Here is a 144,179-nt window from a genome sequence, read left to right as displayed (position 1 = left end):
CTTTCCCTGCGTGGGCTTGGTAGCAGTGCTTTCTGAGGTAATACGGTTTTTCACATCTATAGGAACACAACCGGCACCTCTCCTTCGTCCGTGACACCTTCTTCTGAGGCTCCCTCATACCATGGGCATCCACAAGATGTTCTCTCAATTGCTGGCTGTAGGTAGTGTCGTACCCACACAAGGGGCATTGGTTGTCCGAATCATCCATAGTAATATTCTGTCGTAGTAACGAATGAAAATGATGAGAAATCTGCAGAAAATAGTGAAAAAAAAAAAAATTTGGAACTTGTTTAGTTAGGCATCCCATACCACTGCGGTTTTCTGACAGTTCGTCCAGATCTGGACTCATAATAATTTTGTTTTGGAGCACTTGGTATAGAAGTTAGGTCATGTACAGCTTTTTCAGTGGGCATTACCTGAACATATGGCTTCAACTTATCAACATGCACCACAATAGCTGTTCTAACTCTGTTATTACTACCACTAGACGGAGCTACCTTATACAAAATGTCCGAAAGCTTAGCTAAAACCACATAGGGACCCTTCCAGATGTTTTGGAATTTTGGGGATAACCCTTTCTTTTGGATTGGACAGTAATACCACACTTTTTGGTCAGGGAGAAAAGCCTGCACTAACGGTTTATGGTCATATTGCAGTTTCTGACGCTCACTACCTTTTGCCAAATTGTCTCGAACTTTGTTGTGGATTGCGGTCAAATGATCTTGCTGTTTTTGTACGAAATCATGAACATCCTTTACGGGGTTATGATTGGTCGGCTGCCCGTACATCAAATCAATAGGCAATCTAACACTTCGTCCTAAAACAAGTTCGTTTGGCGAATACTGTGTGCTGTCTTGAATCAAAGACCTATGTAGCTTCTTTTTTTCCAACAGGACATACATTAACTCAAAATAAATTTCAGAACCAAGATCTAACAAAAAAATGTGTTCAACTAAAGGCCTACCTCCATGACTCGTTCTTCCAATCATTTATCTGCTGGACTAACCCAGAGCTATCAAGAGCCAGATGCAGATTGGCAACTGACTCAGATGCATCGAAAATGCAAAAAACGATGGTGTTGTTGGAGGAGTTGGCATCATTGATGTTTGTAATTTGGTAGTAACATTTGGTTGTCCCACCGCCAAAATCGGCACCAATCTTCACGCAAGTTATGTCTAGAGGAAGAGAAAGATCAATATTAAAGAATGTCAATGTATCATACTTTTTCATTACAACATATTGACTAGAGTTACGTGCTAAACTGTTACCAGACAATGTTTATAGGAATCTTGCCCATTTTGTTATTTGTTTAGGAGTACCCTTTGATGTTCTACTGTCATTTTGATATTGCGCAGTAAGCTTCCATCTGTCCGGTCATCATTGAATACAAACACAAATAATCACAATCACATACTTGTCATATTGGTCAAGCCTGCTTTTGATGTGGCTAATGAGGTCTGGTATAAAAACTAGGGCCTTCTCTTCACATTTGGTGTCTCCTAATTTTTCATCTTTGATAAGAAAAGGGTGCATTTTTTCCCTGTAGTTCGCTTTCTTCTAACACGCCTGCTCGTCGCTTCCTCGCCACCTTCTCTCCAACCATCACCACTACTCCATACTTCTTCAACCATCTGTAGAGTAAAACACAAAAATTTTGCTTTTCTTTATTTCCATTGCCATTGGTACATCGTTGGATGTCGGTACATGACGGACCTTGGTAAAATAAATTTTTGGGTTAGGTACCGTTCACAAACACAAGGGGGGCCTGGTGCAAAAAAATTTCATCACAAAAATTTAGGTGCTGTAGTTTTGTCAAAATCCGAGATTTTGAATAAAACGCCGGATTCGGCGCTTTATTATTACGATGGAATTATTAGTCAAACGCATACACGATGTTCATAACACACAGTACGTACACGGCGTGCGGGACGGTGATATACACAACAAAGGGTTGTACCACAACATGACCGAAGGAGTGGTACGTATTGGCGACATGTGCGCTGGTAGTTAATTCCAATTTTCTTTGCTTTGCCGTAGTTGTTAGGCTCAAAAATAAAAGGGGATATCTCTGACAGTAAAAGATAACATTTTATGGCAAAGAAATGCTAATCTATTTTGTTTGAAAATGTTATAATATGGCTTTAACATTAGATAATATTTAGTGTGGTGTGCTTGCATGGGTAAGAAATAAAGTACATGTTCAAATTTTGCATGTGACCCTCCCAGTATATGCTTGAATTCTCTGCAATTGCTCCATTCCTCTTCAGCTTCCTCATAGCTCCCCAAGACCATCCCATCGATGCTTTCATTGCCAGCTCATGGCCACTGGGGATGCGTATTTTCTTGATGAATTTCTTGAGCTCCTTTTATGATTGGACATATATTTGAAGTTGACATTGTGCATGCGACTCCCCCCCCCCACTAACTTGCTGGATGGCCAAGTCAATCTTCTTATTTCTTCCTCGTAGGGTGCGGGCACTTGCATCCTTGCTGCCCTTCCTTGGGGTTGTTGTTTTCTGCATAGCTAACTTCTAAATTAACAAAATGATATGTAAAGAGAATGTCTTTCAAGTATGTGTTTTCCTTCTTGATACCCAAGTTACTAATTCAGTGGGTGTGTCTTGTAAAGAATTAATGTAATTTGATTGGTTTTATGTAACTTCATTCTTCTGGAAAAAAAAACAAGTTTTAGTTTTGTCTTTTGCCTATCCAATAGCACCAGCATCCACTACTCAAAATATTGCCCAATCCATACATTTTGACACAATATCTTTTATTCTACCACATGGGAAGAGGAAACCGGGACGGTCGCGCACACTGTACTTACAGTATGTCCAGCACCTCCTGGGAGATACTGAATGGATCATTCATATGCATATGTGTAAGAGATTGGGTAGGGTTGTTTTTACTCCCCTGTTGACCCATTCGTGAAGTATATAATGTGACCAGCTCCAACAAAACTTGGAACAAGTTGCCAGGCATGTTATAAAAGAAATTAAATTTCCAGAAACATTACACTTTGATTTCCAACAATATCTTACACACAAATCCAATCACATACATTCTATACCTAAAGTGGCCGCCATGACTGGGAGCATGATCTATAAAGCTGACCATGTACCTTTTGAAAATGTCTCTTTAAAGACCAAGTGTACTCAAAAGTCCTCGTACACCCATCTTGATTACAAGTTACTGGACATTTAAACTGGCTTCCTTGTATTAAGTCATGACATGAACAATACGTAAATGACGGATATAATCTTTGAAACCCAAATGTGACCCCTCGGCACAACTGAGCCCGGATGTCGCCAGTGCCACTATTGAGATATGCTCCATCGAACTTAATAATAAACAATAGGAAACAAAGGATTTATTGAGTGTTTTATTGATTTTTCACTACTTAAATGTCAAGTACTACAGACATGATATACATCATTTTAAAGCTAATTTCAAGCAGAATATTTTGGTTGAATATCTCAAAAATGATGATTGGCGACTTCAGGGCTCAGTTGTGCAGAGGGGTCACAAATGAAGAGTGTTTTTCCAAAAGTCCACTTTCTGACCAAATTGAGTTAAGCACACTGTATAATTAGTATTAACATCTATGTGAGTTTGAGAGTGAAGCAGAAAGATGTACATGATGATGCTTGAAATAATAAAAGAAATCAGAACATCAAACCAAACACAAATCCGGGGGGGTACTCAAGTTTGGTTTTGGTAGGGACGTGCCGCTAAGAATTTTAAAGTGGACCCATAAATATATAAATTTTTCAAGAAATTTGGACCCATAGATATACCAAAGTCAAAATTTTCGGCAGAATTTAACCCAAATTGTCTTAGTTTTTACAAATTTTCCCAAAATTTTGGTAAAATTTTGGTTAGATTAAGGAAAAATTGGGCTAGTTTCCAAAACAAATTGAGAAATGTTTCAAAAAAGGACCCATTCATATACCAAAACAGGCTTTGAAAAAGGAGTCATTGATATACCAAAAGGCCGAAAATGATACCCATATTTGCGGCACGTCCATGTATGGTCATTTGTTCTGTGCCCCACCTGCTTTGTTGAGTATAAATCCCGCCTAAAAGGAATTGAAACTGTATTCTGCATAGTTGAGGTTATATTAAATGTTTCTGGTCAATGAAAGCCTCTACTGCTTCCCTTCTTGTGGCTAATGACTTTCCAAATGCTTTCAATACCTTCCCAGTGGGCAGGAACATTGGCAACAGTTGAAGAACTGCCTCTGGATGAGCTGAAAGATGACATAAATCAGCAATAATTGGTTATATTTTGACAAAATTTTGTTTTCAATCGTTAGGATGAGATCCTTGAATATTTTAACCGTTGCATAATGGGTGCTGTATGAATATTTCCATACATTTTCATTATTTGATGATGGGTCCATAAGAAAAATATTAATCTGTGCAATTAACATGTTTGACAAAATAAACACTAATTTAATTAGAGAAATTAAATTATCAAATGGTATAATAATATATTTGCGTACTTACAATTTGGCCCCTTCAAGTTGAAGTTGCGTCAGTGTTCATTTCTTCAATGAATATCAATAAAGGTGAAATGCAACAGATGGGTTGACTGACCAGGCCGTGCTAAGCAGAGAAAATTGAGCAAGGGAAGGGGTACTTAAGGGTCAGTGTTGATACCCGGAGAGCGTAGCGTGCGTACAGCTTGATTCAGGTGTGCGTATGATGTGCTCTTTGTGTGTTTCGATGGTTTCTATACCCATGAGAGAGATGTCAGACAGAGTGTGGTTATGTGATCAATGATAGTGTGGCGAGTACAGTTGATTGCCACAGGGGAAAAGAATTTACTTAAGATTTGCTTTGCGATGATAGGGACTTTCCCTGCAGGGGGCAGGGTTTTTTCTGCAGTTGCATTTTCTCAGCATTTTACTAGGTTTTTTGGTGAATTTGTTGCTGAGCGTTTTTATTATGGCACACTCAATCCCCCTAAATATCCGCAGTGCCCAAACTGTCACTGGGATCAAATCCCTTCTGAAAACCTACCTTTACTCATGATGTTGCTTTTGTTTGTTTTGTTTTGTTTTCTGTGTTTCTGCGCTTTGTATCCTCTGGCATTAGGCGCATTATAAATGCCGTGTTACTTACTTACTTACTTACTTACATCCTTGAGCAAGAAAAATAAGGAATTGGATATGACATCCTACATTGTTGCTGGTGCAATGAGGGACATTCAATAAATCCTCATACCTGTTATACACATACCGTACTGCTTTACATTTGACTACCTAATGTTCATAGTAGAAAATAGTTTACTTACTTGTGGTACTTCTTGTACCGATATGTGGGAATATTATCATGGGTCCTCATATGATGAACCCGTGAGTTTGAACTGGCAGGAAATGAGAGCCATTTGACACGGTACCTCCAATTACCCTGCGAAGGCTTTTTGTAGAGGATTTTCTCCACCTCATAATAGTCCTCCTGATTGGGTGTGGCATCTTTGTCATGATTACTAAGATTCTGCTCATTGGGCGTGGCTTCTTCTTTGTGGTCACTGAAGTTCTGGTCATCTACCACTAAGTGTCTAGACTGTATGATCCATGTTTCAACCTATTTACATGTATTTTCTGAGGTGGCTCACGGCTGTTATGAACATGACGGAAACAGACATTCACCTCTGACAATCTCTCAATGATATAATATGGGCCATGCCATGGTTTAGCCAGTTTCTTCGTTTGACCTTGCTGCAAAACAGTAGTGTAGAGATACACAATGTCCCCTACATGAATCTCTGCATTCTTGGAAACTTGTGCTCCAGGTTTGTTAATCATGACAGTTTTATGATCCTGCAAATGTAAGCTTGTTTTCTCTCGTGCAGCTTCCAAGAGAGGTAAAAACTCTGCTACATACTGCTGGGCTGACATTGGGGCAGTGTCTAGACTGGGCAACTGATGATCTAAGGGAGTGCATCCCCAAATGTCTACCACTAGAAAACCTGGAGTATATACTCTGTGCTATCTCACAGTGTTGTATTGTGAACAAATTGGGTAAATGTCAAATACCTGTCCCACACATCATGTACGTCATCCTTCAGTCAAATAATAAGAGTACGTTTTCCACATGCCGGCCTAGGCGGCCTGCCGCGCTTTGCGCTGCAGTAAAACTGCATCACGGCAGATGAAAGTCTTTCCGATGAAAAGTTACATGGTTGTCATGTCAGTCCTTCACCAAAAATCCATCTTGCGAGAGGTAAACGGGTCTTCTACCCGGATTCTCCACCATCTATTGCGATTTGGTTATGGTGAATGCCACTGGGAAAGAACCAGTTCAAATGGTAAAGAGACAGAATCACTGTATATCAAATATTAAGAGAAACTTTTATTTGTGTTTTAATCCATCCATCAAACCATGATTCCCCCCAATCCCTTCTACCCAGGGAGCACCGCTCAGGAAGGGAGGGGCATAAGACCGTATATCCATGAAAACAATGCTGAAATGATTAAATTTCAAAATGTTATAAACATGCCTACATGAAACGCATTGCATGGGCACCTTTGCCGGTAAATAATTCAGATGACCAGGTTTAACGCAGGACATCAGGCTACTCTGCTACTGGTGGTTACGGAGAAGGAAACTGATGCTAATTGGAAAGTAATGAAAAAATTCCAGTGCACCCTGATGGTGTTGGTATTAATGGCATCATAAATTTCATGCCTCTTTGTTTACCACTCCTCCTCCACTAGAAATGCATTGATATCATTTTCGTCGATTTACATACATACATACATATACATACAATAGGCTTTTTATATAGCGCCATTTCAAATGATCACGGCGCTCAAAACAACATAGCATGAAATATATAGCAAAAACATGATAGAAAATAAGCAAATGCAATAAAAAGCAATTATATTTGTGAAAACAGAAATGTTTTCAGCCCTTTTTTAAACACTGGCAAAGAGTTGGAGGACCGGACTGAAACAGGTAACTGGTTCCACAACTTAGGAGCTGTGAAAGCAAAAGCCTTATCAGCGGCTGACTTAAAAGAGCGGTAGTGGAGTTTGGGCACATGCAGGCGAGTGGCATCGGTGGCAGATCGAAGTCCTCGTCTTCCAGGGATATATAATGTCAAGGAGGATGCCAAATAATCCGGCCCCAAGCCAGCAAGGCACTTATACACATACACCATGGCTTTGTAGTAGACTCTCTCCCTCACCGGCAGCCAGTGCAATTCATGGAGCAATGGGGAAGCATGGTCTTTCTTTGCTGCAAGAAAAATAATCTTGGCTGCCCAATTCTCTAGTCTTTGAAGACGAGCATTTCAGTGACATTCGAACCTAAAAGTAAGATGTTACCATAATCCAATCTGGATAGAACGAGTGAGCGAATAACATTGTTACAAGTATCAAAGTCTAGAAAATGACGAATGCGAGAGATGTTACGGAGATGGTAAGTTATGCTGCGTGAGAGAGAAGTAACTTGGGTGGACATGGACATTTGGCTATCGAAAACGACACCAAGGTTGCGCACAGTCTCAGTAGGCTCAATCACAAAATTACCAATGTGAAGCTTGACAGCAGGCATGCGGCGTTTGTTGAAAGATGATAAAGCAACAAAAATTCAGTTTTTCATTGTTCAGCTTTAACCTATTACATGTCATCCAGCTTTGGATATCACTAATGCACTTGGTAAGTTTGGTGAGAGCTGAGTCAATAGACAAGTTACTGGATGGATCAAAACTGATGTAAAGTTGAACATCATCCGCGTAAAGATGGTAAGATAAGCCATGTTTCTGAATAATTCTACCAATTGGAATGGTATAAACAGTGAATGATAGAGGACCCACTATGGAGCCCTGTGGCAAACCGTACTCCAAGGAACAATTGGCAGATTGGGCACCATTGATGGAAATGCTGGTGGTACGGCCACTAAAATATGATTTGAGCCACATAAGAGCGCTGCCTTTTATGCCAAGTTCGTATTCCATCCTGTCAAAGAGGATGCTATGTGTAACAGTATCAAACGCGGCGCTTAAATCAAGCAGCACAAGAAAGACGCCTTCACGATGATAAATTGAGGTCATGATGTCATTTTTAACCTTCAGAAGTGCCGTTTCGGTGCTGTGTGCGGTGCGGTAGGCAGACTGTAAAGGTTCACCTAGATTACACTCACGCATGTGGTTGCTAATGGTATTTACAGCGTGCTTCTCGATGACTTTGGATAAGAATTTAATGTTCGACACAGGACGGTAATTTTTGAGGTTGTCAGGATCCAGGGAGGGTTTTTTGATGATTGGACTGATGATGGCATGTTTCAGTGCAGCTGGAAAAACACCTGTTGACAGAGACATGTTAGCAATTTTGGTTATAATTGGAACAAATGTGGCAAGATTATTCTTTATAAACCATGTGGGAATACAATCAAGCAAGCAGTTTTTTGCTGAAAACCCTTGGATAAGTTTAGACATATCATTCTCACTTAACAATGGAAACTCAGATAGTTCATACATAACATTACTTAGGTTACATGAGTCAATTACACTGTTACTATTTACACTGTTTCGTTCTGCTTCAAGTCCTTTCTGGATCTTATCAACTTTGTCCTTAAAGTAAAAAGCAAAATCATCACATAAACATTGCAATGAATCATGAGTAGGTAAGGTCTTGTTATTGTTATTGAGAAGACCATTTATGGTTCTGAAAGCAGATTTGCTATCAGCATTCTTTAATTTGTCCTTAAAATAAACCTTCTTTGCACTTTCAATCATGGTATTAACAAGCTTATGTTGGTCAAGATAGAGTTGATGGTGCACCTCTAATCGACCAGTTCTTCGCCATTTCTTTTCCAATTTGCGTCGAACTCTTCTAGCTTCATGAATTTCTTTGCTATACCATGGCTGACGAACCCTACGGTTACAAGTTCTTTCCGTAGCAGGGGCATGCTTGTCCAGGGTTAGGGTTACTGCTTTCTCAAACAGTTCAACAGCAGCGTTAGCATCATCAGGGGTATTATTCGAAGAGATGAGCGCTGAGTGAAAGTCACTTTCAAAAGACACTGAATCTATGTCTTTCACTTTCCGGGAGGAAATAATTTCCTTTTGATCGCTAGGTTTCTCAACATTGAGCTTGCAGTGGATGACGTTATGATCTGATAACCTTGTTCCAACAGTACATTGAAGAACCAGATTTTCATCGGTACGGGACATGACATGATCTAAAGTGTTACCACTTATATGTGTAGGCCCCACAACATGTTGGTGGAAACCAATTCCTTCTAAAGATGATAAATAGTGGGCAACATCAGCTCTCTCTGGCTTGTTTACGTGAACATTAAAGTCACCTAAGAAAATGATCTTTCCGCTCAACGTGTTCACAAACATTAAGAAATCGTCGAACTCGGAGAGGAACCTTGATGTTGTGAATTTGTTTTCAGTTGATGGGGGAGGCCTGTAAACAATGACATACTTGATCTTTCTTTCTTTGTCAATTATGATAACATGTTCAAATGTCTCTGCAAGGAAATCAGAAGGGTAAATCTGCAGCTTTAGTGTTGATCTATAGAGAACACCAATTCCTCCATGTTTGTCAGTTTTACGGGGTATATTGATGAAATTGAACCCTGGTAGTGTCAGTTCACCAATTACTACTTGATCTAAATCAACAGACAACCAAGTTTCGGTAAGAAACATAATGTCTAATTTGTGATCCATTACCAAGTCCGAACATGTTGTTGTTTTGTTCCTTATACTACGTGCGTTCCACTGACTTACATTTAGGCAAGTAGTGTTCTTGAAAGCAGTACTGGATTGGGTTGAGAATGTATGTTTATCATTGTGAGCTCCTTTCTGTTTCATTTTGAGACCAGATTTTACACCACGGCGTGTGGGTCTAAATTCATCTCGCTCTATACCCAATGACAAAATTGTATTCCAAACATCTTCAGGAAGTTTGTCATTACAAGTCTTATTATCCTGATACTGAAGTAGCTCAATTCTGGTATATACACCCATTGTGGTGGTGTGAGATTTGATTGAATTAAATCTCAACAATATTGAATCTAATGAAGCCAGATCAATATGTATCAACACAAGTCCAATGAGGATGATATTGATTGCATAGTTCACTGTCCTGTGCAATGTAATGGTAGTAGCCATGAGCATCCAGTTTGATACAGAGCATGAAATATAAAAGTTGGTAAAATACTTGCAAACTACAGCAAAACAGTCAAAAATAAGTTGACCAAGTTGACTGCCAGGCTTATATCTATCATCAGTTCAAAAATAGTTGGAAAATTCAAGCTGGAAGTAGTATAAAATCATACAAGTTGTAGAGAGCTGCCTGAGACAAGCGCATCATCAAGAGTGTTTCTATATTTCCACTTCAGCTTGTTCTTTATAATTAACATTTTGCGTTTTTTCTAGATTGCTGATATTCTTGCAAAGTATGCATGAACTTGCTTCTCAGTTCTCCATTCCTTAGGGTACTTGCTTCTCAGTTCTCCATTCCTTAGGGTACTTGCTTCTCAGTTCTCCATTCATTAGGGTGGAAGAATAACTCCCCATTTGTCTAAACTCTACATTTGAAGATTTGAATCATCAAAACCTTGTGATAAGAAATGTTTATTATTTACAAATGTCAATGTCAGTACAACATCGATGACAATGAGAACTTGATGAGACAATATACAGATGATGATTTCATAAGATTTGTGCGTTAAAATGTGAAACGAAATGCATCTGAAGTCCAAAATATTGCCATTGCCTAAAGGTGTTGTTTGTTTTATAAGTAAGTAATACTAAAGTCTGATTATAAATGATTTGAAATGAAAATATAAAATGATCTTACCTTCATCATAACTCCTTTTTGCGTCTCTCCATATTGCACCAATTTTGTAGCTTTCTGGACACCGTCATTAGTAATGGTGGTAGAAATGTCTGGTTTCTCCTTCTTCAGTAAGGCCGATATGGTAGAGGTAAGGACATGGACAGCCAGAGCTAGCTTGTACACTTGGTCAGTCGTTTTGTTCTTTAGGGTGGGTGTACCTTCTAAGAGTGATGCGTTTAACTCGTTAATTAAAGCTTCTTCTTTTGCTGCCATTGACGCAGTGGCTTCTTCGTCAAATTTGTATGTCCGGTGTTCTTCGTGCTGTTGATGGATTTTGTATAATACTTGTGAAAAGTCTGTCACCGGACTGTTCTGTAAGTTGCGCAATGCTCAAGCCGTTTCTTGGGGTTTTGGTCGGATGGGTAGGGGAGAAACAAACAAGAATTGAGAAGAGTTTGGCGGATGCTGGGGTTTGTATAGCTCCTATGATTGAGAAAGGCGTATTTGCTGGTATGGTGTGTTCTGCTTCTGTTGCAAAGCTTAAGTTAAGTTGACTTCCTCTCCGCTATATAACAAACATAAAATTGATGTCTCCAGATGCTGTGTCTTTATCTGACTTCACCAACTAAATATCTCTGGAGAGATTAAGCCCGGGGGGGTTCTCAAGGTTTTGGTAGGGACGTGCCGCTGAGAATTTGAAAGTGGACCCATAAATAATACCAATTTTGAAAGAAATTTGGACCCATTGATATTCCAAAAGTCAAAATTTTTGGCTAGATTAAGGAAAAATTGGGCTATTTTCCGAAAAAAATTGAGAAAATTTTGAAAAAAGGACCCATTCATATACCAAAATAGGCTTTGAAAAAGGGTCATTGATATACCAAGAGGCCGAAAATGCTACCCATATTTGCGGCACGTCCCCGTATGGTCATTTGTACTGAGTACCCTCCTCCCGGATTAAGCAACCTGGCTTGTGCTTGGAGAGATGCTTTGTTAGAGCTGACGAGGTACAGTTTTGTATAGTTAGTCCAAGCATCTCTGTATTAGGGGCAATGCACAGGCATCACTTATCACAGCAGACTTTGATGTTGTTGGTGGGCCATTTACCAGGAGGTACATTGATTGTAGATGTCAGACTCATCACTACATAAGATGTGGCTGCTAGCAAACATGCTATAAAGTATCCCGTGCATGAAGATACAGACTTTGCCTTGGTGTCGATAAACTTAAATACATCTTCTGGCGGAATTTCTTCCCAGTTCATTGTTATGGAGTTCAATCTCCGGTTGAGGCTGGTGTATGTCTCATCACTGAGACGGTCCAATGTTCTCAAGATATTACCAGCAGGCATTGTGAATTTGTGACGACCAACGATTTGAATCATCAAAACCTTGTGATAAGAAATGTTTATTATTTACAAATGTCAATGTCGGTCCAACATCGATGACAATGAAAACTTGATGAAACAATATACAGATGATGATTTCATAAGATTTGTGCATTAAAATGTGAAACAAAATGCGAAGTCCAAAATATTGCCATTGCCTAAAGGTTTGTTTGTGAGTAAATAATACTTAAGTCTGATTATAAATGATTTGAAAGGAAAGTATAAAATTATCTTACCGTCATCATAACTCCTTTTTGCGTCTCTCCATATTGCACCAATTTTGTAGCTTTCTGGACACTATCATTAGTAATTGCGGTAGAAATGTCTGCTTTCTCCTTCAGTAAGGCCGATATGGTAGAGGAAAGGACATGGACAGCCAGAGCTAGCTTGCACACTTGGTCAGTCTTTTTGTTCTTTGGGGTGGGTGTACCTTAAGAGCGATGCGTTTAACTCGTTAATTAAAGCTTCTTCTTTTGCTGCCATTGACGCAGTGGCTTCTTCGTCAAATTTGTATGTCCGGTGTTCTTAGTGCTGTTGATGGATTTCGTATAATAATTGTGAAAAGTCTGTCACCGGACTGTTCTGTAAGTTGCGCAATGCTGCAGCCATTTCTTGGGGATTTGGTCGGATGGGTAGGGGAGAAACGAACAAGAATCGGTCTACTAGAAATTGAGTAATACATTTCACAGAGGTATACCGCGCCCATTATATAGATGAACCACCAAGGCGGTGAAGAGGAACCCACGTCTTTACCCCGCAGAAATTATATCGAAAGTAAATGAAAATGCTCTTCCAATGTGCACGTTAAAATCGGAATCACAATGCTTCCATTGTAATTCAAAAATCCCGGAATCACCCAGGTGGGCCAATTTAGTTAATGAAAGAAACTGAAAGCCGCCGCATTTGACGCTATATACCAACATTTATTAATGATCAAAGCAATTAGACAGCACTGGATATAATTACAGAAATCCGGAAATAATGTTTTTCTAAAAATCCAAGTTCAGACGTGACAGTAATTTAACTAGGCCTAGGCCTAAGTGAATTTGATTACAAAAAAGCATGTACTTACCACCACTTTGATATCTTGATCCGTGAATGTGATTCACTCACACAAATATCATGATATCCAAATTCCAATCCAGTCTCCACACAAATGAATAGAAGTTATGGCCGATATGGTAGAGGTAAGGACATGGACAGCCAGAGCTAGCTTGCACACTTGGTAAGTCTTTTTGTTCTTTGGGGTGGGTGTACCTTAAGAGCGATGCGTTTAACTCGTTAATTAAAGCTTCTTCTTTTGCTGCCATTGACGCAGTGGCTTCTTCGTCAAATTTGTATGTCCGGTGTTCTTAGTGCTGTTGATGGATTTCGTATAATAATTGTGAAAAGTCTGTCACCGGACTGTTCTGTAAGTTGCGCAATGCTGCAGCCATTTCTTGGGGATTTGGTCGGATGGGTAGGGGAGAAACGAACAAGAATCGGTCTACTAGACCCTGTCCATTGTCTACCATTGAGAAGAGTGGATGCTGGAGTTTGTATAGCTCCTATGATTGAGAAAGGCGTATTTGCTGGTATGGTGCGTTCTGCCTCAGTTGCAAAGCTTAAGTTGACTTCCTCTCCGCTATATAACGAACATAAAATTGATATGTCTCCGGATGCTGTGTCATTATCTGACTTCACCAACTTGCGCAATAGATCAAATGTGACCCCTCAGCACAACTGAGCCCGGATGTCGCCAGTGCCACTATTGAGATATGCTCCATTGAACCAATAAACAATAGGAAACAAAGGATTTATAGACTGTTTCATTGATTTTTCACTACTTAAATGGCAAGTACTATAGACATGATATACATCATTTTAAAGCTAATTTCAAGCAGAATATTTTGGTTGAATATCTCAAAAATGATGATTGGCGACGTCCGGGCTCAGTTGTGCTGAGGGGTCACAAATATCTCTGGAGAGATTAAGCAACCTTGCTTGTGTTTGGAGAGATGCTTTGTTAGAGCTGATGAGGTACAGTTTTGTATAGACGAATCCAACAAGCCAAGTCATGGTCAGGATTTGGTCGGCCATTATTGGGTCCCCCGCAGCACCAAACTGGTGTTGTAACTGCCCAATTGGGTGGATTAAAGCCGCTTAAAAATTGATGTTAGATTCTATTGTGTTGTAAACTGTCATCATTCTTTTGTCTATGTGTAACACAGATGATAGAATGCAGTTTAAAATCCCCTCCAAGGCCGCATCATTTCACATTTTAGGTGAACTGGTGCAACGGGGACCCAGCCATTGAGGTGTAGGAATGCGTGAAATTGGATTCGTCTATAGTTAGTCCAAGCATTTCTGTATTAGCCATTATATTCTTTAGGGGCAATACACAGGCATCCCTTATCACAGCAGACTTTGATGTTGTTGGTGGGCCATTTACCAGGAGGTACACGTTGGGTTTGGCTTCATGTCCAGTTGACATCTTGATTGTAGATGTCAGCCTCATCACTACATAAGATGTGGCTGCTAGCAAACATGCTATAAAGTATCCCGTGCATGAAGATACAGACTTTGCCTGGGTGTCGATGAACTTAAATACATCTTCTGGCAGAATTTCTTCCCAGTTCATTGGTATGGAGTTCAATCTCCGGTTGAGGCTGGCGTTTGTCTCATCACTGAGACGGTCCAATGTTCTCAAGATATTACCAGCAGGCATTGTGAATTTGTGACGACCAACGATTGTGCGAAGGTTTGATATAACAGTTCAAGTTGTGAAAAAGTTGTGAAAGCGAGTATAGATCCAGCCATTGATAACCAGTGGTAAAACGAAAACGTTGTAAAAAACCCTCAACCCATCCAGTTCTGCAAATGATGGAATTGACTTTAGATATAGTTTATGCGGCGTTGCTTCACTCTGGTAGTCCCTTGAGATCACCCTCATCCAGAACTGCCATCACAGTTTCATGCGTCTCCAAATATACCCGCGGCGGTCTTACCTCTAAAACCAGGAAACTTTACCCAATCATCAAATACATGATTGACCTTAATTGCTTATACTACACACGCAATTGCCAAGTTGAGTAATAAATTTCACAGAGGTTCTGAACTTCTGTGTTATGTATTCAGTATATTAACCTTTAATAGTTCTGTTTCCCTGTCTCCCTTTCATACAGATCTGGTGGGGCTTTACTGCATGTTAGCCATGAAAGATCATGCAAATGTTCTATTCTATTCTACACTAACATGCAGTAAAGCCCCATCAGATCTTTCTGGCTGAAGAGGTTGATGGCTGTTATTCTATTCTACACTAACATGCAGTAAAGCCCCACCAGATCTTTCTGGCTGAAGAGGTTGATGGCTGTTCATGTGTTAAACTTGCACTGTGTCAGCGCCCATTATAAAGATGAACCACCAAGGCGGTGGAGAGGATCCCACGTCTTTACCCCACAGAAATTATATCGAAAGTAAAAGAAAATGCTCTTCCAATGTGCATGTTAAAATCAGAATCACAATGCTTCCATTGTAATTCAAAAATCCCGGAATCACCAAGGTGGGCCGATTTTAGTTAATTTGTTTGTTTACCCAGGTTGGTCCGTGAGGGACACATGCTAATCCATGGGAAATCCATGGACCGTTTCAAGCTCATACTAAATGAAAGAAACTGAAAGCCGCCGCATTTGGCGCTATATACCAAAATTTATTAATGATCAAAGCAATCAGATGGTACTTGATATAATTACAGAAATCCGGAAATAATATTTGTCTATATTTTTCTAAAAATCCGAGTTCAGACATGACAGTAATTTAACTAGGCCTATGCCTAAGTGAATTTGATTACAAAAAAGCATGTACTTACCACCACTTTGATATCTTGATCCGTGAATGTGATTCACTCACACAAATATCATGATATCCAAATTCCAATCCGTCTCCACACAAATGAATAGAAGTTCAAAAGCCAGCAAACGATATCAATAATAACATAGACATCAACAATATTTACAGTACTTTTTTCTTCAAGTTCACTGGGTGTTGATATCCAAATTCTAAATTCCAATCCAGTTTTCACACAAGCAAATTTCAATTCAAAAGATAACATTTAAAAAACATCAGCACTATTTACAGCACTTTTTCTTCAAGTTTACTGGGTGTTGAATGTGACATTCCCACTGAACGTACAGTTGTGAAATATCAATGGCTGTAGAGATCTAGGAAAATGTGCTGTCTGCTCCTCCTCAACAAGAAAAAACAGAATGATTCCGTTTGAGAATGAATATTAATTATTCCTTATGAATATTCAACTTTGTCTTCACATGACTAGCCATGGTTTTTTGGAGTGTTGCCAAAAAAATGCAAAAGTAGTATGTAAACAGTTAAGTCATTGAAATGCAAGAAACATATATACAATCTCCTTTTGATGCGTTTTTCTTTTACGCATGGTTGATATTTACTTGACAGTTATGGAAATTAAAGCTGGCAGTTGATGCCTTTTGATTCACTTGACGATGTAAAAATACTAAACGCTGATCGCGAAAGTTCATAAAACGGTAGGAATGATGTTCTGTCTCCAATTGAAGTTCGGGCCGTTGTTGTTGACTGAAGTTGTGTTACGAGGTGAAGTTCAAGTTGTGAAAGCGAGTATAGATCCGGCCTTTGATAACCAGTGGTAAAACAAAAATGTAAAAACCCCTCAACCCATCCAGTTCTGCAAATGATAATATGGAGTTGACTTTAGATAGACCTATAGTTTATGTGGCGTTGCTTCACTCTGGTACTCCCTTGAGATCGCCCTCATCCAGAACTGCCATCACAATTTCATGCATCTCCAAATATACCTGCGCCGGTCTTACCTCTAAAACCAGGAAACTTTACCCAATCGTCAAATACATGATTGACCTCATTTGCTTATACTATGCACGCAATTGCCAAATTGAGTAATACATTTCACAGAGGTATACCGCGCCCATTATATAGATGAACCACCAAGGCGGTGAAGAGGAACCCACGTCTTTACCCCGCAGAAATTATATCGAAAGTAAATGAAAATGCTCTTCCAATGTGCACGTTAAAATCGGAATCACAATGCTTCCATTGTAATTCAAAAATCCCGGAATCACCCAGGTGGGCCAATTTAGTTAATGAAAGAAACTGAAAGCCGCCGCATTTGACGCTATATACCAACATTTATTAATGATCAAAGCAATTAGACAGCACTGGATATAATTACAGAAATCCGGAAATAATGTTTTTCTAAAAATCCAAGTTCAGACGTGACAGTAATTTAACTAGGTAATTGATATCTTGATCCGTGAATGTGATTCACTCACACAAATATCATGATATCCAAATTCCAATCCAGTCTCCACACAAATGAATAGAAGTTCAAATGTCAGACTTTTTTATCTGTGGTCACTCACACCCCTGAAAAGATGAAAATATTTTGTCACCTCAGTTTCTGTGAAGTCCAAGTCAAATTAGGGGTCAATGGCTGATTGCAAATTCACCTGGCATACAGGCCCAGCATCAGATGCAGGCACAGGCCTAGGCCTAGCCGGGCCTAGCCTAGGTCTAGGATCAGGCAAAAGTTGTGGTGTTTGCATCAACCAAGTTGAAAGAAGATACACAGATTGATGTGATGTGGGTGCAGACAGTGCTACAGGAGTAGGCCTACCTTCCAATTCTAACAACATTGCGATGCCCATGCAGTTTTTCGCCTGATGAAATACGTTGGTATATTGTGCCAAAGAATTTACACTTTTGTGCCCTAGCTGTAACTGCCATCACCTAGGCTGGCTGAAACCCACTTTTGCTAAGAACTGTTGCCCCCGACATGAATGGTTGGTATATCTGGAGAGTCCTATTTTATTACTCAGTGTTTTCATAAAGTCTCAAAGAGTTTTCTCACCAATTGGTGAATTATAGTACCACTCTGTTGAACTTGCTGTAAGGAAGTCCTTCGATCGCTGCCAAAGGACATCCCAGCTGGGGTTTAGCTTAGGCCATTCGAATGAATCACTAGAAGGATTTGCCGGCATGAAACCACTGAATGTTTCTTGATCCTGCCCACAGTGGTTTTTTGTGAGTTCATCTTGGGCTTTTACAACATACTTCACACCAATATCAGCATTAATTTCAACCTTGAAAGTGTTTTTTGTCATGCAGCATATGTTCTCTTGACTTCTGCGACAAAAATAGTATCGCTGTGCGATTTTGGCTTTTTTTACCGGCATGCTCTGTAGTGCATACTATTTAGTCACTTTACACTTGGCTACATGTTAAGTTTGTGAGTCTTTTGCTGCATTTACTTTCTTCTTTGATTTCTTTGTTCTGTCTTTTTCATACATGTATGAAAAAGACAGAACAAAGAAATCAAAAAGTGGGGCCACTATGGCCTCCCCACTTGCTGTAATTCCTAGAATGTGTTGCTAGTACTAATAAAGTTTATGTAATAAAGGTTTTTGTAACCACTTTTCTTTTAAAAAAATGATGACAATCAGGGGTGGCGCTGGCTTCAAAATTGAAGGGGAAGTGTTTTTTGCTGGAATCATTCAGCCTTCCAAAAGCCAAATTCAAGAGGTCCAGTGGGAAATTTAAGGGGTCCACCCGAGTCAGACTCTGAAAACATCACTTCAGTGAAATGAGTGAATACAAGGTTACAAACTTGCGGTATGATGGACAATGGGCACAGGATTGAGAATGTTTGGAATATTGGATGGATATCAAGCATTTAACACAAAGAAAATACAGCCAATACACATGGTACGGTGATAGGATACATTTTATTTATTTATTTATTTTTAATGTCATTATGATAATTATAATTGTCGCCTTTTTTGTGGGTAGTAAATTTCCTCCTAAAGGTCATCCATTATTCCATCCATTCCCCGATCCAACTTGACCATTTAAATATGACCAATCCACAAGATTTAACCAAACATGTAGTATATGAAATCGTATAAAGCTTACCTGATTTGACTCTCAAAATTGGACATGGGCTTTTCCTTCTGTGCAAGGAAGAATATGGTGTGGAATGCCGTTAATACGCCTGCTGCGTATTTAACGCTCTCATGCTGCAAACGTCGCTCTTCAACATTCTCAAAGGTTTGACTTTCAGCAACGTTTGAAGGCGACGATGATCACTGCTACTGATAGACCCTCTTTGATGCCTCTGTAATGTTGTGATCCTAAAATTACCATTCCCCATTCCTTCAACAAAGTTGTTCCTGCTATTAGGTTTGAATCCCTTTGCCTTTTTTTCTTTCCCTGTTTAGATGGTCTTTTTTCCAGGTACCAAATGTTGAATATTCCAGATTTACATGTATACACTCTGCCAGCAGCAAGACAACAAAAACACATTCAAGGTACAAACATCTTTTGTTTCTTTTCCTGATTCCCTCTTTAAAAACAATAATAAACCTGCAGAAATAAAACAAAATACATGTAGAACAAAAAACATGGAACTGTTGCTCTCTGAGCTTTGTTCTATGTCTTGTCAATCTGACATCCAGGAATCTAAACATAAATGTTAATTAGATCAGTTTAATACTGTGAAATCAGTTCTTGTCTTATATCTGTCTGTATTCAGAGATCGTCTATCTGTATCCTTTATGCTGTTCTGTTTGAATTTGGTAGAGGTTAATTTGGACGAGGTCTTGAGCATATTGATTTTTCCCTTCTTCTGAACACTTGTCATGGGCAAGACGGTCTTGTATTTCAGAACCAATTCTTGACATCCAGGTATCTAAACATAAATGTTAATTAGATCAGTTGAAATCAGTTCTTGTCTTATATCTGTATTCATTTCATTTCATTTTCATTTCAATTTTAATTATACACGGAAAAGCCCAGATCAGCCCTTGAGCTGGTCTTCCCTGGGGCTGTGTTACTACATAAATTTACATGTTACATTACATCATTAATCAAGGATATTAAAAGTAAATGGAAATACAAAACAAGTATAAAAACTATATATGACAAAGTGATAAAATATAAATTAAACATACAAAGCAAGTACAATTGACAAAATAATACGGTAACCAAAAGCAGACATTTAGGCAAAGTTCAATTCATAATGACAGTAAAGCAATCTCCTGAACGCAGCAGATCTATCGCACAACTGTGCTTCAGCTGAGAGATCATTCCATAGATGAGCTCCCCTGTACGAAAGACTGCGTTTCTTAAAGTTATTTGAAGGAAAAGGAACATCAACATTATTTGGATTACGCCTGAGATTATAATTATATTCCTTTTTCTCAAATAATTATATTCCTTTTTCTTCAGATATTGTCCATTTTTATCCTTTATGCTGTTCTGTTTGAACAACTTACAATGATAACATACTTTCCTTGAGATTCTGCAACAACTGCTGCATGGGAACCCCACATTTTGAAATTTCAGTAGATCCGGTACATCGGTGTACATATACTCTTTCTTTGTCAATGTTTTTCCAATCTTCTTTTTGGGAAGGTCGAACTCTCCAGCTCTTCGTATAAGCTCTGCTAAGCCATCCTTTTCTGCTTCATCATTCTCATGAACCTTGATTTCTTCCTGCTGCTTTTCTGCCGGTGCTGCCAGGCAAACACGTACATGTCTGGTATTAAATGTTGACAATGTTGACACTGCAATGGACCCGTCCACGTCTCGATCTCCAGGTTCCCTTTTCTGAGGCAGCCACTTGTATTCGCTTTACTATAAGGTGTCCTGATCGAGTTGTCCTGAGATTTTACACAAAATGTGTCAATCATGTCTAAAAATGTTTTAACGCCATGTTTCACTACCACGGCCGCCATGTTGCCTTGTCAACATCGACATTATCATTTGTGCTTTATAGAAATAGCATATCAAAAATTCAGATTTACATAGAAATAAACATCGTTTTTATATCATGGACAACTAGATGTTCATAAAATTAATTTATAAACAATATAATAAAGGATTCGTAGTATTTTCTAGTCTAAATGACTTTATTTTATTCAATTTATTCTTGCATTTTCTGCACGGTTGAAAAGAATGTTTAGTTCCCATGCCGCTATGCAGCGTTTGGGGAGTTTTACATGATTCGAGCAGTAAAAATTGTTTGTGATCAGAATTTTGTAATATAATGAGAAAAATTGAAAAACTATTTGAAAAAAAAAGTTTTTGGGTCGTGGCGCGAGAGACGGTCGGTCGAGGGCAAGCAAACATTTTTTTTGGCCTTATGAACTCATGCAAATCACAGGTAGTATCATACATCAAATGGATAGGCCTGTCTGTCTGCCACTGAGCCAATATTTGAGGTGTGTGATATATCAGAGAGCATAGACCCAAAAAAAAAAAGTACCAAATCAAAATTACAGCATGTGTAATTACTATGGTAAATACACAATTTCTGTTGGAGGATTAATACAAATAGTGTACCTCTGTCATTTATCAGCTAAGTGCACTACATTTTGCACTCCATGTGTGACATGCAAACATGGCGGAGTCTGTATTCTTTGGTTCTACCCACAGAAGGAGGAGAGCCGGGACTCTATACCGCCACGTACAATCGCTATGTCAGCTATGGGGAGAAAATTGGGGGTATCCGGGTCCTTGTCGACAGTGCATGGAGACAAACTAAAGCAATTCTGCATCTCACTTGAAGCGTCTTGGTACTCGCCTGCAGGTCGCATCAAGTGCGTGTCTCAAATGCGCCCGTCATCCATGTCGCGTGTGCGTGCCAACTAATGCCTCAAGCGCATTCCGAGGGAAATAGAATGCCCCAATTTTTGTTCCATGCCTGTATCAAGATGACAGTCGAGTCCCTGTTCTCCTTCTCTAATTCTGTGGTTCTATCTCATTTGGATGATGTCCACAAGTTCCAAGTCAGATACGCCAAGACTTTTTGAAAGTTTTTTAACCAAAGTAAGAAATTGTATTAAGTTATTGGTGGAACATAATTGGCTTGACAAAACTAGTCCAATTTACAATGACACACATTGTTGGTTTTGGTCACTATCATAATGCATGGCTCATAAACAATGCAGAAGGCCTACATTCTGTATGCTTTGTGAGGGTTGAATGAACCAAAGTGCAACTTTCAGCACTGCATCTTTTCTTATGTAATGAGCCATTTTAACCGAAAGCTAACAATATGTGACGTGTCAAAAGGAGACACTTTTGGGCAGGTTATCAATTTTGAGGTTTTTACATATTTTAAATAAAGAGATATTTTGCTCCACAACGCTATTTTCCCCGATAAATTCGGACATTCCTAAGCAAAGATATTGAGTTCGTAAGCTATGGTATTATAAAATTGGAAATTGAGATATCGGCCTTTAAATATATTATTGACATTAATGTTGAGAGTAGGAATTACCTTGAAAAATGTCTCAAAAAATGCAAAGTGCCAGTTATATTCCGGTCTGAACTGAACTACAAACCCAAATTGTTAAAAAATCACCCCAGCCAGATTTTTGGCTATTTCTCCATTTAAGATCCTGCCCAAAAGTGTCTCCTTTTGACATGTCACATATGTGACATTGTCATTTGGATCAGGTGTGTAAAACAATACCTTTTATTAAATTTCATTTTGTAAAAGACTTCTCAATTTATTTTAAGAAGTCTTAGGGAACTTGTGAACCCTTTATCGAACTACCTACATGTAGGTAACTTATCATGTAAAGCTTATCTAGAATATGTATTTTTCATCATAGACTTGTACGTCCTGACAAGTGTATAGTGTACACAGGTGTAAGTGTGGAATAATTCTGGTATACCCTGTGCACAATTATAACCCTAACTCTAATGCGGCCCATACACAATCAAAATATTGATCAATATTAGGGACCCTAGATACAGGAGTGGATACAAAATCTACTTGTGCATGTTCAATGGTAGATTTTTGTATCCAATCTTGTATCTAGGGTATTTGATATTGATCAATAAGATTGAACATGTATGGGCTGCATAAAACAGGGAAAACCCTGCACGTGCACAGGGTAAACCAAAGTTTACATACTGTGACCATCACATCAAAAACACAGCTAACTTCAGAAATGTACATTTAGATTAACCAAAACGTTCAAACATGACGTCTCACACATTGATGTAGGAATGTACAATATTGATTTTGTGTGACAAATATGTTCATCATTGCAATAACTGTTGTGTTTAACGTGATGGTCACAATTATGTCCAACTTCTGAATACAGATGGTATATTTAACAGAAATTCTAGTCTTGTATAAAATTATCAAAAGTATTGCATTGTTGGGCTATCTTAATGTCTTTGTGATGTCACATTTACAAATAAAATGCGATCAAAATGATTTATTGTTGTATTGATCATATTAATTTATTGTGTAACTTGGATTGATATGCCCAGTTCTCCTACTACTCCCGCTCCCTTCACTTAAGTACTAGTAACCAAAAATTATCGTTCTGAACATCATGGAAAAGGGGTCAAGTTTTTCTGTACTTTGTTCAGCTTATAATTGGCGGGAAAAATTACTCATAATATTATGTACTGATATAGAATGGCATGGACACAGTACTTATGTTCATTGAGTAATGTCAACATTGTACATTCTACATCGATGTATGTAATTTTGCCTAAATGTAAGCTGAACAAAGAATAGCATTAGTTAAAGCTGCATATCCAATCACTGCTATCACTGACCTCTACTTTTTTTTGTCTCCTAACTGAAGGTTGTAATGTTTTCATCCCAAAGCATTCATAATTAATTAATTCAGACTAGTCATTTATTCTGTGTTTTTGATCCCACATTGTACTCAATAAACATCCAATGAATAAATTTAAATAAATTATACACATCTTGACTTGGTACATAATAATATGACACATACATTATCACATGTATTAGATACTGTGATCCCGGACCTTCAAGGATGCTAGATGTATACTTAAAGCGAGACATCAATTCGAAGTTTGCATTTAATACAGGATTGAATAGGAATTTTTGTCATAAAAGTGCGATTATCTCGAAAAGTGTGTCAACAACAAACAATGAATTTTTGTTAAATTTATTTTTTGAACGCGCAATTGGTGATTTTTAACTTTTTAACAAAATTAGACAAAACAGGAGAGAAAAAGGATAGCTCTGTGGGCCTACCATGATCCTCTCTGTATTCAATGAATGTTAGGCCTACATCAATGGAAAGCGGTCACATTGAAGAAAGTTTACTCAAGAGATCCAAGTGATTAGATGGCGCTGTTTATTTTTCTGTTGAATAGAAGCTGACTAGTCCAGGTTTTTCAAGAAATGCAGAATTTACACGGAACTTTTCACGATTTTTGACTAGATACACGAGTCTAAACAAGTTTCCAGCAATTTTTTTTTTAAATCAAAAGATCACAGTATTAGCTCCATGTAACTAGCCGCAGATCCAAGTTATATCACTACAAATTATGTTTCGTGGCAAGAGATGTAAAAAAGACCTGATTTTAGCCCTGTGTTTCCACAGGAGTTCAAGCATGGTTTTTAGCTCGGAAAATCTTATATTAGTTCCCCTAGCAGAAATTCTATACAGCAAGAAGTGTATCAAAAGTGTATCAAAGTGTATTAAAACTGTATCAAACAGCAATTTAATACAGTTTTGATATACAAAGGGTGTATTAAAAATGTATCAACTGAAAATATAAGGTATCAAAACTGTATCAAATACCACCTAACTGTATCAAAAATGTATCAAAAGTGTATCAAATTTGAACTTAGTTAATTTTGGCCATGCTTGTGGTGTATCAAAAGTGTATCAAATTGAACTTTGCCGTTTTTCAGTGTATGTAAAGTGTATCAAAGTGAACTTGTTGGTGCTAGATGTATATCAAAAGTGTATCAAATTGGACTTAGTCAAATTCTGGCTGCATACAGTGTATCAAAAGTGTATTAAATTGGACTTTGCCTGTTTTTTAGTGTATGTAAAGTGTATCAAATTGAACTTAGTTAATTTTTGGTGTCTAGAGGTATATCAAAAGTGTATCAAATTGGACTTTGCCTGTTTTTTAGTGTATCAAAAGCGTATTAAATTGGACTTAGTTTATTTTGGGTGGCTAGAGGTATATCAAAAGTGTATCAAATTGGGCTTTCATAAACTGACCTTTTGTAGTGTATCAAAACTGTATCAATAACTCTAGATAATGACTCATCATTTTCAAATTTGCCCATGTGGCATGTATGCAGTTAACACCAGGATTTGCATTTGGAAATGTACTGTATTTTAGAGCAAATTATGGTGTTTTATTTATCATGATGATGATACAAACATGCTTGTAGACTGCACATTAGGTTACAATGTAGTTGTAATCAGGGACTGTGATTAAAGAGGAAATATCTGACTTTGTTCTGATAAGGTAAGCTTACTATATATTATATATAGGGCCTCAATGTATATGTATTAAGCATGAATATAGCACATGCCTGTATAGTAGATGTTATTGGTAGCCTTTTTGTCTCTTTATTGAGGGTAACAACTTCAGTGACAAGCACTGCATTCCAAGCAGGCCTTCTGATGTATGTATGTTCCATTTTGGTTGGGTTTTGCTTCTTTTTGTTTGTTTTTCTCACACATTTATCCTATTGCGTTGTAATTTTGAAGCGTTGATAGGGAAAGTGCATTGAGCTGCTCCGTGATGGGGAAAGTGCTAGAGGTCAGCATTAGCAGTAGAGGGCAGTGTTGAATTTGAGCTTGATTAGACTAATTTCAAAATTTGACCTTTGACCCCTTCACTTTGGGGTCATTAATGTTTGCAAATAGTTTAGATCATGTACGGGTAATTCTTGTTGAATTTGAGCTTGATTGGACCAATTTTGAAATTTGAAAAACTGTATCAAAAGTGTATAAAAAACTATCAAAAGTGTATCAAAACTGTATCAAAAGTGTATAAAAAACTGTATCAAAAGTGTATCAAAAAACCATCAAAAGTGTATCAAAAAAACTATCAAAAGTGTATAAAAAACTGTATCAAAAGTGTATCAAAAAACTATATCAAAGGTGTATCAAATGGCATGTATCAAAAATAGGGCGGTCCAGCTGGCCGGCATTAGAATTGGAACGCTGATTTGATACAGTGACATATTTGATACAGTGACATATTTGATACACTTTTGATATAATTATGTATAAAATGTGTATAAAATGAAAGGATAAGAATTTCAATGCTAATTTGATACAGTTTAAATTGGCACGCTGATTTCATACAGTGACATATTTGATACACTTTTGATATAATTATGTATGAAATGTGTATGAAATGAAAGGATCAAAATTTCAACGCTAATTTGATACAGTTTAAATTGGAACGCTGATTTGATACAGTAACATATTCGATACACTTTTGATATAAATTATGTATGAAATGTGTATGAAATGAAAGGATAAAAATTTCAACGCTAGTTTGGTACAGTTTAAATTGGAACCCTGATTTGATACAGTTACATATTTCATACACTTTTGATATAATTATGTATGAAATGTGTATGAAATGAAAGGATAAAATTTGAACGCTAATTTGATACAGTTTAAATTGGAACACTGATTTGATACAGTTACATATTTCATACACTTTTGATATAATTATGTATGAAATGTGTATGAAATGAAAGGATAAAAATTTCAACGCTAATTTGATACAGTTTAAATTAGAAACCTCATTTGATACAGTAACATATTCGATACACTTTTGATATAAATTATGTATGAAATGAAAGGATAAAAATTTCAACGCTAATTTGATACAGTTTAAATTGGAACCCTGATTTGATACAGTTACATATTTCATACACTTTTGATATAATTATGTATGAAATGTGTATGAAATGAAAGGATAAAATTTGAACGCTAATTTGATACAGTTTAAATTGGAACGCTGATTTGATACAGTTACATATTTCATACACTTTTGATATAATTATGTTTGAAATATGTATGAAATGAAAGGATAAAAATTTGAACATAAATTTGATACACTTTAAATTGGAACCCTCATTTGATACAGTAACATATTCGATACACTTTTGATATAAATTATGTATGAAATGTGTATGAAATGAAAGGATAAAAATTTGAACATAAATTTGATACAGTTTAAATTGGAACCCTCATTTGATACAGTAACATATTCGATACACTTTTGATATAAATGATGTATGAAATGTGTATGAAATGAAAGGATAAAAATTTCAATGCTAATTTGATACAGTTTAAATTGGAACCCTCATTTGATACAGTAACATATTCGATACACTTTTGATATAAATTATGTATGAAATGTGTATGAAATGAAAGGATAAAAATTTGAACGCTAATTTGATACAGTTTAAATTGGAACCCTGATTTGATACAGTTACTTATTTGATACACTTTTGATATAATTATGTATCAAATATGTATGAAATGAAAGGATACATTTCATTTGATACTTTTTTGATACATTATCTTGGCATTTGATACACTTTTGATATGTATAAAATGTGTATGCAATGTTAATTTGATACAGTTTTGATACATAAAAGTGTATGAAATGAGGGTTCCAATTCAAAGCCTTTTATTTCATACATTTTTCATACGTATCAAAAGTGGTGTATCAAAAGTGTATCAAATTTCAGCCAGGGTCCCCAAAGGTTTCGATATGTGAATCCATATGACCTGTCTGACTCTCTTGGGGGAAGCAGGTGCACTTAAAGTTTGGAGGTGATGCATATGTCACCCATATACATGTACCTGGTATTTTGTGCAAATGCTCATCACCCAGACCCTTATTTCTCCTGAAAAAAGTTTTACTGTCACCCAAAGACCCCTTGTATTTTCAAGTTGAATGGCTACTTCCTTTCAGCAGTGCTTCTACTTTATGTTTTTAGAGAATGTGACTTGTGATTTTGTCACATTTATTAGGCCTTAAATAGCCCCCTCATTTGGCACCCTTGGTTGGAAAAAATACAGCCTGTCTCAAAAAAAATTGTGCAAGTGAAAAGCGCCCTCTCTAGCAATTAGAAAATACCTTTGTGACATAATGCTTACATCAACGTCAAGGGCGCGTCCTCGCAATTGGGGCAAATCGAACTGCATGAGCCAGTTCTAGGCAGCAGCAAATTGGGAACTATCTCATCATGAATCCATATGACCATGCAGTCTGACTCTCTTGGGGGGAGCAGGTGCACTTAAATTTTGGAGGCGATGCGTATAGACCACATGTCACATGGGAAAATGCAGTAAATCGCACATTATTTTTGCTAAATATATGGCCAATTTGTGGAATTTTAAGCTTTCTTAGCAAATTTGTTGGTGATTTTCGGCGATTTTAGCCGATTGATCAAGATTTGAAACAATTTTGTAAAATTGACCTCAGTTTGCTGTGGTTGTTCAAAATTTAGCACAATTTAGCATAATTTTCAGCAATTTACTGTGATTTCCAGCCATTTTGCAGATTTTAAGCTTTCTTAGGAGATTTCATGCATGTCACTTCAAGCCTACCTTCCTTCCTGCACTATACTATGATCAGCTCTAATAGGCGGGAATTATTCGGTTTTTGTTACTGCTCGAGTCAATAAAGTTCCAACTTACGCACACGTAAATTCACAAAAGCACGCGTCATTCACGCAAAACGCAAAGCGCAGTTCGCGTATAAGCTGCGCCTAGCTGTGTGTACGCCATTCTGTATCAATCCACGATGTTATGAGTCCCCGCCTATTGAGAGCTGATCAGAGTATAGGGCACACTTTTAATCCCAAGAAAGTCAACAAATAAACCCCATTCATCCATTTAGTTCAAAGTTCGTCATTTTAGCGTGAGTTTTAAGTTTACCAAATGATTTTAACAGGAATTATCGTTCTAAAATTGACCTTGAATAAACACCCCCTTGGGAAAATGTAACGCCCGGGCGTTTATTTGACTAAATACGGTATGTGGTGATTTTTGGCGACTTTAGCCGTTTGACCAAAATTTGAAACAATTTTGTCAAATTTACCTCAATTTGCTGTGATTTATCAAAATTTAACGCGATTAATCAGATAATGAGATGTTATAGAGATGATAATGTTACCAAACTGGTCAATGTCAATATTGTCAGCAATATCCTCAACAATCCAATTTGAGCAAATATATCAGTTAATGATATGGGCCTAAGTTTGTCAATACAAGGGGATATTGTTTTGGAACCGGGATAACAATTGCAGACCTCCACTGATGGGGGACAATGCCTTCAGCAAAAGAGGAGCGGTCCCATGACTGAAATACTTAAAAGTATTTCAGTCATGGGACCGCTCAACTCATACGCAAACTCCCTTATGATCTTGGGTGGGATGCCGTCAGGGCCACAAGATTTGGACGCCTTAACTTTCTGCAACTCATGATAGACCTCCCAGGGATTCAGGATGGGCACGAGTCTTTAACAGGGAGGAAAGCGGGGAGAGCAGATGTGTCAAGCGGCTGAACATGACTAGAAACACCAACAAATTTTGTGTTGATTGCATTGGCCATGGCTTTGTGATCGCTCTCATCAATGTCTTTTATATGCATATTGAGTTCACTATTGTTTTTATTAAGCATGACCTTAAGCGATTTATACCATTTACGAGGGTCCTCAGTCTGAAGTTTACGGACCTTATCAGCATAGTATGACACCTTGGCCTTGTCAATTGCTCTAATAACCTGATTCCTCAGCTTGGGCCACTGAGTTGACTTAAGCTGCAAAAGCAATTTGACGCTTTCTTATGAGAGATTTTATTCTTGGGGTGATCCAAGGCTTGTCATTTTGATGTATTCTGACAGTTTTGTTGGGAAAATATAAATTAATACCTTCACAAAGAACTAAATACATGGCATCAGTCTTATTTTGAGTACCAGAGCAACCATAGACCTCACTCCAAGTTTGATCTTGGATCCACCTCCCAAATGCTCTAACCTTATCATCAGGGAAAGGGCGAGTAATAATCGTTTTTATGATGTTATCAGAGAGTTTGGATTTGGGTTTCCAAAGAACAGAGGCATAATCGCTTTTGCCAATGTTGGAGTAAGCAGACGGAGCCTGATAGTGAGGCTGCATGTTGGTTATGAGGCGGTCTAAGGTTGCACGGCCTCTTGTAGGAAAAGTAATAAGTTGTTCGAGGTGATTACCAAGAGTAATGGGTGTTATGTCCATTCGATTAAAGTCGCCAGTTATACAAAAACCAAGTTCAGGGTAACGAGAGCGCAGATGGTCAATATTGTCAGTTACATGCTGAGCTAAAAGTGGTTGTAAGGGCGAATCCGTTACGATGTAAATAACACAGAATACAATCGCAGATACACCTCTCGGTAGACGATGTGGTCTCACCTGCACCCAAACGCATTCTAATTCATCAGTAACAGTGATGTCAAGTTCTTTGGCAGGGAAACTGTTTGTTACATAAATCGCGACTCCACCTCCTCGTCTATCACCCTTGGACTTAGAAAACATTGTAAAATCGCTGATGTTAGTTTTGCAGGAAGGCATGTCTGGTTTGAGCCAGGACTCTGTTATAACACAGATGACCCATTCCATGTCTACTCCAGGGATGTGCACTGCAGCACCTCTTCAATTTTTTTCTTTTTCTGTGTGGTGATAGATATTGATGAGAAAGTAAAATCCCGAAAATTTGAGCTTCATACTCCATTTCGTTTTCCCGTGGCATCAATTTGAAATTTAGGGGTCAGCGTAAAAATGTGTACTTAACCACGAAAGCTGACTTTGGAGGTCCATAAATGTATAAAGGAACCCTTTACAACTTTGAAAAGTATGTATCATGATGGTTGAAGCCTTATCGTGTAGAATTCAAATCTGGCATCAGAAAACTTGTAGGACATCTTTTACTTTAAAAGTTGATGGTGGATCAAAATGCAACTTCTCCACCCAGGACCAATTCAGGGGTCAGAACTCCAAATGTAAAAATAAAATGTCCATTTTTTGCCAGTCAGGCCCTTTGGTGAACATTACACTTATCAATATCAGCCTATTAGAATATTCTAATAGGCTCAATATTGATAAGAGTAATGTACCAAAGGGCTCTGACTGGTAAAAAATGGACTATAAAATTATTTTTACTTTTGGAGTTCTGACCCCCAAAGTTGGTCCTGATGGACAAACTTGCATTTTGAGGGCCCTATATCTTTTAAAGTAAAGGAGTTACAAGTTTTTGATACCAGATTTGAATTCTACACAAATAAGTACCCCAGGATACATACTTTTCAAAGTTGTAAAGGGTTCCTTTATACATTTATGGACCATTTATGGACCTCCAACGTTGCCTACTCAAGCTATGCACACATTTTTACGCTGAAACCCCTAAATTTCAAATTGATGCCACGGGAAAACGAAATGGAGTATGAAGCTCAAATTTTCGGGATTTTACTTTCTCATCAATATCTACCACCACACAGAAAAAGAAAAAAAATTGAAGAGGTGCTGCGGTGCACATCCCTGGAGTTGACATGGAATGGGTCAGATGTCAATCTTTTCTTGTCTTAAAATGACTTCAAGTTCATCCATTTTGTTATTAACAGACTGAGCGTTAGTCATGAAGACAGCAGGAAGATTTGTGAATCTGTTAGAGTTGACATTGCCATTATTCACATTATTCGCCACTTGCACGGTTCCGCCATTATGCACTATGTGCGGGAGAGCCTCGAACTGGCAGCATACATGAATGGGAATTGAACCAGTCATATAACATTCTGTGTAAGGTTACGTAATTCTTCCTTTCATGTATGCTGCCAGTTCGAGGCTCTCCCCGCATATAGTGCATAATGGCGGAACCGTGCAAGTGGCGAATTACAGTTATTGCTACCATTAACTTGACGTTTACCACCGACACTACCTCTGCGAGTTCTTTTCTTAGCAGATATTTCAAGGGCGATAAGTCTATGCCATACCTGGGGGCAGACCGTGTAGTGATCGTGATTAAGATCAAGCAGTTGGTTACGATCGTATCTAAGACCAGAGTCAACAAGAGGGATTTGTTTACCATGTTGAAATTCATGATCATGTTCATCAATGGGGCTAGGCCCTGGATTGGGCTGAATGTCACCAGCACTTAAAAGTCTATATTGAAAAGTGGAACTGGAATTGCTGTAATAGGGGATTCTTGCTCCCAGAAAATGACCAAATTCGAAGAATTGTTTGACCGGCGGAGTGGTGGAGATTATGATTTCAGCACCCGTTGTAATACCCAGCCATAGCCAAACACCAAACCAGAGAGTAGTTATTCTTGAGAGGGCACTCTATTCACATGGTTTCTTTTCCAACGCTAAAAGATCACAAATTTTGGTGGTTTGCAAATGAAAAGTGTCCGCACTATCGATTGATTACGTAACTGTTATGAATAATTTATTAGTTTTTCAATGCAATCGCCTCGACCCATTAGTACGTATTATTTGTATTATCAAAGTATTTGGAATAACAATCCGGTGAGTTCAATGAACTATGCCCTAATACCGATGGAGTTTCAATGGCGTCTTCTCTCCATACACAGATGAACAAATACAATAGAAGAAGGTCAGCACATAATGCAATCGATCGACCCATTAGTACATATTATCTGTATTATCAAAGTACTTGGAATAACAATCCGGTGAGTGCAATGAACTACGCCCTAATACCGATGGAGTTTCAATGGCGTTCTTCTCTCCATACACAGATGAACAAATACAATAGAAGAAGGTCAGCACATATGACCTGCTTTAATGACATGTTATATGAGTTGTACAAAAAGCACAATATCGAAAAGATAAGTATTCATTTGTGCATATGGTCTGCACATTGAACATGCAAAAAATAAGTCAATATAATTTAAACAAGAAGTGGGATTTTGACATACTATAAAAACATGAAATAAAACGACTAATAAATTCTGCCATCATGGTGTCAGGTCAATGGTTCATTATATCGCGTATGTTTCTTTTAATTCATTAATATTCGAGACCAATTTTGCTACCCATTTATATGTACACAGGCGGATCTGTTTTTTTTTTTTTTTTTTTTTTTTCTTTTTAAATAACAGATTCTGGTTTTCCAGTGCACGGGGCCGCCAGGGTGATACTAATTTAATGCTTTTAAAAGGTATTTCTAGTATAATGGCTCTCCATACACAAATGAACAAACACAATAGAGGGGTCATTCTGCCATGCTTCAGGAGAAGTGTCACCCATCTGACCAAACATAGCTACAAGGCCAATTGATTTTGTTGAATGGCCTGTCATGTCATCATGGTCATGATGCACAGCACTTGATACAGCTGATTGAACACAAGGTCTTGTCATAGCTAACCATGGTGTGATGTGTACTCACTGTAGTGATGATGATAGCTGATGTTGAGCTAAAGAGAATTGTAAAATTTCCATCTTCCACAGTCTCAAAAATCACAAAACTTGACCAAAAGAGGCACTGGTGCAAGTAGAATTGACAGTAGTAAACTCATCTGGTAAAACAACACAAAACATCACCAAACTGGAACATAAGGAGAGCAGGTCAGGAGCAGCATAGCGCTCACTTCTTTACTCAAAAAACCCCATAAATAACATGGCTGAAATAGACGGCCCATGGTCTTGGGTTGTCCTTTGTGGAGTAACTTTTATGTTCTTTTTGGAGAATGGTACAATGAAGGCATTCAGTGTGCTACTACCAGACCTACAGGAGCAACTCTCAAGTCAAACTTGGATTATTGGTTCTTGCATATCGATAATGACTGGATGGGGTTGCCTACTAGGTGAGCTATATTCTCCAGCAAAAGAAATCATAAGAAAACACTCCAAATCATGGGATGATTAGGGCTGTGCAATAATTATGAGATTATTATAAAATTTCGAATGGCCCGCCAAAAATCGCTTGCCCCCCCCCCTCCCTCGGCCTGCCAAATAATCTTTGCCTCCCCCTTACATATGCCAAATTTTTTGGATCCCAATTTGCAAACCTTATATGGTCTAAATATAATTATGTTGCGAGCGCAGCGAGCAGGAAAATTTGCATATTAAAGCGTTTCCGTACTGTTTTCCGAAGCCTTGTTAGAGCGTTTATTTAAAACGCACCCCATGAATGTGTGCCAAAAATCGCTTGCCCCCCCCTTCGCCTGCCAAAAATTCTTGCCCCCCAATTATACCCTCCCGGGACCCTCCCCACGCCTCATAATTATTGCACAGCCCCTTAGCAAAAGTACCTGTCTTTCGCTTAATCAGTTTGACTGACCAAATTTGAATCCAATATTATACATTCATTTGATTATGGTAGAAGTAGCATTATGGTACATTAGAACAACTTTAAACCACAGGTGACCAACAGCCTGCAATCCAAATGCAACTGGTAACGATGTCAAATGCTTACAAATAATCTCATGAATATATAAAATAAAAATTCCTTTAAAAAAGGAATGGGGCGCCCAATGTGAGCTTGGACGTGATATGGTGAATTCCATGGTGTGTAGATTTGGTATTATAATGATTTTTCTAGGGAAGAGTAGATTCAGTAGAAGATGATCAAATGCAAGAGAAATGTGTTTGATTGGGGAAGGTGTTCTGACAATCCAAATATAAACTTAGTCCACCTCAAATGACCTGTAACAATTTGTGATTGACATTACTTAAGGGGGTACTACACCCATGTGGTAAATTTGTGACTATTTTTGCATTTTTCTCAAAAAATAATTACACACTGGTAACAAAAGTTATGTATATTATTGGGGCAAGGAATCCAATTACTACACTGAAATTTCAGTGACTCAAGACAAGCGGTTCAGTAAATATGATAGGAAAGGAGGTACATCCTAGTGGTACCTCATTTCTGGTCATAAATAACAAACCACTTGTCTTGGGTCACTGAAATTCCAGTGTAGTAATTGGATTCCTTGCCCCTATAATATACATAACTTTTGTTACCACTGTGTTATTAGTTTTTGAGAAAATGCAAAAATAGACACTAAATTTATCGAGGGTGTAGTACCCCTTAATTCACCTCGGATGACTTTGATCTGACATTCAACATTTTCGCTTACACCAATCATATCCATAACAATTTAACTCTTACAACTTCCTGTCAACTCTCTAATTTAAAACTCTAAATTTCTGTCTGTTTGCCTTTTCTGTCTTGTACCATTTAGTACACTACAGTTTGTTACAATTATTAAGATAAGCAAACATTGCTGGGTAGATAACAGGATTTAGTTATTTACTTAATCCAATCATGGAGGTAGTAGCTAGTACTACCTCCATGATCCAATCATGGCATTAACGTCAATTTTGATCTTCTGTGTTTTAAAATACAACAATGTAGAACATGTATAATTAGTATGCCGTGTTGTTTGCATACAGTTTGCCGCCCAATTGTGCCACCATATTGCAACTTTGGCAATAACCGCTATATAGATTCTATGGTAATTAGCAAACAAAAGCCATCAGTTTAAGAGGCCTCGTTAATTGATCTTATCACTATGGACCACAAGAGTCTCATCCCAATGGCATAGTCCAATAACCTCAATTACATAATCATAGTGCAAAATTTGACCTCAAGTTGCAGAGTATGAGTTTGTGTACCCAAATTTTCAAAGGATGACTGTACAAATGTATTAGGGTTTAAGAACTGTTCCCATGATAGATGAGCATGTTGTGGATCCTAGTGTATGGTCAAATGTCACCGTCTATCGGGTTCTAAGGCACACGGTAAACTGGTTGAACGCATACAAAGGTCAGGATTTATTTGGTGTTTTTATAAGTCCTAATTTTGTATTTTAAACAAAGAATATACGCTCACCATTTTATCCCATGCATATCAGAAAACAATAATAAAATAAAATCCAAGCAAATTGTGGTTTTATTTCTGAGCTGGGCATAATTTTAGCAAAACAATTGTGAAGTCAATCTAGCAAGAGTGAAATTAGAAGCTTTTCACAAAGTCATGCCTATATGGTGGCGCCTCCGTAGAGGGCGCCCCAACAAAGCTATAGTAATTACAATGTATATGGCCTGTCAAACTGTCTGCAGGGTTGCCAAACCCGCGATTTGGTAGCCCAATTGGGCGACTTTTGAAGATTTTTCCGCGACTTTTGACAATTTCCTGTCCCATAGAAACCAATGGTTAAAAAAAAATTGGGCGACTTTTCAACTTTAGCTCCTGCAACTTCCGATAGTTTCCTGCCCCATAGAAACCAATGGTAAAGAGAAAAATTGGGCGACTTTTCGATTATGTGCCCATTTTTGCATTTTTCTCAAAAATTATAGCGCATTGGTGACAAGTAAGATCCACCAAAAAAGCGTTGACAACGTAAAGAAAGCAGCAAGTTTAAAAAGCCCCACCTCGGCTCACTTTTTGAAACTTGGTCCCATTTGTAAAAGATACTGATTTAAACTTTGTCATAATTATCAACTTAAAACATTTCCAGAAGTGTAAATGTATCTTTAATGTGCCGATGCGATATTAAGTTGTTAGCATTCTGGAACGATCAGAAAGGTTATTATGTTGTTCATGGCCAATATCCTATATATGTTTTGTTTTATAATAAGTAGGCATGTTAATGGCAATGATGCTATTGTTTAAAAGTTAAAAACACCGATTTGCTGTTGATATTCAAAATGGGACCAAGTTTCAAAAAGTGAGCCGAGGTGGGGGCTTTTTAAACTTGCTGCTTTCTTTACGTTGTCAACGTTTTTTGGTGGATTTTATTTCTTTTTATGAATGTAGCCAAGCAGCTTTAAGTTTGGAAAGTCATCGGGTTACGAAGTACTCCATAAAACGAATAAAACAAAACATAGATGTTTGAAATTATATGTTACTAGCGGTCACCCGTCTTTCGCGATCAGGGTCTTTCGCGGTTGGTAAATTTTGTTATATTTTGTGTACATGTAAATGTTTTATTTGATGTGATTAATGGTATGAGAGGAGATTATCATTTAGAACTTAGAAGTATAATATTTAGTATCTTTTCCATATAAATCAATGGCTTGAAATTGCAATTAGATCATGATCGAAGCAAGTCTTCTTGCCACCATATCATATCCACCGTGAGAAGTCTTGCCCCTGTGGGATGCTAGCCGCTCTGCTATTTAAGATTTTTATGCATTTGTTTCTACAGTACTTTTTAGCCCATTTTGGACAAATTTGTTGTACCTTTTAGCTCATTTTTTATCATTTTCATCCAAGTTTGTCCCCCACCTTGAAATGTATCTTGCTGCCCCGCCTCCTGCAAAAGTCCTGGCTACATCACTGAGCAGATGAACACAATTTTATTCACATCCCTCTTGGCCCCTGTGGCCTGCTGGCTGATCTGATATTTTAGATTTCTAACCTATGCATTTGTTGTACTTTTTATTTGTTAGCCCATTTTGGATAAATTTGTCGTACTCTTATAGCCCCATTTGTGACATCCCCCCCATGAAATTTGCCTTGCCCCCCCCCCCTCTCTCTCTCTCTCTCTCCTCTCTCTGAAAAGTCCTGGCTACACCATTGTGCAGCTGAAACAATTTTATTCACATTTCCTTACACTCTATTTCATATAAAGTTACAACCCTGATTAATTTGTCCTTCAAAAGTTTCACTTACAAACTAATTCAATAAACAAACACTCTACTGTTGACTATAGGTTCTCCATAAAAACACAAAATACATGCTAATGTTGATAAATTAGTTGAATAAACAATAGATGTTAATTGAGTTTCTACTGTGTCATGTAATAGTTGAGACTACAGGCATACTTCTACTGTGTCATGTAATAGTTGAGACTACAGGCATAATATCCTCACACCGATGACAGGATAGAAGGCCTAATTCAGGCTATGTCAACATTATTTAGCATGCAGGTGCTCTGGTAGTGGCTTTGAAACTAATTAACATAATTTGACACCTTTAACGTAAACAAAAACAAAATTGGACGTTTTATTGGGGTGCGGACAACTTTACTCTACGCAACGCAACCTTGTTTTATGACAGTAAATAATTTAATAAAACTTTTTCAGCCGTTTATTTTTAAAACTTGCTGGTCACAGCTACCGCGTGACTGTAATGTTAATAGGGATACATATACATTTTAATAAACTTTATTCAAGGCAACTAAGAAAATGTAAATATGAACAACACATACCCAATGTTGACGATGCCAGCGAGACACAGTCAGTGCGATTTACTTCAAATTGAAGCTGAGAAATGCGTGTATATGTAGCAAGGCTTATACTACGGAAGCGTCTAAGTGCCACGACTTAGCAAGATAATTATGTTTTAATGATTGTAGTTTTTGTAGCCCTTCTTGAATGGGCAATCTAGTTGGATATCCAAATTTCGCGGTTGATAGTTCTTTGTAGCCCTGTGTGGCACTCTAGTTGGATTTCCATATTAAGCGGCTGTTGTTGGCGGTCTTTCGCGGTTTGTAGTTTTAATTTCCCTCATTCTTCATGTCAACCATGATTGTGGTTTTGTAGCCCTCATGGGCAATCTAGTTGGATATCAAAATTTCGCGGTTGATAGTTCTTTGTAGCCCTCGCGCTGCAATCTAGTTGGATTTCCTATTAAGCGGCGGTTGTTGGCGGTCTTTCGCGGTTTGTAGTTTTAATTTCCCTCATTCTTCAAGCCCTGCTCTCTATCGGGGGTTACGTGTGTCTGTGGTGGGGACAGTCCCTCCTTTTAATAGTCATTTGGGTATTTTTGCCGCTTTGCTAATTTGCCTTTACGTAACTATGACTTTAGTGGCCTTCCATATTTGGTTGTATCTTTTTGGATACGTTTTTGTCCATGCTGGCCTTCCATACTATAATAATTTTTCACACGTATAGAGTGTATGCAATAAACCAACCGGAACGGTATAACAATTGAAATGACAGTCATGTTGGAATACAGTTCTACGATAGCTGAAGATGACAAAGGGACAGGTCTCTAGATCGATTCAACAACCATTCATACATATCACATGTTTTATTGTCCTATTATCATGCGAATCGCCCAGTGGTAGGACAGAACTAAAATGAGAAAAATATTGGTAACATCTTGCTTTGATAAAAAAAATAATATCATAATAGCACTGGATGATTAAAATTGTGTTATCCTTGATTAATGACAATAAAATTATTGTTTAATAAAATATTGAAAAAATAAGTTGGTCATCGGATTTTGAACTCGAGTCCCCGGATTAGGAGTTCAATGCCTTAACCATTACACCACGAGACTCGGCTGCGAAATACCGTGTCGATGTACAATATTTATTATATGAATTGATGTGTCGTCCAAAAAGAACAAAAGAATTGTGAAAAACTTGATTTTTTGGCGAATGGGGATCGGAATTTGTATGTATACGGTATTTCAGAAATTGCTAGGGTATAATTGGAAGTGAATCTGAAAAAGTAGTGTGAAGGTGATAACCAGGTAGCCGTGTCCTGTAGCAGTGTCTAAAAATTCTGGATCAGTATGATTTGCAACTAATTTTCGCTATGAAATACCGCGTGAAATGGAAGCAAATATATTTGTTTATTACGAACAATGATTGACTGTAGGATTGGTGGCCCTTTTTGAATTAATGAGTTGTCAAGATATTACACCTGGGACTGTAAATAACATTTAGCATGGTTTTAGATACATTTTGTACCCAGCTAAAAAATAACATCGAACAATAGAAGTCAAGTGTTTTAATGTTAGCTGTAAATAAAGTCTCGCCGGAGCATCTGTTATTAGTCTTCTTTATCAGTCTTTTTTTTTTTTTAACTTGCTGGTCACGGCTACCGCGTGACTCTAATATGTATATTATAGGGGCAAAGACTACAACTACTGCACTGAAAATTCAGCAACTCAAGGCAAGTATTTATTGCTTTATTGATCAAATATTGGTTTCCCTCATTTTTGACTGTAACTCCACAACTGTTGTCTGTGCTGAAATAAAATTTCCAGTGCAGTAGTTGCAGTCCTTGCCCTCTATAATATACATATTTTACTTGTCACCAATGCCCTATAATTTTTGAGAAAAATGCAAAAATAGGCACAAAATTGGGCAGGGGTGTAGTGCCCCCTTAATAAACCTAAAGATGGCTATGATGATTTTTGACAAATTTGGTAAAAAGCATGAGCAGCACCCTATCCAGTGTACTACACAGAATTGCCTTTCAATGACACTAGGTGGTCTTTGACCCCATGCCACTATATGGCCTCAACCCTATGGCATAGTCCAATAACCTCAATTAAACAATCATAGTACAAAATTTGACCTCATGTTAAAGAGTATGATTGTTTGTACCCAAATTTTCAAAGGTCATTCAATGAATGTGCAAATGTATTGGGGTTCAAGAACCGTGCCCCTGATAGATGAGCATGTTGTGAATCCTAGTGTGTGTAAACCACAGAATTAGAGAAGGAGAACCGGGACTCCCTATATCGCCACGTACAATCGCGCCGTCAGCTATGGGGAGAAAATTGGGGGTATTCGGGTCCTTGCCGACGGTGCGCGGAGACGAACGAAAACAATTCTGCGTTTCATATGAAGCGTCTTGGTACTCGCATAAAGTGCGTCTCTCAAACGCGCCCATCATCCATGGCGGCGCTTGCATGAAAAACGAATATGCCTCGAGCGCATTCCGAGGGAAACCGAATACCCCCAATTTTTGCTCCATGCCTGTATCAAGATGGCGGTCGAGTCCTGGTTCTCTGGTTTTAATTCTGTGGTGTAAACACACTCTTATAGAACATCACCATCTGAATCATCATTTTGATCAAATTCATTTCTTAGTATGACCACAGATACTCATGACAGAAATCATATTACACTTACACATATGTGACCATCCAGCACAACTGAGCCCTGAAGTCGCCAATCATCATTTTTGAGATATTCAACCAAAATATTCTGCTTGAAATTAGCTTTAAAATGATGTATATCATGTCTATAGTACTTGACATTTAAGTAGTGAAAAATCAATAAAACAGTCAATAAATGTTTTGGAGGGATATAGGGGTTCATGACCTCTGAGTCTACGATCCCGTCTCACGATCCATGCAGTTCTGACTTCACAGGTCAAGAGTCGTCAAATCGATCAACGAACTGGATCATTCTGCTGAAGGTTGTAGTAATAACAACCAAAAATTTCAGGTGAGCAACTTTATGTGTTGTGAACAAAGTTTAATTACACAGCCGTGACGTTAGTCACGGCTGTGTCTTTTTTCTTACAGGTTCTTGCACAGCCGCCATCGGCGCTGTGCATTGTTTTTACCGCGTTCTTCTTTCTTCTGATTCTTCTGTCAACATTATGATCAGCCATCGTAGCCACATGCTTTCAGGCATGTTGACCATACTTGGTCAGTAGAACCGTTTGGTGGTGCCATAGATGTCACATGATCAACTTCCGGTCAAATGTCATCCACTTCCGGTCAATGGCCAAAACTTGGATTTTCACTAAAAATGCTACTCCTCCCACATATTACATAGCACCGTGACGTCACTTACACACATGCATCATCTATAGCCAATGTCTAAAAGTTGTTCACAGAATTGGGATCAAAGGTCATTAAGGGGTCACTTCCGGTAAAAGTCTGACAAATTTGTAAAAAATATTCAAAAAATCACTGTCTTTATATATTACATAGCAGAGAGTCGCCATTAGCACACATGCATCGCTACTAGCTAGGGTCTTTAGGATGCCTACAGTTTTGGGGTCAAAGGTCATTAAGGGGTTACTTCTTGTCAAAAACCAAAATTATCAAAAAAGTTTAAAATTTTTTTATCTCAAAGTGTAAACAGACCAGAGTAATATAATCATCATACATGAATCAGTGTTACCTGATGTATGCATGGTATTTTTATTTTGGGGGTCAAAGGTCATTAAGGGGTCACTTCCTGTTTTTAGCTAAATAACTCTAAGAATTTTTATCTAGACAACTACACAAAGTAGAATTTTTTAATTAAAATTGGAACAATGCATTTTGTCGGTGTAGATGTGGTTTTCTTTTCATTGAGGTCAAAGGTCATTAAGGGGGTCAAAAGGTCAATCATAAATTTAAAAAAATCAAAATCCATGTATAAGTTCCGATTAAGCTGAAATTCACCAGGAATATTCCTTATGACATCCTAAGCGCTATGTAATATTTTTGCGGGGTCAAAGGTAATTAAGGGATCACTTCCGGTTCTCACAGATTCGGGTCATAACTCATTTGTCACTGCGGTTGTGCATGCTCAGGGTCGCAGGCTAACATAATCAGATCTCGTCCTTTCTTTCTTTCTGCCGACCATTACATTTGCTCTAGCACTCACATGCTTACACTGATTTGTACCTAATTTGGTCACAACCATCATTGCCCATGCCCCTACATGTCACATGAAACTCGTGGGGACAAAGGTCACGCTGGGGTCATAGGGTCAAAAACGTGATTTCAACTCAAAATGCTTCTTCTCCTACAGATTACGTATGACGGTGACACCACTTGCACACATGCATTGTTATTACCCAGTGTCTATGGGGTCCTCACAGATTTGGGGTCAAAGGTCATTAAGGGGTCACTTCCGTATAAAACGAAAAACCTTCAAATTTTTTTTTTATTTGCTAAGAAAAACATAGGACAGTAATCGGTATGTTCACACATGAATTGTGGTTACCCAATTCATATGTGGTATTTTTTATTTGGGGTCAAATGTCATTAAGGGGTCACTTCCGGTCTGAGACGAAAAACCTTCAAAATGCCCCCCTTCTGTCACAAGTAAACATAGCAAAGTGGTGCCACATGCACCCATGCATTGACATTAGCCAATGTCTATGGGCGTTTTCATATATTTTGGGGTCAAAGGTCATTAGGGGTCATAACACGGCTGTGTTCGTGGGTTAGACCACAGCTAAGTCTAGTTCTTCTTTCTGCCGACCACTACATTTGCTCTAGCACTTACATGCTTACACCGATTTTGAACTTGGTCACAACCATCATTGACCATGCCCCTACATGTCATATGAAACTTGTGGGGTCAAAGGTCACGCAGGGGTTATAGGGGTCAAAACGTGATTTCAACTCAAAATGCTTCTTCTCTCACAGATTACGAGGACAGTGACACCACTTGCACACATGCATTGTTATTATCCAGTGCCTTCAAATGTTTTTATTTGCTAAGAAAAACATGACAGTAACGGTATGTTCACATATAAATTGTAGTTACCCTGTGTATATGTGGTATTTTTTAATTTAGGGTCAAAGGTCATTAAGGGGCCACTTCCGATATAAAACGAAATATCTTTAAAATGCTTCTTCTCCCACAAATTACGTAGGACAGTGACACCACTTGCACACATGCATTGTTATTACCCAGTGTCTATGGGGTCCTCACAGATTTGGGGTCAAAGGTCAAAGGTCATTAAGGGGTCACTTCCGGTATAAAACGAAAAACCTTTAAAATGCCCCTTCTGCCACAAAAAACATAGGACAGTAACGGTATGTTCACACATGAACTGTGGTTACCAAATTCATATGTGGTATTTTTTAATTTGGGGTCAAAGGTCATTAAGGGGTCACTTCCGGTCTGAGACGAAGAACCTTTAAAATGCCCCTTCTGCCACATAGCAAGGTGGTGCCACATGCACCCATGCATTGACATTAGCCAATGTCTATTGGCGTTTTCATATATTTTGGGGTCAAAGGTCATTAGGGGTCATAACACGGCTGTGTTCGTGGTCTTAGACCACAGCTAAGTCTAGTTCTCATTCATTTTGAATACTCCCAAATGTAGGTATGTTTGCAAGTTATTTGAAGAGCAGGTTTGGGGTTCGACTCTGTATCATGTTTTGTGGGTTGGTATCAAGCACTGGTCTGATAGTTTGTGCATATGCAACTAATGTATACCTTCTACTTCTTGGTATCATTTTAACAGGTAAGTCCCAACTCATGTTTGCATATGCGTGCGTCACACAGTGTCATCGCCCCGATATCTTCATGACAGAAATCGCCATGGTAGGTTGAATCCACAGCCACACATGGCCATTTTGTTCCGACCTTTGAGACGCATAATGAGCTGAGGGACATCTGACTAAGGCTACTGACAATAGCCTGGTAATGGACCTCTCTGTGTGTGAGTGAGCATGTATACGCCATGAGGTCAATCTGCTTTAAGACTGCCTCCACGAATGAGTGCAGCTAGCCTATGCTGCGCTATAGTTCAGCACATATAAAATCAGAATTTTTGTCAATTTTTGAGTTCAAGACGCACGGTTCTTTCTCAAGACACAAGCTAATGACTATCATATCCGTTCAACACATAAATTCAAGTGCAAGGAACAAAATGTGGTTTCTTTAGACTAATGTAAGTATTAACCGGGCGACGTCAGTGTGCGTCTGCCATGCATTAAAGCAACACACAACTAGTGAAAGTGCTGTGCCCAACTGCGTGCACTCCATTCTATATCAATACATGGTGTTATGAGTATATTTTTTTGCCTCTATGTCCAATAAACTTTAGTAGGTGATATACGCAAAGCTTGTGCTCCCTTCAAGAGTGCCGCTCAGCACCGACCAATGCTTTGACACAAAATCAACCAATCAGACTATCAGTTTGTTGTTATGAATATCAGACAATTAAATCAGCCAATTAGAACCTCACTTCTGTATTTACGCTGTGCACGCTTTTCTGCCAGAGAACTGTAGTGGGTATGGGTTAGTGGTGTTTGTGTGGACAAAGAGAGAGAAGAGAGATTTTTTTTTCTCTCAACTGTGACAATAAATTTTTGTCTTGTATTTTTTTTTCAATCCTTCCAGGTTTCATGTATCTTCAAGAAAACATTGCTTTAGGAATAGTTCCTGAATATTTTGACAAATACTACAATCTTGCAGTCAATATCTACGGTTTTGGATCAGGTCTAGCTGTTGTAGTTTACCCTTTGCTAGTGCAGATGGCTCAAGACCACTATGGATGGCATGGTGCTCTGCTCTTACTCGGTGCACTGACCACGCATTCTTTAATTTTTGGTGCCCTCATAAAACACAACAAAGCCGAAAAGAGCTTATCTATACCACTTATCAGAGATAATCCACAAGGAGAAATTGACAAAACAAATTTCATATTAAATCTGAAATTTCTGACATCTATTCTGAAGAGATGTGACGCAAATTTGCTCACAGATCCCTCCTTTATTTTCCGAGTTGTACTGCCTGGTATTGCTAACGGTTACACGGTTTCAGGATGGTTAATTTACATAGTATCATTTGCTTTATCGGTTGGAGCCACAAGAGCAGAAGCTTCCTTGGTAGCCACAACTGGAGGTATTGGCCTGATGATTATCCGAATTGCGCTGCCATTTCTGAATTCAATTATGACATACAGACAACTATTGTATGCCTCTTCAATCACAATGGCCGCAAGTTTGGCACTGATGACTTTATTTCAAAGTATACCTATGCTTAGCGTCATGTCCATGATATTTTGCCTGGGTACCGGTACCCTCACTACTGAAATCTACATAGCTGCTAGGGATGTGACAGAAGATGACCAATATATCAATGCTGTATCGTGGTTTCACTTAAGTTTTGGTTTTTCCATGATAGCAGGTGGGACTCTATCAGGCAAGTAAAAAACAATTGTGTATAGATGATGAGTTGACCTCAATGTTTATCAACAAAGGCAAGGGACTGGTATATTGAAATGCTTGAGTGAACCGCATGCAACCACTACACTGTTCAATAGCCTTATTGTGATGGGGCGGGTGTTTTAAAAACACGAGCCCTGATCAAAATATGATGTGCGCACGCATACCGCCAGGCAAAAAACAATGGAAATTGTGATGATGCATGCGCATACTGCCAGGCATTGACGTCAGAAGTCAACACATCTATATGATAAATAAATAAATGGAACAGACAAAATCTATTTTTGACATACGTTATGCTATTGCAGTACTGAAAGCAAGCAACGCATCAATTTCAAATACCACACCCCTTTCAAGAAAGAAATTCCACTTCAACTGAGTCTCCAAGTTCGTAACTAATTAATGTCTTTTGCATGATGATGTACTTATCTGGCAAAGCCTCTTCTGTGTACACATATATCTCTTGTCACTTTTAGTTAAGTAGTGATGACAAAATGGGCTATTCCATTTAAAATCCACACTACCCCTGTGGAAGATTTTGTAAATATCTTCCACAGGAGGAGTATGAATTTTAAATAGAATGAATACTTTAGCAGCTCCATTTGAAATTCACCCTCCCTCAGTGGAAGATTCAGGTTGAATCTTTCTCAGAGGGTGCATGCAATTCAAATGGAGCCACCTAATGTGTTCATTCTATTTGAAATTATACCCCCCCGTGGCAGATATTTCCAAAAGCTTCCACAGGGGTAGTGTGGATTTTAAATGGAATAGCCCAATGTGTCTCTGTATGTGATAGAGCATTCACTGTGAACCACCTTTACACGCAAGTGTATTAGGCTGTGATTCCGAGAACCATGTGCACATTTCAAGGCTAGATGCAAGTGATATCACTGTCAAACTCAAATCAACATAAGTATAAGCTTGTACTGAGTGGTGCAGCATTCCAATTTTGGCAGGATTGCTGCAATTGTGAGGTGAATGTGAGGCGACCACCCATCTAGGCGGTGGCAGGAGGCACTAAATCAAAAATCCTAAAATTTGGGTGCTTTTAATAATTTGAATAAATCATCCAATTGGGTGGATAATCATTTAATTGACCACTTCCATTACACACTGATAGATTAATTAGAAACACTTGAAAAGGGTGATTTTCAACCTTTTGAAGCACAAAACGACTGCGTAAATTGGCAAATGAAAGAAAAATTGCCAGTGAAAACCACTGCGCTTTGATATGCTCAGCAACTATTTCTGACGAGCAGCAGGTTTTCCAAAGTAGCCCAATTCAGAGATGTAAGTGGAGAACGAATCCATTTCCTGACAATCAACCTGGCCCTTATAGACAGGTGGCCAAGCTTGCGTGCGGCATTGAACATTTATGGGGGCTCGTCCGGGAATAGGTTACAGCAGTGGTTAAAGGTATCACCATTTTACTTTTGAAATTATTTGTGGGACAAAAGACTAGTCTGAAATTTGTGTTTGTTCATATTACAGGAATCATATTTGACATGTCAGGAAGTTTCAGCATCTCCTTTCTCCTGTTATCTGCAGTGTCTTTGCTGACAGCAGTTTCTCTTGGATTGGAAAATATATGGAGAGCAATAACCAGCTAAAAAAAGGAATTTTCATATATGTTTCAAATAATGCGATTCATTCAAAGTACACAGCCAAATGCTTGGACAAATGGAACATTGTTTTAATCCCAGGCTGACATTACTATACAAGATTTTTTAATCAAAGATGAAGATGACAATTTTCATTTGATTTTAGGCTTTTGCTGATAATGTAACAGGCACCCAATAGACTTTTTCATATTGAAGTTTTCCGAAGTGATGACCCAGTTTTGAAAAATGGTTGTGTGTTGCATCAGTGCACGCAGTTGAAGAGCGTGTATGTGTATTTACGCGGGCATGTAAAGACGAACATATCCGATGCCGATTCACACGATATGACAAGGTCTATTTTGATCCCATTTAGTAGGCCAGCCAAGACCCCATATGGACCGTCAAGTATACACATCATGGCAGAAAAAAATCCACTAGTCTCAGGTGATAGGCCCATGCATGGGGGGGGGGGGCATCCTTCAAATTTGTCCAAAGGGGACATCCCACCTATGAATCCTACATGTAATAGATATAAAATTAAAGCAAATAAATGTCCTATGCACTTTTCCTTTTAGCCCTAAATTACTGTTTTGGGGCAAAATAGGTAAAATTGCCCAAATTTGCGTATTTCGATACATCAAATACCAAAATTCACCTTCATTTTTTGGCTAAAATAGCCTGACATTTTAAAAAACTTTTGTCTTATTTCAGTTCCATGCAATCGTCCCAGTAAAACAGATATGCTCGATCCCTTCCTAATAGGGCTCATATTGAAATACCCTACCACGTTTTCAGATAGACGGCAGGATTCCCCTCGCTAAGCGCGCGCCTCAGGAAAGCTCGGTCATAAAACGGGTGGATTATATGCATCGGTGATACACAAATATTACATTGTTGGGCTGTCTTAATATCTTGGTGATGTCAGATTTTTAAATAAATGCGATCAAAGATGATTTATTGTTGTGTTGATTATATTCACTTATTGGGTTACCATACTTGGATTGATATTCCCAGTTCTCCCGCTCCCTTCGCCTAAAGTAACCAAAAATTATCGTTCTGAATATCCTGTACTTAGTTCAGCTTGTAATTGGTGGGAAAATTGATATAAACTCCTCAAAAAAAGTTTGGAAACTTGCCATAACGGCTTTATATCAGAAAAAAATGAAATCTATTTCCATATTATTTCATATCAATACAAGCGTTGTCCTTTCCTGTCAAAAATGACACCAAATTTGTGACCATAACTTATCTTATTGTTGAGTAACTGTCTTTGAAAGACAAGCAGGTCTCAAACAAAATGTGCCAAATCTGCCATTGTCTGCGCCATTTGCATCAGTAAACATGAATAAGGAATACCACACTGTTTCATTAAAAACGGTTTTGTACTGTCAGTCTCGCTGTACCGGTCTTCTGCAGCCGTTGTTTTTCTTGGATGGCCACTTCTGGGTCTGTCTTTGACATCTCCGGTCTGATGAAACTTGACTTTTAGCTTGGAGATCATACTGCAGGAAAATCCAAATGTTGCCGTGATTCTGAGGTATGCCAGCCTCAAGCTGACCAATAGCGCGAGCCTTATCCAGGTCTGGTAATCGAGCCATGTTTGCTTAGAAATTTCTTGCAAATGACCACTATGAAGAAGTGACCAGCAAGATAGGTTGACTTGCGTTGATCTGTTTGAATCCAGAAGTAGTAGAACTGCTAATCCCATCCTAGCACTTTTCATTCAACATGATGTACTGCAAACAACTTTTCATTCATTCTTTTATTCATGCATTAAACCACTCGTTCATTCATTCAGAGCAATAAGATGAGCGCAGATATAATGGTCAGTTTCGCACATTTTCTTTGAGACCGCTCTGTCTTTCAAAGCAAGTTACTCAGCCGTGGAATAAGCTATCGTCACAAATGAGGTTTAGCTAATCCCATCCTAGCACTTTTCATTCAACATGATGTACTGCAAACAACTTTTCATTCATTCTTTTATTCATGCATTAAACCACTCGTTCATTCATTCAGAGCAATAAGATGAGCGCAGATATAATGGTCAGTTTCGCACATTTTCTTTGAGACCGCTCTGTCTTTCAAAGCAAGTTACTCAGCCGTGGAATAAGCTATCGTCACAAATGAGGTATCATTGTTGACAGAAAAGAACAATGTTTTCGCTGGTATGAAACAATATAGAGATAGATTTCAAAATTTTCTGATATACAACCGTTTTTGAAAGTTTCCAAACTTTTTTTGAGGAGTTTAGAATGGCATGGACACAGTACTTTGTTAGTTGCACATTTAGTAATGTCAACATTGTACATTCTACAATCTACATCGATGTATGCAGGGCCGGATTTACCATAGGGCCAGATGGACCCGGACCCAGGGCCCAAAAATTGCCCTGTGCAGTGTGCATCTTCCAAAATTTTGCGCGCACTGGCCTATTGTAATAAAATTCAGCTTCAATTCGGGCTAAAATAGTCTAAAATTGAAAAATTTTCGCACGCAAATGTCCTTGTAATATCTAAAAACTTAGCCACTTGAGTGCACATGCCTTCTCACAGTGCGTTTGGGGCCTCCAAATTTTGGCTTGGTCCAGGGCCCCAAAAAGGTAAATCCGGCCCTGGACGTATATTTTTGCCCAAATGTAAGCTGAAGAAAAGAATAGCATCAGTTAAGACTGCAATCGCAATAGAGGTTTTCTGTGTTCTGTAAGCTGCATATCCAATCAGTGACTGCTATCGCTGACCTCTAGTTTTTTTTTGTCTCCTAACTGAAGGTTGTAATGTTTCCATCCACAGCAAAAACCAAATAAGTATATAAAACATTCCAAATTAATTCAGACTAGTCATTTATTCTGTGTTTTTGATCCCACATTGCAGTCAATAAACACCCAATGAATAAATTTAAATAAATTATACACATCTTGACTTGGTACATAGTAATATACGACACATACATTATCACACGTTTTACATACTGCTTTTAAAAATGACATATATAATTGTGTATGCTAATATACATGGCACTTTGTTATATACAGTATTTACAACATTTTATTACAAACAACTGAAATAAGTTTTGATATTTCTAAATGCATTTATGGTAAAAAAATCCAGTACCAAATAAACAATTGAACGATTGAAACTCATGCACAGCTCCAAATGTGCTTGTTACATGGCTAAGAACTAAAACTGCGCCAGCAAAATTGATCTTTCAAAGCCTGTCTAGATGGTTTTGAAATATAGGACACTGAGATACTTCTAGAACACAAAGTATCCAAAGTATACAGCAGTGATATAATTTGGTTCACCTCAAATTTGGTAGTGATATCAATGCTTTTTTCACGGTTGCGCTGCAAGCATGCCAAAAGCAACAAGCCGCCCCCGTACACATGTGTGTGTACACTCAGCACATTTAACTTTACACGCGCGATTCAATACTGTAACGAGTGAAACATGCACATACTACCAAACTTGAGGTGAACTAAATTATGATGCTAAAATGGTGCATTGGACTAATTCACATAGTTCTGTTTTAGCCTTTCATATATAGCATCACAGTTGAAGTGATGCCTAGTGCTGGATGATATTTGATTTTTCAATACTGCCCGTACCAATGATCAGTATCTATCTATATATAAATATGTTCAATACGCTAATAAACGGCAAGACTCAAAACATTGTGGGTTCATACAGAATGACGCTGACGCAGTCACATATCCAGTAACAAAAAACAAATAAATTTGCTATTAATAAGTTAACAACTTCAGCCGAACAAAAGTTGATTCCTATTCTAGTTGAAATCTATACACCTCCTATATTAGTGAATCTATTTGAAATTCACAACCCGTGTGTGAGAGATTAAGGTCATATTTTCCATAATATAGGAGGTGTATGGATTTCAACTAGAATATACATGTATCAATGGATCATTCACACAGAGGCAAACATTTTTTGGGGCTTTTAAATTGAATACCTGAGTGGAAGAAGGGCCCAACTCCAATTTTTTACAAAAATGAGTTGGACCCAGCATTTTATTGCCAGCAGACTGTTCTTCCTTGTGTGTGAAAGATGAGCCAAAATTCACTCTCTAAATAGTCTTCCACATACACTTAATCATGAGTTTTCATGAAGAAAGGCCCAACTCCATGGAGTTGGGCCCTTCTTCCACAAATATTGGATTAAAGAGGAATTTTGTTCATCCATGAAATCTGCTTTTCACTACAATAAACTTTCTTGCTAACATATTACATGCTTCTACTTGTGCAAATAATGGATAATTACCTAATTTCTGTAGCTATTTATAACACACCTGCTTAAGGAACTGGCACTTACAGTATATTAGTGGAAGAAGGGCCCAACTCCAGTTCGTATTAAGACCTGTACCGTTGCTATGGGAACATCATATATAATTTCGAATGTATGTAATATTGTATGTTCATGTATTAAAAGTCCCTGAAGATGAAAACATTCTGTCTATAAAACTTTTCCAAATATTAAGTTTTTTCTTAATATCTCAAAAACAGTTTTGATGGAGTTGGGCCCTTCTTCCACTCAGGTATTCAATTTTTAGTTTGGTTCTCAAATTACCCCACAAAAGGTGCAAAAATTAAAGTCTCACAAAAAGTTCCCGCTACAATATGCTAAGGCATTCCAGTAGAGAAACAGTCAAGTATAAAAAAAAAATTCATAACAGTAGTTTTGTATATTTTTCACCTTTCTCACTGCTAAGAGAATTTGAATACATATAAGAAAGCATTTTCTAAGTAGGTAATGGTGAAGCCAACTGACGAGGGCATAAAAAGCATCAAGGGTTAATATATGTGATGCGATCAAGCAAAATCACTCGGAACTCGGAAATATTGATTTTGAGATATATCCAGACAAAGGAAATATTTCCTTTTGCTTCCTTTTGTTTTGGAAACTCTTTAATTGCTCATAGCTTTGGAACTGGTTGTTCAAGTTCAATGGGGTTTTCTGCAAGATGCAGCTTTGTAAATGCTTTTTACTATCTTTTAAGAAACGGAAAATTTAATATTTCTGAGTTCCGACTGATTTTACTTGATCGCATCACATATGTGACCTGCTACCACGAAATCAACAAAATGAGTATAAAGTCGCGGTGAATTTACGCTGATTTCATGGTAGCAGGTCACATATAGAGGTCTGCATGTGATATAGTTACCCACAAACATTGACCGAATGTTTAAATCTATACCTCTAATATACAAATCAGTTTTATTCCACTGAAAATATAAAATGCACACAATAAAGCTTGATCCCAACAGTTATTAAAGAGACTGCAGTACAAGAAGAGACTAAATCCTTTGTTTGAAGTCAATTGATAAAAGAATGTGCAACTTCTAGTAGATATAAAAGGATCCTTCTGTATGTGAAGAATGGGGAAGAAAGAGCAAGGCATATAAACTTGATACCTTGAAACTTGTCCATCCCCTGCATTTTTATTATTTTGTTTATGATCCTATCTGAATTGATTTAGCATGCATTACTCTTTCTTTCCCATTGTATGAAATCAGTGCTACTTAAAGCCCCACATTGACAATCATTGTTTCCCAGGTAAACAGCAGACAGCAGGCCAGACCATGGCCAGACAGTAACATGAGTGGGCTTAATTCACCTTGAAGGCATGGATAGTCTTACAAATATGTGCTAACTTTCCCCTAGGCCCTCCAATATGCTATGCGTGCTACAACTGCTTCTGGTCAGTTTATACTCCCATTTCCCCATCTATTTTTCAAAGTGCAAATTAAAGGGCATGCCTGCTTAAAGCCCCACATTGACAATCATTGTTTCCCAGGTAAACGGCAGACAGCAGGCCAGACCATGGCCAGACAGTGACATGAGTAGGTTTATTTCAAATTGAAGGTATGGATAGTCTTGCAAATACAGGCTAACTTTCCCTTAGGCCATCCAATATGGCATGCATTAGTAGGACTACAACTGGTAAGCTACTGGTCAGTTTACACGCTGCATTTCCACATCTGTTTTTTCAAAGTGTGGCTTTAAGTTCCATAAGACCAGAAAAAAAAAAAATTGTTTGCTTGCCCTCAAATGGATTTTAAAAATTGGGTCGGTCGGGAAAAGTTTTTTTTTTTTTTTTTTTTTCCGTTTCCCAGAAACAGACATGGCGAATACCGAATCGGCGAATGCAATTAATGGTTCAAGCATTTCCGTAGCAGCAACATCACGCCATGGTCCAGCATCTGTGCTCGCCACTTGCACCTTAAACAATTGTAGCTCTTCTACATGTAGGCCTACGTTTAATGAAGTGTACAATTCTCCTACATGTAGTGTTTTCTGCTTTTCAAAACTATCATATTAATCAGCGTGTTCTGTCCCTTGCTTCACCTGTACAGCTAGCGCGCTACTCGTGTTGTGTCCGCCATGTTTAAAGTGAAATCATATTTATACCGAGCGTTTTGTGCTCTTAATAAAAGTAGCCTCAACAAACATGTTGAAACAAAATAGTGCAATGTTACTTCCTAGTCGATACAAACAAATATCATGAATCTAAATATTTATAAACAAGAAATGAATATCTGGTACAACTGTTTTCAAATTTTATCTACTTTTACCATATTTTAACATCTGCTATATTGTATCCATTCTTGCACGATATGCACGGTTATATTTTGCCTGTAAATAAACTCATCCCTACATGCGCCGTCCAAAATGTGCAGGTGGATAGCAAATTGTATTAGAGCTTAGACGCTGAGGTGGTATACGAAATTGCGGAACCCGACAGTCAGGTACAGCCGGACACGTAAACATGCAGGATATGGTATTTTACAACGTTTCTTTTAAATCATCGGTTTTCAGACGAAAAATACATGCCATTTTTGGGAAAATCGCAAAAAAAAACTTTTTTCAAAAAAAAAAGTTCTACGGTCGGGACTGCCGAGACGGTCGGGACTGCCGAGACGGTCGGTCGGACGAGGGCAAGCAAACAACTTTTTTTTTTGGGCCTAATACCACCTCTGTTGGTCATATTAAGGTTCACAAGTTCTAAATTCCCTCTAGATCTTTTAGAATAACTCTGAAAGGTTTTTACAAAATTTTAAAAGTTATTGGTAGCACATTTTGTTTGACACAATTGGTCCAATTTTCAATGTCACACATTGTTGCATTCGGTCACAATGGCTCGTTGCATGAAGTAGGCCTAACCTATTCAAATGTTTGTTTCTGCATGCTTTGTATGAGTTATATAGACCAAGGTGCTGCAACTTTCAAAACTGCATCTCAAAACTCAAAAATGCATCTGCAAATGCACCAGTAAAGCACCATTGTCACCAAAGTCAATGGGGTGTAACAATGTAAATTGGACCAGGTGTATAAAACAAAATAGGCTTTTAAAATTGTGTACAAAACTTCAATTTATTCTAAAAACTTACAACTTGTGAACCCTTTAGTTTGACATCTTTGCTGTTTTTGTTTTTTCCATTGCGACAACTAGTGTGTTCCGCTATAGGGATAGACTTCTCTGTAGTCCACTTGCCCTTTGTACATACTCTGGCTATTGCATTTAAGCTTAAAACTCTGATTTAATTAATTTGTGCACAATTGATAGATTTTTACATCTGATCTTTAGTTCAATCACCGTACTCCCTCTGTTTGTTAGCTTCCCAAGTGGACTACTTTGACTTGCGGTTAAAATTCTTAACACGGGACTCTATGGAGAGTTAGGCCAATTTCTGGCCTAACTAAAATTGGTCATGATGTAATGCATCTTTAAATGGATCTGGCTTGTGATTGGTCGCCCAGATCTCGTTATGGTTTAAATCCTCCGGGTGTGCCATTACCATTGATAACTACTACAGTGTATACAACTATGCGGCGCTTTGTGTACTAGGTGCATGAGCACGTCTTGTACGTACAGGTTTTGTGCTTTGCGGTTAAATTGGATTGATAAACAAGTATGATTGACAGTGTGTGTTAGGGACTAAGTCCCCGGTCAAAGTCCTGTTAAAAATTCAATGTACATAGTCGATTTTTCACTCGGGCTACTAATGAACTGGTAGATTCTAAAATCTGATTTGTTCATTATTGAAGTGCCATTATATAATGAAGTATTTTGATGTAATAAATATCAGTATAATTTCGAGTTCAACTGAATGCTTTCATGATTAATAACATGTTTTTATTTATCAAAAATCGACTATGGCATAGTCTACTATAGGGAAAGTTGAGAAACAAAACAAAGATAGCCATTTGAGCCAAATATCACAGCCAAAAAAAGAGGCTTGTTACAGAAAACCAAACATTGTTGCGGATACTTAAAAAAATGTTGCATTAGAAAAAAACACCGGAAAAACATCAAACTATACATCTACAATTCAACAAATCATGCTTTCTTTAAAATAAGCACAATATCTTTTGAGTAACTAGTTGTCTCCTTTTCATGATCATCAATATGCACCATATACATCTCTTCATTGGAATCACTTCTATACTGTTCACCAGAATATAAATATATATATATACATCCACTTTTTTTGTAAGTCTTTGGAAACTGCTTCAATCCTTCACTCACCAAGAGAAACAGACCTTGATGTGTTCGCCGAGCCATCCAAAGCCAGGACAAGATATAATTTCCCACATAAAAGGGAGAACATTTTGACAAAGTGCAAAATTCGAGTCCTCACTTTGTGAGTATGTGCATTGGATAACACTCTTCCTGTAGGGGGTATATGCTATAATCTCACTTTGTATGCATGTTTACAGACAAAGTGAGGTGACCTCACTTTGAATATGTTTATTCCTAAAAATGTCCTCACTTTGAATGCCATTACAAACCCCATTTACACATGTGTGTATCACAAGTCCTCGCTTCGAATGCCCGTGCACGTAGAGGTGCATTATTGTGTGTACTGAGATGTCATCTGCTAGTAGTTTGTCAGATGCTGAGCTACAGAAACTTCTTCCAGGAACCTGTAGTGAACAACAAAAGAAACAAACATGGGTGGAAACTGTAAAGGTGCTATATAAATACTGACATTTATTTTATTTATTAAGAAGATCAATGTCATCGGTTGAAGGCATTTCCCAGATTGGGCTATTCCATTTGAAATCCACACTCCCCCTGTGGAAGATTTTGGAAATATCTTCCACAAGGGGAGTGTGTTTTTCAAATATAACTGGTCAGGGTCAATCATTTTGAAACTCATACTCCCCCTGTATTATGGTTTTACCTATATCTTCCACAACTGGAGTGAGTATTTCAAATGGCAGTTACCCAATTGTCTATTCAATTCAAAACTGATACTCCCTCTGTGGAAGACTTTAGCTAAATCTTCCACAGGGGTAGTAAGGATTTTAAATGGAATAGCCCAATGCACCCACACAGTCTGACATTTTCACACATACACTCATTAAATCTGGTCAAATCCAATCAAATTGTTATTTCAAGTCATTATTAAGTTCAGAATGGGCTATTCCTGTTGAAATCCACACTACCCATGTAGAAGATTTTGGAACTATCTACCACAGGGGGAGTAAGTTTTTCAAATGTAATTGGTCAGGGTCAATCATTTTGAAGCTTATGCCACCCTGTATTATGGTTTTACCTATTTCTTCCACAACTGGATTGAGTATTTCAAATACAAGTTACCCAACTGTCTATTCTTTTTGAATAGCCCATTCACAGTCTGGTCATATTGATCAGGCTGATTCCAAAAACAAGGAAACAATGGAAACTCTGATGAAGTTTTGAAATTGACGGACGCCACAAAAAGTTATCCTTGGGACATGTTAATGCATCATTTTTATTTAGTGGGTGTGGTCTAGTTTGCAGACACAAAATCTGATTCCGGGTGTCATCTATCAGGCTATACATCATCAAGAGTATTGTCGAGGCGTGCTTATGAAACACTTTGTAGGCATAGGCCTAGTGCGTAATACACATACACAAGATCACGGTATGCACAACTGAAAAATGTGAAGTTGTAAACAGTTTTGTGTCGGACATTTAATTTGTGCTAAATAAAAGAGCGTATAGTTTATTATAATAATATTTAACTGGCTACGAGTGAGATGCGCCAGGATCCACTACTCAAAATATTGGCCCTGCCTGTCATCTATCACACAATAAAGGATAGGAAAAACAAAAATTCCTTTTGTTTATACTCTTAATATCTGTTCTTGCATCACATTGCACAAATTGACTGCTCAGTGCCAGAAGTGGATAAGTGCTATGTGTAGCTGCCATGTGTAGATGAGTACAATATACTGAGTGTATATTGCCAAATGTTCACAGGGCAGCTATTGCAATTACCCACTTCTGGCACTGAACAGTCAAAATCATGACAAACAGAACGGTAGACTGCAGATCCGTTGGATAACGCTTTTACAATGGGATATAAACTTTGCTGCTTGGATAATGTCACGACGAGGTTAGCATTTATTCCGTATTGAAATGTGTGTTCCGATGGATCTGCACTCGACCGGCCTGCAAAAGGTTTAGTAGAGAACTACTTACGATTCAAAATTATGCACCGTTGTGCCACCCAGAGTGACTCTGACTCCAGGCATCGCTTTGTTGATCTGATGTACAGCAAAGGCTTCTTCATATGTGATACCACCAATCACAAATACAAGGATATCTTGCGGTCTAGTACAAAATATATTAAAAATATACAACAAATGATATACCGTATTTCGTCAAATAAACGCCCCCGGGGGCGTTACATTTTCCCAAGGGGGCGTTTATTCAAGGTCAATTTCAGAATGATAATTCCCGTTAAAATCATTAGGTAAACTAAAAACACACGCTAAAATGACTAACTATGAACTAGAAACACTGACTTCTGGCTTACTTTCGGGTTTCTGATCCAGATTTTCGCCAATTATTGACGCTATTATTGACTATGTACGCAACTTGGTAAGCTTACTACACAAGATAGCATGGAAATATCGGCATTTTTGAAACATCTTGGTTGAAAGAAGTGGTAGGGGGCGTTTATTTGAGGGGGGCGACTATTTGACGAAATACGGTAATAGTCAAGAACGGATCTAGTAAAGAACCATAAGTTTTCTATTTTATCAAATGTCACTTTCCGTGTTTTTTCCATTTTCTTATAGCTTTCCATGTTTTGTTGGTTTTACCATTTTTTTTGTCCCTTTTACAAGAAGTTTAAGGGGGTACTACACCCCTGTGGTAAATTTATGACTATTTTTTATATTTTTCTCAAAAAATAATAACACACTGGTAACAAAAGTTATGTATATTGTTGGGGCAAGGAATCCAATTACTACACTGAAATGTCAGTGACTCAAGACAATCGGTTCAGTATATATGATAGGAAACGAGGTACATCCTAGCGGTACCTTATTTCTTATCATAAATAATGAACCGCTTGTCTTTGGTCACTGAAATTCCAGTATAGTAATTGGATTCCTTGCCCCTATAATATACATAACTTTTGTTACCAGTGTGTCATTAGTTTTCGAGAAAAATGCAAAAATAGACACAAATTTATCGAGGGGTGTAGTACCCCCTTAACAAAATATATCTGTTGTAATGTACCATTATTAACAAATAGTCTATTCTAGTAACTAGGTGAGCTAGTTTTCCACATCTCCGGTGAAATACAGCACAAGTAGATGTGCTTTGGCGGCGATGTGGAGGTTGGTAGGGATATTGTTTATCGCACTTTTTACACATTTATTTTATTGAAAACAACAACAGACACACATTTTAGATTTTTTTCTCTGTATTTTAATTCTCTTTTTTCAATTATTTCAATTTTATCTTACTTTTGACTGATTTACATCCTGCTAGAGAAAGCTCTTACCTATCTCTGAGTTGATTTGATCCCAGATATGGGTAGCTTCCTTCCCTCAGCTTGCCCTTGATGAGTTGATCTATAAGCTCTTGTAGGTATGGTCTATGCTGTGTGTAAATATTCTCAACACCCTGAACAAAACACAACATTTACAGTTTAATGTCAATTTATCTGCAAAAGCAAATAATTAACTTGAAGGCCAATGAGGCCTAAAGAAATTGTTTGATTGGCGTAACCCGACCGACCCTAAAATTTTCAGACATTTTATCACTATAATGTTGCTCGTTGGAACACATGAATTTTTGTGCCTTTTTAGAAGGCCTATGGTGATTTTCATTGGTATTTGGCCCAAATGCACATTCCTCCTTACACTGGATTTTCTTTCAGTTTTTATACAAAACGCACATACTATACTATTTTTCACCCTGATGTGGCAGTGACATCAACACATTGAACAGTTGCTTGCGCATCTATGCGGCAACTTTATGTTTGGGGGTGTGTGCGTACACCAGCACTATGGGCAAATGCTAATGATTCGAGGCTGCGGCCAATGAAGGCGCACTTACATCATTGCCACATCAGGGTGAAAAATGTATAATAACACAAATATTATAAATGTTCCCTTTTCAACGTACCTTGAGACCCTTGAAGAATTTCTTGGTTTTTGAGATGGGATTATCCTGCCCAAATAAGTCTGTACCTCTGTTTCTCTCACCACCATAATCTACAATGGCCTGTACAAGCTGCAAGAAAACAGTCCAGAAATACCATTTATTATCCCTATTTACCATTTAAGCCTTAATGTACGATCTTTTTAAATTTTTAGATTTTTCTTTTTTTCTTCTAAAACAATAATATGCAATCATTATGAAAGTTCCCAATACATTTGGACGCGAAAAACATTGGGAATTTGCAAAGAAACAACATCATAAACTTCACCTAGCTACACTCGAAACATCTCGCACTATTTGGATTAGGACAGCGAGTGCGGCCTCAGAGTTAGTCTCCTACGCGGNCAGTTTGGTTTCGCTCCCTCCACATGTGGAGGGAGCGTAAACAAGCTAGTTTTGTAGGAGACTACGGTTTATGATCGTGGCCGACATAAAGTCATAATCTAAAAATTATGACTTTATGTCGGACCAACAGAAAATCGTCCCGTTTTATTACAAATAGGACGAATTTGACAGTTTGCTCATAGATTTAAGTTAGAACATGTGCAAGTATTACAAATATGCCAAAAAAAATTGGTTTTGAAAATAAAAATTAAGGTAAATTCTGAAAAAAGATCGTACGTTATGACTTTAATGTGACCCATGCGGCAGAAATGAAAATGGAGATTTAAACACTAGGATAAACTGCTGCTTTTTAGCTTGAAAATGACACCTTACTTGTTGAAATCAGATACAGTAAAAATGTTTTATGAAGCAAATCAAAACAAGCTCAGAATTCTTTTTATTTTCTTAATTATATTTTTTCATCTTCTTTCATTGTTATTTGCCAATGAAGCTAGCCGCAAAGTGGTCTGTTTCGATGTGATGGGTCACTTATTTATTATCCCTATTCCTCTTTCCTGCCTACCCTGAAGGTATATTGCTGATAAAATGATGGTATGACGTCACAGGAGAGTCGCTGGGGTAGTTTCCGGATTGCTGCGTCGTAGGTCCTGGACAGGTTGTGGCGAAGTCCCCCTCCTCTGTTGAGCAAAGGTTCCTCCCGCCGGACATGTATTGCCTCCTTGACTCCTCTTTCAAACCACTTATGTTCTCTGTCGATCACTAGCACATCCTTATCCACAAATGAATGTTTGGCAAATTTGAGGTGCGTGTAAACTGCAGAATTGTTCAAACCTGAAGAACTGGGTCTACAACGCTGATACATATGTTTGTGCAAGGGTTGTTTAGTCTCCCCTTATGAGTCCTCACAGTCAAGAGTCTTTGCACTGGATGGCATAAACAAACTACCCGCACAGTGTCAACACCCTGTATTATAAATATTTTTTCCATACAGCTCAATACTCCAAATCAATATTCTATTATTGACACAGATATTAGAAAGTTTACATATGTATTGTGTTATAGGACGTGCACCTGGAACTTAACTAAATGGGCTAAACGCGTTCCTTTATACCTATAAAGTATAATTGTCATTCTCAAAATTAAATATATCTGAATTTTTACATTGGATTTCAAATTTTTACATTAAAAATGCAGTAAAAGATATCCACAGCAAGCTGCAAGGCCCCGCTAATTAGTGTACTGCTTTTCAAGTGAGCGTACTGGAAACAAAACCCTGGTTTAACCTGAAAACAAATTTTTTTCTTGTAATAGAAACATCATATGGGGTACTAGAGCATACACAAATCGTAATAATGTGTAGAATATAGAAACGCTGTGGTATCTCATATGATAGTCATGGTATGCTTAGCCTGAGCCGCTCGGCCATCTCGAACAAAATCGCAATGCGTAGCTGTTAAAAAACGAGAGGATTCGCTGTACTATCACGGCAATTTTTAACACAAAGATATAGGGATGATGACGACGTGCCCCGGCGACTCTCCTGTGACGTCACCGGTCAATAGTCAACAACCTGATCAGTCAGCCTGATGATGCGTCTTGGATGAGATGCGATACTGTTGCTATCAAAAAGAGTAAGTCCAGATGAACAGATTTAATACTCATTTTATTTTGTGCTTTCTTCTTTTATCTGGGACACTCAATCAGTTGAAAACACAATTAATCATCTGTTCTTCCTTGAGGCCCAGGGAGGACAATAGCGCATTTCTTACCTTCCTATGTTTATCGCTGACCCCCCTATGTGCCAATGCCTGCATTAAGCCTACAAAGTTGTTGTTACTGTGCCTCTCATATCTCAAGCCATAGAGGGCCACAAGTCGACATGCATCTACGTTCTGGACTTTGGTATTGGAAAGAAGAGCTCTTATCCTCTGAAAAACAAGTAATGAAAGTCTTATCACCAGAAATCCTTGAGATGGGAAGTTTTATTTTGTGCATACAACAGTTAAAACATATTGTATAGTCTGTAATAAATGACCGGGGCGTTGCAATTTTTCCAAGAGTAGGGCCTTTATTAGAAGTGAATTTTCAGTGAAAAAACTTAAAAAACAGGTTCAGTTTTCTGATGGTGCTCCTGTTCAAAGGAGAGATTTACAACTATACTATAATACTACTAATGGCGGTGCCCATGGAATTGTGTGGAAAAAGACATATTCATGGTAAATACAACAAAATTACACCCGTAAGTGCACGGAATTAGTGAAATTCTACCATAATAAGGCAATGACACAGATGGAAGTTTGAGTCATAATAGGTTTTGTCCATGCAATTTAGCGATCGTCACTGACATGACTGATGCAAGTTGTAAGCTTACTAACACGATATGGCATGAAAATGTTTGCATTTTTGTCAATTTTTCATAGAAAAATTGAAGGGGCATTTATTAGAGGGGGGAGCGTTTATTGCAGACAATATGGTATTTCCCTAGCAGAAATTCTATACAGCAAGAAGTGTATCAAAAGTGTATCAAAGTGTATTAAAACTATCAAACGGCAATTTGATACAGTTTTGATATACAAAGGGTGTATTTAAATTGTATCAACTGAAAAGATAAGGGATCAAAACTGTATCAAATACCACCTAATTGTATCAAAAATGTATCAAAAGTGTATCAAATTTGAACTTAGTTAATTTTGGCCATGCTTGTGGTGTATCAAAAGTGTATCAAATTGGATTTTGCAGTTTTTTAGTGTATGTAAAGTGTATCAAAATGAACTTAGTTCATTTTTGGTGCTAGATGTATATCAAAAGTGTATCAAATTGGACTTAGTCAAATTCTGGCTGCATACAGTGTATCAAAAGTGTATTAAATTGGACTTTGCCTGTTTTTTAGTGTATGTAAAGTGTATCAAATTGAACTTAGTTAATTTTTGGTGGCTAGAGGTATATCAAAAGTATATCAAATTGGACTTAGTCCAATTCTGGCTGCCTACAGTGTATCAAAAGCGTATTAAATTGGACTTAGTTTATTTTGGGTGGCTAGAGGTATATCAAAAGTGTATCAAATTGGGCTTTCATAAACTGACCTTTTGTAGTGTATCAAAACTGTATCAATAACTGATCACATGTCTAGATAATGACTCATCATTTTCAAATTTGCCCATGTGGCATGCATGCAGTTAACACCAGGATTTACATTTGGAAATGTACTGTATTTTAGAGCAAATTATGGTGTTTTATTTATCATGATGAAGATACAAATATGCTTGTAGACTGCACATTAGGTTACAATGTAGTTGTAATCAGGGACTGTGATTAAAGAGGATATTTTATTGACTTTGTTCTGATAAGGTAAGCTTACTATATATTATATATAGGGCCTCTATGTATATATTATTAAGCATGAATAATAGCACATGTCTGTATAGTAAAAAACCCTGCTGAATCTTTTTGTTATTGGTAGCCTTTTTGTCTCTTTTTTGAGGGTAACAACTTCAGTGACAAGCACTGCTTTCCAAGCAGGCCTTCTGATGTATGTATGTTCCATTTTGGTTGGGTTTTGCTTCTTTTTTGCAATACTTTCTCACACATTTGTCCTATTGCGTTGTAATTTTGAACGTTGATAAGGGGAAGTGCATTGAGCTGTTCCGTGATGGGGGAAAGTGCTAGAGGTCAGCATTGGCAGTAGAGGGCAATGTTGAATTTGAGCTTGATTAGACTAATTTCAAAATTTGACCTTTGACCCCTTAACTTTAAGCTTTAGGGTCATATGTATATAGTGTATATATAAAGTGTATAAAAAAACTGTATCGAAAGTGTATAAAAACTGTATCAAAAGTGTATCAAAAACTGTATCAAAACTATATCAAAAGTGTATAAAAAACTGTATCAAAAGTGTATCAAAAAATGTATCAAAAGTGTATCAAAAAAACTATCAAAAGTGTATCAAAAAAACTGTATCAAAAGTGTATCAGAAAACTATATCAAAAGTGTATCAAACGGCATGTATCAAAAATAGGGCGGTCCCACTGGCCAGCATTAGAATTGGAATGCTGATTTGATACAGTGACATATTTGATACACTTTTGATATAATATGTATAAAAGGTGTATGAAATGAAAGGATAAGAATTTCAACGCTAATTTGATAGTTTAAATTGGAACGCTGATTTGATACAGTGGCATATTTGATACACTTTTGATATAATTATGTATCAAATATGTATGAAATGAAAGGATAAGAATTTCAACGCTAATTTGATACAGTTTAAATTGGAACCCTGATTTGATACAGTTACATATTTGATACACTTTTGATATAATTATGTATGAAATGTGTATGAAATGAAAGGATAAAAATTTCAAATCTAATTTGATACAGTTTAAATTGGAACCCTGATTTGATAGTTACATATTTCATACACTTTTGATATAAATTATGTATGAAATGTGTATAAAATGAAAGGATAAAAATTTCAACGCTAATTTGATAGTTTAAATTGGAACCCTGATTTGATACAGTTACATATTTGATACACTTTTGATATAATTATGTATGAAATGTGTATGAAATGAAAGGATAAAAATTTCAAATCTAATTTGATACAGTTTAAATTGGAACCCTGATTTGATACAGTTACATATTTGATACACTTTTGATATAATTATGTATGAAATGTGTATGAAATGAAAGGATAAAATTTCAAATCTAATTTGATACAGTTTAAATTGGAACCCTGATTTGATACAGTTACATATTTCATACACTTTTGGTATAAATTATGTATGAAATGTGTATCAAATGAAAGGATAAAAATTTCAACGCTAATTTGATACAGTTTAAATTGGAACCCTGATTTGATACAGTTACATATTTGATACACTTTTGATATAATTATGTATGAAATGTGTATGAAATGAAAGGATAAAAATTTCAAATCTAATTTGATACAGTTTAAATTGGAACCCTGATTTGATACAGTTACATATTTCATACACTTTTGATATAAATTATGTATGAAATGTGTATAAAATGAAAGGATAAAAATTTCAAATCTAATTTGATACAGTTTAAATTGGAACCCTGATTTGATACAGTTACATATTTCATACACTTTTGATATAAATTATGTATGAAATGTGTATCAAATGAAAGGATAACAATTTCAACGCTAATTTGATACAGTTTAAATTGGAACCCTGATTTGATACAGTTACATAGTTCATACACTTTTGATATAATTATGTATGAAATGTGTATGAAATGAAAGGATAAAAATTTCAAATCTAATTTGATACAGTTTAAATTGGAACCCTGATTTGATATAGTTACATATTTCATACACTTTTGATATAAATTATGTATGAAATGTGTATCAAATGAAAGGATAACAATTTCAATGCTAATTTGATACAGTTTAAATTGGAACCCTGATTTGATACAGTTACATATTTGATACACTTTTGATATAATTATGTATCAAATATGTATGAAATTAAATGATACATTTCATTTGATACTTTTTTGATACATTATCTTGGCATTTGATACACTTTTGATATGTATAAAATGTGTATGCAATGTTAATTTGATACAGTTTTGATACATAAAAGTGTATGAAATGAGGGTTCCAATTCAAATACTTTTTATTTCATACATTTTTCATACGTATCAAAAGTGGGGTATCAAAAGTATATCAAATTTCAGCCAGGGTTGATACATATGGTGTCGAATTGGCCACAAAGAACAAAAGCATTTCCCACATTATTCCATCCCACTTTTAACATGGTTAATCAGGTCCAGTTCAGAGTCCACACCACCAAATCACACCACCAAGGTAAATGGCTGGTAAAAAAATCAGTGTTTTTATTGTGAGAACCACACCAGGGTTGATTTAATGGAAAAAAAGTTAGTAAAGAAGGCTGATGTGCCTATTTTTTTGTAATAGCTGTACTTTGTGGATGGTTTTCTTATTATCTAAGTATAAAAAGATTACATTCGTCACAATTCTGAAATTTGAGGCACGTTTTTTGTTCTTCTTCGCCATATGACGTCACTACAGTGTGCTGTAAGATTGACAGGATGTACATAGTTTTTGACGCGTCACTGCGAAAAATCAAGCCGCTTACCTACCCAATATGTGTTGGTTATATGGTAGAAGATATCATAAACATTAGGTAAAATGGTGTTTTGAATGAACCAGGGAGGTTTAACAATGAGAAAACGACCAATTCCTCCATACCTTTTAACACATAAATGAATAGGAACTCTATTTGGTGGAGTGGAACCTTCATGCTAAAAAGGAAGTAAAAATGAAGCCAAAATGTTACGTTTTTTACTCAAAATCTCCCAATTTTCTCTTCTTACCTTAAGTGCTTCATTGTGGTCTGATTGACAGGCAAGTTCTTGTTCCACCTCAGATACTTCCAACAGATTATGTTGACCTACTAGTCTTGAGAGTTCCCCTACTACTGTCACATGCTTAGCAACTGTACCGGACATCTTCTTGAATTGTGGGTAATTCTCTACAAACGCCTGCAAAATATTTAAAAAAATATTGAAATTGAAATTGTATCGGTTATTGGGGAAACATTGACTTAATTGTTTAGCAGAGTTAGGCCTAAAAAAGAAAATTGTTTGATTGGCGTAACATAAGAAAAAAAATAGGGTAGGTCGGTCGGCAATTTTTTTTTTTTTTTTAATATTTTTTACACACATTTAAAGCGGTAAATTGCATATGATAAAGGCCTTGGAACTTTTTTGTTTCTTTTTTTTAAATTTTATTTATTTATTTTTATTTATTTTTATCTTTTTTGCAAACAAGATAAGAAAAAAGTCTAGGGTCTGCCCTTTTTTTAGGGTCGGTCAGGTTACGCCAATCAAACAATTTTCTTTTTTAGGCCTTATCAAAGGTAGAAGTGATGAACATGCACAGCAAAGAACAAAAGCATGCACAATATTTCTAAACAATGAATCATGCTCATTAGGCCTACAATGTATTATTATAATACCCATGCTACTTTTATGCTTGTGTACACTTTGATTAACAAATGCACGTTAGAATATGACCGTTGCTAAGTCAATTGGCTCACGCTTTCTTTGTCACGAACCACTGATCGAAATGATCACAACGCAAAGCCTATGGCATATCATAATTCGGAACAGTTGAATGAGCCCAGGCTTGAACCAATAACCAATGGTTACTAACGTGCACTACGGCAGCGAATTAAGAGGCTGAAAAAAACCAGACCCATTCTTTTTGTTAGCTAATTAAAGTTCTTTGCCAAGACCAAAGGAAAAACTTACGTTTTTTCTGCTGACAGTTTCGCCAGAAACCTTCTGGCTTTCTCAAAGCGATTGATGTTGATCAATCGCTTTGAGAACGCCAGAAGGGTTCTAGCGAAAGTGTCAGCAGAAAAACGTAAGGTTTTCCTTTGGTCTTGGCAAAGAACTTTAATTAGCTGATTAAATCAACAGACCTGATGAACCTCTTCAGCCATTCTTTTTGTGTTGTATTTGTCCTACTTGTTCATTTTGTGTTTGAAGAATTAAAGTTTTTCGGCAAGGTTCTTCATCGGTCTGGCGATTTGGCACTGTTTACAGCGTAAATACAGAAGTCGGCTACTTGAATTATGTCATCATCACATCGGCACCTCATTTACCGATCAAGAACTATGTCAAATACTATAAGTAAGTGAAACCATGTAAACCATTTTTCACCCTGATGTGGCAGTGACATCAGTATGCATTTCAGTAGGCGCAGTCGCATAGATGTGCGTGTAAAACAGCTGCCTCAACGCGTTTACATCACTGCCACATCAGGGTAAAAAAATTATAGAGACCACATTACCTTCATATCTGCAATGGATTCAATCTTCTTCTGACTCTGTGATTTCTTCTGGAAGTCCTCCATCAAATCCTTAATCTTGGCACCTATCTCGCCAAAATTATTGTATAAATTCTGCATAAATAAAATATTGGTATCAAAAAGTGTTAGATTTTCATGCCAACAAAAACCAAGAATAACTGGGCAACTATTATTCAGTCTAGACTAGACTATTTGCAGTCACTGGGCCACAGTGTCGACACCCTATATTATAAATATAAACTTAATAATCCGTTGGTGAGCGACGGGCGAGTGGTATTTCACTGAACGAAAGAAAAGGAGTTTTATCTGATTGGCTAGCAATCGATCGCTGGATCGCTCAGTGGTGAACTACAAACTCAAAATGGAGCTATGTATTCAATTCGATTGAAATCGATATTCTATTATTGACGCAGATAAAGAAAGTGGCATAGCGTGTATTGTATGACTTGTGATTTAATTTTCTAATACATGTGTTCCTTTATAGAACTGGAATTCTCAAACAGTTGAATATATCACAATTTTTATTTTGAAGATCAAATTTGTTACTTATAAAATGCAGTAAAATATACCCACAGCAAAATACCGGTCCCTGCTAATTAGTTTATTTAATTCCCAGTTAGTGTATTAAAAATAAAACCTGGGATTTACCTGACAACAAATCAAATTTTCTTGTAATAGAAATATCATATGGGATACTGATCATGCGCAAATCGTAAAAACATGGTATGGTATGCTTAGCCCGAGTCGCTCGGCCTATCTCGAACAAAATCACCATGTGTAGCTGTTGAAAAACTAGAGGATTTATCTTACTATCACTGCAATTTTTGATACGAAGATATAGGGATGATGACGCTGTGTGGGCTAACATCACAAATCCTCCAAATGACTATCTCGGCAAATAAAAATTTTCTTCTCTCCTCCCTCATCCCCATGTGGCACCAAGAGGGACACATCCCTCCAATCGTATGCTTTGCCACCCCTCACCACCCCTACATGCCCCGGTAGGGGTGGGGCAAGTAGGGATGGAGTGTAAGAAATCAGGGAATGCCCAATTTTCAAAAGCTGTTTCTGATGCCTGGTAATGCATAGACCACAGTCATGTCACCACTCCTCCATTCTTCCCATTTTCTCCTTTCTTCCCCATCCTTCTCTCCTCTCTATATCTAATGTTAATTCCGTCTACTCACATTAGCGTAGAATTCATCTTGTTCAGCTGACAGCACAACTTCTTGTAAATCTTTGGAAATCCCAGGAACATTGGACAGGTCTATACGATTGTTTCTGATGCCTAGTATCTCATGGACCATTGCTTGGTAAGTCCACTAAAATTTAGCAAAGAAAGAAAATGATGCAAATTATTCCCAAAAGATATTCTTTGGCTGCTATGAAGAGCAGGGTTAAAATTATAGGCCCAAGGTGATAGGTTGAGATCACTGCGGGCCTATAATTTTAACCATGATCTGAATAAGGCAGTCGATGTTTATTTTACATACCTCATTAATCTAGATTTTTGTCATCTGATTGGTTAAAAGGCCTATTTAATTGCTCATAGGCCATGGCAAAATTTACAATGAAAGTGAACCGATCACGTCACCGCAACAGGCAGCCAGCGCGTCAGCACCGTGTGCGTAATGCGAACATGCCATCGTGCGCGTAGAATTTGATCGGGACGCACACCGATGATGTGTAAATGACTATTCCCGGGGAATAGTCTTTCTAAAAGACTATTGCCCAGAATAGGTCAGCTTTTATGTAATTCTTAAAAAGGAGGGCATAGCTAATTCAATGACTGCACTTTTAACCAATCAGATGACAGGAATCTATATATGAGGCATATATTAAAGAAGATATATTTTACACACACAATATGTATGTGTTTTAGTAAAAAAAAATCCTGAGATTATTTTAGGGCATAAATCTTGATGGCGATAGTTTCGAGACAGAATTTAAAATTTGTATTTAACAAATTGACCCACCACAACTTGACAATCAATTTGTACTATGATTGCTAATTGAACATTTTGTCTGCATTTTTAGTATAAGGAGTGCTTCAGGTGGGACTTTACTTTACATATACTTAACTCTCTTCAAGCGGGTGTCGACTGCAGACGACAAGTTTCAAAGAAATTTTAAAAATTCAAAAATTTCAGAAATGTAAATTTTCATGACCATATTTGGAATCAGCATGAAAAATGCATTAAAATGAGAACAAACACGCCTAGTATTGATCCAGTAGTTCTTACGATAGCTCTTGATATTTTGAGAAAATATTTCAAAACTTGAACTTTTTCCATTAAAGCGCATGGCTATACGCAGAGCATTAATGTCAAAGCAACACCGCCATTGACTTACTCACCTGGTTGAGTAACGTGTGTGGCATCACCTCGTCTGTCTAATACTAGCAATAATGGTGCTACATCTGTCCTTCGGAAGTCAAATAAACCTGCATCTTTAGAGATCACTTGCTGAAAATAAAATGGACAATTTGCATAACCATAAAGGGATATTCGGTCATTTTGCCAGCAAAATAATTTCATTTCAATTTTTTAATGTGGTTTTTTACCACTATGAATGCTCGAAAATGCTCGGATATTGGACTATACCCTCCGAGTACTTCGCTTCATTTGATTTCCCATACACCTTGACAGTTACAATATCCCCAATGGGGGGGGGGGGGCAGGCATAGCATCAAATGCATCTTAAAGTTGCCTGCGGTACATTGCCACTAAAAAAATGAGGACAGCCCCCCCCCCCCAATTGTAGCTAGGTCCTCCTTGTTCATCTTGAGAAAAGGTTAGTGTGTCCTCGTTTGGCAGCAAACACCATTAGACACAAACCTACAGATATTAACACAGACATGTTTTGGGGTTGTTTTTTTTACCCAGGGACATCGGGAGCATTACACAGTACACATTTTATGCAAATTACAATCTTATTTATCCTATCAACCAGGGACAGATTTTAATATCACCAATATGATCCACACTCATTATAATGCATTTCTAGGTTATTTGCAGCCAATTGCACATACCAGGAACCATGGACGTCCCCGCTGCCCTGATTTGGTAAAATGATCTAACTTGAAAATCACTGTTTCGAGAAAAAGAGCTTGCTTTTAAGTTTGAATACTTGACATTTTTTCTTTTTGAATAAAATAAATTATTAAACACATCTAATGTCTTAGAAAATATCAAAATCTTTTTATTTGCAAAAACTTTTGAAATGACAACCATTTTTAGGAAGTTAAGATTGTTTTACATTGTTTTACCTCGGAAAATAAACATAGCGAGACTCATTAATTTGGTAAAATGATTTATCTTGAGGTTGTTTTGCCCTGTTATCATCAATGCGTTAGGGTTTATCTGACGCTCTCTAGAGGGTCTTGGCTAATGTGGTAAAATGATCTAACTTTGAGATAGCTCATTTTACCACATTAAAAACATGAAAACTGACAAAAAAGTGTCAAGATAGGTTCTGCTATCTCCAAAACGAAGCATGGTAGTGAATAGTGATTTGAGGATGTCACCAATAGAAAGAGCACCCTCACATTACCCAAGATATGGATTTATCTCAAAATGTCCAAATTTCAAGTTAGATCGTTATACCAAATCAGGGCCGCCGGTCCATGAACATCCATGGTTGAAATATTTAAGTTTCATAAAAATGTTTGCACTTGAGGGTGATTACATTAACACACACCCCATTTCCCCCACACCCCCACCCCCCACCCCAACACCCCACTCACCTTGACATTCTCAGCTAGTTTCTTGGCCATTTCTGATGAGTTTTGATATCTAATCATTGGACATTTCTTGAGAGATAGTAATACTGCTGTCAGGCCTGCACAAACTCTGTTCTGAATTCCGGCATTCCATGTTTGACCCTATCACAAAGAAACATACAAATTGTGTTCATTGTTTAATATATAGGCCTACCATTTTGACCTCTTAAGTTCAACTTTCCTAATTAGGCCAAAAAAAAAAGGTTTCTCTCAAAACGCGGGCGCATTTGTAAAATCATGCAATTTGAAAAAAAAAAAAGAAATGCGGACATCTGTTTTATTTCTTTATTTTTTTTTTTTCATTTTTGCCGGAAAAATTCGGCGAAAATCCGATTTGTTTTCAAACCACTTGTGAGCTTTGAGACAAACCTTTATTTTTTTTGGCCTTATCACAACTCCTCTGGTTAGCCCCACGGAGCTATTAAAGATGGAGAAGAAATAGATTACGTAACGCATTGAAACCTTGTGCCGATTTGAAATCTGACAAGCTATTCATCGAAAGGTACCTTTTGTTTGGGACAAAGGGCTTCCTCCATTAAATCGGTAAGCTGACCCGACAGTGTATTAACGCTTTACCTAGCAGGCTACTGTCGACAAGTGATCAAGCGGAAGGCGTGTGAAAGTGGCGTCTGGAGCGAACAGTACCTTTTGTTACCATAACACACAAGGATGTGATTGAGTAGCCGTAAGCACAAAAAGCACACATTAGCCGCTGAGTACAGTTCGTGATCACCCCACTGACTTCAGGTGCTTCATTTAAATAAATTGAATGCGCTTGCTGAATGATTACACATCAAGGCTGCCATGTCTACATGTCTATAGTACTGTATAATGGTAATAGCAAGAAGGAGAATGTCATAAACAGTGGCGTACTGAAGGGGGGCAGCTCTTCTGTGAGAGGTCTTGGGAAGGGATGAGGGAGGAAGAGGTGAAAGAGGGGATATGAAGAATGAGAGAGGATTGGAGGAAGAGAGAAGAGAAATAAATAAATAGAAATAAATAAATAGAAAGGTAAGAAAAATGATAGGAATGAGAGGGGACAAAAAGTAAGAGGGGATGGAGAAGGGAAGGGAGATAAGAAGGAGTGATACTTCAAGGAAAGAATAAGTACAGAGAAAAGAAAAAGGAATGACAAAATGTAGGCCTTATAATAATTATTATAGAAACTAAACACAGCCCCCCCCCACATAGGCCTAACGCTAACAGCACTAAAGGCAGCCATTCAATGATGTCAATGCCTTTATGCGTTACGTATTTAAAACGCCCAGTCAGATGTATTTAACACTTGCCAAGCACAAGTCACCCAATTTCGAAAATTGGACGTTAAATGTACACTCTCATGAATATTGATTGGCAACATTTTCCAATATGTCAGCGCTCAAATCGGACACAATAGAACAATAGCCCATTCAGTGCATTGGTTATGAACATTTCCATATTTGGCCAGTTCAAGCAAACATGGTACAAAAAAACCCTGCCAACAGGACCAACCATTATTTCTGGAGGGGTTAAATGCAGTTTTCAATTCTTGGATTATAAAATGTTATTTTTAAAGCATTTTATTGTTACTGTGTATGCTCATACTTGTTGGTAGATAAACAAGCAAAGTAGATTCAAACTGTCAATCAACACAAAAATATATGTGATGCGATCAAGCAAAATCAGTCGGAACTCGGAGATATTGATTTTGAGATACAGCCAAACAAAGGAAATATTTCCCTTTGTTTCCTCTTGTTTCGGAAACTCTTTAATTGCTCATATCTTTGGAACTGGTTGTTCAATTTCAATGAGGTTTTTTGCAAAATTGAAAATGCCTTGAAAATGCTTTTTACTCTCCTATAAAAAAAATGCAAATTTAATATTTCCAAGTTTCGACTGATTTAGCTTGATCGCATCATTTGAATCAAATTACAAAACACACTCAAGCGCTCAACCATGATCAAGGACTTGAGCTCCCTTCATTATATAATGCCCTAATTCCGATCAATAGAAAGGACATCAAAGATCGAGAGCAGGACTTTCAACTCCATCAGTTCATCATTGGTATACACACTGAAATATTGAGGTAATTATCTCCATATGTTTGTGTTGAATGACAGTTTAAATCTACTTTGCCCATTTTATTGTTTTTTACACCATATTTGTACCTGTATTTCAATTTCACAATCGCCACCTTTTTTAAAATCCTTGTTGATCAGAATGCATCAAATATTTTCTTCTTGTGACTTACCCTAGCCGCGCCGACTATATTGAATGAAAATACATGTGGACTGACAGCAATATAATCACCATAAAATTCCTGAAAAATAAACAAATACACACATTACTGCATATTATGCATGCTATAAGGCAAGTAAAAATAAGACTCAGTTTACATAGAGCCTGAGTCAATTTAAGTCGTAATTGAACTTGACTTTGTTCTGTACCTGTCGTCGTCAGGTAGAGGCAACATCGCCAACCAAACAGGGTCACTGAGTTTTTAACTCAACTTCAGAGCAACCCGGAGCAACTTTTATCAAATTCAAACAAATTTTTCGTCTTGAAACAGTGAATGTTAATATAAGTATTATATACTTTATTAATATATTCTTGTTCATTGATTGGTTAAAAGTGGATCACATGACCAAAAATAGTTCTACCATCAGTACTCCTATCTGTAAATAGTACCTCTAAGCCGTAAATAGTACTTTCAATGTCCCCGATGAGCCGTAAATAGTACATGTACCTCCAAGCCGTAAATAGTACTTTTGACCATGCCTTCCGCATGCTCGCATTCGATGTGACGGAACAATCCACCCACGCGAAACTGCCATGGCGTGATTTAGCACTGCTGTAATTGGTTAGCCCGATTTTAGCCTATTCGATCTTTTTGAAGGGCAAAATATAGGTTGTGCTTAAATTGGTCATGCTGTTCACTCAGGATAGAAGCTGGAGAGTCAAAACGTAATTTTCTTTTAACCAATCAATGAATAAAGAACATATTAATGAAGTATATAAAACAAATATATACTGCCTTTATTTGAAGTTCTGGTTAAAACTATGGTCCCTCGTTGAGATCAATTAATACTATTTTCCTTTGGGGGCTGCGCTGCGCCCCTCCGGAAAATAGTACTAATTGATCTCACCTCCGGCCCATAGTTTTAACCAGAACCTCTCATGGCAGTATATATTTGTATACTAACTTCCATGAAGGGTTTCTATATATGAATTCTAGGAAGGTCTACAGGTAATATGTGACCTGATCCAGTCCACTCAGGCTAAAGTCATATTTTTTCAAAATTGAGTTATGAAGTTATATGAAGTAAAAAAAAATACGTTTCTATCAGTCCAAACCCCATTTTTATAGCTGATTTGGTTGTAAAGTTACATATTTTTTAATGTCCATATAGTCTTAATTATAAACCTCATAGATTCCAGTCATCTGATTGGTTGAAAGTGCAGTCATTGAATTAACTATGCCCGCAAAATGAACTATGGACCGGTCATGGAAATGAACTATGGACCGGTCACGTGCGACCCGATCAAACTGCGCATTCGCAACATCCACGTATCTAAAGGTCAATATAATAAATTGCTAGTCTTACTTGTACTTCTCTCACTACTTCTTGTTCATCTGCCTCCGCTAAAGTTTTCACATCACTTTTGCTCACAACATTACTGAAATCTGTGGAAACAAACAGAAAAAGCATATTTTAAATTTTCATTTTCATTTCAATTTTATTTATGTACACGAAAAAGCCCAGATCAGCCCTTGAGCTGGTCTTCCCTGGGGCCATGTTGCTACATAAATTTACATGTTACATTACATCATTAATCAAGGATATTAAAAGTAAATGGAAATACAAAACAAGTATAAAAACTATATATGACAAAGTGATAAAATATAAATTAAACATGATACAAAGCAAGTACAATTGACAAAGTAATACGGTAACCAAAAGCAAACATTTATGCAAAGTTCAATTCATAATTACAGTAAAGCAATCTCCTGAACCATAGACTGTAAAAATCTTTTACAGTCTATGCCTGAACGCAGCAGATCTATCGCACAACTGTGCTTCAGCTGAGAGATCGTTCCATAGATAAGCACCCCTATATATGAAAGACTGCATTTCTTAAAGTTATTTGAAGGAAAAGGAACATCAACATTATTTGGATTACGCCTGAGATTATAATTATATTCCTTTTTCTCAAATAGCATGCAAATATTATCAGGAAGTATGTTGTTTGTAACCCTGAACATGAACTCTGCCAAATGGATGTTTATTATTTCAGCAAGTGTCAACCAGCTGAGTTGATTAAGAACTTCAGACCCTGATGTGTCCCAAAGAACATTGCAAATATATCTAGCAGCTCTTGCCTGCATTCGTTGCAACTTAATTGAATCTGTTTTGGTACAATTACCCCAAATTATATCACAATAATTGAAATGTGGTACAACAATAGAGTTGTATATAAGCTTGAGAGCATTCATGGGAACTAATGACTTAGCCCTCCTAATCATAGAAATACTCCTGGCAGACTTCTTCAACAAATAATTAATATGATCATGGCAATTTAAATTACTATCAATCATTATACCCAAATGGGTGCAAGAGAAAACTCTTTCAATAATATCACCATTAATATGAACATTCAAAATTATCATTAATCATCATTAATTTTAGCCAATCTTTGTGGTGTTCCAAGCATAATAAATTTAGTCTTATTTACATTCAAACTTAGTTTATTATTGTCAAGCCACTGTTTCATTGAAGAAAGGTCATTATTAAGGTTATGTACAATATCAGCTGGGTTTTTGCCAGCACAGTAAATAATGGTATCATCACCATACATGCTGAACTTAGTAAATTTAAGACAGTTTGGTAAATCATTAATGAAAACAATAAAAAGGAGAGGTCCAAATATTGAACCTTGAGGCACTCCGTAACTAATAAGATCAAAATCAGAAAGAGAACCATTAACCGATGTAGCTTGGTTTCTGTTTGAAAGATAACTACTGAACCAATCAATACTGTATTTGCTAATTCCATAACACTGCAATGGTTTACAGTATCAAATGCCTTTTTTAAATCAATCATTGATACACCGATAACATTACCATTATTTATATTGTCAAACCAATCTTCAGTTATTAAGGCAAGCGAAGTTGAAGTAGAATGTGAAGGGCGAAAACCAGATTGGTATGGAGAGATCATATTGTTAGAGTCTACATAACTATAGAGTTGATCAAAAATAGTCCTTTCAATAATTTTCGATACAACTAGTAAAATAGAGATAGGCCTGTAATTGTTTGGATCAGAATGCTGGCCACTCTTGTAGATAGGTGTGACTTTTGCTTTTTTCCAATTTGTTGGAAATTTGCACGTCATAATAGAATAATTTATTATGTGAGTCAAAATAGGTGCAATTACATACGCTCCTGCCTTTAAATCATCTGTATAATGTGACTATTCATTGGCTGAAGATGGGTGTACCTGGCCTCTGGACGTGGTGCTGAGGTGGATAAAGTCTGACTGGCTCCAAGCATTCAGGGGAATCCAGTCAACTGGCCCTAGCAGGAATGTAATGACCCCCGGGTCCCGGGGGGGCACTCGAACTTTGGAGGTGATGCGTATGTAGGGCTGTTAAGACCCCTTTTTCAGCATCGCTGTCACCCAAAGACCCCATATTTTTTACAAACACATGCTCTGTCACCCAAGGCCCACTATTTTTCCATTTGATCTGTCACCCAAAGACCCTTACAAGTTCAATATGAACAGCAACTTTCATTTATCACTGATAGACTACTGATTTTGTTACTTATTTTGAAAAATCAAAGAAATTTGAAGCGATTTAGAAACTAGAAATCTGATTTTCGAGGTTTCTGTGGCGCTGTTTCGGCTCTCACCCAAAGATTCCATTTAAAAAAAGGTCATGTTCTCACCCAATGACCCCATATTTTTTACATTTTGCTCTCACCAAATGCCCCTTAGAGCGAAAGTGCAAGCCCTACACCTATATCCATTTCAAATTGAAGTGCCCCCCCCCCCGGGGTAATGACACATAGCTGTAGCTGAGTTAAAGGGGCATTTCGTGATCCACAGCCTCATCCCCCACTTTTCTCAAAAAAAGTTGAGATTTTTATATCACTGGAAACCTCTGGCTACATAATGTTTATGTACAAAATATTTCTTGCAGATTAATTTGTTTTGCAAAGATATCGTGAAATTTGAATTTCGTTCTGGTGCACCAGAACGAAATTACAACGCATTGTCTATGGAGCAGTGTAATACACATAATCATGCATAACTCGCAAACGCATAAAATCGGAATCAACTGAAATATTGGGAATAGGCTTTTTTCGTGGATATGTACTGGAAAATGTCATAAAAAGAGGATGCTAGGATCACGAAACACTCCTTTAAGCTCAAGAGAACTCCATACAACTTTCAGATTGTACCTTCCCTCCCCATTCTGGAAGTCAAAAGGGCAAGAGCTAGCACCCCACTAACTTTATCTGTGCCCAGTACTGATACCAATAATGACATTCCAACTTCAACTCCCTCGGTCTCGCAGTGTCATCGCCCCGATATATTCATGGCAGAAATCGCCATGGTAGGTTGAATCCACCGTCACGCATGGCCATTTTGTCCAACCTGTTTAATAGTTTTGAGACGCATAATGGGCCGAAGGACATCTAACTAAGGCTACAATAGCCCGGTGACTGACCTCTCTGTGTGTAAGTGAGCATGGTATACGCCATAGTTCATCTGCTTTTAGACTACCTCCACGATTGGCATACACTGCACTATACAGTGTGGGTCAAAAACAACTTTACCCAATTTCAGAAGGTGGTTGCTTGAATTGTAGAAGGGCTATTCACAATATTGTTACATATTCTGAATGTATATCTTTCTAAAAGTATGTGATGAAGAAATGAAAGCAAAAGAAGCTAAATAAACAAAATGGTGCTAGTTTTACGTCCAAGGGTCAAAAATCACTTTGTCCACACGTAATTCAATGGTATGTGCAGTGCCATGAATAGATGCACAGCAGGTCTGAGGTTACAATTGAATACCTGAGTGGAAGAAGGGCCCAACTCCAATTTTTTACAAAAATGAGTTAGACTCAGAATTTTATTGCCAGCAGACTGTTCTTCCTTGTGTGCGAAAGATGAGCCAAAATCCACTCTCCAAATAGTCTTCCACGTACACTTAATCATGGTTTTCATGGAAGAAAGGCCCAACTCCATGTAGTTGGGCCCTTCTACAAATATTGGATGAAAGAGGAATTTTGTTCATCCATGGAAATCTGCTTTTCACTACAATAAACTTTCTTGCTAGTATAGCATATTACATTCTTCTACTCGTGCAATTAATGGATAATTATCAAATTTCTGTAGCTATTTATAACACATCTGCTTACGGAACTGTATCTTGCGTCTTGTACCTTGTATATTAGTGGAAGAAGGGCCCAACTCCAACTTGTATTAAGACCTGTACAGTACCGTTGCAATTGGAAACATCATATATAATTTCGAATGTATGTAATATTGTATGTTCATGTATTGAAGGTCCCCGGAAGATGAAAACATTCTGTCTATAAAACTTTTCCAAATATTATAAGTTTTTTCTTAATATCTCAAAAACAGTTTTGATGGAGTTGGGCCCTTCTTCCACTCAGGTATTCAATTGTTTTGCGCATATTTGAAGAGAATTGTTTTTATCTTTGCAGCGTGAAAGCTGCATATCATGACGAAATATCGGTCTTGACATTTAAATTAAATGTTTGATTTATTTGATTGTGTTATATAAAATTGCTGAACAAATTTGTGCGTATTCCGAGTGGTTCTCAATCTCATTCTTTATCGAACTCGCCATTGCAAGTGATGCAACACGACAGCTAGTAGGCCTTCGCGTGAACAAAGTTAATTTTGACTCTTTTATTTAAAACTAGTGTCACGTTTTTAATTTAATACATTTTTGGATAGTTTTTTCACCAAATACTCTAAAAAAATGTTCTTTACGAATATGTGAAAACAATTTGCAGCAGACTTTTCAATTTTGAGATATAAACCTTTTAAATTGGGTAAAGTTGTTTTTGGCCCATACTGTAGTTCGGCACATATAAAATCAGAATTTTTGTCAAATTTTTGAGTTCAAGACGCAAGCTTCTTTCTCAAGATGCTAGCTAACGACTATCGTATCCGTTGATGAACATATATATTCAAGTGCAAGGAACCAAATCTGGTTTCTTGAGAGGAAATCATTTGCGGGAGATATTCATCATTTTCTACCCCGTTATCCAAAGATTTTCGGTTTAATATCAAATTGTGCATAGCACATTCATATGTGTATCGATCCCGGGAATTGATTTTAGTATCTCTGCAGTACTAAGTTATTATTAGCCAGGCGATGTCGATGTGTCTCACGCCCTCTGTGCTCGCAATTGGGGGTTTGGGGCAATCGCTATCAGAGGGAACTGATCCAGTTCTAGGCAGCAGCAAATTGGGAACTCATCATGAATCCATATGACCTGTCTGACTCTTTTGGGGGAAGCTGGTGCACTTAAATTTTGGAGGCGATGCGTATAGACCACATGTCACATGGGAAAACGCAGTAAATCGCAAGCTTTCTTAGCAAATTTGTTGGCGATATTTGGCGATTTTAGCTGATTGATCAAGATTTGAAACAATTTTGTAAAATTTACCTCAGTTTGCTGTGGTTGTTCAAAATTTAACACAATTTAGCATCATTTTCAGCAATTTACTGTGTTTTCCAGCCATTTTGCAGATTTTAAACTTTCTTAGGAGATTTCAGTGGTGATTTTTGGCGACTTTAGCCGTTTGACCAAAATTTGAAACAATTTTGTCAAATTTACCTCAATTTGCTGTGATTTATCAAAATTTAACGCGATTCATAGTGATGGGCCAGAATCATATCCAGGCTTCAATCCTGGATACACCAATTCTCAATATTACTTATTAGTATTTGAAACTCAAAACTTGACCCCAAAGTAGTACAATAAATCTTTGCGTTATATTTGACCAAGTTCTTTGCACAGCTTAATGGAACAACTAATTCATCATACTTTTGTTCTTATCCAGTCAACACAGGACAAACCCACTGGTGCAAAAAGTACAAAATCATGCAAGCGCTGTTTGCGTTATTTTAAATGCACTAGCTTGCACTGGTATCATCCCACACATGAATTATTCTCTTATTCAGAATCACATTCCTTCCTGATAACAATTGTAACAATTGTTTAACATACAGGTATTTATATAGAACCCCCCAAAGTCATTGGTGTAACATGATACTGTCATTTGTCATTAATTAATTTTGTAAAATTTGTAACTTCTAGACTCATCACCAGTGCATCTAGATCAAGTCGACCACCCATGATTGAATGAGGATACAGACAGACAAGACTCCAACAAGGTAAGTACTTGGATAAGTTGGACACATATTTACATAAACCTACTCAAAATAGCCCTTACCGCCCATTCATTATTTGGGCGAAGGGAAAAGAAAAGGATTGAATAAAGAAAGAAAATGAATAGAAAAGTTGTTCTCCACTACATGTGTATGTACACAAAATTTCTTGCAGATTAATTTGTTCTGCAAAATTATTATCAAAATTCTGGTTAACAAAATGAAATTACAACACAGTGGCCTGTGTCTCCATCCTTTGAATGGCGATGACTGTGTCTTTGCTTTAAGCACTTTATTGATGTTGTGTATTGTGCAGCTGGCCTGCTACAAAATGTATATTATGCACAGTTAATATTTGTTTAATTTTTTAGCTAAATTCATATTTTGTAAATTGATGGTTTTTACACATAATAATGAATAAGGGCCCATATTGAAATTCCCTTACACAGGAAGGTGTGCGCCATCCTGCAGCTTTCCTGTGCTACATGTAGCCTTCTTTTGTTAAAATCCTTGGCAGGGTGTATCACTGATGCATATAATCCATCCGTTTTATGACCGAGCTTTCCTGAGGCGCGCGCTTAGGGAGGGGAATCCTGCCTCCTCTCTGTGTTAAAACGTGGTAGGGTATGTATTTCAATATGAGCCCTAACTCACATAGATATAAAGGTATAAATATAAAGTTTATTGCACAAAGTAACATCTGTGCCATGACCTTTATAAATATTTATCGCTGATTTAATAAAGCTCTGAATTTGATTTTCATAGCCTCCATTGAAAACACAAAAAACCATGGTTGAAAAAGACAGCCCGTGGTCTTGGGTTGTCCTTTGTGGTGTGACTTTTACATTCTTTTTGGAGATTGGTACAATGAAGGCATTCAGTGTACTACTACCAGATCTACAGGAGCAACTGTCAAGTCAGACTTGGATTATTGGTTCTTGCATATCAATAATGACTGGATGGGGCTGCCTACTTGGTGAGCAAATGAAATCAGTAAAACCATAATGTTTGATTTGCTCCACAGCAACACCCTCAGTATTTCTTGAATTTCTACTTTTTGCATGATTGTATTGCCCAATGGTGTTCTAAAATACCACATGAAAGACTAAGCCTGGAGTGCTCTAATTACAGTAAAATATAAGGTGTATAATAAATCCGGAGATCTCTGGTTTTATTCTGAGCTCACCAATCGAGTGATGGCTGAACACATTGCGTGCGTGTGTATCATTGAATCAGTGACGTATCAACTGTGTGCTTATCGCTATTCGTCTTATGTCTTGACGTATAAACTGTGTGCATTTTGCTATTCATCTTACGTCTTGTTTGAAAGCCCCAGCTGTGTGAAGCTATGCCATGATAATAATACGATCGGCAAGCTAATACATACATTGTAGGCACTGGAATGAAATTCTATTACCGGTAATATGCAAATCACACATTATGGCTTTAAAACAATGCAAATCAGGGGCGGCTGATTTACATGTACATGTAAATCAAAAGTACCAGTGGTTAAAAGAAACTGTACTTTGCTTAATAGTCGGTTTGACTACATACATTTGAATACAATACATTCATTTGATTATGGGAGAAGTACCATCATGGTGCATTAGATTTAGAACAACTTTAAACCACAGGTGGCCAACAGATGGCCTGCCAGCCAAATGCGGCTCTTAATGATGTCCAATTACATCACATATTCATACATATTCAACAGAAAGTGACCTCAAATGCTTATTCTTTAGAACAGTTAGTTATTGAAGTATGTAATATCTCACACACTATCACACATATTACTAGTGTCATACATTTTGAATACTCTCAAATCTAGGTATGTTTGCAAGTTATTTGAAGAGCAGGTTTGGGGTTCCACTCTGCATCATGTTTTGTGGGTTGGTATCAAGCACTGGTTTGATAGTTTGTGCATATGCAACTAATGTATACCTTCTACTTCTTGGTATTAGTTTAGCAGGTAAGTCCAAACTCATGCGCATTAGCGTGCGCCAGCATTACGCAACACACAACTAGTGCTGCGCCCAACTGCGTGCGTGCACGCCATTCTATATCAATATGGTGTTATGAGTTTTTTTTTTTTCACCTATTATAAGTCAAACAAACTTAAGTGAGTGACATACGCTGAGCTTTGTGTTCCCTTCAAGAGTGCCGCTCAGAGCCAACCAATGTTTTGATACCAAATATCAGATTATCAGTTTGTTAATTGTTATGAATATCAGATGCAATCTGATTGGCCAATCAGAACTGTTATGAATATCAGATGCAATTGATCTGTTCATACTGATCTGAATTGTTATGAATATCAGATGCAATCTGATTGGCCAATCAGAACCCCACTTCCGTGTTTACGCAGTGCACGCTTCTCTGCCAGAGAGCTGTAGTGTGTATGGGTTATAGGTGTTTGTGTGGAGAGAGAGAGAGCGGGAAGAGAATTTTTTTCTTTCAACTGTGACAATAAATGTTTGTCTTGTATTTTTTTCAATCCTTCCAGGTTTCATGTTTCTTCAAGAAAACATTGCTCTGGGAATTGTTCCAGAATATTTTGACAAATACTACAATCTTGCAGTCAACATCTACTGTTTTGGATCAGGTCTAGCTGTTGTAGTTTACCCTTTGCTAGTGCAGATGGCTCGTGACCTCTATGGATGGCGAGGTGCTCTGTTCATACTCAGTGCACTGACCATGCATTCTGTAATTTTTGGTGCTCTTATAAAACATCGCAAAGCAGATAGGAGCCTATCTATACCACTTGTTAATGATAATAATCCACATGGAAAAAGTGACCAAACAAATTTCATATTAAATCTGAAATTTCTGACATCTTTTCTGAAGAGATGTGATGCAAATTTGCTCACAGTTCCATCATTTATTTGCAGAGTTCTACTACCTGGTATTGTTAACGGCTACACTTTTTCAGGATGGTTAATTTACATAGTATCATTTGCTTTATCAGTTGGGGCTTCAAGAGCAGAAGCTTCCTTGGTAGCTACAACTGGAGGTATTGGCCTGATGATCATCCGACTTGCGCTGCCATTTCTTAATTCAATTCTGACATACAGACAACTATTGTATGCTTCTTCGATCACAATGGCCGCAAGTTTGGCACTGACGACTTTATTTCAAAGTATTCCTATGCTTAGTGTCATGTCCATGATATTTTGTCTGGGTACTGGTACCCTCTGTACTGAAATCTACATAGCCGCTAGGGATGTGGCAGAAGATGACCAATATGTCAGTGCTGTATCGTGGTATCACTTAGTTTATGGTTTTGCCATATGATAGCAGGTGGGACTTTAACAGGCAAGTTACATACCATTGTGTCTATGATAAATAAGATATTCTTGGGTGGGGGTAGGGGCACCACTGCTGATCAATCAATTAAAAACACTTGAAAAGGGTGATTTTTCAACTTTTGAAGCACAAACAGCTGCATAAATTGGCAAAAAGGAAGAAAAATTACCAGTGAAAACCACTGCGCTTTGATACGCTCTGCAACTTTTTCTGACACATGCAGCAAGTTTTCCAAAGTAGCCCAAATAGCAAATGTAAGTGAGGCACAAATCCATTTCCTGAAAATCAACCTGGCCCTTATAGACAGCATTGAACATTTATGGGGGCTCGTCTGGGAATAAAGGTATCGCCATTTTATTTTTGAAATTATTTGTGGAATTAGGGGTTCATTCATATATTTCATGACTAAATGGTTGTTTATGCCCGAGGGGCCGCTTTCATACATACCAGAACATGATTTTGTGAACATTTTGTGTTTCTTCTTTCATCAAAATAATAACAAAAAATAACAAGTAACATCTATAAAATACGAGAATTTCCTTCGTATTTTCGCTACCCTGCGATTGCACATCCGGGCCACCGGGGATAAGCATTGTTTATGCCCGGCTCTCAACCAATCACGTGTGCTGTTACATAGTGTGTACGTATGAACAAAAGACTACTAAAACTAATCTGAAATTTGTGTTTGTTCATATTACAGGACTCATATTTGACATGTCAGGAAGTTTCAGCCTCTCCTTTCTCCTGTTATCTGCAGTGCCTTTGCTGACAGCAGTTTCTCTTGTGTTAGAAAATATATGGAGAGCAATAACCAGCTAAAAAAAAAGGAATTTTCATATAAGTTTCAAATAATGTGATTCATTCAAAGTATCACAGCCAAAATGCTTGGGCAAATGGAGTGTTGTGTTAATCCGGGGCTGACAAATTACTATATAAAATTTTTTATAGAATTTAAGATGAAGATGTAAATTTTTGTTTGATTTGGGGCTTTTACAGATGTCACAGACACCCAATTTTGACCCCCATTTATAAGAATCCAGTATGGCAGATTCACCATTGCATTGCATGCAAGGCTATTCTGAGCCTGTACTCCATCTATCTGGCTAGCCTACATGTGCAAGTAGATTAAACATATTATTGTGCTTAGCATGCTTTATAGAGCCAGCTTCTTTGTCAGTCAGGGTTGTTCCATTTATTGCCCTCACCCATTTCTCACACCTGACAAAGCGGACACCCTTACAAAATCTAGAGATGCCAACATTACATCCGGAAACAAACAATAGGGAGGTTTTCAAAATCACATACAACTTCAATGGCACATAACTTGTCAGAAATAGGGAGGTTGCCAAATTTGGGTGTCAAAATGGACAAAATGTTCACAAAAATATGGAGCCTCCCTATCAAATAGGAAGGGTTGGCATCTCTGGAAATCCCTATTGGTTTGTACAGGGCCTTTTATTTCCAGCCAATTTTCTCTGCACACCCAATAGATAATACCAATTTGTCTTTTCTTTTGTAATTATTGAAATTGATTTCCCTGATAAAAAAATCAAACTTTTGGAATTGTTTCATCAAGAAGTATTGGTTTTATGAAAAACTTGGCGATTCCCCCATTAAGTGCAACAGTAAGCATCCCTTTTCATGTCAGAGGGCACTAGATGGAATAATTCAGGGTTTCAAATCCGACGCGAACCGGTTCGCGTGAAGCTTCTCGCCGGGTTGCAACTGGGCGAACCAAAATTGGTTCGCGCACAAGCTTGGAAGTCTAAGATCACATTTTGTGTTATTTTTACCTTTTTTACTACAACGGAAATGTGATTTAATAATCTCATTAATCCATGAATATAATTCTGAAATGTTGGGGGAAAAAGGCAAAGTTTTCATCATTTTAGCTGTCGATTACTTTATATTGTACGATCACGTACATGTACAGAGCATGAAAGTTTCGCTCTGGCCTGTGTTTACAACCCACCATCTCATAATAATAGATATGACCTCGCTAGTAATAAAAGCGTCTATGTCATTGGTTAAATCACATTCATCTCACATATTTCCACCAATCACGGCAACTCTTTCTTACCAAAGAGTCGGGTCATATGAATAATTAATCATGACATGAATAATTAATTCTTAAATGGCATCGTCAATTTAAAGCTTATTATATAATTATTACACACATGTGCTCACCTTAATAACATCATTAGTGCATTAAAAAAATATAATTCTGAAATGTTTGGGGGAAAAGGCAAAGATTTCATCATTTTAACTGTCAATTTATTGTACGATCACGAACAGAAATCACAGTGAGCATAAAATCCATGGCCCATGTAATTTTAGTGTTTACAAATGATCACCCCCATAATAATAGCCGTGACCTCGCTAGTAATGAAAGTCTCCTTCATTGGTTTGTATCACTTTCACTTTGCCTGTTTCCACCAATCACAGCATCTCTTTCTTATGAAAGTGTCTGGTAAACATGAATAATTAACCGTAACATGAATAATTAATCGTCAAATGACGTCGTCATTTATTACACACGTGCTCACCCTTTACCTGATGTACAAAATAATATGTGGAATAAATTTAATTTAATTTAATTTGCATTTGAAAAGATATGGTTTAAAATTGCGAATCATATAACAGTACATACAAAAGCTATTTTAAGCAATTTTCAGCGAACATTTAAGGAAATTTGTAATAAATTTAGGTATGAATAAATGTAAATAGATATCAATTGAAATTAGGGGTATTGCGGTATATGGCATATATATTTTCATGTTTTGACATCTCTTCATCGCATAGCTAACAGTAGCAGATTGTGTCATCCATGCGCCTCAAATTCTCCAAAATAGAACTCAAGCGGGTGTAAAACCTTTTAAACTGCACTATATTTAATACATGAATGTTATGTTGAGGTCTCATTAATGCATGATAGGTAAGTCACGGCGATAGTCGAAGTTTAATAAGCTTAAAGAAAGTTGCTGAGCTTGCTGTGTAGTCAGTATTTTACGTTCGGTAAACTAAAATTACTTTCAGGATTCAAAGTTGGAACAGCTGCTTTTAACAACAAAAAAAGACAATCAACTTGGTTTTGTTATTAATAACTAGTGCGCCTGTAGCTATGAGGGCCCTGAAGCTGTGACAGCACCAGCAACATGATAGCATATACTGTGTGAAGGTTTATATCAGCAATTTCAAACATATTGGGGAATCCCCCATATTCCTACTCAGTTGCTTCCAGTGTACCTGCAGCTACTACAGATACATTATTTCTTTGAAAGCAAAATAACTCTTGTCCCTTGTGGTCTCTGGCAATACTCCAGGAATGAATGAATGAATGACCTATTCACCCATAAAAGCACCATGCTGCTTGGGCAACTGGAGACATGTTGGGAGTCGTCTATTGGATTCTTTGTATCCATTTGTTTGTTATCCACTAAAGGTATTTTTCCCCCTAATGACCTTTGACCTCGAGGGGGCCCTTCGAAAACCACCCGGTCAACATGCTTTTCCGTCACCTATCCAGTATCTGAAATTTCGACTTGATGCGTCGAAGCGGCTGAACGACATAGCCGGACAGACAGACAGACAGACAGAGCTCATGATTATTATAGTATAGACTAGTTCACCCGTTGCTGTGAGAGTAACTGATGACAATGCTATTTGACCCCTGATGACTTTTTGACACGTTCTCCTCATCTCGAGGATTCTTTCTACTACTTTTAAGCCCAGTTGGGCATACTGACCCCATATGACCTTTGCCCTCGAGTGACCTCGGTTTGATTTTGTTCATGCTCCCGTGATATGGAGAATTACTTTCACCAAGTTTTACCCGAAATCATGCGAAGTTTAAAATGCAGCCCCTGGATGACATTTGACCTCGGATGACCTCGATTATATTTTTACGTGTTCCCCTCATATCAAGGATTCCACCCACCAAGTTTGAGCCCGATCGGACAAAGTTTGAAATTTGAACCCTCCGTAATGACCTTTGACCTCGGTTGACCTCGCATTTTATTTGCGATATATTCCCTGGTATCAAGGATTCCACCTACCAAGTTTGAGCCCGACCGGACAAAGTTTGAAATTTGAACCCTCCGTGATGACCTTTGACCTCGGTTGACCTCTGATTTTATTTCGCGATATATACTCCCCTGGTATCAAGGATTCCACCCACCAAGTTTGAGCCCGATTGGACAAAGTTTGAAATTTGAACCCTCCGTAATGACCTTTGCCCCCGGTTGACTTCTGATTTTATTTCGCGCATATATTCCCCTGGTATCAAGGATTCCACCCACCAAGTTTGAGCCCAATCGGACAAAGTTTGAAATTTGAACCCTCCGTAATGACCTTTGACCTCGGCTGACCTCGCATTTTATTTGGCGCATATATTCCCCTGGTATCAAGGATTCCACCTACCAAGTTTGAGCCCGACCGGACAAAGTTTGAAATTTGAACCCTCCGTGATGACCTTTGACCTCGGTTGACCTCTGATTTTATTTCGCGCATATACTCCCCTGGTATCAAGGATTCCACCCACCAAGTTTGAGCCCGATCGGACGAAGTTTGAAATTTGAACCCTCCGTAATGACCTTTGACCTCGGTTGACCTCGGATTTTACTTCGCGCATACATTCCCCTCGTATCAAGGATTCCACCCACCAAGTTTGGGCCCGATCGGACAAAGTTTGCAATTTTGACCTTTGACCTTGACCTCCGGTGACCTTCAAAACCACCCGGTCAACATGCTTTTCCCGATACATATCCATATCCGAAATATCGGATCGATGCGTCGAAGCGCGGCGAAACGCATAGCCGGACAGACAGACAGACAGACTTCGCCGGTTATTTTAGTATAGTAGACTAGTGCACCTGCGGCTGTGAGAGCCCTGATGCTGTGAGAGCACTGGCATGATAGCGATACTGTTTGACCCCAGATGACCTTTGAACTCGGATGACCTTGGTGCAATTTTTTTCATGCTCCCCTCAGGCATACGAAGGATTCCATCTATCAAATTTAAGCCCAATAGGGCAAAGTTTAAATTTAGCCCCTACATGACCTTTGACCTCAATTTTGTTTTGCTCATATATTCCCCTCGTATCAAGGATTGCACCCACCAAGTTTGAGCCCGATAGGACAAAGTTTGAAATCCATGACCTTTGACCTCGGATGACCTCCATATAATGTTTTTCATGCTCCCCTCAGGACGAAGGTTTCGACCCACCAAGTTTGAGCCCGATCGGACAAAGTTTGAAATTTGACCCCCTGCAATGACCTTTGACCTCGATTTTATTTCGGGCATATATTCCCCTCGCATCAAGGATGCCACCCACCAAATTTGGGCCCGATCGGACAAAGTTTGAAATGTTGACCTTTGACCTTGACCTCCGATGACCTTCAAAACCGCATGGCCAACATGCTTTTCCCGATACCTACCTATATGCGAAATTTCAGCGCGATGCGTCAAGCACGGCTAAACGATAGCCGGACAGACAGATAGATAGACAGATAGACAGACAGATAGAGAGAGACCGCTTATTATTTTATTAGTATAGATAGATAGACTAGTGCACCTGCAGCTGTGAGAGCCCTGATGCTGTGAGAGCACTGGTTGACCTCAATTTTGTTTATGCATATATATTCCCCTCGTGTCGAGGATTGCACCCACCAAGTTTGAGCCCGATAGGAAAAAGTTTGAAATCCATGACCTTTGACCTTTGACCTCGGATGACCTCCATATAATGTTTTTCATGCTCCCCTCATACAAAGGTTTCGACCCACCAAGTTTGACCCCGATTGGACAAAGTTTGAAATTTGACCCCTCCGTAATGACCTTTGACCTCGATTTTATTTTGGGCATATATTCCCCTCGTATCAAGGATCCCACCCACCAAGTTTGAAGTTTGGGCACGATCGGACAAAGTTTGAAATTTACAAATCATTTGCAGCAATGCATTCTGGGTAGACATTACAGTGCATTTCAAATTGGGCAGATAGCCAAAAGCTGAATGAAACCCGCTTGGGCAGCTTGAAACTTGTTGTAGATTGTCTACTGGATTCTTTTTATCCACTTGCTGCTTTGTATCCACGTGGGGTATTTTCCCCATTTGACCTTTGACCTTGACCTCCGATGACCTTGGAAACTACCCGGTAAACAGCGCATGCCCAGTACCCATCTATGGCTGCAATATCGAACGATGCGTCAAGCGGCGTAAACGTATAGCCGGACAGACAGACAAACAGACAGAGCTCATGATTATTATAGTATAGACTAGTGCGCCTGTAGCTGTGAGGGCCCTGAAGCTGTGACAGCACCAGCAGCATGATAGCATATACATGTATACTGTTTGAAGGTTTATATCAGCAATTTCAAACATATTGGGGAATCCCCCATATTCCTACTCAGTTGCCTTCCAGCTACTACAGATACATTATTTCTTTGAAAGCAAAATAACTCTTGTCCCTTGTGGTCTCTGGCAATACTCCAGGAATGAATGAATGAATGACCTATTCACCCATAAAAAGCACCATGCTGCTTGGGCAACTTGAGACATGTTGGGAGTCGTCTAGTGGATTCTTTGTATCCATTTGTTTGTTATCCACTTAAGGTATTTTCCCCCTAGATGACCTTTGACCTCGAGGGGCCCTTCAAAACCACCGGTCAACATGCTTTTCCGTCACCTATCCATATCCGAAATTTCGGCTCGATGCGTCGAAGCACGGCGGAACGCATAGCCGGACAGACAGAGACCGCTTATTATTTTAGTATAGTAGACTAGTGCACCTGCAGCTGTGAGAGCCCTGATGCTGTGAGAGCACTGGCATGGTAGCGATACTGTTTGACCTCAGATGACCTTTGACCTCGTGTAATTTTTTCATGCTCCCCTCATAATGAAGGATTCCACCTATCAAGTTTAAGCCCAATAGGGCAAAGTTTAAATTTAGCCCCTACATGACCTTTGACCTCGGTTTACCTCAATTTTGTTTTGCCCATATATTCCCCTCATATCAAGGATTCCACCCACCAAGTTTGAGCCCGATAGGACAAAGTTTGAAATCCATGACCTTTGACCTTTGACCTCGGATGACCTCCATATGTTTTTCATGCTCCCCTCATACGAAGGTTTCGACCCACCAAGTTTGAGCCCGATCGGGCAAAGTTTGGAATTTGACCCCTCCGTAATGACCTTTGACCTCGGTTGACCTCGATTTTATTGCGTGCATGATATTACCATCCTATCAAGGATTCTACCCACCAAGTTTGGGCCCGATCGGACAAAGTTTGAAATTTTGACCTTTGACCTTGACCTCCGATGACCTTCAAAACCACATGGCCAACATGCTTTTCCCAATACCTATCTATATCCCAAATTTCAGCACGACGTCGAAGTGCGGCTAAACGATAGCCGGACAGACAGACAGACAGATAGATAGATAGACAGATAGACAGATAGAGACCGCTTATTAGTACTAGTGCACCTGCGGCTGTGAGAGCCCTGATGCTGTGAGAGCACTTATTGGGGTATGGGGCTTATTGGGGTATGGGCACTTATTGGGGTATGGGCACTTATTGGGGTGTGGGCACTTATTGGCGTATGGGCGCTTATAGAATTCATTGGCAGCAAGTTTGGGCCCGATCGGACAAAGTTTGAAATGTACAAATCATTTGCAGCAATGCATTCTGGGTAGACATTACAGTGCATTTCAAATTGGGCAGATAGCTAGAACTAGCCCCGTTCCACAAACCGCGACGCCTCTCGAATAGCGACCGAAGGGAGCACCGAGCGTAGCTACTATCCTACAGTTGGAAAATCATCATACAGGTATCAGAGTACAGCACAGAAGCCAGTGCTACAGATAGCCAAAAGCTTGGGCAGCTTGAAACTTGTTGTAGATTGTCTACTGGATTCTTTTTATCCACTTGCTGCTTTGTATCCCGTGGGGTATTTTCCCCATTTGACCTTTGACCTTGACCTCCGATGACCTTGAAAACCACATGGCCAACATGCTTTTCCCGATACCTATCTATATGCGAAATTTCAGCGCGATGCGTCAAGCACGGCGTAAACGCATAGCCGGACAGACAGATAGATAGACAGATAGACAGACAGATACAGCCCGCTTATTATTTTATTAGTACTAGTGCACCTGCAGCTGTGAGAGCCCTGACATGATAGCAATACTGTTTGACCCCAGATGACCTATGACCTGCGTGCAATTTTTTTCATGCTCCCCTCATACTAAGGATTCCACCTATCAAGTTTAAGCCCAATAGGGCAAAGTTGAAATTTAGCCCCTACATGACCTTTGACCTTGGTTGACCTCAATTTTGTTTTGCGCATATATTCCACTCGTATCAAGGATCCCACCCACCAAGTTTGAGCCCGATAGGACAAAGTTTGAAATCCATGACCTTTGACCTTTGACCTCGGATGACCTCCATATTTCATTTCAAAGGTTTCGACCCACCAAGTTTGAGCCCGATCGGACAAAGTTTGAAATTTCACCCCTCCGTAATGACCTTTGACCTCGATTTTATTTCGTGCATTATATTCCCCTCCTATCAAGGATCCCACCCACCAAGTTTGGGCCCGATCGGACAAAGTTTGAAATTTTGACCTTTGACCTTGACCTCCGATGACCTTTAAAACCACATGGTCAACATGCTTTTCCCAATACCTATCCATATCCGAAATTTCGACTTGATGCGTCGGCGAGCGGCGAAACGAGCATAGCCGGACAGACAGACAGACAGATAGACAGAGACCGCTTATTATTTTAGTAGTACTAGTGCACCTGCTGCTGTAATAGCCCTGTAGCTATAATAAGGGCACCATCTGCATGATAGAGATACTTTTTGACCCCAGATGGTGATAGAGATACTTTTTGACCCCAGATGACCTTTGAACTCAGATGAAGTTTGAAATCCATGACCATTGACCTTTGACCTCGGATGACCTCCATATAATGTTTTTCATGCTCCCCTCATACGAAGGATTCCACCCACCAAGTTTGAGCCCGATCGGGCAAATTTTGAAATTTGACCCCTCCATAATGACCTTTGACCTCGGTGGACCTCGATTTTATTTCGGGCATATATTCCCCTCGTATCAAGGATTCCACCCACCAAGTTTGAGCCCGATCGGACAAAGTTTGAAATTTGACCCCCTCCGTAATGACCTTTGACCTCGGTTGACCTCGACTTTATTTCGCGCATATATTCCCCTCGTATCAAGGATTCCATCCACCAAATTTGAGCTCGATCGGACAAAGTTTGAAATTTGACCCCTCCGTAATGACCTTTGACCTCGGTTGACCTCGATTTTATTTCGGTCATATATTCCCCTCGTATCAAGGATCCCACCCACCAAGTTTGAGCCCGATCAGACAAAGTCTGAAATTTGACCCCTCCGTAATGACCTTTGACCTCGGTTGACCTTGATTTTATTTCGGGCATATATTCCCCTCGTATCAAGGATCCCACCCACCAAGTTTGAGCCCCATCGGACAAAGTTTGCAATTTGACCCCTCCGTAATGACCTTTGACCTCGGTTGACCTCGCTTTTATTTTGGACATATATTTCCCTCCTATCAAGGATCCCACCCACCAAGTTTGGGCCCGATCGGACAAAGTTTGAAATCAGTGACCTTTGACCTTGACCTCCGATGACCTTCAAATCTACCCGGTAAACAGCGCACGCCCGGTACCCATCTATGTCCGAAATATCGGAATGATGCGTCGAAGCGCGGAGAAACGCATTGCCATCGAACACACAGAGCTCATTATTTTCTAATTATTGCTAGTGCACCTGTAGCTTTGCAGCAATGCATTCTGGGTAGACATTACAGTGCATTTCAATTTGGGCAAACAGCCAAAAGCTGAATGAAACTTGTCCAGAGTTGCCCATTACACATCTTTGTATCCACTTGCTGCTGCTTTTGCTATCCAGTTGGGGTATTTTCCCCCTAGATGACCTTTGACCTCGAGGGGCCCTTAGAAAACCACCCGGTGAACATGCTTTGCCCGTCACCTATCCATATCCGAAATTTCGGCTCGATGCGTCGAAGCGCTGCGGAACGCATAGCTGGACAGACAGACAGACAGATACACAGATAGAGACCGCTTATTATTTTATTAGTACTAGTGCACCTGCAGCTGTGAGAGCCCTGATGCTGTGAGAGCACTGGCTGGATATATATTCCCCTCGTATCGAGGATGCCCCCCTCATACAAAGGATTCCACCTACCAAGTTTGAGCCCGATCGGACAAAGTTTGAAATTTGACCCCTCCGTAATGACCTTTGACCTCGGTTGACCTCGATTTTATTTCGCCCCTATATTCCCCTCGTATCAAGGGTCCCACCCACCAAATTTGGGCCCGATCGGACAAAGTTTGAAAATTTGACCTTTGACCTTGACCTCCGATGACCTTCAAAACCACATGGCCAACATGCTTTTCCCAATACCTATCTATATCCGAAATTTCAGCGCGATGCGTCAAGGCAAGCTTGCCATGCTAAACGCATAGCCGGACAGACAGATAGACAGAGACCGCTTATTATTTTATTAGTACTAGTGCACCTGCAGCTGTGAGAGCCCTGATGCTGTGAGAGCACTGGCATGATAGCGATACTGTTTGACCCCAGATGACCTTTGACCTCGGTGTAATTTTTTTCATGCTCCCCTCATACGAAGGATTCCACCTATCAAGTTTAAGCCCAATAGGGCAAAGTTTAAATTTAGCCCCTGCATGACCTTTGACCTCGGTTGACCTCAATTTTGTTTTGCGCATATATTCCCCTCGTATGAAGGATTCCACCCACCAAGTTTGAGCCTGATAGGACAAAGTTTGAAATCCATGACCTTTGACCTTGGATGACCTCCATATAATGTTTTTCATGCTCCCCTCATACAAAGGTTTCGACCCACCAAGTTTGAGCCCGATCGGGCAAAGTTTGGAATTTGACCCCTCCGTAATGACCTTTGACCTCGATTTTATTTAGCGCATTATATTCCCCTTCTATCAAGGATTCCACCCACCAAGTTTGGGCCCGATCGGACAAAGTTTGAAATTTTGACCTTTGACCTTGACCTCTGATGACCTTCAAAACCACATGGCCAACATGCTTTTCCCAATATCTATCTATATCCCAAATTTCAGCACGATGCGTCGAAGTGCGGCGAAACGCATAGCCGGACAGACAGACAGACAGATAGATAGATAGACAGATAGACAGATAGAGACCGCTTATTATTTTATTAGTATAGATAGAAAGATAGATAGATAGATAGATAGATAGATGTTATAGTAAGTTGCATACAAATTCCCACCTATTTATAGGGCATTATGATTTTACAGGGTTTTTTTCTCAATATTTTGCGGGAATCGAAAGCCTGGTTCTGATGAGAACCAAAGGTTCTCGCAAAAGCCATTTGCGAGAACCTAAACTGGTTCCCGCAATTGATTGCGAATTTGAACCCCTGGAATAGCCAAATCCCAGCAAAAACGACCAATGCGATGAAGCGATCTATCGTGAGTGACATCATGCCGACCTACAGAATAGGCAAGGGTGGATAATTACATTTTGTTTTACTTACAAATAAAATACACTCCACACTTGGGGTTCTTCAACTTAAATGTGCACTTAATTTTTTGTGGTGATTGGTTAGACATGTTCAAATGCTTGTCACCCAAAGACCCCATATATCTCCTTGCAAAAACGTTTTACACTGTCACCCAAAGACCCCTTATATTTTCAAGTTGAATGGTTACTTCCTTTCAGCAGTGCTTCTATTTTATGTTTTTAAAGAACAAGTGACATGGAAAGACAGGAGAACAAATTCCTGGATCCTCGACAAGATTGGTACAAGTCTAAACATCAGAAACGGCATAATGGAGAGAAACTTTGGCCATATTGTCAGGAAACATGAAGGTGTAGAAAAACCAATTTTGCAAGGAGCTATGGAATGCAGTCGAGGAAGAGGTTCTCCTTCTCTAATTCTGTGTTTGTCACCCAAGGCCCTCATTTGATTTACATTTTTCTGTCACCCAATGGCTAATGGTAGCTTTTGTAACCCCATTTGATGGACCACGATCATATCCAGGCTTCAATCCTGGATACACCAATTCTCAATATGTGGCCCCTCAGCACAACCCCGGTGTCGTCACTTAACATTCAAAGGCGTAACGCATGATCGTTCCCCAAGTCAAAATACCCCCTATTTTGCGCGGTTTCAAGAACATTTTCGTCATTTTTACTCCCTATTTTACACAAAACGGGTACAAATTAGCCTTAAAAATACCCCTATTTTTTGCATTTCAAGTACACTTTTACAAAAGTACCCCTTTTTTAACATTTCAAGAACACGCACAAAAACACTTGTTCTGATTCATTGTCTGTTCTGAGGAGAACTCTGCTGTCCTTTTTATGAGGAAAATAACAGAAAAATATATACAAATACATCCAATAGGATGCATCATGTGTTTTTTATGATACAGTTATCAACAATGTAATCTTTCCTCCCGTTTTTTTTTTTTTTTTTTTTTGGCAAAATAAAGCTTGAATGTGACCAATACATAAACTGACTGACCAAAATTACGAACTCTGGCATTTGCCACGAATTCCCTCACTCAAAGTCAAACCACTATATTAGCCCACTCTTTAGATATTTTCAAGAAAAACCTCTAGCTTGCCGGTCACCAAATAGTTAGCGATTTGCGGTTTTCGCCCTGCTGACTACAACTTCAGAAGGTTCAGAAGGAACAATTCAGTCCTTTATGATCAGGTGCCATTTCGAAGAGTTTGTGGCCCGGTTTGTGGGTACCCAGTTTGTCAAGGCTCCAGAGGCCGGGCGAGTCATTAATAAAGCCGATGAAAAAAGTCCCATGGAATCAGCGGCCAAACTGGGTAAGTCCCCAGTGACGTAATCGGTGTAAACAAACCATGAAACAAATAAAACCGAGTCGAAGCGTGTTGCTGAATATTTAGGCGGGATATTAGGAAGGCAAAAAGTTTCAGTGAAATCCGGGAGTAAATTGAGCGAGAAATGGTAAGATTTCTTGGGATTTCAACATGATCATGATTCACAAAAATATACCCTATTTTTTAATTTCGAGTACACCGTCGTCAAAAACAACCCTATTTTTTAAACATAGTTTAAAAAATAACCCCTTTTTCGAGAAATTGTGAACGATCATGCGTACACATAGTCAATGTTAAGTGACGACACCGGGAGCACAACTGAGCCCTGAAGTCGCCAATCATCATTTTTGAGATATTCAACCAAAATATTCTGCTTGAAATTAGCTTTAAAATGATGTATATCATGTCTATAGTACTTTTAAGTAGTGAAAAATCAATAAAACAGTCAATAAATCCTTTGTTTCCTATTGTTTATTGTTAACTTTGATGGAGCATATCTCAATAGTGGCACTGGCGACATCCGGGCTCAGTTGTGCTGAGGGGTCACATATTAGTGTTTGAAACTCAAACTTGACCCCAAAATAGTCTTTTCATTATATATGACAAGGTCCTTTGCACAGCTTAATGGAACAACTAATTCATCATACTTTTGTTATCTAGTCAAACCCACTGGTGCAAAAAATACAAAATCATGCAAGTGCTGTTTGCGTTATTTCAAATGCACTACATGTAGCTTGCAATAGTATCGTCCGACCCTGGTGTATGAAATAGGAGAATATCAACAATATCATCAACTGCATGGTCTAACAACAGTCAAATGAATTATTCTCTTACATCAGGGTCACATTGGAGTTATTTTCTTTACTGATAACAATTATATGTTACAATCGTTTAACATACAGATATTTAAAACCACCCAAAGTGGTTGGTGTACCATGATCCTGTCATTGTTGTAAACTTGAAAATTGTAACTTCTAGACTCATCACCAGTGTATGTGATTCAAGTGTATGTGATTTTGGATGATTGCGCCCCGGGGATCATGGGACATTGGGTGTTGCAGTTGCTTCGTAGAGTAGTATTTTGTACATGTAATACTGGAGATTGTTTGTAATAAATGTAAGCTGCCATTTTCTTTCTAATTTAAAGGGACTGTAGTGGAGTAAAGCGGTGAATCTTAAGTTAACACAAGTGTGTATAGTAAAAGAGTATTACCATGTGCTATGGGCTCCCTTGACATAACTGGAATTGTAGGCACAAACTAAAAGTGCCCTCCCATATTAATCCCACCAGCAAATAAGGGCATGTACCCTTAATTCTTATTGGGATTTTCAGAGGGAACTCTATTTCTACATGAAATTTACCCAGAGGCAAAGGAGCCATGTTTGCTATTCGTCAGCGAACTGTTACATGTAATCCAATTATCACCATGTCAACTGGATTTTGAATTCTGCACCACAATCGAAATGATCGCGACACAAAGTCTATGGCATGTGCTACCGATTCCAAAAGGTGCGTGATCCAGTTACCAAGGAGTTATGAACCCACATCGCTGGCGAATTAGGCGAACCTTTACCTTATTGTAAATGAATAATATTTTCATGTATGTCACAGGGTATTTCGTGATCCACAGCCTCGTTCCCCTACTTTTCTCAAAAAAAGTTGAAATTTTCTGGCTAAATATTTATGTACTCAAAATGTCTTGCAGATTAATTTGCTTAGCAAATGCACTCATAATTTCTTGCAGATTAATTTGTTTAGCAAAAAATATTGTCAAAATTCTGGTTAACAAAACAGACTAGAATTTCGCGGTCCTCGACCTGCGCGGTTCTCGCCGCAATGCCTCCACCTTGACACCCATCATTTTAACGGTGCGATTTCACTTGACCCCAAAATTACCTTAACATTATTTGCTAAGGTGGCCGTTCCCACCAAATTTCATGAACCTGCAGCAGTCTATGGCGATTTGACCCCAGATGATCTCGAATGACCCCAAAATGACCTTGACATTTTTGCCTTGTTTCAGTGGTCGTCCCCACAAAATTTTATGAACCTGCGACAATTTATGGCGATTTGACCTCAGATGACCTTGGATGACCCCAAAATGACCTTGACATTTCTTTCTTCCTACAGTAGTCATTTCCCACCAAATTTCATGAACTTGCAACAATATATGGCGATTTGACCCCGGATGACCCCAAATGACCTCACAATGACCTTGCGATTACGCAAATTTTGCACTGAAAAGCAAATCATGTCAAGAACCTCTGGCTGTGCTACTATCCGCCAAGTTTCATCACTGTAACTCATATAGATCTCCAGATAATCTGTGCACAGGGTTATTTTGCTTGATATGCATAAATCATGCAAATTAGATACTTAATTACCATATTTTGCGACGAATGCCTGCTAAAATTTGGAGCCCACCTATTGCCACCCCTCCACCAAATTGCATCACTATAATACACCTTACCAGTTCCGAGAAATTGCACTCGCAGGACGCAAGCTCGGACGGACAGATGGACAGACGGATGGACGGACGGACGGACAGACAGACGGACAACCCCGGCGGACAACCAGGAAACATAATACCTCCGGTGGAGGCATAAAAATTACAACACAGTGGCCTGCGTCTCCATCCTTTGAATGGAGATGGTTGTGTCTTTGCTTTATGCATTGATGTTGTGTATTGTGCAGCTGGCCTGCTATTTCATTTTTTATGCATTAGAATCGTGCAAATCATGTTAAAGTTGTCATATTTGCCAGATGAATAGCACTTACAGTGCCAATTAATCCAGGCTATGGCGGCATAAGTTAACAGTACTCTCCTTCTATTAGAAAAAGGTCATTGAACTTTGCACAGAGGGTCAAGTTCAAAACTTCTCAGACCTGTTCAAAACTTACACCATTGTGATCCACTGGTAATAAGGATTCAGACAAAAGTATACTTTGACCTCTCTGTGATGTACGGTTATGGAGTCATGAGCAAGAGAGTAACATTGTGACTTTGAAGAAACTGGTCTCAAATTCTCAAATTATTTGTCTTGTTGCAAGAAATCAGAAAAAAGATTTTTTTTATCCAGGTAACACAACAATTTGTCAAGGTCAAATTGATTCAATATATAGAACTCAATACGACTCAATAATTATTGTAAAATTTTATGTGTTACTGAGGCCCGGTACTGAGGTAACAAAACATTCTACATAGCACAAACTATTATTTTTATTTGATTTATTTATAGCATGGAAAGGCCAATAATTTGGGACCATTTTCACAAAATCGGAGCATCTTTCAATTTTGCTCCATGTGGTGCCAAAATTATACATACCGTATTTCGTCAAATAGTCGCCCCCCCCTCAAATAAACTCTCCCCACCACTTTTTTCAACCAAGATATTTCAAAAATGCTGATATTTCCATGCTATCTTGTGTAGTAAGCTTACCAAGTTGCACACATGGTCGATAATAGCGTCACTTTTTTGCGAGAATCTGGATTGGAAAGCCGGAAGTGAACCAGAAGTCAGTGTTTCTAGTTCATAGTCGTCATTTTAGCGTGAGAGTTTTAAGTTTACCTAATGATTTTAACGGGAATTATCGTTCTAAAGTTGACCTTGAATAAACGCCCCCGGTTTGGAAAATGTAACGCCCCCAGGGACGTTTATAATTATTTGACGTCAAATTTGCCATTTTTGTTCATTGCTCCATAACCGTACATTGTAGATGGGTCAAACTTTTCTTCTTTTATTCTTTTTCTGAATCCTTACGACTAGAGGAACACATTCCTAGTGTTGAGCAATTTTGAACTTGACCTCTGTGTAAAGTTTCAACGACCTTTTCCCACCAAATAATGATGCTGTTGAAATGCCTCCATAGCCTAAAATGATAAGCGCTATAAGTACTGTATCTCCGACAAATACAGCAAATTTAACATGATTTGCACAATTTTTACAGGAATTTATTGGACTTCAGATAAATTCATATTTTATAAATTGATGGTTTGGTAGTATTATATGGTCGAATCCAACGAAAAGTGTACACGGCATGTTCAGGACCATAACTTAAAAATTAATCAATTGGCATTAGTTTTTTTGTATTGTGTTTATTCGCCTTGATCATACGCCACGCCATATATAATAAGACCCCTTCTGTGAAAAACTTAGACACAGAGACCCCAAAACATGCTATTTTTACCCATTTTTTCAAAATATTTCTTAATGTATTTTTAAAAACTTCTAAATCAGTTATGAAAAGAAGTCATTGGATTAAATCTAAATTGATTTCCTGAAAGGTGCGTATTCAAAGATTGCCTGTTCAATTTTTCACATATTTGTACATAATTATGAATTTTTGTGATAATTTTTGAGTGGTATTTTTTAATTACATTACCTACTGAATACAATTTTTCATAGCACTAGATATATCTTTAAAAATGGAAATCACTAATAAATGCATAATTGATACAAGCTTTGATATGTCCAATACTGAAATGCATTGCATTCGGACATCTTTATTATTGTGTTTCTATCTATCTAGGCTATGTCAATCCTTGGATGTAGCCCTCCTCATGATCACTCCATATCTTTCTATCTAATGCTACTCTCGCCCATGTTGTACCAATATATGATGTTATATCATCTCTCCATCTCCTCTTCTGTCTACCTCTTCTTCTTTTTCCCATTCTTGGTTGCCATTCTAACAATCTCTTTGTCCATCTGTTATCATTTCTTCTGGCAACATGTCCAGCCCATCTCCATTTTGATTGTTTGATTTTTCTCAAAATGTCTGCATCACCTGTCAGCTGTCTGATGGTCGAGCACCTTACTTTGTCTCGCAGTGAGATGTTTAACATTTGCTGTTCCATTGCTCTTTGAGCGGATTGTAGTTTAGTTTCTATTGTGTTTAGGTGCCAGAAATTCTAAATGGCACAAAGGTAGTTGGTAAAAAATATGCATTACCTCCGAATACATGTTAAAAGCTGTGTCATTTCCACAAACTGAGAGAATAGTAAACAATAGTTAAGCAATAGGTGCAGGGTAATACACTCTTTATTTCTACCAAGTTTCAATAGCCTGCGTTTCTGAGATGTCAACAATAAAAGCAAGTATTCGTAGGTAAATTTCGGTAACCGCATGTTACCTACGAATACAATTTGACATCATGACAGTATTGTGAAACACCGCCATTCATGCTAATGCCCATATTGGTACATAACGAACGCCTGTATGTTTGCTATCAAATCATATGTCAATGAAAGTTGCGAATTCACATACATGCCCACCATGCAAAACTGAATACGGCTTAATTGTTGGAAAATATGTACTGAAATAGACGACGGTCTGCTCATTTGAAAGAAAAATCAGATTCGAAGAAGATTAGAAGGGGATAAATACTTGGATTTGTCAACTGTCATGTGTGCTTCATTTTAAACGTTTACCGACCTTCTGGTTTCTGAGTAATTTGTGTCGAAATTGGTTTATTCGAAGATAACTTTTGATGTTTTCGCTAAGTTTACCTACGAACAGTGTTCGAAATAAGCACTTATCCTCTTGTCCTCTTGTCCAAAAATCACTGGGGACAACCATATTGAGCTATGTACTTATCCCCTGGACAACCACTAAGTTGGATTATTTGCACTCAAAAACATAACATATATTTTGGGGACAACCAAAATGTTTTGAGGACAAGCATAATTCATGCTTTAGTTGTCCTCGGGACAACCTCCATATTTTCCTTATTTCGGACACTGCCTACGAATACCATGGACAAAAACAACTTTTCTCATTGTCTCATGATCTATACAACACAGTGGTGAACCCTAGTATAAAGCTAATTATAGTTGCCCTCAAACGAAAGGCCACAAGACGTAACTGACTCCAAGATGGACTTCACAAGTCTGCACTAACGGTTTTAAGCGATTTGTGTGCAATTAAGCAAATTAAAGTCACTTTAGTGCCTTTGTTTCTTACTTCAATCCTCTTTCAACCACTGTGAACTGACATTAAATATACATGATAGGGTCTCAAGTATCAATAAACGCACATAAAGAAAATAATACATTCAAAGTGCTTTATGAAATTAAGATTTGATTGCGATATCCACCAAAAGTCTAATTCTTACCTACAAATACTGAAATGTTACTTACGAATACAGCATAATACATGACATGTGTAATGAAGTGTCCCTACCAATGGAAATTAATTGTCAAAAACTTTAAGCGGTACCCCCCGGACAATATTATTACCCATATACGGATTCATTCAACAATTATTTATTACTAGGCGGTTACCCATATTTGGCGGTTCTCGGCTGGGCACGATTACCTGGCTGATGGTGACTGTACCCAGTACCAAGTATCATGCCCATACGACAGTTTTTACTAATTTGACCTCAGATGACCCTGACGACCCCAAAATGACTTTCCAAAAATTTGCCTCTAAATGTTGACTGTGCCCACCAAGTTTCATGCCCATACGACAATTTGTACTAATTTGACCTCAGATGACCCATGGGTGACCTCGGATGACCCCAAAATGACCTTCCAAAAATTTGGCTCTCAATGTTGTCTATACCCATTAAGTTTCATGCCCATACAACAGTTTTCACTAATTTGACCTCAAATGACCTGTGGATGACCTTGGATGACCCCAAATGACCTTTCAAAATTTTGGCTCTAAATGTTGTCTGTACCCACCAAGTTTCATGCCCGTATGACAATTTTTGGTAATTTGACCTCAGATGACCCCTGGGTGACCTTGGGTGACCCCTAAATGACCTTCCAAAATTTTAGCTCTAAATGTTGACTGTACCTACCAAGTTTCATGCCCATACGACAGTTTTTAGTAATTTGACCTCAGATGACCCCTGGGAGGGGGCCCCGGGGTCAGATGACTTAACGAACCTAAACTTCTTCTTGCCAGGACAGAACTACACCCACCCACCGAGTTTGGGCCCCGTACGACCTACGACGGCCTCACATTAGCAGTCACAGACAGACAGACAAACAGATCTACAGATCTACAGAGAATAGCGTATTATTATATAGACTAGGCGGTTACCCGTGATTCGGCGGTTCTCGGCTGTCATAGTTATTGGCTTTTGCAGATCTCAAACCTGGGCTTCCTTGGCCAAAGTTACACCCACCGACCAAGTTTGAGCTCCATGAGCAATTTGAAATCTTTGTTTTTTGACCTATGACCTCTCATCCGTAGGTCTGACAAAAAGGTCACAATGGAACTTTTGTTTGTTAGTCCAATTTCCACCTGCCCACCAAGTATGAGCTCCATAGGCAATTTGTACCTTTTTGACCTATGACCTCTCAACCGTAGGTCTGAAGAAAAGATCACTGTGGAAACTTTTGTTTGTTAGTCCAATTTCCACCTACCCACCAAAGTACGAGCTCCATAGGCAATTTGAAATTTTTACCTTTTTTACCTTTGGTCTGAAGAAAAGATCACTGTGGAAACTTTTGTTTGTTAGTCCAAGGTCCACCCACCCACCAAGTTTGAGTTCCAGAGGGGCAATTTGAAATTTTGACCTTTCTTGACCTATGACCTCTTAACCATAGGTATGACTAAAAGGTCACCGTGGAAACTTTTGTTTCTTAGTCCAAGGTCCACCCACCCACCAAGTTTGAGCTCCATAGGGGCAGTTTGAAATTGTTACCTTTCTTGACCTTTGACCTCTTAACCGTAGGTCTGACAAAAAGGTCATCGTGGAAACTTTTGTTTTCTTGATTTCTTCTCCAAGATGTGCAGCTGCTATATCCCACATTGACTTGAAAATCGGTGGATCTGTAATCACACCCTCTGCCTCAATTAAAAACTTAGGTGTTATTTTTGATCGTAGTCTTACCATGGATGAGCAAGTCAGCACCCTGTGTCGTAGTATTAATTTCCACTTGCGTAATCTTACAAGAATACGCCGTTATATTGACCAAACCACTTGTGCACATGCCGTAAGATCTTTGATCCTTTCTGGGCTGGACTATGGCAACTCTCTGTTAGGTGGCCTTTCAAACCGTGGCATGCAACGTCTCCAAAAGCTTCAAAATCGCGCGACGCGTCTCATTTTCCGAGTTAACAAGCGCACTAGTGCTGCGCCTCTGTTGCGAGAGTTGCATTGGTTGCCTGGCCAGCAGAGAATCGATTTCAAGATCTTGGTGCATGTGTACAATTGTCTTCACGGTTCATCGCCAATATATTTGCAGGACCTTCTTCAAAGGTACAGTTGGAACCGTGGTGGGCTTAGGTCCATGCAAGATGTCACCCATCTTGCAATCCCCAAAACTAAAAGATCTTATGGGGATAAATCTTTTTCTGTTCAAGGACCTAGGTTATGGAACAATTTGCCTTCCAATTTGCGCGAGGCTCCTAATGTGCAATCCTTTAAGAAACTTTTAAAAACCTATCTGTTTCCAAAATATTAGGTCTTTTTGTGTATTTTCATAGACCTGTTTGCAGGTATTCACTCCCATGTGTAGTTTTTAAACATTGCTATTTGATAATAATATGTATTTTATAATGATATATGTCCCTATTTGGGTTCAAATGTATTTTTAATTATTTTAATTGTGGTTCAGATTGCTGCGCATATCTGTTTTATTCAAATTTTTGATGTAATTAGGAGTATATTTTACCATGCTGTGATATATTGTTGTTCTTAATGCCATACTGTGTATTTTTGATGTATTTTTATTTTCTTTGTACAGCGCATTGATCCATGGGAAATGCGCTTTATAAGTTCTTTGAAATAATAATAATAATAATAATAATAATAATAATAGTCCAAGGTCAACACAATGGCATGGCTAGATTTGCCATTTAAAGTATTTGAAATTAGACTTCAATTGAACTTGACCCGTCCTTGACCTTTGACCTTAAAAAATATAAACTTGTTCTTCCTCATACCAAGCTGCACCCACCCACCAAGTTTGAGCCCCGTATGACCTACGGTGGCCTCACATTAGCAGTCACAGACAGACAGATCTACAGACAGACAGAGAGACAGAGAATAGCGTATTATTATATAGACTAGGCGGTTACCCGTATTTCGCGGTTCTCGGCTGTCATAGTTATTGGGTTTTGCAGGTCTCAAAATCGTTGACCATGGATGACCTAACAAACACAAACCTGGGCTTCCTTGGCCAAAGTTACACCCACCGACCAAGTTTGAGCACCATGAGCAATTTGAAATCTTTGTTTTTGACCTATGACCTCTCAACCGTGGGTCTGACAAAAGGTCACAATGGAACTTTTGTTTGTTAGTCCAATTTCCACCTACCCACTAAGTATGAGCTCCATAGGCAATCTGAAATTTTGACCTTTGACCTCTTAAGCGTAGGGTCTGAAGAAAAGATCACCGTGGAATCTTTTTGTTTGTTAGTCCAAGGTCCACCCACCCACCAAGTTTGAGTTCCAGAGGGGCAATTTGAAATTTTGACCTTTCTTGACCTATGACCTCTTAACCGTAGGTCTGACGAAAAGGTCACCGTGGAATCTTTTGTTTGTTAGTCCAAGGTCCACCCACCTACCAAGTTTGAGATCCATAGGGACAATTGAAAATTTTGACATTTCTTGACCTATGACCTCTTAACCGTAAGTCTGACGAAAAGATCACCATGGAAAGTTTTGTTTGTTAGTCCAAGGTCCACCCACCCACCAAGTTTGAGCTCAATGGGAGCAATTTGAAATTGTTACCTTACTTGACCTATGACCTCTTAACCGTAGGTATGACGAAAAGGTCACCGTGGAAACTTTTTTTTGTTATTTCAAGGTCCACCCACCCACCAAGTTTGAGCTCCATAGGAGCAATTTGAAAGTGTGACCTTTCTTGACCTATGACCTCTTAACCGTAGATATGGCGAAAAGGTCACCGTGGAAACTTTTGTTTGTTAGTCCAAGGTCCACCCACCCACCAAGTTTGAGCTCCATAGGGGCAATTTGAAATTTTTACCTTTCTTGACCTATGACCTCTTAACCGTAGGTCTGACAAAAAGGTCATCGTGAAAACTTTTATTTGTTATTCCAAGTTCCATCCACCGACCAAGTTTGAGCTTCATAGGGCCAGTTTGAAATTTTTACCTTTCTTGACCTTTGACCTCTTAACCGTTGGTCTGACAAAAAGGTCACCGTGGAAACTTTTGTTTGATAGTCCAAGGTCAACACAATGGCATGGCTAGATTTGCCATTTAAAGTATTTGAAATTTGACTTCAATTGAACTTGACCCGTCCTTGACCTTTGACCTTAAAAAATATAAACTCGTTCTTCCTCATACCAAGCTGCACCCACCCACCAAGTTTGAGCCCGTATGACCCACGGTGGCCTTACATTAGCAGTCACAGACAGACAGACGGAGAGACAGAGAATAGCGTATTATTATATAGACTAGGCGGTTACCCGTATTTTGCGGTTCTCGGCTGTCATGGTTATTGGCTTTTGCAGATCTTAAAATCAGGGTGTGTCCTTTGGCTGGGATCACTGTCCTCACAGATGAGCTCAATTGCAGCTTTTTGCAATTTGACCTGACTTTCGCTCTCAAATCTGAGCTTCCTTGGCCAAAGTTACACCCACCCACCAAGTTTCATGAGCAATTTGAATTATTTATGTTTTTTGACCTATGACCTCTTAACCGTAGGTCTGACAAAAAAGGTCGCTGTGGAAACATTTGTTTGTTAGTCCAAGGTCCACCCACCCACCAAGTTTGAGCTCCATAGCGGCAATTTGAAATTTTTACTTTTTTGACCTATGACCTCTTAATTAACCGTAGGGCTGAAGAAACGGTCACCGTGGAAACTTTTGTTTGTTAGTCCAAGGTCCACCCACCCACCAAGTTTGAGCTCTATAGGGGCAATTTGATGTTTTTACCTATCTTGACCTATGACCTCTTAACCGTAGGTCTGACGAAAAGGTCACTGTGGAAACTTTTATTTGTTAGTGCAAGGTCCACCCACCCACCAAGTTTGAGCTTCATAGGGGCAATTTGAAATTTTTACCTTTTTTGACCTATGACCTCTTAACCGTAGGTCTGACGAAAAGGTCACTGTGGAAACTTTTATTTGTTTGTCCAAGGTCCACCCACCCACCAAGTTTGAGCTTCATAGGGGCAATTTGAAATTTTTACCTTTTTTGACCTATGACCTCTTAACCGTAGGTCTGACAAAAAGGTCACTGTGGAAACTTTTGTTTGAGAGTCCAAGGTCAACACATTGGCATGGCTAGATTTGCCATTTAAAGTGTTTGAAATTAGACTTCAATTGAACTTGACCCCGGCCTTGACCTTTGACCTTAAAAAATATAAACTAGTTCTTCCTCATACCAAGCTCTTCCTCATACCAAGCTGCACCCACCCACCAAGTTTGAGCCCCGTACGACCTACGACGGCCTCACATTAGCAGTCACAGACAGACAGATCTACAGAGAATAGCGTATTATAATATAGATGTAAATTTGCTGTTTAACTACTTGTATACAAAATGAAGTGTTCAAAATCTTGCTAAAAGCATCAAAAAAATTTTGATCTAAGGTAAAAGCACTTATTCATTTGGACGTACCATCTGAAAGAGATCTAAAAACTACCATTTTATTCATTCATTATCATAATATCAAAATTTGGAACCTCTAAACTCAATGTAGAAATTGTTAAATCGCTCATGTTACCTACGAATTTGTTTTAGGTTGATTAGTATTGCGATAGTGAAAGCATCCTGGTGGTATTCGTAGGTAACATTGGGTTTTGATGTCACATTTACTATCACACGTCCTGGATTTATTTTTCAAGATTAGTGATGGCACTTTTGGTTCCTATAAGGCCAACATGCCATCAATGAATGGGCAAAAGGAAAAAATTGTGGAGACATTTTTATTTTGGACTTTTATTTTTGGCCCATGGACACTTTTGGTTGGATTCAACCATATAAATATAAAGTTTATTGCACAATGTAACATCTGTGCCATAAACTTTATCAATTTATTGGTGATTTAATAAAGCTCTCAATTTGATTTCCATAGTCTCCATTGAACACAAAAATACATGGCTGAAAAAGATGGCCCATGGTCTTGGGTTGTCCTTTGTGGCGTGACTTTTACGTTCTTTTTGGAGGTTGGTACAATGAAGGCATTGAGCGTGCTACTACCAGATCTACAGGAGCAACTCTCAAGTCAGACTTGGATTATTGGTTCTTGCATATCGATAATGACTGGATGGGGTTGCCTACTTGGTAAGCTATATTCTCCAGCAACACAAATCATTAAAACACTGCAAATTAGGGAATGATTTATATGTAAGCAAAAGTACCAGTCAATAAAAAATTGTACTTTGCTTAATAGTCAGATTGACTGACCAAATTTGAATACAATACATTCATTTGATTATGGTAGAAGTAGCATCACGGTGCATTAGAACAACTTTAAACCACAGGTGGCCAACAGGCGGCCTGCAAGCCAAATGCGGCTCTTGATGACGTCCAGTCACATCACATTATACATATTCAACAGAAAGTGACCTCAAATGTGACCGTCCACGATGAAACGCATGTAAAGTCGGCCCCTGGTCAATTTTGTTTTCTTCTGTGTTGAGAAAATATATATCATAAGCTTTACAATGATTTGACTTCAAACCATATCCAGAAGCGGAGTTATGGTCTGTTAAACTTTGCTCCTTCAGCAAAAGGGTACATTATTTTGGTGCTACATTATATCTTTTTCCACATTGCTGGTATTAAATATCAAATGATCATAATTGGCAGTCACTTCAAATCATCTCCAAGTCAACAAGGCAATGTCGTCTCATTGTTAATTGTTGGTTAAACCACCACCTGAACAGGATTTAGCTAAAGCAAACAAAGACTAGAGCTATTTATGAACTATGTGTAAGTGAAGCTTCACACTTTGCGAAATGAGAAACATAATGTAGCAGCAACTTGAGGTACATATGAATACAACCTTTATGCACATTTTGCACTGTAACTCAGAATACAATATGCCAACTTTATGAGCGGTTTGTGATAGACGGTCACAAATGCTTATTCTTTAGAACAGTTAGTTACTGAAGTATGTAATATCTCACACACTATCACACATATTACTAGTGTCATGCCTTTTGAATACTCTCAAATCTAGGTATGTTTGCAAGTTATTTGAAGAGCAGGTTTGGGGTTCGACTCTGCATCATGTTTTGCGGGTTGGTATCAAGCACTGGTTTGATAGTTTGTGCATATGCAACTAATGTATACCTTCTACTTCTTGGTATCATTTTAACAGGTAAGTCCCAACTCATGCTCGCATCAGGGGCTATTTTAACGTGCTTCCTGGCACGTTCGTGCAGTGAGATTAAAAATCCGTGCAGTGACAATTGAAAATCTGTGGTTAACATACAGTTGAGATGCTCGTAGAGCCTTTCTTACGCCAACTTTGAGGGCACTCAACACTTCATTGACACTTCAGCATTCCTTTTCTTGAAAACCATTTCATATGGCCTTATGCATATAAAAAAGTTTAGGAACCGATATTTCAAAGCTCTTTTATACTTGTAAACCAAAAATATTATTTGCCGAGTTTAGGAACCGCTACTTAACCTTAGAGCAGGCACGGACATGGGGTACCCCCTCCCCATGAAAGGGGTGAAGAAAAGGAGGACAACGAGTAGAAATGCGAAAGGAGAGAAAAAGGAAGAGAAAAGGGAGCAAAGAGACGAACTTTGAAGGTTAAATTACGTTGGTCTGAGTCGGATCCGAAGGGGCGGATCCGAATTTTACAGCAAATACGACCCTTTTAATCAAGGGGGGTCCCTCAGATTCAGAAACTGTGCAAATGCGAGTCGTAGAAAATCGTAGAACAAACATCGTGTAAACAAACAACAACCTTTATTAATATTTTGACGACGCATAAACTCTGATTTTGAATGAACATCATGAAAGTGCTGAAACCCCAAAGTACAAGCCTAAGTTAATAGATTACTATAATTATTTTGCTCAATATGTTGAGTGAATAAATGAATAATAATAATACTATTATAAAAGAAACGAAGAACCTTGATCAAAATGAATGTGCATAAAAATGTACATATTATGTTAAAATGGAAACTAAAACACAACATTAGATCACAATCTCACAAACACAAATCACAACAATAAATTATTTCATGATATGTTCACGATTCATCTGTTATATTAGGGATGACCATCATAATTTCATGTTGCCCTTTTGCTACAAAAGATTGTTTTCTGGAAAGAACTCATCAACAGAAGTATTTTGGTGGTTAAATGGTCAAAATCGGTCAAAAACTTTTTGAATTATGAATTTTCAAAGTTTCCCATTCTGACCGGTCATTGGAACGAAATAAATTGACAAAGTCTAAATATAGCAATGTGAGCAAAATTGGTATAAGCATATATTTACCTTTTATATTTCTTTATTTTAATATATATGCAAACATGAAACAAGCATATTGTGAAAGTATCAAAGGGTTTCTTATGAAATGGCACTTTACTAGTCAATAGCATTAAGTATTTCTTCAAACCGAGGCACTGAAATCATGCTTTTAGAAAACATTTGCCAAAAATCATCCATAATGGCCAAAGTGGCACAAAATCAAAAGTCCAGGTGAACTTTTTTTCCACAACAATATACACTACACATAAGAAAAATACTAATGTACTACAAGGGATTTTCAACATAGGAATCCAAACAATCAAGTACCAACATGCACAGCTTTGTCCTGATATCACTTCTGGGGTTTTAACAACTTATGTTTAACCTCTATTGTGATTGGCAGCAGCATAAGGTATCTCTTTGATAGCTGATAATGCCCAGCCATTCAGCAAGTGGCTAATAACTGACCTTGATAGGCTTGAATGAATACTGTCATGTGCTACAAAACCATCACACTCCAGGGACTGGTCACTCCAAATGCTACAGGGAGCACACTACTTTAACAATGGAGTGAAAGAATCGTTATTGATTAGGCGCGTATTTTAAAAGTACAGCTCCTGTGCGTGTATAGCAGCAAGTCAGTGCAGATGGTATAAATATAAGAAAATGTTTAGGGTTGAGATCAGGTGAATAATACAACAAATGAGCATGAAACTTCATATTTATGTTCAGAAAGGTGTCTATTTAACAGGGATTCGGAAGGTGTTTTGAATTTCCAAAGGGAGGCTGGTGATTTAATTTTTAACTCGAGATCTACTTGTCCATTTTTTTTTCCTTTTTACAGAGGGTATGATAGAGGTAATAACAACAACTCTGCGAAATTACAGCTCAGTAGGTCAAGGTGTTCACCTGATCTTATTCATCTGAATATTTTGTGCCATTCTGAGCAGTGCTGCACTGGGCCACTGGCAATTAAGCGCACTGTGGCGATGGACCAATTTTGACTCACACTTACAGAAAAACCAAATAAGTTATGATGCTGTAACTTGCAGGATAGTTACAAAACATAATTGGCATTAACATCTCCAATTTTTACAGAACAATTATGAAAAATAAAAGAATGAGCTCAATTTAGAAATGTCTGTGCAAGCAGTGCACAGTTGAGCTCCCTGCATGTCTATGGGAGTGTTCTAATCAAGTTGATGGTTCATTGGTCATCCCTAGTTATATTGTACCGGTACTATAAACATCTCGCAAAATGCATGATATTGTACATAAATTTCAATCAAGCGATACATAAGTATTGATGTATTTTAATCATAACATATCTTGACGCATGAAAGAGTTTGTACTTTGTCTAAAAGTACAAAGTGTCTAACAAGAACTGTCTTTAAAAAAGACAACGCAGTTAAAAGGCTAAGCTAAGAGGTTAACTAACTACTGTAGCTAAAAAGTTAACAACTAATATCATAGCTATTATGTCAGTGGGCCAACTTAGTGAAAAAAAGGTTATGTCAATCTTATCGTGACTATTTTGAGGATTTCAATGTTCTACTGAACTATTGACTGGGTCGAAGTTTTATGGCATTTTCCCCAAAATGTCGAAATCTTGTGGTGCAAACAGCTAAAAGGTGTATTATACTGTGATTCAGTATCAACTGGTAGCCAGCTGCAAATAACCCAGCACAGGTTTGGCATTTCTTCAGCACTTTGGTTGGCGAGATTAGAACTCGCCCTGTTCACAAACCGCGACGCCTCTCGAACAGCAAGAATATCTTGCTTGGACATGTTGGACCATCATACAATAAGGTATCAGAGTACAGCACAGAGCCTGTGCTAGGAGAGATATGTATACCGTTTTCACAATCACAAATCTTTTAACAGACGCACCCCTACACATAAATTGACAGTGCTTTTGTACAATACACCTCTGGGTGTAATTGCAGTTGTTTAATCAAATGTTTCAAAGTGCTTCTCATAATGCGAAAAATGTTGCATGCATAATCGCTGTTTTTTTTATATCTGCCAAGCAGGGTGCGGCGAAATTACATAAATTTTTTCTATATGTAGATTTTTCCTCTTTTTGTCTCTTTTTCTTCTTCTTCTATTTCCACTTTCTTCCTTTGTATCATCTCTTGAATCCTTTTTGCACTCCTTTTCTTCGCTTTCCACAAACTAGACAAGACACAAGGTATAATTATGAGGGGAAGATCCCGGGGGAAGATCAAGGTTTTGAAATGGAAAGGGGCTGAGAGCCCAATCATGTAAAAATCGTAGAAGAACATTTATTTGCACACATGTTGTCGAAATTGCCTAAAAATTCTTTAAACATTTTAAGAGGTGCCGAACTCCAACTGGAGTGGAAGGTCTAGAATTAATTTAACGCCACGTCGGCTATATTGTAAATTTGTGATATGGATAAAATATAGTGGCCGTTTTGGTTTCTAGTTTGGACAACATGCATGTACACTTTTGTTAAAGCTATATTAGTGTGAAATATGGTGCACCAAAATTTAATCGGACATTTATTTTGTCCAACTCAAACACCCCCTCTGTGGAGCAAGCGCGACGCCATGACACACCCACACCCACCTCACAACTTAACCTTTTGCGAACGACAGTGGTTTACAAAATCCGTCCGGAAATTAAATTTGTTGACGTGCAGTGACTTTTCCCCACTAAAATAGCCCCTGGCTCGCATCAACTTGTATAAGCGTGCGCCAGCTACGCATTACCCAACACACAACTAGTGAAAGTGTGCTGCGCCCAACTGCATGCATGCCAATATGCCATTATATATATAAATACATGGTGTTATGAGTTAATTTTTTTCGCCTATTATAATTCGAACAAACTTTAATGAGCGACATACGCAGAGGTTTGTGTTCCTTTCAAAAATACCGCTCTTTGCCAACCAACGCTCTGACACAAAATAGGTCAATCAAATTATCGGTTCGTTGTTGTATCAGATAATTGAATAAGCCAATCGGAACCCCACTTCAGTGTTTACGCTGTGCATGCTCTCAAAATGTGAACAAGTGCAGTTCTTCTCTGCCAGAGAACTGTACAGTGTGTCCACTCTGAAGTACAAAGTAACAATGTGCGCGTATACAGCGCGTAGACAGTGCGCAGTGCTGCGTCTCTGCTGAGTTATGCGTGCCTTCAAAGTCGGCACAATGTGTGCATCCGCGTCGGTACTTCTTTGTACTTTAGAGTAGACTGGCGGTAGTGTGTCTGGATTATGAGATTTTGTGTGGAGAAAAAGAGAGAGGGGAGAGAATTTGCTTTCTCTAAACTGTGACAATAAATTTTTGTCTTGTATTTTTTTCTTTTCAATCCTTCCAGGTTTCATGTATCTTCAAGAAAACATTGCTCTAGGAATCGTTCCAGAATATTTTGACAAATACTACAATCTTGCAGTCAATATCTACTGTTTTGGATCAGGTCTAGCTGTTGTAGTTTACCCTTTGCTAGTGCAGATGGCTCAAGACCTCTACGGATGGCAAGGTGCTCTGCTCATACTTGGTGCACTGACCATGCATTCTTTAATTTTTGGTGCTCTCATAAAACATCGCAAAGCAGATAGGAGCCTATCTATACCACTTATCAAAGATAATCCACATGGAAAAAGTGACCAAACAAATTTCATATTAAATCTGAAATTTCTGACATCTTTTCTGAAGAAATGTGATGCAAATTTGCTCACAGTTCCCTCCTTTATTTGCCGAGTTGTACTATACCTGGTATTGTTCATGGTTACACATTTTCAGGATGGTTAATTTACATAGTATCATTTGCTTTATCGGTTGGAGCCACAAGAGCAGAAGCTTCCTTGGTAGCCACAACTGGTGGTACTGGCCTGATGATCAGCCGACTTGCGCTGCCATTTCTGAATTCAATTATGACATACAGACAACTATTGTATGCCTCTTCAATCACAATGGCCGCAAGTTTGGCACTGATGACTTTATTTCAAAGTATACCTATGCTTAGTATCATGTCCATGATATTTTGTCTGGGTACTGGTACCCTGTGTACTGAAATCTACATAGCCGCTAGGGACGTGGCAGAAGATGACCAATATATCAATGCTGTATCATGGTATCACTTAGTTTATGGTTTTGCTGCGATAGCAGGTGGGACATTAACAGGCAAGTTACATACCATTGTGTATATGATAAATAAATTCCCATCAAAACAGTGGCACATGCAAAATCTATTAGACATACGTCATACTACTGCAGTACTGAAAGCAAGCAAAGCATCAATTTCAAATACTACACCCCTTTCAAGAAAGAAATTCCACTTCAACTGAGTCTCCATGGTCTTAACTACTTGATGTCTTTTGCATGAAGATGTACCTCTGACAAAACTACTTCTGTGTATATACCTCTTGTGTCGCTTTGAGTTTAGTAGCAATGACAAAATGGGCTATTCCAATTAAAATCCACACTACCCCGTGGAAGATTTTTGAAATATCTTCCACAGGAGGAGTAAGAATTTGAAATAGAATGAACACTTTAGCAGCTCCATTTGAAACTCACCCTCCCTCAGTGGAAGATTCAGGTTGAATCTTTCTCAGAGGGTGCATGCAATTCAAATGGAGCCACCTAATGTGTTCATTCCATTTGAAATTCATAATCCCCCTGTGGCAGATATTTCCAAAAGCTTCCACAGGGGTAGTGTGGATTTTAATTGGAATAGCCCAATGCATCACTTAATGTGACCGCCTTTACACTCAAGCATATTAGGCTGTGATTCCGAGAACCATGTGCACATTTCAAGGCTAGATTAAGTGATATCACTGCCAAACTTAAAGCAACACCGGTATAGGCTTGTACTATACTGGTGCAGCATTCCAATTTTGGCAGAATTGTGAGGTGATCCTAGGTGGTGGCAGGAGGCACTGAATCAAAAATCCTAAAATTTGGGTGCTTATAATAATTTGAATAAATAAATATTGACCGCTTCTTTTACACACTGATCGATTAAAAACACATATGAAAGGTGATTTTTTAATATTTTGAAGCACAAACAGCTGCATAAATTGGCAAAAGAAAGAAAAATTGCCAGTGAAAACCACTGCGCATCGATAGGCACAGCAACTTTTTCTGACATAAAGCAGGTTTTCCAAAGTAGCCCAAATCTATGGGGAACAGACCCATTTTCTGAAAATCAACCTGACCTTATAGACAGATGGCTAAGCTTGCATGCGGCATTGAACATTTATGGGGGCTCGTTCGGGAAAAGGTTACAGCAGCGGTTAAAGGTATCACCATTTTACTTATTATTATTTGTGGAACAAAGACAACTAAAACTAATCTGAAATTTGTGTTTGTTCAAATTACAGGACTCATATTTGACATGTCAGGAAGTTTCAGCCTCTCCTTTCTCCTGTTATCTGCAGTGCCTTTGTTGACAGCAGTTTCTCTTGGGTTGGAAAATATATGGAGAGCAATAACCAGCTAAAAAAGGGAATTTTGAAGAAAAAATATTAAAAATAATGCAATTCACTAAAAGCACCAGAGCCAAATGCTTGGGCAAATGGAACATTGTGTTAATCCCTGGCTGACATATTACTATACAAGATTTGTTATAATCCAAGATGAAGAATGAAGATGTAAATTTTGGTTAGATTTTGATCCCGATTGTAAGAATCCAACATGGCAGATTTACCATAGCATTTACTAGGATCCACAACATGCTCATCTATCAGGGCACAGTTCTTTAACCCCAATTCATTTGCACATTCATTGAATGACCTTAGAAAATTAGTGTACAAAAACTCATACTCTGCAACTTGAGGTCAAATTTTGCATTATAATTGTTTAATTGAGGTTATTGGACTATTGGGCTATTCTGAGTCTGTTACTCCATGTATCCACATGTGTTGGTAGACTACAGTTTCTGCCAAAGAAGTACGGCAGTTGTTTACATTTTGAGAGCGTTTAGGCGTAAACACGGAAATGAGGTTCTAATTGGCTGATTCAATCATCTGACAATCATAACAACAGACGTGGTAATCTGATTGGTCGATTACTCATCAAACATTGGTCAGCGCAAATAACGCTCCGTGTATGTCGCTCATTAACAGGGCGCTCCCATCAATCTAAGCAAGGGACTGCGTTCTTCTCTGAAACCGAGTGGAGACCACAGTGTTGTGCTTCGCATGCCTAGAGCCAGCTTCATTCTCGGCAAGGGTTGATCCAACTATTGCACTTTTTCTCACAGCTGTCAAAGAGTACACCCTTGCAAAATCCCTATTGGTTTGTACAGAGCCTTTTAGTTCCAGCCAATTTTCTACGCACACGAGAAATTTAAAAACAAATGCGAAATGCAATTTTTTTTTTTATTATTCCTGACTTTTTTCATGGTATTTTGAGAAAAGTCTGATTTTTGCAGATTTTTCTGGAAAAAACTATAAAAAAATAAAAAATTTTGGAATAAAAAAAAATTCCACATTCCTTTTTTGTCAAATCGTGCGATTTTACAAACACGCGCAAGCTTTGAGACAAACCTGGTTTTTTTTTGGCCTTATTGAAATTGATTTCCCTGATAAAAAAAATCAAACTTTTGGAATTTTTTCATCAAGAGGTATTGATTTTATGGCATGCTTTGTGATTTCCCCCACTGAGTGCAAAATTAAGCATCCCTGTCAGAGGGGCGTGAGATGGAAAAGCCAAATCAAGACAAAAACAACCAATGTGGTGAAGTGATCTATCGCAAGGGATGTCATGCCAACTGACAGAATAAGCACAATTTTACAAGGGTCAGGGTTCGCAGGTTTTTGCCACAGGTGGAAAAAAACGCGGTTTTAACCGCTTGGCAAAAACAGTTTTTTGCCAGTTTTTGCCGGCAAAAATGGCAAAAGCTAAAAAAATTATTTATAGTTCAGTTTTTTAATCTCAAAACAAATTATTAAGAAACAAAAATCATTTCCTGAGTGTAACAAGGCCAGATTTTGTAATTATATTATAATATAAGTAACATATTAAGAAATTAAAGGCATGCGTTTTCATTGCTCAAGTGCATTTAACGAATTGTGGCATAAATCAGATTCAAAACATTTTCATTTTAAGGACTTGATGAGACAAAAATTATGTTGAATGATTCATTAAAAGTTGTGTGCTACTGTTTATGAGCTTTCTGTGTTATTTTTTAACATTTGAGTGACTATATTTGAGTTTTTGCCATTTTTGCCGGTTTAAACCAGGCAAAAACTGGCAAAAACAGGTTTTTGCCACCGGCAACGGCAAAAACAGTTTTTGCCGGCAAAAACCGAACCCTGACAAGGGTGAATAATTAATATTTTGTTTTACTTACAAATAAAATACACTCCATATTTTGGGTTCTTCAACTCTTGTGACAGCAAATCTATGTTTTCCTGAAAAGAATATATAATGAAAAGATGATAATGATTTAACAAATTAAATTGAAATATTTGGTTATCAAAACCAATAGTGATTTTACTCCAAATTTTGATATTTTGTTAATAAATTGCACTATTATCATGATGATAAATTTAGGGCTCATATTGAAATTCCCTTACACAGGAAGGTGTGCGCCATCCTGCAGCTTTCCTGTGCTAGCCTTCTTTTGTTTAAAATCATGGGCAGGGTGTATCACTGATGCATATAATCCATCCGTTTTATGACCGAGCTTTCCTGAGGCGCACGCTTAGCGAGGGGAATCCTGCCTTCTTTCTGTGTGAAAACATGGTAGGGTATTTCAATATGAGCCCTAATGGTGGTTTGGTTTGTAATTCCAATTTTGTGTTGTACATTTTAATTAGGCACAAGATCGCAGGATAGTAATGGTTTTACATAGTAAGAGGATGCAAATTTGTGAATTTAAATTGCCACAAAAAGATGACTTCTTGCCAATTCCCATTGCTGTGAAATTAGGGCTCATAAAACGGATGGATTATATGCATCAGTGATACACCTGCCCAGGATTTTAACAAAAGAAGGCTAGCACAGGAAAGCTGCAGGATGGTGCACACCTTCCCGTGTACGGGAATTTCAATATGAGCCCTTCAAAGTGTTTTACAGTATATGCCCAACCAAACAGAGGGTGCATTAGGACCCAGAAGTGGGCATCTTTCTTGGACTTGGGCATCTTTCCAATTGATAACATACTTCTGTTATAATACAAAAAGATGCCAAAGTCCTCAAGAAAAGATATAAGGCACGAGCCTGTTGTATGATCAGAGAAGCAATCTGGATAAAGACGAAAGCACCAAATCAGAGCTATGAACAGAGACAAGGGGGCACGTTACCTTAGTCTCATATATGTTCTCTTCTGGGTGCTATTGCGCCCTCTGTTAGTGTACAGAAGTTGGATCAAAAAAACATCACTTTAAAGATGGCCATTGTCAAAGAAAGTCGAACCTGTAAGGTCAGTAAATAATTTTGGTTTTGACAAGATATAATGTATATCATGTGTGATATGTTAGCCTTACCCTTGTGGGCCTGATGAAATGTACATCATGGGTGATATATTTTTAGTCTTACCCTTGTGGGCCGGATGAAACAGATGCATCTCAGATGCTTCATAACTTCCCTCGCACTGGAACCGAGGAGTTCAAAAAGGTAGACTTCTTTCTGTAGAATTTCAGATTGGGCATAAACCATACTCACATAGCTGATCTGTAGGAGATAAGAGGGGTAAAATGTTTCAAACAAGTTATTTTGTAGTCAATCAATAATTTTACTATCCTCAAAGCAACTACAGTGTAAACCCATCCCAAAAAGAAAGTATCAAGTTTAATTTTGGTCCATTAAGTCAAAGAAGGGGTGTTAAATCAAGACCTACCAAAAGTATATTACAGATAAAAATTTATTCTGCACAGTTTGATACCACATTTGTCGAAATCGATGCAGAATTGATGACATAATGACCTTTTGAATGCAATCATCTCAATTGTACAAGTTGCAGTAATTCCTATTGGTGTGGTCCTGCTTGCTACTCAATATTCATTTTGTTTCATACATTGTAAGGTGAAAAAACAAATCACAGTGCTCAATAATCAATACATGAAATTAAAGCAAGAGGGCTTAAATTCCTATCATTAGTGCCTTCCAAGTCAAAGTCATACTGTTTAGTTAAGGGGGTACTACACCCCTGCCCAAATTTGTGCCTATTTTTGCATTTTTCTTAAAAATTATAGCACATTGGGGACAAGTAAGATATGTATATTATAGGGGCAAGGACTACAACTACTGCACTGGAAATTTTATTTCAGCACAGACAACAGTTGTGGAGTTCCAGTCAAAAATGAGGGAAAACCAATATTTGATCAATAAATCAATAACTACTTGCTTTGAGTTGTTGAATTTTCAGTACAGTAGTTGTAGTCCTTGCCCCTATAATATGCATATCTTACTTGTCATCAATGTGCTATTATTTTTGAAAAAAATGCAAAAATAGGCACCAAATTGGCCAGGGGTGTAGTACCACCTTAAGGAATGAGTAAAGAGTATCTGTATTCAATAAAACACCTGAAGTGAAGTCAAACAGCCTTATTCCGTCTCTGTTTTTGTGTACCTTTATGAAGAATCTTGAGAAAACTTCAAAATCCTGAGTAGGTGCATTCAAAAGATCATTATGCCATAAATTCTGCATCGATATGGACAAATGAGGTATCAAACTGTGCAGAATAAATTTATCTGTAACATACTTTTGGTAGGTCTTGATTTAACACCCCTACTTCTCATACTTTCTTTTTGGGATGGGTTTAGCATTCTAAACTGCACACACAAATAAAACCTCTTTGATGATATTAAAACTGAATGAGAAAATCAATTAAAGCAATTATGTGACTTGCATAAAGAATAGGTGAAACCATGAATGTATTAGTTTTCACTGATCACATTGTCCTCTTTTAATTTTGAGCCAAACAAATGAGGCAAAATGAAGAAAACAAAGAAAATTTCATTCCAGCGCATGTGTATTAGCTCACGATCGTATACATATTATTATTGAAGGGATATTTGTGCAGCTGGGACGTATAAATAAGACGTAAGACAAATAGAGATATGCACACAGTTTATACGTCACTCATTCAATGCACAGTGGATTCAATAACACATGCATGAGACATGTTAACCATCACTCGCTCAGTGAACTCGCAATAAAACTGGAGATCTGCGGATTTGATATAAGAACTTAAATTTTACTATATAGTGAAAGTACTTCAGGCTTATATGCAGTCTTTCACATGGTATTTTAATACATCATTGGGCATTACAATCATGCAAAAAGAAAAATTGCGGGCTGCACACGTCACTCAATTCCATATCATTTGAGCAAGATAAAAGTCCCCTAAAGTTAAAGTCATACCTGATGAACCCTTTTTAGGTTTGGCTTCCCAATGGCAATGAACAGGGTTGTAGCTAGGACATATTTAGTGCTGGATGGCATTTGATGAAAATCATGCATATTTGGTCATTTAATTTGTTGTCAAAATTGATCAAATTCTTTACTAATTCAACAAAATTGTGCAATTCTGGTGTGGTGGCCAGGGTAGCCCTACTAGTATAGGGCCTTTTGACTGTGGTGATCCAAAACCATGCTATATCATAAAACCTGGCTATATCCAGAGAACTGCTAAACCCTGTGACTGCTATTCCCCAGAAATTTTTCGGGTGGAGCGGTTAGTGGGTTTTAGCGGTTCTCAGATATAGTGTGTTTAAAAGGCCCTATACTAGGGCTAGACCAGGGCTCCAATGCCAAAATTGCAGCTGAATGATTGGTGGGCTCTGCTAGCCACCGGCGCCCGGCACCCACTGTAGCTACAACCCTGGCAATGACCCCCTTTTTACTAGAATTGTATCATCAATACTGCAGAAACTTTCAAATTCTCTTATTTCAGCAAATTTGTATTGTAATTTGGCAAATGAGGAACAAAAGTATTATGTTATTTTTTCAACAAAAAATAAATTCTTTTGTTCCCCTTTTTTTTAAAATGATCCCGCTTTTTTCAAACTTTTAAACCCAATGACCCCCATTTTTATTTTGAACGTTGAATACGAATGACCCCCCCCCCCCCCATTTTAAAAACAGCATTTTATACTGATCAAGTAAATTTTTCAATACTTCCGTAGTGGTGATGATCATTTGTGTAAAATTGAGGCCAAGTCTCCTCGACTTCATGCCGATGACCAACCGTCTAGTTGTTAAAAGGCCATTGATCAGCTATATTCACACACAAAAAAGTAACTAACCCCCCTTAAATAATGCCTATTATTAAAAAAGGGGCCAGTGGCGGTTTGCTAAACAGGGCTGAAAGGGCTAAGCCCCACCACTTTTTCCAAAGCATGCTTTATATTTTCACTTCTCAAGATATACAAAAACAATCACTAAAAATACACAGAAACCTGTCCAAAAGAATACCTTTTTTAATACAAATAAATTCAAATTTATAAGCGATGCCTAATGCCCCATATGGCACACCTTACATTTGCAATTGCAGTTCTGTGTGCACTTGATAGTGTATTGACAGCACCACATGTCCACATTGGCTTCCTGTACATTGGGCTAAAATGGTAAATCCCCATTGCTGCAGCCTCTGCTGCATGCTTCCACTACACGATATACTACACTTACAAGGGCAGAACTGTGTTGACACTATGGCTGGTATAATTACCTCAGATCATCCAAGCATCCATGTGCAATCTCTCACTGGGGCTATCTTGATAAATCACCAACCCTATTTTTGTACCGGGGCCAGCAAAGCTGGCCGCGGTACTTATTAGTTGGATATAAAAATTGTTGTTTCTAGGCTATGTATGAAACAGAAATTCATAAAGAAAGCACGTACCTGAATCAAGTTGTTTTGATGATGATTTATGCTTGTAATGTGTAAACATATAACTTGTGGTTGAATGGATATCAGAAATATCGTGTTGATTTTGCATGGTAAGGTAAAATAGGTATATGTTTTAGGAAAATAATTGTTCTGAATCTAGACTAGGAAGTTTTGCTGGTTCTCTTCACTAGAACACTTATCTTGGCAGGCTATGGGATCATGTGGGCAGACACACCGGTACCATACATGCTTTGTGTGAGTTCAGTATCTCAGTGTGTTGTATGGTATGTGATCCAATATCTCTGGTGAGAGCTACCTGCTGAGTTATGATGACATATTTAATTTACACATCTTACTCTATTCATGTTCCTAGTGGTCTGTCTGTGGTGGTCTGTTATCTTAATAGGCCTATGTGTTGGATAATTTTCAACTACATGTAACATGTTTGACCATGCAACATGCAGTAAACATGGTAAAAGTTGAATCCTCACATCGAAGACCTGTAGGCCTATTAATAAATAAGCAAGATCATTGAATATTGGAAATATGTACATTTCCTGGTAACACGATGATGACCAAAAGCTATTGATGCACACATCACCTTCAAATATTTGGGTCTATTTTTATGATGACAAATATGTCACAACTAGAATGAAGCTTTAGGGCATATGTCCTAAGTAATGATTGAATTTTGTTACTAAGAATATTATCAGTAAACATTCAATTCTTGGCTTTAAAGGTGCTATTTTTGGGTTCAGTTTTGAAAAATAATATTTCTCGAAATTTTGCTTGTTACTTTGTATGCTTAAATTCTCAAAAAACAAAAAGAGCTATGAATGAATTAATCTATAGGCCTACTATAGGCCCTAAGGTGCGAACGTCGGTTGTTTTTTAGGCCACAAGACCATTTAGCAATCCATGTATGTGGGGTATATGTGTAGGGGTGTTTGTACCCTAACAGTGTCTGCTTCCTACTCATGCCATCCAAACCCGGTGATAATAATATTTGAGTAGCAGGACATGTGAATTAGCGTCAACAAGGAATAATCCTTTTCACCAATAGGCCCTACCACCAATAAACCAGTACTTCCCACCATCCAAAATCTCCCTATTTTGCCAGCCAACAATATCACATAATTATTAGAGATTACCCCATATGTTTAATTGCAAGCATCCAACCAAGGCCAATCAATTAGATGTACATCCTTGAATCACAACTGTCATTTTAAAACCATGTCTCGCCTGTCAAATATTACACATTACAAGCATCTTTCAGAAGGATTATTTAATCTTCACATGAAATCATTCCTGTCCCGGTACATCCCTTTTTAAAGGGTTTTTTATTAAGCCATGCACGGATGAGTCATTCACAAGAAATGGGAAAATCCTTGTAATCTGATCTTTGCTGAATCCCCAATTCTTTTGCTGCTCTTGGTATAATTGGGTTGTTTTGAAGCCATAATGATGCTAAGAATATGGATAACTTTTATAGCTTAGAAATCTTAGACCACATGTTGATTATAATAACTGTACAATTAATGCATATTATAGGCCTATATAGGGACCAGTACATCATTTTAAGCCTAGGCATATAAGAACCAGTTTGCTACAATTGTTACAGGCATACTTTGGTCTAGTACAATAAATATCATCATGATGAACACAGTGGATTACTTACTGCAGAATAAATTTTCTGCACATAATGAACAGGAAAAGGTGGAAATAAAACGATTGGGACGACACATACCAGACAACTTTTCCATTTCCCAGAAGGGAAAAATGCAGAATCGCACCTTCTCTGCAGAGTGGTTTAGGAAATTTAAGTGGCTCACTGGTAGTGCTGGAAGAAAATTGCTGTATTGTTTTCCATGCTTACTTTTTGGAGAGGAAGGAGTCTGGTCTAAGTCTGGCTTCAATGACTTAAAACACTTAGGGGAGAGGTTAAGGGGTAGTTGTAAATTTAGTAACGTATCGAAACGTATGGAAACGTATGGAAATGGGTGGAAAAGGATGGAAATGGATGGAAATAAGATAGGAACGGATCGAAAAGGATGAAAATGGGTCGGAATAAATCAAAATATGACTCGAACATCTTAAAATGGGTACAATAAGAGCTAAAATTCATCAAAATGTGTTTCACCCGTCGGTCAAATAATACAAAGCTCGTCTCAAGACTTCACCACCATCAGTGCTATAGGTGCGACACGTGATACCAATAGCTTCCTCCATGCTTTCAGCGGCATGGAAACACTATAAAGTTTCTTCAACTTCATTCAATTATTTAATTCAATAAACTAACTTTCTTTCTTTCTTTCTTTCCTTCCTTCCTTCCTTCCTTCCTTCCTTCCTTCCGTCCTTCCTTCCTTTCTTTCTTTCTTTCTTTCTTTCTTTCTTTCGTTCGTTTCCTTTTTCTTTCTTTCTTTCTTTCTTTCTTTCTTTCTTTCGGGAGGCTTTCTTTCATGGAGGAGGGATAATACCTTCTCATTCTAATTCATTCTCATTTTTTCTCTATATCTCAATAAATTTCGATTCTTATTGCTTTTTTTGGTCTTACCTTTTTATTTATTTCTCTTTCTTTTCAGTATCTTTTTCTTATATTTTGTATTTTGTCTTTCATTTTTTTTTTTTTTTTCTTTTCTTTTCTTTTCTTTTCTTTTCTTGTGTCTTCATTTGTTTTCTTATCTTCCCTATTTCTGCATTTCTTTTTTCTTGCTTTTTCTTTTCATGCAAATAAAATTCAAATAATGGAAGGAAAAAAGAATTTTGTTTTAATTAATCAATTAACGCAAGAAGGAAATAATGAAAGAACAATTCTTCTTTAATTAAGAATAAATAAATTGATTTTTATTGATATTAATCAATTAAATAAATAATTGTACTTAATTTTTCTCAATAACATTACTTATTAGCATTAAATAAACTCCATGCATTTTTTTTTTTTCCAAGTCTAAAATCATAAAACAATGACCTTGGTGACCTTGACCCACTAACCAAAACAAACTTTTGCTTTAGTGAAAATCCTCTGGTCACAATCCACACTCTCCCTGACCTCCATGCAATTAGCTACTGCATAACTTAAAGCAATTCAGAGCTGTAGCAATTCGTGCATTTACTTGCATACCGGTGATTTGAAAACATTTCTTCGTTTATTTTGTAATGCTTTTTTGCAGTACCTTTGCATCAATTTCGATCCATGGTGGAATATTTTGACCCATTTCCATCCATTCTTACCCATTTCCATCCGCTCCTACCCATTTCCATCCTTTTCCATCCTTTTCCACCCATTTCCATACGTTTCGATACGTTACTAAATTTACAACTACCCAGAGGTTAAGGGCTCATGACAGGAGTCCAAATCACATCACTGCCTGTATGAAGCTGCAATTATTTGGAAGAGTGGACATCAGAACTCAACTTGATGATGGCTATAGACATTCTATCAGGAGACATAACCAAATGGTTGCAAACAATAGGCACATTCTCTCTAGGATAATCGATGCCATAAAATTTTGTGGTGCATTTGAGTTAGCTCTTAGAGGCCATGATGAGTCAGTTGGAAGTAGGAACCCCGGAGTCTTCAGAGGTAGGTATGTTCATAAAATTTTGAAGTTCAATATTTTTAGCTGAAAGTTCTTTCATTTGAAAGAGAATCAAATTACCTAAACAATAAGGGGTCGATCATGTTTCTAGTGCATATACTTTTGAAGTTACAGACAAAAATAGTGTCACCAAATTGTCAAAAATTTTGTGTGTGAAATTGTGACAGCAGGCACATGTACAATGTACAGTTATTGTACACTACTGTATGTGACCCCAGATGACCTCCTATTCTTTACTGTAAGAAAGCTGTTTTGGATGGTCTTGATTTGCACACAAATTGCTTTTTTGCTTTTAACGAGCGCCCACTTGGTGGAACATAGATTGCACTATGTGATAGCTTATGAATCCATTATTATGCCAGTACCAACATAAGTCAACATCACTTAGGTTTTGGTTGTCAAAATTAATTTTTAGGAATTTTTTCCATTGAGCCCCACAGTAAAGCCATTTTTGAACCGTACAGGCACATTCCACATCCCTATGGACGAATAGCGCCACCTATAGTGTGTGATGTGAGCCTGACTATCAGAGGTCTCATAAAGCTCATGTCAGAGTTGGATAATGTTCTCGCGGATCATCTTCAAAATGCGACTGTCTTCAAGGGAACTTCCAAGACAATTCAAAATGAGTTGCTACAAGTCATGTACGAAGTCTACTTGGATATAGTGAAAAGGGAGATTGATAATGCAACATTTGTATCGATACAAGCAGATGAGACTACAGATGTTGCCTGCAAGTGCCAGCTGGTGATCATTCTTAGATACTTGGTAAATGGAGAAATCAAGGAGAGATTTCTTGGGTTTCATGAAGCCCAGATCAAAACAGCCAATGCCAGACCTGCCAACCCCTGAAAGTCCAAATGCGGGACACTAAAAAATCTTCCAAAATTCCAACGAAATTACGATTTAACCTTCCGAATTCGGAAACATTGACACAGTGAAAAGCTGAAAATAACCTCTTCACCAATCCGAAAAAGATACGCAATTCATCGGTTATACAATGTTGCATCAATGAACCATGCACCGAGCGATGAGGTGAAAATAATAGCCTCCTTTTAATGGCAACGTTCATACATATCCAATGTATTACAATGGGCAACGTGAATTTAACACGCAAGCACGTGCTAATCAGGCTTTTAATAGCGCCACCACATTTTTAATGCATTTAAATAGGTATATAATAATAATAATAATAATTCAAGGAAATCCCGCCTATTTTTCAGGCGCACCACTGCAACGGCAGTGTATTTCGACAATTCACGCGTCACTGCAACGGCAGTGTAATTTTCGATCTTCGATTTTTACATGTATAATCTATATCACCATTTCACAAACACAACTAATCTATTACTATCACTGTACAGACAACTACTACTGCCCTGGAACCTAGGGGAAGGGGTACAGATACCAGAACCGGGGTGATCCCTACTCTTTCCGAATAGCTCTGACACTTTTACGTGCACAGGGATGATCGAGAGCCCTCCTGTACAGCGCCCTCCTGTATAGCGCCGCCGCAATTCTTTCATGCCAGACGATATCGGACAATTTGTTGGGTTTTTTAATGATTTTTTTTCAATGGACGGAAATGCGAGAAATGCGAGAATGCGGGACTGTCCCGCAAAATGCGGGACAGTTGGCAGGTCTGCAATGCCATTACCAAGCTTATCAAAGAACAAATTCAGTGCTACAATCTCAAGGAGAAACTGATCTCCCAGACTTATGATGGAGCTGCGACAATGAGGGGTACGCATGGAGGTGTTCAAACACAAATGAAAGAGACATACCCTCACGCCCACTTCATCCACTGCTATGCTCATCAATTAAACTTGATGATGGAGCAAGCATGTACTAAGCAGATTTCAGGAATAAGGGTGTTCTTTGCCAATCTAGCAGCCTTTCCACTTTTCTTCCAGGGTTCTCCAAAGAGGATGGCTGCCCTGAAGAAGAGTTGTCAACGCCGACTTCCAAGGGCTGGTGCAACTAGATGGAACTTTCAGAGTAGAACTGTAAACACTGTTTATGAAAGCCGGGAAGATCTGGTAGAATGTCTCACCGAGATCAAATCTGGACAGACTACCATCTACAATCCTGAATCGGGCACAGAAGAGAACATTCAATGGGACCTTGAAACCATTGGCAAGGCTTCTGGTTTGTTGAAATGGCTTGAAGATGAGCAATTTATGTACTTCTTGCGATTCTTCAATCGAGTGATGCCCCATGTTGACGTGTTGTATGGCATCATACAGTCTCGCAATATCAGTGTGGATATGGTGAGCCATGCTCTGAGTGGTTTCAGAAGAACACTAACTGAAATCAGGAAAGAGCTATGTGAGTCACAGCCATCAGATCAGGGGGTGCCTTCCACGTCAAAAAGGAGGAGAACATCAGAGGGAAATCTGAAAGCATCATGCATAGAAGCATGTGACGTGATGATCATGCAGGCAGAAGATCGCTTTTCTTCAGTGGGAAATTTAATTCCCTTGCAGCTGGTGGACCCTACATTCTTCGTCCTATATGCAAGCAACTTTCCAAATGACAAGCTCGATATGGTTCCAAAGTATTACCCAATGGTATCCAAGAATAAACTGACAACTGAGTTGCAAGTTCTGTCTGAAAGTGAAGACTTTCATGAAAAAAAAAACTGCCTGAGCCTTCTGGACTTCCTAAGAGAAAACAATCTTTCTGATGTATTCTCAGAGGTATATCAGCTGTTACAAATAACTGTCACCACACCTTTGACGTCAGCTGAATCAGAGAGATGTTTCTCTACTCTAAAGCGCATCCTAACCTTTCTAAGGAACACAATGGACCAGGGTTCGCAGGTTTTTGCCGCAGGTGGAAAAAACCATGGTTTTAACCGCGGTTTTAACCGCTTGGCAAAAACAGTTTTTGCCGGCAAAATGGCAAAAACTAAAAAAGTGATTTAAAGTTCCGATTTTTGACCTCAAAACGAATTATTACATTGAAAACTTAATTTTCATTTACCGAAATGTGGTTTATCAAATTCCAAATATTTTCATTTTAAGGACTTGATGAGACAAAAAATAAGTTGAATGATTCATTAAAAGATATATGTTTACTGTTTATGAGCTTTCTGTGCACTTGTTAACATTTGAGTGACTATAAATGAGTTTTTGCCAGTTTTTGCCATTTTTGCCGGTTTAAACCAGGCAAAAACTGGCAAAAAACAGGTTTTTCCCAGTTATTGCCACTTTGTCGGCAAAAACAGGTTTTTGCCGGCAAAAACCGAACCCTGCAATGGACAATGAGAGACTCAATGCACTGGCAATGCTTTCAATCCATAAAGACTTGGTACAGGACACTCGCAACTTCAATGAACTGGTTATTGACAAATTTGCACGTTTGAAGAATAGAAGAGCCGAGTTCTTGTACAAGGATGCACATGCACTTGGTGAAGAAGATCATTAAACTTTATAGGCTAATGCAAATTGTGATGTGGAATACTTCAGGTGGCTGAGGTGAGTAGGCCAAATTTAATCACGATTTAGTTGTGTATTAACAATTTTGTGAAATTCTTAAATTTATAACATTTTCTCAAAAATCCACTTGAAAGGTCCTACCAAATTCGATAATTTACCTTTCAGAAGTAAAAAAAAATCCACCTATGTATCATTTTATTAAATTATATAGTATAAAATTTAATCAAAATTTCGCTTAAAAGTGTCCTCCAAATTGCACCATTTGCTTTTCAGAAATCAAAAATCGCCAAATTCTGAAGGGGGCACATCCCCCCTCAGACTCCCCCCTGTTCGCGCAAGCGCGAATGCGGTGCTGACGCACCGAACTTAGCCCCTATGCATTTTTTACCCACCAGCCGCCACTGAAAGGGGCTATTGTTATACAAATCTGTAAAATGTGTTGCAAGCACAAAAAATTCAGATTTTTATATCACTGGAAACCTCTGGCTACATAATGTTTAAGTGCAGGGCTGTCAACTCTCATACATTGGGTGTGAGTCTCACTCATCGTCATGAATAATTTGTTGTTCCTACCCCCCCTTTTTCACATCATCGAGCACCGTGGCTCAAATAATCATGGTTCAAAATGAACATTGGACTCGGCAAATCCCGGTACGCCTCTGTCTCACGCCAAGCAAAACAAAAAAGTTGACAGCCCTGTGTTTATGTACATTTTGTACAAAAAATTTCTTGCAGATCAATTCGTTTAAATAGCAAAGATATTGTGAAATTTGATTCTGGTAATGGTATACCAGAACGAAATTACAACACATTGTCTATGGAGCAGAGTAATACACATAAGGTCAATGAAAGTCAATTCCTTGTTTCCCGTTACACAATTTTTCATGACTGTGTAGGTGACCATTTCATTTTTCATTATTCATTATTTCATACCATTTCATTATTGCATCTGTTACAGGTGTAAACCAATAACTACCCATGTATACATGTGATAAATCACAGTTTGTAGTTACAGATGTAGTTTACAACCACATGAAGGTGATTGTACAACTATTATCAAAAAATTTCACAATTTTTTTACGGGATGAGATCAGAGCAGATCAAAAAGTGCGGGACAGAGAAGTGAGTAGGTATTCGGCCCATTTCACGGTTAGGCGCCACTTTTTGATTTTCAAAATATCTGGCCTGGTGTGTAAAAAATAATGGGGTTACAGAATTGACTGTTGGTGATTTTTCATTGTCTCTGTATGGCCTACCTCCACTAGCTTAATCGGCCTTTCTGCTTTTATCTTTCAGGGCGCACAGGGGTAAGAAGTGGTCAAAAACCACATTTTATTAGCAACCTGGAAACAGACATTTATTTTCCAATGCTGCCACTTTTAACTATTGTGAGCCTACCAGCTGCTTTTGTTGTTTTTATGTAGTGAACAAGTTGCACTATACAGCCATACATGAACAAAGTAGTAGTTGTCAGTTAAACTAGCATGAGAACCATTTAAATTTCTGAATTCGGATGTGACATTTTCCGTTCACATCTATGTACCTTATTCAATGTGGAATAGATCAACTAATACTTTACCAGCCCTCGAATTAACCCACGGCACCGACGGCATATTGCCGTGGGTGCCCACCACCATTGCCGCAATGCCCTCAAAATATGTCCTTTACCGACGGCAGTCACTTGCGAGGGCGCACCACCAAATCACTCCGCGATTTATGTACCAGTGAAATTCGGTTAAAATAGTCCACCGCTTATTTGAGCTTGTTATGCTTTATTTTCTAAACGTATAGTCAAATCTTGCCCATTTTCAGCTCATTTGCTTCCGACAAGTGTATACATGACCAAATTTGAGAAAAATTCCCAAAATTTTATTTCAGAGTTGAAGTTCTGGCGCGAATTTGGACAACGTCCGGTTTCCAAAATTGAGTGATTTTTTAGGGTTGAATTTGCACAATTTTTCTTTGCGGCAAAATAACAAAAAAAGTCAGTGGTTAGCAATATATTCCGTTAACAGAATAATATTCTACATATGATCAGCTTTAATTTGATACCAAGCTTTATAGTTGAAATACGTAATTCAAGTGCCAAAACGAGATCTAAATGTAGGCCTTTTACCGTGTATTTCAATGGGCGCGTTTAATGGTGGTGCGCTCCCTTTTAAGAGGCTTTCAAGGTGTGTTACTATTTACGCGCTTCAGTTCAAAAAAGACATAAAATAAGGGCGAAAGTCTTAATAAATCATTTTATTTCATTCGCAAATGCTTTAAATAACTTTTGTGATTAATTTTAGGAACATTTGTTTAAAAATTTATCCAAAAATACAAGCCTCTGACGTTAAGAAAGGCATGAAAAATCAACTTCCGTGAGCGTTTTTGTTATACATTTATACCAGATCAGAATAACGTATAAAACTTGTATTTTTGCCTAAATTGCCAATATCAGTAGGCCTTGTTTTGAAGACAGAAAAAGAGAAGGGGGGGGGTCTTTTGACATAATTATGTAAATAGGCCTATATTGAAGATATTCAAAACATAAATACACACATTTTGTACTTTTCACGACTAAAAAATTAAAATTAGAAAGTATCTTTTTGCATAAAACATTCAATTTTCTGTCCAACCTCTGCAAAACTCAGCATGTTGATGAACGTGTTGAAATTTCGGTCTTTTGGTGATTCCGAGCTGAGATTTAGATCGTCATTTCTTCCAAACGGAATGCCGCAGAGAGGTGAAATTTTGCGAAATGACTAGAAACCTTCTCTAGTTTACTTTAAAAAGTAAAAAATTGGATTTTGATAACATGTGACGTTTATAAGAGGGCGCACCACCAAATCACTCCACGATTTATGTACCAGTGAAATTCGGTTAAAATAGTCCACCGCTTATTTGAGCTTGTTACAGATTTATTTTCTAGACGTATAGTCAAATCTTGCCCATTTTCAGCTCATTTGCTTCCGACAAGTGTATACATGACCAAATTTGAGAAAAATTCCCAAAATTTTATTTCAGAGTTGAAGTTCTGGCGAATTTGAACAACGTCCGGTTTCCAAAATTGAGTGATTTTTTGGGGTTGAATTTGCACAATTTTTCTTTGCGGCAAAATAACAAAAAAAAAAGTCGGTGGTTAGCAATATATTCCGTTAACAGAATAATATTCTACATATGATCAGCTTTAATTTGATACCAAGCTTTATAGTTGAAATACGTAATTCAAGTGCCAAAACGAGATCTAAATGTAGGCCTTTTACCGTGTATTTCAATGGGCGCGTTTAATGGTGGTGCGCTCCCTTGCCGTGCCCCTAAATGAAGTTGCCGTGGGTGCCCTAGCCGGCCAGCCCTGCCCCTTCATTATAAAATCATTAACAAGTACTGGTTAAATCCCTGCAAAATTGTGGAAAATTAGATCGAAAATATTGAACACGATCGCTATTTTGAGCATCGTAACCCAGCTATCAATCACAGTATACACAATAGTTTGTTGTGAATTAATATTCATTACCCCTACGTAAGCTGTACATATTCAGCCAATCACATCGGCTTTTATACATTATCTGGTTGCTAGAAATGACTTCATTTTCTCGATTGGTCAGAGAAACACCTTCAGCGTACTATCGACCAATCAGAAACGCTGTTAGTAACTAAACAGCTAAGCTTCCTCGACCTCGTGTCATGAACAAAATCTGAGCGCTGGGCAAATCAATTAATCTCTCGATTAGCAAACATTGACTTCCCATTGCAAACCGATGGCGATACCCTTCCGGTATCGTCTTATCTTTTACATGTAAGCCCATCTCTAGATATTTTTTGCACGAAATAGTTTTTATCCCGGCGAATTTGATCAATATTATTACCAAAGTTACAGCTGTTTTATCGCTGTTTCGAGTCCGTTTTCCCGGGTCAGTTTTGCAGCTCAGAACTAGGGATCGCAAAATTTAAGTAAATTAAACTGTTGATATTTGATTGCTTGCTTATTTTTAAAACAGGTTTTTTAAGCAATCAGGTTAGTTTTAGTGTAAAGTTGAGAGTCGAATTTTACTTTGGTGTCGAATTCGGGGTCGAATTCAGCTGACGGCAATGCATCTATTCGCTTTTGAAAAATTGCCTTGGTGCCCTTCTCAAATTTTCAACAGTTGCCTTGATGCCCTTTTGAAATATTACAAATTGCCGTGCTGACTGCTGCCTTGCCTTTTCAGTGAAAATCCACGGCAATTATCAACTTGCCCTAAAAAAGTTGCCGTGCCCCTTCAGATCCTTAATTCGAGGGCTGTACTTTATGTGAATGGCAAACTAGAGTGTTTTAGTAAAGTTCAGAGTCTTGTTACTATTTGTTGAACAAATTACACTTGTTGCTCTTAATATGTAGATACAGCGATATTTTGAATTTTTGCCAACAAATTCTGTTCACAGTTTTGTCACATCCGATTAATTTTCCAAATAGTATAATTTATTAACAAATAAGTGGCAGAATTATTTCTCCTTGATTTTTAACAATCTCCTGCTATGAGCTATCTAATGACACCATTTAATGAAAACTCCTTCATCAACTTAGCTTACAGATGTCATTTCAAAGTTTCCGTTCACATGTGTCACATCCATGGTACCTGTCACATCCAAAATAGTTTCTTCAAAGAACTAAGACAGGAATGGGACTAGGATGCCAGTTTGAAGTTATTTCATTACAGGTTTGTGGGGGATCAAAAGGCACAACAAATCTTTAATTCAGTATGGCTTCTTTAATTGTGACAGGGGACTCAAAAAGCTTCAATTTCCGTTCACATGTCACATCCTCAAAATTAGTAGTTTTTAGGCCAAAATACTTAAACAACATGATATTTGACTTTCTAAAATAGGTTTATTATTTCACACATGTCATATATGATTATTTCATAGCTTTGTCGTTGTCTTTAGGGGACAGTTTTGTATGCAATTTACAGAAGCGGATGTGACATTTTCAATTGTGAACGGAATATTTCAGTATTATAAACATTTTGCTTGTCAAAAATATAAAGGGTCAGGAAAAACATTTTAGCATTGCTCAATTCAATAGAATCTCACAAAATATATGTGTTAGAAGTGCTTAAAGCTTATATTTTGACAAGCAAACTGTTTGTAATAATGAAATATTCTGTTCACAATTGAAAATGTCACATCCGCTTCTATAAATTGTAAACAATGTTTTAAAATAAACACTAACACAGGCTGCTATGTTTCAATATATCCCAATTACTGGGGGTGTGAAAACTCGTTGAATCATTATTTTCTGATATATACTCTGCTTTACAGTGTGTGATTTCCGTTCACATTGACATCAGTTACATCCAAAATTGCACAAACATCAGAATCTTGAATTTGACCTGTGTTTTCAAACTGGCTGATATTATTTGTGAACATTACCCATATTATGACCTTCAAAGCTGTGAAATATCAGAGTCATTCATTGATTATTAAAATTGTTGAGTAAACCTTTTCATGTCAATTTCCCTTTAATATAACAAAAAGTGGCCATAAATTTGTCATTACACAACAAAAGTTGCCCAAATTTGGTCAGAAGAGAGCCTATGACACACTCGCTTATTTTAAATATCTATTATATATGTATTGGACAGTCAAAGTATAAATATTCACTACTCAATATTTATCAAATTTGTTAAAAAATTACATAACATGAGATAATAAATCATAATTTTCTTCAAGAAGTAGAGATATTTAAGCTGGGAAATGATATTTTTATGAAAATCTGGTCTTATTTGGAAAAGAAAACCCCCATTAAATGAAATTTAATCCATTTTGAAAATTTAGAGTTTTTTTCACCAAAAGTGGCGCCTAACCGTGAAATGGGCCATTCATTATTAATTCATTATTAACCATATACCATACTCCTACTGCAAAGAAAATCCCTGAAAATCAACAGAAAGAGATTTATGATATATTTAAAACCACAATTATTTTTTGGTATCTTAAAGTTTGTTAGATATCAACATTTTATTCAAAATAATGAGATATTTGGCCAGCAATTGGTTTTGAGTGGAGTAGGGTAACGGGAAACAAGGAATCAACTTTCATTAGCCTAATCATGCATAACTCCTAAACGCAAAATCGGAATCAACTGAAATTTTGGGAACAAGCTTTTTTCGTAGATATCTACTGAAAAATGTCATAAAAAGAGCCATTCATACTACCACCCCATTTGCGATGCGTTGCTTTTGCCATGCCGATAAATACTTTTTACCGCAACTCAACACAACTCGTCGCATTTCCAAGTTTAAATGTATTTAACTTTATTGCGATCCCCGATATCGCATTCGCAATGCAGTACGATGCAGTGCGGCAACACAACACATCGCAAAGCAACGCATTGCAAATGCGATGGTAGTATGAACGGACCTTTTAGCTTTTTTGAGTCTAAGAGGATGCTAGGATCACGAAATACTTAAAATGAACAAGAATATATTAATGAAGGATATAATTGAAACTATTTTTGGTCACCTGATGAATGAGAATATGAAAGATATATTTAAAATGTAAACCTGTATTTTAGCTATAGGCAGACATGGTCTAATTCTGCATAAAACCGGGCAGCCTTATTTCTATAGATCTGCTGCGCATTCAAATTGCATTGTATTGCATCGTAATTTCATTTGTGTCTATGCTAATTATGTTTACACAACATGAACTCACATGTTTTTAAGCAAATTCGCCGATAATAGGTGATCAAAAGCGATCGGAATGTTACAAAAGTACAGATCGCATTCAGCTTACTTCATATGAGATGATCTTTGGAAAAATACTGCATAATTTATCTCGGTGCTTGCGGAATGCCATGCAGTAAAATATTAAAACGTTGCGGCAATTCATGATTGACAACTAACAATCGGTGTGTCCTTCGTATCCTCCGCTGTCGATTTCTTATCCACTCACTAATCCTCACAAAAGCTTTGTGTTGATTACAAATGTACATAATGTGTGGAGGCAAATTGCAATAAGTAGCCTACAATGAAATAATGAGTAGGGCGGGCTCCGAGGCGAGTTTCTTCTTCATCTTAGGCTATTGAAACTTGATGTTGAGTTTAGCGTCCCATTTTTTTCAGCTCATAATGAGGCAACTATTTCATTATTCATTATTTTCAAGGTTTCATTATCAGCGGCCTTTTACCAATGCTTATGCACTTTTGTTCATTCTAATTGGGTATCGCCAGTCGCAATCTAAATCTAATGTCACAAACACACATAAACATTTATAAAAGTATAATTATCTTGCTTTTTTGTTTTTCAAGTTTTAAAACAAACTAATTGTATTCCGAAGTACTTCTTCACTCTCCGTATACATTTGAGGATAGGAGGAAATGGGGGGTTGACTCATTTTATACAAAAAATAACAATCATGCAGAACATTATGAAATAATTTTTTGGCACCAATTTGTCAAAACTAGGTCTTTCCTAGTTAAATTACTAGTATTTACAACATCAACAATGTCCATCTGGTTTTTTTTTTTTAGGGTCAAAAACCTGTATATTTTTAATGCTAAATATTTAGATGGATTCATCTAATAGTTCTCAAGGCTTTCTATAGTTTTTGAAGGGTTCAAATACAAAAAAAGGGGTTTAAAATTTTTTTAGAACTAGTTTTCTTTCTGGTTTAGTAGTACTTTGCAAAATAATGAATTATTTTCAGATTTTACATCTCAAACGCGGCACAAAATTCATAACGCGGGGCGGGCGGTGGACGCTAAACTCAGTCAGACTCAGACTCAGAATCAAGTTTCAAGTGCCTTACAATTTTTACATTTTAACAGTATTGTTCTAAAAAAAAACCCGGAAGTTTGTCGTCTGGCGCTCTAGCTGAAATACAGCAAGATAATGTAAGATAGTAAATGTAAACCTGTATTTGAGCTAGAGTATCTCGAGCCAGCTATAGGGTATAAAACACCTAGCCTGAGTCCCTGGCCTCTCACTCGCAAAATGGCGGACAAACATGGCGGCGGCTCGTTCGAGGCCTGAGAACGATACGTGCATTTTCATGGAGGACTTTTTCCATGCGCCCGACGTTTTTTTGGCGCGATAAATATCCATATATGGACTTATATAGTCCATATATGGAATACATAGTCCATATATGGACTTCTATAGTCTATATATGGAGATCAAACAACGTAAGCGCCATTTCGTCGGAATTTTGAACACCGATGTCGAAATTCAATCACGGCGCCGTGTGGAAGACAAATTTTGTACAGGAATTTAACAGGATATACCGATTTGTGGAATAATAAACAAGGTATAATGAACGGCAAGTGTTCAAACATCGCTTGGACCAAACTGGAAGTGAAGAAAGAGTTGAACATAATCCGATTTGGAAGAATTTATGTGGATAGTTACCGGGAGTGCCGCTGTGACAGTGTGTGCAGTATTATGTGTACACATGCATGACATGCATGCTATACTTTTACCCCGGACTTTTACATGTCATGATGGTGATGATGGTTGTTTTTTACGTACTGTCTGCATGGTCTGAGCCCAGTTGAGTGACGACATATTTAATCAGCTCTATTCTAGTATAAAACAAGTTCATTCTTACGGCAGTGTGCTTTCTTATGGTCTGTCTGCATCTCAAGTTGCCGTGCAAAAATGGACATCTCCAATTCAATGCATCATGCATGCAAACCGTCATGACCGTGCGTAAATGTAGCCTGTTACTTCTGACTAGGCCTCAGTGGCATACACGGCATCACATTGATTGTACAGTACATTAATATTATTTGTACTTGTAGACAGGCCTAGCATCTGACTTGGCAAGAGAATACTGCTACTTGACAATATCGTCGCACCAACCGACAGTGTCACTGCAATCATGCAATGATCAAAACCCTGAGACTTCCATGCAAGATTCTCCATCATTAATACCATGCATGCATGTCAATGTCATTATGTCATGAATGTTGTACCCTGGATAAATCAGTTGATTTGCTATTTACTGTGCCTGATGTCATGATTATTGCCCAGGATTGTTGCATGCCTACAACTTCCAACATGTCCAGGGTCATGAGGTATACTCATGGACATGGTACTGGCACGGACTGGAGTTTTACGCTGATGTTGACAGTGTTACCATGGTCCATGTGAATAAATAATGTCATCATTATTATTGACTGTGTACTGACTGTGACATGGACATGGACATGAGTACTATTTGCCGAGATCTGACTGAACAAGCACCAATGCCGCCAATGGCATGTACCGCATGAGTATACAATGTGTCATCATGTTAGTAGCTGCAGGCCTACGAAAGAAAAAACGGTAAGCAAAAACATGACAACAATTCAATTGTAGCCTATAGTTGAACATGATGTCCTCTCCTCTCCCGTATGAGGTTTGGACTATAATTAGGCCCTAGCCCCTGTTGGCCTAAAATATACAACTAGCAAGTCATGACTGTAGTATACTAAAAGTCCTAGCATATTCACCCCGAGCGTTAGTATGCTGACATGAGCTGCATCCATGACATTTTTTCCATTATTTTCATGGAAAGAAAGTCAACTATTTATGGAAATTTAATATCAAAATTTAAATTTAACCTATCAAAATGCCAGACACGCCCTGCTGTTTAGCAGTGATAGCTAAACGTAATAAGGGGGATGTCATTTTCTTCGGCAGAGGGGGTCATGAATATGTAAAAATTTTATGACCCCCTATTGCGGGCAAATTTTTTATGACCCCCTAAAAGAATGCATGCGGAGCGCGCGAATATTTTTAGTCACCAACCTTCAATAATTCTATAACCCCTATATTTGGTCTAAAATTGTATGACCCCCTTCCAGTATATTCATGACCCCCTTAGGGGGCTGTCATTTTCTACAGAAGGGGGGTGGGTCATGACTCATGAATTATGTCGGTGACCGGAGTAAATTTTTTCATGACCCCCCTATTGCGGGCTGAATTTTTACAACCCCCTATCTCAGGTCGAAAATATTTATGCCCGCCCCCCTTCCGCCTACACAGACTGACTACAAATTATTCATCACTGGAACTAAGGGGCTGTCATTTTCTTCAGAAGGGGGGGTCATGAATATACTGGGGGGGGTCATAGAATTTTTTCAAAATTTTTTAACAACCAAAATAGGGGGTTATAGAATTATTAAGGGCTGGTGACTCAAGATTTTTGCGCGCTCCGCGTTCCTTCTTTACACTTACGATAAAAATTTTTAACGCGTTTCGCGCACTCCGCTCTAAAATTTGTGTACGCTCCGCGCCTTACTTCCGCCATGAATAATTTGTCTTCAGTCTGTATAGGCGGAAGGGGAGACATAACAAATTTTTGACCTCGCGATAGGGGGTTGTAAAAAATTTAGCTCGCGATAGGGGGGGGGGGGGTCGTAAAAAAATTGGCTCCGGTCACCGACATATTCATGACCCCACCCCTGTCGAAGAAAATGACATCCCCCACAAGGCACAAAGCGCGCAAAAAAACTTAAATGCTGAAGAAAGTGTGTGGAGCGTGTTAAAATTTTGACTGTTAGTGTAAAAGGTGCGCGGAGCGCCAAAATTTTGAATCATATAACTATAGATTGTGCATACATTTTGATCGTAAGTTAAAAAGATTGCTCAGCATGACGCTGCTGAAAATTTTGGGTCACCAGCCCTTAATAATTCTATAACCCGATTACCCCCTAATTTTGGTGTAAAAATTATAACCCTCCCCCTATTTTTGGTCAAAAAATGCTATGACACCCTCCAGTATATTCATGACCCACCCCCTTTCAAAGAAAATGACAGCCCCCTAAATAACCCGAATTACGACCATGTACAAATGATGTACATGTACCTGGGAATACAAATATTTCTAATTTCTTTTCATTTTAATCAAAACAAACTCAAATGATTTTTTTTTAAACTCTAAAATCTACTGTTAAAGAAGGCTGAGCATTTTTCTGATTTTGACATGGTCTTGACAGGTACCGGTATTAAATGTGTATGTATGAATGAAATACAATAAAATATTAGATCAAGTCGCATCATCACGCTACAAAACTTATGCGACCGGAATTTAAAACATTTCATTTTACTTTCTATTTTACTGTGGGTGCACCGTAAAACTCGGCTGTACATTCTCACGGCGCGGCATAAGCGTGGACTGTGTTATAAATATTGTTCACTGTAACTGCAAATATAAGAAACAAGCCTACCATCCATTTTGAAGTAATTAAAAAACAACAAGTTCACAACAACAACAAAAACACAAAAATCAATGGAGCCACACAAGCACTTTATTTGTTTTCATGTTCGACGGCTTCGGCTTCGGCAAGTTTGGGCTGTTTATTTAGCATGAAATTTGTTACACACGATGATGAACCACAAAATTGAACGTGGGCCTAAGTTTAAAGAAAACAAAGCAAAAATATGCCCAATTAAAACCGGACCGACATAATGGCCGAGTGAAAATTGAAGAAGTCAGAGTATTAAACAGAATCAGAATGGTGAAAGGAAAATATAACAATAACTGAAGCAATAGGCTTATTTAAAACTAAACAGTATTTATACTATTATATAATACTGATAGGGAATATAAATCGCAGGAAAGAAAGCAATTATCATACAAAAGACAAGTTTAAAATTCATTAAAATTCCTTTAAAAACAGTTGTTTTATTCACGGGTAGTCGGAAGATAATTTACCCGCGGAAATTTCCTTAAATGGCAATGCGCCATGCGACGCTGAAGCGCTTGTAAGTCGCACGCGTTTTATTAATGAGCTCAAAAGTCCTCCACGCCAGAACACGTTTGGTGTTCAGTCCTCGTATACAGCACAGTGCAACGGCCGTGCGTATATTCGAGACTGGAGGATTTAGTCTAATAAAACACCCCGACAGAATCGGTTCCAAATTCGGAAGCCCTGTTAACGTTATTAGATAATTAGTACTTGTTCTTGTAACATTTGACCTACCGTATCTTTATCCATGAGCAAGACCTTCATACCAGGTCCACTCTCTTCGATCATTTTAGCGATATACTGCTTTACCGCTAATATCACATTCATCGTAATGCCGTTTATGAGCCACAAATTATAAAAATAAGGAAGCTTTACGACTTCCAATATTTACTGTTTTCTTGTGATCATACGTCAACGGGTCAAATTGATGAGGTCAATTATTGTCTACACTTCCAGTCACTTTATATTGCATTTTGGGTGGGTTGGTGCTTTGGCGCCGTGTGCTGTGCTGTGGCGCCTCGAAACACGACACAACTTTAGGGGCTGTCATTTTCTTCAGAATGGGGGTGGGGGTCATGAATATTCTGGGGGCTTATAATCTATATGCCAAAAATAGGGGAGTCATAATTTTTTTACACCAAAAATATGGGGAATATAATTATCATGGTGATTCACAATTTTCACGCACAAAACACAATCTTTAGGCCTATAGGCCCTATAGTAATATAAAACAAAATATTTGAGCATGTTCTTTACACTTACGATCAGTTTTGACGTGCTCCACGCCCTTTCTTTACACTTAGGGGCTATCGTATTCTTCTGAAGGGGGTCCCAAATTTACAAAATGTTGGCATCAACATATTTTGGCAACAAAAATTTTATATGACTCCCCACCTCCGATACACCTTGCCCCCAAACAAGCTACAATTGTATTGAAATCAGTCTTTTTGAATAAAATAAACACTCTCTATGGTCATCTTGTGATTCCCTACATTTTATGACCCCCCCCTATTTTTCTTTCCAACAATTTATGACCCCCCCCGGTATATTGGACCACCCCCCTTCAAAGAAAATGATAGCCCCTCAAATACAAGCTAAGTTTTTGTGTGCTTTGCACCATAGTTCCAACAATGGAGTGAGCCTGTGAGGAGGGGAGTCATAAAAAATTGACTCTGGTCACCAACATATTCATGATCCCCCTTACAAGGCCAACTTTGCATTGTTTATTGGGTTGTTTGTGTACGTGTTAAGTTGTATATTTGTTTCTTCCATGCACACATGGAGCATGGAATTGTTCAAGCATGCTGGTCTGTTTAGAAACGGGCTGCTCCCACTATATAATCATTTTACTGTAGCCATGGTAGTCTTTGGGAGTCTTTTGGGTCAAGAGAGAGAGGAAATACTAGTCCAATCTCAACTCAAGTTTCAAGAACCGACCATGATTGGGTTGACCAGGCCTGATGGGGATACAAGTCATTTTTCGGCAATTGTCCCATGGGATTTGTTTGTTTCTTGTTTGTGTGGACAGGAGGACTGGACACACACATGGGTAAGTTAGATCAGAGAAGATGAGAAAAGAGGAGATCGCTCGAACATATAATCCGATTACCCACAGTTAACCTCCATTCACTTTTCTTTGTTTTGGGTACTTAAAATACCACTTGAAGCTTCCTTTGTGGTAATCTGTTCATCCGACACACGCTCGACTGATTCGGTAGTTCTCTTAGTGGAGAAAATATTCCACACACGGAAGTACATCGTTAAATTCCCAATTTCGCAGTCAAATCATGCTTTTTTCTTTAAAAAAAAAAAATACTAACCAGGGTGACCATGATTTTTAAACGAGTGAAAAAGCATCATATATAACGCAACTCCCATTAAAAAAATCAAAA

General features: G+C 38.0%; 4 protein-coding genes and 1 long non-coding RNA gene across 5 annotated transcripts; 3 read left to right on the top strand and 2 right to left on the bottom strand.

Moving 5' to 3' along the window:
* Positions 1–7,537: 7,537 nt before the first annotated feature.
* LOC140145054 (uncharacterized) lies at positions 7,538–10,135 on the bottom strand. The gene has a single exon (XM_072166841.1). The coding sequence runs from the start codon at positions 10,133–10,135 to the stop codon at positions 7,538–7,540; it is 2,598 nt and encodes an 865-aa protein (XP_072022942.1).
* A 23,634-nt stretch (positions 10,136–33,769) lies between these two features.
* Positions 33,770–45,922, top strand: LOC140145053 (monocarboxylate transporter 12-like). The gene is made up of 3 exons (XM_072166840.1): positions 33,770–33,877; positions 43,832–43,972; positions 44,854–45,922. Exons 1-3 carry the CDS (start codon positions 33,853–33,855, stop codon positions 45,663–45,665), a joined length of 978 nt encoding a protein of 325 aa, XP_072022941.1. The 5' UTR covers positions 33,770–33,852; the 3' UTR covers positions 45,666–45,922.
* Positions 45,923–53,774: 7,852 nt separating this feature from the next.
* On the bottom strand, positions 53,775–142,694 carry LOC140145052 (vacuolar protein sorting-associated protein 45-like). The gene is given in 16 exon segments (XM_072166839.1): positions 53,775–56,220; positions 57,767–57,898; positions 59,082–59,203; positions 59,708–59,815; positions 61,858–62,016; positions 66,452–66,619; positions 67,935–68,045; positions 69,140–69,274; positions 70,309–70,324; positions 70,326–70,417; positions 71,698–71,835; positions 73,964–74,032; positions 75,318–75,397; positions 119,064–119,124; positions 120,254–120,388; positions 142,522–142,694. Coding segments are annotated over 16 exon segments (1,665 nt in total). The 5' UTR covers positions 142,615–142,694; the 3' UTR covers positions 53,775–56,174.
* Positions 125,165–127,977, top strand: LOC140145050 (uncharacterized). The gene is made up of 3 exons (XR_011857978.1): positions 125,165–125,489; positions 126,879–127,132; positions 127,681–127,977. It is a non-coding gene; the product is annotated as an uncharacterized lncRNA (long non-coding RNA).
* Positions 128,771–130,577, top strand: LOC140145051 (zinc finger MYM-type protein 1-like). Its single transcript, XM_072166838.1, has 2 exons — positions 128,771–129,983; positions 130,456–130,577. Exons 1-2 carry the CDS (start codon positions 128,771–128,773, stop codon positions 130,575–130,577), a joined length of 1,335 nt encoding a protein of 444 aa, XP_072022939.1.
* Positions 142,695–144,179: the final 1,485 nt, after the last annotated feature.

The sequence above is a fragment of the Amphiura filiformis genome, unplaced genomic scaffold (assembly GCF_039555335.1).
Source record: "Amphiura filiformis unplaced genomic scaffold, Afil_fr2py scaffold_122, whole genome shotgun sequence".
Taxonomy (NCBI): domain Eukaryota; kingdom Metazoa; phylum Echinodermata; class Ophiuroidea; order Amphilepidida; family Amphiuridae; genus Amphiura; species Amphiura filiformis.
Note: the sequence above shows the minus strand (reverse complement) of the source record. Positions and strands in the feature narration are given on the sequence as shown.

What these genes read in the sequence shown, in the direction of transcription:
- LOC140145054 (XM_072166841.1), bottom strand. Translation starts at nt 10,135, where the DNA reads ATGGCTACTACCATTACATTGCACAGGACAGTGAACTATGCAATCAAT.
- LOC140145053 (XM_072166840.1), top strand. Translation starts at nt 33,853, where the DNA reads ATGACTGGATGGGGTTGCCTACTAG. An exon ending in TGGATGGGGTTGCCTACTAG is followed by an intron (nt 33,878 to 43,831) that starts GTGAGCTATATT and finishes TCCCAAATGTAG; the next exon opens with GTATGTTTGCAAGTTATTTG. An exon ending in TCTTGGTATCATTTTAACAG is followed by an intron (nt 43,973 to 44,853) that starts GTAAGTCCCAAC and finishes CAATCCTTCCAG; the next exon opens with GTTTCATGTATCTTCAAGAA.
- LOC140145051 (XM_072166838.1), top strand. Translation starts at nt 128,771, where the DNA reads ATGCGGGACAGTTGGCAGGTCTGCAATGCCATTACCAAGCTTATCAAA. An exon ending in TTCGCAGGTTTTTGCCGCAG is followed by an intron (nt 129,984 to 130,455) that starts GTGGAAAAAACC and finishes CAATCCATAAAG; the next exon opens with ACTTGGTACAGGACACTCGC.